The following is a 144179-nucleotide window of genomic DNA, read 5'->3' as shown; positions in this document are numbered from 1 at the left end:
GGGGTAAGAAAGGAGGTTTGGCTATGTTGCCCTCGATCGGACACATTGCCCTCCCTACTTTAAAGTTGTTGATATTTATTGGGAAATGGTAATACTTCCGAACTGTCCTCATTTTGTCTATGAATAGCAGACTAATAAGGGAGCACTTTGCCTGAGAAGCTTCAATATCTAACCATATTGACACCGAGGCCTCACTAACATCGGGTAAAGAAGAGCTTAATTGATAGCTTTTAACATCCTGGAGATCTACTCCCCACAAACTGTGGGGTTGTTCTAATTTGGTTAACTTGATAAGGGGTCGCTTATGGTGACAAATCAGAGCTACATCATCCATTTAATCTCCTAAATGTCTGTCTGGGAAACATCAAAGAAAGCATTCACACGGGGTATAGCAAATAAGGAAGGGAATTCATGTTAATAAGAGCTATCTGACCCAGCCAGGATATTGGAAGTATTCAAAGATCTTGTTTAATTTTGTCAAACAAATGGACAAATTACACATTAAATATAAGTCCAAAGATAGGATTAATGAATATACCTAAATAGGGAACATCCCCATTACCCCCGGACCATTGAAAAGGAAATCAGGATTCTCCCACGGCATCAGGTGTTTCCCTAAGTTTGCCCAGAGGCATGGCCTCTGACTTCGTAAAATCAATATTATAGCCGGAAAAGACACCAAACGAACTGATGCATTGCATGAGGTGAGGTAGCAAAACTGTGGGATTTAACAAAAATTTAAGACCATCATCTGCAGACAATGTAATCTTACGTGACTTCTATCCCACTTCTGGGGCAGATATGTTTGGGTCCCTGCAGATGGTCTTCACCAGTGGCTCCATCACCATCACAAACAACACTGGTGTAAACAACCTTATCGACTGCCTCTAGAAATATTAATTTTACAGGATCGCACACAGAGGGTCATTTTCAAGGACCCTCAGCCACTTGATAAAAACTTTGCCGAGACCAAATCTCTGCATCTAAAGAGATCATTAATACCTGCATAATTTGCTGTTGACACGCTTGGATCATATTGAGGAATCTCCTAACATTGTTGGAATATCTGCAGCCTTTTATAAGCCGCTATGGTATACTTTGACAATGGAAGGATAAATAGTTTCCATCCTCAATGTAAGGGACTCAGACAGAATTTTGAAATCAACATTTAGAAGTGAGATGGGCCGATAGGAAGCACAATGTTTCGGTGTCTTCCTTTTCTTAAGAATAAGAGAGATATGAGCCTCTCTTAAGGATAGTGGGATGCAGTCGTGACTGTGTGAGTGACGAACATAGTAAACATCGGATCTGACAACAGGTTTATAAATTCCTCATAAAACTCACATGGACATCCGTCAGGACCGGGTGCCTTTCCGCCTGGAAGATGCTTTACACCCTCCAGCACCGACAATGGTGAATGAAGGCAAGACGCTTATTTGGGGGTTACCCCTGGAAGGTCCAAGTTCTTGAAGAAAGATTCCATCTAAATCCATCTATCCCCATAATGCTTAGTCTGATATAATTCGGAGTAAAATCTCCGAAATGCTGCTTTAATCTTTATGGGATCACTGGAAAGGGTCCCAGTACCTTCCCTAGTTGAGGTAATGGCTTTGGGGTTCTCTTTTTCATCGGAAGATAGGCTAACTACTTGCCCGGTTTATCACGATGCTCAAACAGCCTTTGCTTTGCAAAAGTAAGTTCCTCCTTGACTGTCTGTTTGAGCGTGGAATTCACCGCAGACCGAAGCGTTGTCATCCTCTGCAGCCTAGCCACCGAGGGTCTATCAAAGTATGCCCTCTCGGCTGCCTTCAACTGTGCCTGGAGCAAGCGTTCCTGCTCCAGCTTCTGCCGCACCCTAAGGAATAATTATTCCTTTGGCATAAGCCGTAGCAATTTTCCATAGAATGGATGGGTAACTGGTTGAATCTAAATTAATGGCTAAGAAAGATCTGAATTCCTTACAGAAATACTCAATGTACTTACTATCCTTAAGAATAAAGGGATTCGCCAGTGTCTCGAACCTGCTATATTGCCCTTAATCTTAACCAATAAATATACTGCTGCATGGTCACAAATGGTAATATTCCCAATTGTACAGAACACCACTGAATCGAAGACTGCTGCAAGGTGTGGAAGAGATCAACTCTAAAGTGGCATTTCTGCGGGTTAAAGAAGAAAGTAAAATCCCTATTTATGAGGCGGATCTGCCTCCAAACATCCACCAGCCCCAGTTCCACACAAAAATCCACTAATTGCTTAGATTGGAAAGATGGTACTGGGAGCCTTTGGGCATGCTGTCCGCCGTGGGTGCAAAATACAATTGAAATCTCCTCCTACGATAATGTTCTACGAAGAAAGATTGCTTAATTTGGAAAATGCATCTGTCAGGAATTGAAAGCAGTGAGTCAGGTAGCAATAAACATTCAAACTACTGTCTTCTTCCCCATTTTTTTTGAGGGTTATGATCCTCCAGTGGGTGTCTAATACAATCTACTAATTTAAATGAAAGATTCTTCCTCACCAGTATGGCTTCTCTCCTATTCCTAGTGTTAAAAGACGAGAAATAAACCCGATCAAATCCACCTTGCTGTAATGTCAAATGTTCCTTGTTATCAAAGTGCATCTCTGTAATACGACAATATCCACCTTCTCCTTTTTCTTAACTGGGGAATGGCTCCCCTTAATGTTCCAGATACACCATTTAAGCACGACATTAGCCATTACACACTGAAACAATATTTGAACTCCAGAGAGGAGGAACTCGAATTACAAATTACTGAGCACCAATGAAAAAAGAATCATAGAGCTTAAGAAAACATACAAACTAATGCTACTACAACTAACAAGCTCTCAAAACGTTCCAAAACTAAATACATTCTAAAACAAAAAAAATACAAAGTGCCAGTGGCACTCAGGAGGGGCATTTACCCCCTGCCGACTGGGGGCATTTGCATGTCACAAATCTCTATCTTCTGCCCCATTATCAATACTGCATCCAGGGCAATTAATCACAAACATCGGGACAGAACTGACCTTAGGTAGGTATTCAGTCATCACAATCACCTTCATAACTCTCTCCAGCTTGAGCCGAAAACCCGACACACAAACTAATTAAGAGAAAAATGAGTAGTATTACTAATGAAGAAGTTAAAAGTGTGTACTCTACCCACCCCCGACTATAATTTAACACTGCTTAATACCAGAAACGGTCAACAAACTTTCTTTTAAAAAAGGGAAACAAGGTTATCGCTTTCCATTAATGCATCCAGCCTACTTTAAAGTGTCCACAAAGTTTTCGCATCCTCTGGAGAGTTGGTGGATCTATTGAAAGATCCACTAGAGCATACGGAGCACCGCTGAGTTAATTAAGGAATACTGAATCTCAAGTTCCCTTAATCTTCTCTTGATATCATCAAAAGATTTTCTCTTCTGAATCACTGCCGCTGAAAAGACCTGAAAGAACATTATCCTGGAGCCCTCTTCGGGTCTCTTCCCTGTGTTCTGGAAGCTTCCCTAAATCTTTGTTTGTCCCTGCAACAATGTAATAGCACAAGGACAGGGTGAGGGCGTTGGTCTGAGCCTGACCTGCGCACCATAACCCGATGAACTGTCTCACTTTTCACCCGTCCCTCTTCAGCTTCGAAGTGAAGGAATCTCTGCAGCCAGTTCTCTCAAATAAAAGCTCACTGGCTGATCACCTTATGTCCGGTCCAGCAGATGGAGTATATGAACACTCTTCATCCTTCCCCTGCTCTCGAGGTCGTCACCTTGTTTAGTTAAGGTACGGACCTGTTTTTCAAGGGTGAGGATCCGCTCCTTACAGGAATCGATCACAGTCTCTGCCCCTGCAGTTTGGCGCTCGACCTCATCTGTTCTGTTTCCAAGGCTTTCAAGTGGCTGTTCATGTTTTTGTAGCACTGCTGAGAGTGGTTCTATCCTCCTGCTGATTGTTTCTTCAATCATGGTTTCAATCATTTCCCGTAACTTGGTGAACTCGGTGACCAAGTCCTGGTGAGTAACTCGGTCCATTGAATGAGCAGAGAGTGTTACAGGTGCGGCCACAGACATGCTGAAAGCTTCTGACGGGTGTACTGCGTGTTGGGACTTACTCGATCCTTTCCAATGTTTTGTCATTTCCACTTGACAAAATGGCATTAGTGAGGATTCTGTAGCTCTTTTAGTGTTCAATTGTAAGTAAATGACTGTGGTGGGGTGGGGTAGAGCATTATTGTGGTACAGAGATCAGCAAAGCTGACCTTTCAGATCGCTGCCATCTTGTTTCCCCTATAAAACTTTATCGATGTTATCATTTCGTTTAATTCCTAGATATTCTGGAGCCGTATCATTCAGTACCACTGTCTACATTTTCCCCAACAGTGCACATTGCTGCACACTCCTCGATAATCCTTGACTCATCTGTGATTCGTGAACCTTGCCTCAAAAATATTCAATATCTCTGCCTCGAATGGTCTGCAGGGAAGAGTGTTCCAAAGACTCACTACACCCTGAATAAACAAAAATAAACAGACTAATCGGTAATTTACCATTGCCAATCAAACTAAGCTGCACATCTTTGAACTGTGGGAGGAAACTAGAAAACTGGGAAGAAACACACACAGACACGGGAAGAATGTTCAAACTCCACATAGAGTGTGGGACGAAGTTGGAATTGAGCTTAGCTCTTTGCTGATATGAGGCAGCAGTGCTTACCACAAATCTAACATGCTGCTCCATTAGCCCTATTAGTTACGTGCGGCTGACGAAAGAAATCTGCCTGACTTGTTCCTGTCACTGAACCTGACACCGTCTGAGACCTTTATCATCGCTCATATCACCGACCCGGTTACATTTAAAACTTGTTGTGAGCAGTGGAGGAGTGGGACTAGAAAATGAAACAGTGACACCCTCCAACCTCAGTCAGAACCGGAGTGAGGAAAAATTCACAAAGTCGGATTTCACTCAAGTGAAATTCCCTTCCCCAGAAGTTTGAGAAAGCTGAATCTTTATATTATATCGAGGCTGGCTTTGTCTGATTTTCCATGTGCAGGTGAATCAGGGATAATGGTGCAAGGAGAGAAAAGTGCAGCTGGGACCACAATGAGATGAGCCATGACCTTATTTACTGGTGGGATAGTGTCAAAGGGCCGTTTAGCCCACTCGCATCCCTCAGCCCTATGTTCTGCTGTTCCAATCAGCCCTTCAGACCTGCTACAAACAGGGAGATTGAAGCCACGCCGATGGTTAGGTGTAGTCTCGGAAATGCATTTGTAAATTCCAGGCTTCCCCATTCTGTAACTTCTGCTCTGGAATTGCTTTGAATGCAGATCTCATATCCCATTCAGGATTAACTCAGGCAAATTTTCTCCTCTCCTGAATGCAATATTGTACAACACGACTTCCAGGAAAATAACCAATTACTTTCCAAAAGCATGACATAAAAAACTAAGAATTAGGAACATGAGACGGCTATTTGGCCCCTCAAGACTGAATTCTCATTCAATAAGAACATGGCTGATCTATTTCCGGGCTCAACTCCACTTTCCTACCCAATTCCTTGTATCCCTCCACAACTCCCTGGGTTAGGGAATTCCAGACATTCACTACCTTCTGAGAGAGTTCATCATTTTTCACCTCAGATTGAAATCGATGTCCCTTATTCAGTATCTACCACCTCGAGTTCGAGACTCAGGGGAAACACCTTCTCAGCATCTACCTTGTCAAGCCCCCTCTGTATCTTGTACATTTCAGTAATATCACTCTCATTCATTTCAACCACAATGAATAATCTCCTCACCATTTTAAATGTATTCAATAATTCAACTCTTCCATCTCAGGAAGCCGCCTCATGAGCCAAACTAGTTAATTGCTGCATCAGCATGCAGACGTTACGTTTCATACTCAGGAACACTCCAATCTCTCCTGTTTTGGGATTCCTCTTCATTAAATAGCAGCCTGCATTTTGGTTCTCAAAGTCATCCACAAACTCCAATGTATATTGCACTCAGCTCCCGCGGTCAGGTTATCAGTATAGATTGTACATAACTGATGCCATCGGCCTGATATTTGTGGTAATCCAGTAGATACATCTTTATCATAAAGATCCATTAATCCTGACTCTCCGATTTCTATGTGTTAAGCAACCATTATCCCATGCAAATATATTATTTATCATACTACAATCCTCCGTCTTGTGTCAGAACATTTATTTTGTGATACCTTGTGAAAACTTTCTGGAAAGCCTCATGTTGACCAGTGCCCTTTATCAAATCTGCTTGTCACTTTCTCAGGGATTCCTGATGAAGTGCTCCTGCCCGAAACATTGATTTTTTTCCTGGTCCTCGGATGCTGCCTGACATGCTGTACTTTTAGAGCATGACTCTAATCTTGACATTCTCAGGGATGTCCAAAACAGAATTTGTATGATTTTACAGAGCAAAAATAGTATCCCCTTTACAAAACCATGCCAACTCTGCGTTAAGCTTTTCTAAGTGCCCTGCAATGCCTTCCTTAATAACAGGCTCTAGCAGATTCCCAGCAATAATGGTTAGGCTAAATTATTCCTGCGTTCTGTCTCATTCCTTTCTTGAAGACAGGCGCCACATTGGACGTTCTCCAGTTTCACTGGAACACTCCTGCAATCCAAAGAGTTATGGCATATTTCACACAATGCCGCTAGTCACTCTGTGACCACTTGTTTTAAAATTAACTATGAATTACTGCTGACCTGCCTACCCTTATTCTTATCTGTTAGATAAATACCTTGTTCCTTTTGTTAGAGACAGTTCAATAACTTCCCTCCTGTTACCATTTTGTTTATACCATTGACATGGTTACAGTACTTTCCTCATGAGGAGTGATTTAAAATACTAGTGTAAATTATCTGCTTGTTCCCTGTGGCCAGTTCTCCAGTCACACCCTCCTAATGGCCTCAATGTACTTTCCTCACTTCACTTCCCCCTCAGCTCACACACACATCTTCAAGCTTTTTTTATGTTGACAGAAAAGCTCATGATGCTTGTTTTAATATTTCTTACCAATTTATTACATCATCTCTTTTCGTACATTTTCCTTAATTTCTACATCCATCCAGTCATATAGCGCTCAAACAGACCCTTTGGTCCAACTTGTCCATGCTGACCAGGTTTTCTAAATTATACTAATCCCAGCTGTTTGCACTTGGCCCAAATGCCTCTAAACTTTTCCCATTCATATGTTGGTCCAAATGTCTTTGAAATATTGTAGCTGTACTTGCATCTCCCACTGTTCCTATGGCAACTCATTCCATAATACATCACACTCTGTGTTAAAATCTTTGTCCCTTTGTCCCTTTTAAGTTTCCCCCCTTCCACCTTAATGCTATGCATCTGTGTTTGAACGCCCCGATCCTACAGAAAGAACCTTCGCTATTCACTCTATCCATGCCTCCCATGATATTATAAACTTCTAGAATGCCACCCTTCAAACTCGTACACTCCATCTGATACTAACTTCAAGATCAAACGTTTAACGATAAGCACTGCAAATCTGAAAGAATATTACAAATGACATGTGTACAAAACAGCCCAAACTTCATACTGTTAGTTTTGCTCTATGTTACAAAACTAAGGCAGCATGAAACTCATACTAGTGCCAATAAGAGGTCAAGCACGTGAATTCCATCGTGTGAAGGCAGTGATGATGTGTACTGTGAAAACGTATAGATCTAGATCTATATAATACCACATTGTCGACATTCTCTCTCCTGTTCTCCCTTTGGCCTTGTGTGGTTGTGTCTTCTTTATCTTACACTCAACGGGAGTGAACCCCTTTCCCCCATTCACACCTTAATTTAAACCCATTTTGCATCATATTCTCGTTCACCACTGATAATAGCCCGATTATCTTTTGCCACGCCCTCTTTTCCAAATCACCCATCCCCCATCTCCGGCAAGGGATTAAAAAGCCAACCCTTTTCAGTTCAGAACAAGTCACATTGGACTTGTTACGCTAACTCTGTTTCTCTGTCTCTGCAGACGCTGCCAGATCTGCTGAGGTTCTTCAGAAACGAATAGGCACAGCACAAATTTTCAATGAAACAAATAACTATGGATACTGGAAATAAATACAAAATAAATACAAAAATTGCTGAAGAAACTGCGGGCTTTGTAGAGGCCCACTGGACTCGAAAGATTAACTCTACATTCTCTCCAGAAGATGCCACCAGAGCTGCTTTATTTCTTCAGGAATTTCTGTTTTTGAACAAGTTCCAATGACGTGTTTGAAAGCTGCTCAAACGCCCTGTCCAACACGGAGCGCCCTACACTGGGAACTGAAGTGTACACATTCATTCGCTCAGAAACTGCATAAGGCTGACATCACTGACACCACAGAGCCCTTAATCATGGTCAGGGAGAAAACCAGAAGGAAACACATTTAATTCAAACGCAAATGGCATGACAAGCAAGGAAAAGATTCAGATGAACATGTTAAAGGGTTTCAGTAATATAACAAATTGGAAGCATGGCACCAAGGAGAACCATCAGCAGAATGAGAATATGAAAATGGAAATATTACTGCATCATAAACCAGGTGCGGTCACTGAGTACACGGCTGATCGGTGACTGGGTCTCGATGTGAACTGGGGGACAGTCAGTAGAATTGAATTGCAGATATTGCAGCTCAAACTGGGCTTTCATGTGATGCTGTAGACAACAGTAGCAACAGAAGCAGGATTGTATTCAAACATAATCTGTATCATTTTCCCCAGGATATTCCATCAGTCTACCATTACCATCAAGCCGAGCAATGGTTCAGTGACGAGAGTGGGTGAACATGCCACGGTCAGAACCATGTGTACCTAAAGCTGATGACAAACCATCAAAGCTACGGTACTTGAGTGGTTTCATTCCAAAGAGCAGAACTAACATCTGATAGAGAGGACGAAATGATCCCAAGACCAACAGATCAGATTTAAGCTCTGCAGTGCTGCCACATCCAGACATAAATGTCGATGTACTATTAAAAAACTTACTGGAGGAGGGGACACCAGAAATATCCCCATCCTAAATAATGGAACAGCCCTGCACATCAGTGAAAAAGACAAGGATGTAGTATCTGCACCATCCTCAGCCAGAGGTGTTGAAAGGATGATCCACCTCATCCTCGCCATGATATCCACAGAATCACAGATGGCAGTGTTCACCCAATTCGATTCGCTGCATGTGACATGAAGAAACCGCTGAACACAGTAGATACGAAAAAGGCAATGGACCCTGACCCCATTCCTGCAATAGGACTGAAGACTTGTGCTGCACAACAGGGCCGTGTCCCTGGGGAAGCTGTTTCATTCCAGCTCCAACTCTGACAACTCCATGGCAATGTGGAAAATTATCGAGGGGAAAGTGAGGACTGCAGATGCTGGAGATCAGAGCTGAAAATGTGTTGTTGGAAAAGCGCAGCAGGTCAGGCAGCATCCAAGGAACAGGAGAAGGGTTCATGCCTGAAACGTCGATTCTCCTGCTCCTTGGATTCTGCCTGACTGCTGCGCTTTTCCAGCAACACATTTTCAGCAATGTGGAAAATTACTCAACTATGTCTGGTCCCCTAATAGGTGAATAATTACATTCTGACCATTTACCACCCCCTCAGTCCCTTCACGATAATCAAATTGGTGGGAGTTCTTTTTGACAGAGCTGTCAAGCAGTCCAGAAATAACTCGCTCATTGTGGTTTCCGATAGTGGCGATGGTGCTGTTGTGGAAATGTCACCGGATTACTAATCCAATACAGGAAAATGCTCTGGCAGCTGGTGGTAGTTAAAAACAATTAATAAAATATCAAGATCTAGAATCTGGTGATTGTAACAGTGACCTTGCATCCAATGTTGATTGTGAACTTCGATCTCATTCCCCAATGTACTTTCAGGAAGTGAACCTCCCGTGCTTTCTTTGTATGGCCTAAAAGTGACTCCAGACACAAAGACATGTGATAAACTCTTCAATGGTCCCTGAAATGGTCAAGCAAGACACTCAATTGTATCACACTGCTCCGAGGTCTTAAACGAAATAAACAGAGAGAATACCCGGCACCAACCTCGATATCAGAAAAGGGAACGGGGATCACAGTCCTGTTGACCCTGCAGAGTCCTCCTTCCTAACATCTGAGAGCTTGTGACAACATTTACAGAGCTTTCCCACAGGCTGCACGAAAACATCGGGAAAGGAGTAGGTCATTCAACACATTGAGCCTTCCCCATTCTAGTTCATTGAGAAAATCTCCTCAATGCAGTTTTCCCGACACCGTGTTCATATGTATTAATATGTTTAAACATTGTGAAATATAAAATAAGTACTGTTTTGGACCTTCAGTCGATCAATCTTGCTCCTCGATTCAATATACAGGCAGTTCTCTGATAACACGTGCTTATTAAACGTGATTTGTCTGCAATGCAATTCGTGAATTGCGCACCTTTTTTCTATAAATTTTACTCCCGCTCACTGTGACGCGACTCCTTGCCAGGCACCAGCTGAAGAACAAAACCCAGCTTCAGGATCCTCTGTCTGCCAAATGCACCCTGTGAATGTTCAGCTAAAACAGGAATGAAATCCGCTCTGCAAGCTTTGAACCTGAGCTTGAAACGGGGAATTGCTCTATCCAATTAGAAGGAACTTTATTTCAAACAGGGGGAGAATCTTCAGGAGAACTGGAATTCCATGTTGGCATCACGTGGTCAGTCAGTCCTGCGCACTTTCTGGTGAAGAGCTTGGTGAAAGGTGCAGGGATATAGCTAGTGACGGCATTGTCATTATTAGCACTATTTCATTACAAAATATGATTTAAAGGTTTAATTAGACTGTGCTAGTGTCTGTTAGACTAACTTTAATTTTTGTTTTTTACTGATATTTTGCAGTTCGCCCATTATCCTCTTTTTCCCACAGACCACATCATTAATATTGCATGATTTTCTGCAACACAGTGATGCACAGGAACACACCACCACGTTATTGGACAACAACGTGTGATGGTATCTGATCCTCTATCTTCATACCATACCCTGCTGTCTCCCTATCCCTTTAGTTTCCAGAAATCCACAGCCTGATCTGGGAGATAGTACCCCAGGTTCACCAGTCTCTGGGTGCAAACATTTATTCTCATCTCAATGCAAAGTGGCCTGTCTGTACATAATACTGCGGTCCCTTGTTTTGAAGTCCCAGCCAGGGGAATTGTCACCCCTGTTTCCAATCTGTCTCACCCTAACAGTGTTTTATATATCTCACTGAGATCTCCACTCATTTTCCTAAAGCCCATGGAATACAGGCATAGCCGCCCCAAACTCTGCTCTCACAACAAGCCTATCATCCCAGAGATCAGTCTGGTTATCCTTTACTGCTCTCCCTCAATGTCAGGTTTCTCCTTTATTTGGTAAGGAGACCAACACTGCACACAATACTGCACAATGTTCCAGATGAGGTCTCACCAAGGCCCTGCTCAGCTGCATAAAAACACCCTTACTCCTGGATTCAAATCTCCTTGAAATGAAGGTGAATACACGATTTATCTGCCTATCTGTTTTCTGCTCTGCAAAATTGCTTTCAGTGACCAGTGCACAGGGAGATCCAAATCCTTTTCAATGTTACAGCTCCCCACATGTTGGGTCTGTGTACACTGGTCAGTGTGCCAATGCCATTCCCAGTATTGACTTCTCAATTCAGATCTCATTGGATAGAGCTCTTAAAGATAGTGGAGTCAAGGAGTATGGAGATATGGCTGGAACAGGATACTGATTAGGAATGATCAGCCATGATCATATTGAATGGCGGTGCAGGCTCGAAGGGCAGAATGGCCTACTCCTGCATCTATTGTCTATTGTCTATTGTCTATTGCCCTACACTGACTTCGGAGGGCTGCACAGAAGGAAACAAAAATGCAGCTTAAGTTCCTTTACAGATCAACATTTTTCAAACAATCCCTTTTCAAATGATAGGCTCGCGTTCTGTTTTTACCATCAAAGGTCACAATATCACATATCCCCCATAGACCATATTCCACCCCCCCCCTCCCCATTGCTCTCCATCTGCCATGTATTTACCCAGACACTCCACTTGTCGCAATCACCTTGCAGTTTTTTTGACATCCTGCTCACCCACTCACAATCCGATATTGTTTAGTGCCATCAACAAACTTGGAAAGATTGAATTTGATCCATTCAACAAAATATATGTTGTGTATTGGAATAGCTGGAGCCCAAACCCCGATCCTCGCTATATCCTCCAAGCCTTCCTTTCAAATAAACCCATTGTTTTAGTCCTACTCACGGCTTCCTGCCCGCTCTCCCATTCTAAAACCATATTAGTCCCAGTCCCAGAGGATTTAATTTGCATTATAGGCTTGGGGCTTTATCATCTGTTATAGCACCTCCCCCAGAAAATCCTCATGCTCTATCTCCAAATAAGGCTCAGGCACTACCACTCTCACTATTGAATTCAGCAACTTCCTTCCCAGAATTTCTCTATCACCTACGCAATACGCCCACACATTAATAATACTATATGGATTCAAAACTGTCGACTGCCTCATTCCGGACACCTCACAATTCCTCCCAGATCAACCTCCACCAGCACTAACAGCAAGGCCATCCACTCCTGCCCTCACTCCTTCCATCCCTTTCTTCTATTCCAAGAGTAACAGCCTGAAATAGGACAGAAATGGCCAAGCTGGGTGGTGGAGTGCCCAATATCCATTCCCTCACCAGCCCCCCCCCCGACACCCGCCATGTGGGGCAGAACCTAGTACAAGATGAAGCGGACTGGGATGCCTCGCATGAAATTTGTGGGACGTCCATGTCCACTGACCGATTCAGGAGCAGTGCTCAGTGAAAGACAATTCTCACTGTAAACACACTGGCATTTCGAACGACAGTCATTTAACTCCCCCCCCCCACCCCCCACCAAATACAGTTACCTCACTGCACAGAGATGTAGACACAGAAATGCACAGAATTATTGGTATCAACACAATATACGAACAAACACAAAATATACAAGGGAATAGGCATACAAACATAGAAACACACGCAGACATATAGAGTCACACACAAATAGACACAAACATAGATAGAAACACACAGGCTGATACACAGAAAGATAAACATAGATGCACAAATACACAGATGACAAGCAGATGGACAAATATACGCACACGTAGACAATGATACAAATTGATAAGTTTTTTGTTTTATAACGGGATCAAGGATTCTTGGGGTAAGGCAGGAGAATGAGGTTGAGGAACATTCAAGAAATTATTAAATGGCATATCAGACTCGATGGGCTGAATGGCCTCATTCTGCTCCTTTTTTCATGTGGTGCTATGATAACAGGTATTCTCTTCCTGAGACAACAGCAGAGGCTGGGTTTGATATATATTCGATTGGAAATGTTCAATGGGAATATGGGACAGGATTGGAGTCCGGAATGGTTTATGTTCATTCCTAATTATTCTGTCCTTATATCTGCAAAGAGGTGGTGATTTGATGTTCAGTTAACATAGCTTTAAAATAACAGGTCCCACAAAGAATTAAGGACGTACCTTTCACTTTAGTGTTGAGCTAAATGTGGTGTCCTCATCTTCAGGGAGTAGTAAACACTCGTTTATAGAGTCATAGAGATGTACAGCATGGAAACAGACCTTTCAGTCCAACCCGTTCATGCCGACCAGATAACTCAACCCAATCTAGTCCCCCCTGCTGGCAACTGCCCATATACCTCCAAAACCTTCCAATTCGTATACCCATATCAAAATGCCTCTCAAATGTTGCAATTGTACCAGTCTCCACCACTTCCTCTGGCAGCTCATTCCATACAAGTACACCCTCTGGGTGAAAAACGTTGCCCCTTAGGTCTCTTTTGTATCTTTCCCCTCTCATCCTAAACCTATGCCCTCTAGTTCTGGACTCCCCGACACCAGGGAAAAGACTTTGCCTATTTACACTATCCATGCCCCTCAAAATTTTGTAAACCTCTATAAAGTCACCCCTCAGCCTCCGATGCTCCATGTAAAACAGCCCCAGCCTGTTCAGCCTCTCCCTTTAGCTCAAATCCTTGAACCCTGGTAAAATCTATGTAAATCTTTTCTGAACTCGTTCAAGCTTCACAACATCTTTCCGATAGGAGCGAGACCAGAATTGCACGCAATATTCCAACAATGGCCTCACCAATGTCCTGTACAACAGCAACATGACCTCCCAACTCCTGTACTCAATACTCTGACCAACAAAGGAAAGCATACAAAACGCCTTCTTCACTATCCTATCTACCTGCGACTCCTCTTTCAAAGAGCTATGAACTACACTCCAAGGTTTCTTTGTTCAGCTACACTCCCGAGGACCTTGCCATTAAGTGTATAAGTCTGCGCTCGACTGATCTGTGTTGAACAGGAGAGTCAATGTTTCTTGGGAACAGACAGGAGACGGATGGACAGACACACTCGGATCAGCCATGAACATTCTGAATGGTGCAGCCAAATGACCAACCATTGTCCCTACCCCGTGTGTTGTTCCCTCAATCCACCCTCGAGGCTATTACATGGTAGGGGACCACCCCATTCAATCAGACAGGATCGATACAATGAGACAGGAGGAGACCATTCTGTCACTCTAAGGAATTGCACAGCAATATAGAATGAAGTCATTGAGCTCGTTGAGTACATTACACAGCCCAGCAGGAGACCATTAAACACGCCTGAACGGCTACCCAGGAGCAGGGAACATTGACTCTCCTGTCCAGCAAATATCAGTCGCTAACAGGAAACCGAGAGTAGAGACAAATGTTTATTTTCAGGCTGCAAAGCTGTAACTGATGGAGTGCCTCAGAGATCACTGTGGGGTCATCAATTATCAACAATTTGTATCCAAGATCTGGAGGAAGGGGAGGGAATTGTTTGGAAGTCAATTAGCTCGTAAACCAAGATGGTTATTTAATGTGTCATCAAATGAAGGTAGTGAGTCTGCAATGTGAAACAGACAGGGAAGGTTAGTGAGCAAACCTTCAGCAGAAATAGCATAAGGTAGGTTGTGTATTTTGGCATGAAGAATAAAACAATGGTAAACAATGTAAATGCAGAGAGATTGCAGAACTCTGTGATTCAGGCGGTTTCCATGTTCCTGGGACATGAATCATATGATGTAGGTCTGCAGATGCAGCAAGTGATTTGGAAGGTAAGTGGAATGATGCTGTTTTTGGCAAAACGTAATAGGTTTAATCGCAGGAATGTTTAACTGCATCAGTACGAGGGCATTGCTGTGACCACATTTGATGCACTGTATGCTGTTTTGATCAAAAAAACTAAAATGAAAGGATTTAATTCTTTTCGAAGATTTTCAAAGAGGATTCCCTTTACTCATTCCTGGAAGGCCGGCCTTTTGTTATCGGGGATTATCAGTTTTGATCTTAGCTGAGAAATAGTATTGAACCATCCATGACTTTCTGAAGAGTGTATCAACTGGATGCATATTATCTCTTGTTAGGGAGACTAAAGCTAGAAAATAAATTTTAAGAAAAAGCTGCATTTATATTAACACACATACTATGAAGACACCTACCAATATTTACAAATTACACAGACACATGTAAGCATGTCTTCAAATTATAAAGTGGGGACTTTTTTGCGATTGAAACGAATGCACTTGCATATAATCTATAATCGGGTTTTCCAGACAATGTTCCAGAAGAGCACACCTGGTCCAGTTTGGTGTTCAGTTGACATTATCGTATGTTTCAACACAGAGAGGGAGAAAACTGTCCCCTGCCTGAGAAGCAGCAGCCTATTGATCTCTCTCTCTTACGTTGTTCCATCCGATAGCAAAGTGTGAGACCATAAAATCCCTGTGTTATCTTTACCACTTGTGAAGGATGTCTGGTGAGAATTCACTGGAATCTCTCCACTGCCTGAAACAAAGGGAATTCAGCCAAATCCAACTGTTCCAGAGTGAAACCCCACTACCAGTAGCTTGTCTGAGCAGAATAACTTCAAACGCAGAATAACGTTTGGGGCACTCTATCATTTTACCATTTGTTATGAGTTCAACTTTCTGTGTCTCACACTTTTCTAGAAAATGACCTACTCTGAGACCTACATCATTGGTCATATCACAAAACTGGTTGCATTTAAGATTGGTGTAACCAGTGGAGGAGTGGGACTGGAAAAGGACGGAGTGACCTTCCAACATTGGTTGAGACACAAATGAGAAATTTTCAAAGGGCTGTTCAAGTGGAAATTCCCTTCCCCAGAAGTTTGTGGTGCTGGATGCTTGCATTTATTCAAAATTATATTTGGTGACATTTGACAGACAAGTGAATGCAGGAAAATGGCATACAGACAGAAAAATGCTTTTGAGACCACATGCACATCACCCATGGAATTTGTGAGTTTTGGAGCGGTGACAAAGTGTCTAATAGCCCACTCCTGCTGCTCAGCCCTATGTCCCTATGTTCTATTCAGCTCCTCACAGCTCCTGATATAAGCAGATGGAGGCCACCTGGTCCAAATACCTGGTCCACCGGAACACAGGATATCATCCTCAAGACTGATCACCTACCTGAATAGAAATGAGCTATAAGAATATGGGAAACAGGCAGAGGAAGGGAGCTATCTTTACTTCTGTACTTCTCTCACCGGATGTATGCAGCCCTGGTCAGGGCAGCATGTTATGCCGATCTTGAACTGAGTGTTTGGTTCAGCTGTTCCACAGGACAGTGAAGAGAAAAGCACATTCCTGTGGGATTGTAGTGTTACAACACAGGATACATTCTCCTGCTTAATGTAAAACCAACAACAGGGAAAAGATTTATACACTGCAGTAATCCATGATATTTCTAGAGTCCAAAACTATTTGAAGTAAAAATTAACAACTTTATTTCTTAAAGCATACCAGGGGATAATAGATGAACGAATATTTACAGCTTCTTCGTCTGAGCTATATTTTATCTCCCCCCACCCCCTCCACTATACTAGTTCGATTAGACTCCTAATTAAGATTTACAAAACAAAACTTCTAATCTCAAAACCGAGAAGCTGTCGGTTCTTCTCCATATTCCTGTCTTCTTTTCTTCTTTGAGATTCTGCTTTTCCAAATTACTAATCAATAAAGTTACCGAGAGGAGAACTATTTTTCAGGCAGTCTTTGCATGCTGGTAACGTGGCAGTTCTCCTCTCAACTGTCAATTTCCCGCGGTCTTGTGCCCCCAAACCATTGGACTGTGTCATTGGCTTTTAAGATTATCAATACACTAAATTCAAACTTGATTAGAGGTGGGCACTTTGGGTTATAACTTAAACTGTTTGGCTGAATTTGTTTTTGTCTTGAGAAAATAAGCCACTCGACCAAATGTTACATTAAATCTATTTTTCGAAGACTTGGTGCTGTCAGGTAGTTATTGCAGGCTTTTAATTCTGTTAAAGGTGCAGAACACCCACATGTTCCTCACAGAAGTCACACTGAAACCTGACTAGAGAAGAATGACCCATTGACTTCTCTTAAGGACTTGGGGCAAGCAGATGGGCTTTTATGGCAAATGAAAATTGTTGCTTTTAATTACCCTCATGAGATAGCAACAGACTATTATTCTGTGGCTCTAGAGAATGAGTCTTGAACACCATAAACTGCCGTCCCGTATGTACAGAGAACAAGTTAAACATCCTCAGAGCAATTTTTTTAGTGATGGACATATGGTTAGAAGGAACTTGAAACTGTTAAACAAAGGCACAAATTATGGTTTATTCAGAAGTTGCAATGAGACTGAGACGTGACTGGGGTATCATGACGGTGGTATTGGACAGGATTGGTGCGTGGGGAGGAGATGGAGATGTAAATTTGTGAAGGACAAAATGGATTATGGAGTTTGAGAACAGTCTGGTTCCTTCTTGCATATCAGTGAGTAATTTATAAATAGTAGTTTGACACTGATTAATATAAGGAAAGGTTTTATTTGTAACTGAAGACATTGTCTTGCACTTTCCAAATTTTATATATCATGAGCAGAAATTCAGTTCAACCCAGTTTAGTAGACAAATATAATGACTTACCAGGTACACCAACTATAGCAAGGATGGGATAGTAACCACGTTGAATAATCCAGAGGATATCCTGGATCCGTGATGCTAATGATAACCAAGGTTGAGGAAGATAATAAAGACCCGAGGATAAACTCCTGACTGTTATTGTAATATTCCAGTCTAATATTCTCAGATTCTGATAGATTGTTGAACCATTCCAGTCTAATGATCTCAGATTCTGATCCATTGTTGTACCATTCCAGTTTACTAATCTTAGATTCTGATCCACTATTAGAACAATCCAATCCAAGGTCCTCACATTCTGAACCATTTGTCTAACGTTCCAGTCTAATGTTCTCAGATTCTGATTTCTACTCCCCCTCTCTCTCGAGCTGATGATCCATGTAAGTGCTGTCAGTGATGCTCCTATTCATACTACGGGATAACACACTGAAAAGAGCCCACTTATCATTCAACGATGAAAACTCTCCACTGGGATAATTAGGATCCACGGAGATTGACACTAATCACAGTCACTGAAAAAAATAGCTCCATTTCACCCCTTTCAATTTAACATTGATTTTATGAAAATTCTAAAGAACGTTTAAAATTTATACATTTGGCATGAGATATGTGGGAGTGACTGAGGGACGGAATATTGGGGATGGTAGATTGATTGCGTGCAATCATTTAATCTGCCTTGGATATGTTAATAATGACAAAGGATTGTCAGAACATAAACAAGCTTCGACGTTTATAAATGGAAACATACAATCTGCAACTACTGTTGAGGGATTATAATGTCACTAAAATATGGAGAGAACTTTTCTACTCCAGAATCTGACAGGAAAATGTGCCTATGATAACATGAGTGATAACGGATAACTGACATGAATATGTCAACAGAGAATATGACGTGACACACAATTCAGATGATTAATCGAGAATCAGAGAGGGCAGGTGAGGGTCATGCTGTTAATGTTATCGATGTCAATCAACTGTGATTATTTACCATTGGATTTCAATTGCAGTGTGATTATGATATTGGGGACATGGCTGCTGAGACTGGAGGGAGGGAACATGATACTTCCCACTCATCAGTAGGGAAACGTTACTCTTTGTAAATCATTTGAAGATCAAATTTCAGGATACAGCTCCAATGAGGAATGAGGAGAGCCAATATTAAACATACGGCCAGAAGACATTGGAGCAGAAATTTGGCCATTATGCCCATTGAGCCTGCTCCGCCATTCAATGATGGCTGTTAAGCTTCTCAACCCCATTCTCCCGCTTTCTACCTGTAACCCTTGATCCCCTTTACAGTCAAGAACCTATCTGTCTCACTCTTAAATATACTCAATGATCTGGACTCGACAGCCCTCTCTGGCAGTGAATTCCATAGATTCACCGCTCTCTGGCTGGAGAGGTCTCTCTTTATCTATGTTTGAAAAGATCTTCTCTTTACTCTGTCCCTTCTGGTACTAGTCTCTCCTACCATTGGATATGTCTTCCCAAAATCCACTCTGTCCCGCGGCATGCAGTATTCTGTAAGTTTCAATTAGACCTCCTAACATCTTTCTGAACTCTATCAAATACAGACCCAGAGCCCTCAAATATTCTTCATATGTTAAGCTTTTCATTCCTGGCACCATTCTTGTGAATCTCGTCTGAAAACGCTCCAAGACCAGTACATCCTTCCTGAGATATGGGACCCAAAGCTGCGCACAATAATCCAAATGTAGCCTGACCAAAGCCTTGTAGAGCCTTAGAAGTACATCCCGGTTTTATATTGAAGCCTTCTTGACATAAATGCCATCGTTGAATTTGCCTGCCTAACTACTGATAAACTGCAAGTTTACCTTTCAAGACCCCTGGACTAGAAAGCCCTAGGCTTTTTCCACATCAGATTTCTGAATTTGCTTGCTATTTATAAAATAGGCTATGCCTCTATTCATCCTGGTAAAATGCTTTTCCACACTTTTCCACATTGTACTAAATCTGCCACTTCTTTGTTCACTCTCCGAACCTGTAAAAATCCTTCAGCAGGTGAAAGTGAGGACTGAAGATGCTGGAGATCAGAGTCAAAAAGTGTGGTCATAGAAAAATACAGCCTGGCAGGAAGCATCCGAGGAGCAGGAGATTCGACGTTTCAGGCATAAAGCCTTCATCAGGAATGTGGGGTGGGCGGAAGGTGCCAGAGAGATAAATGAGAGGGGCTGGTGCTGGGAGGAAGGTCGCTTGGAAGGCGACAGCTAGACAAAGGTGGGTGGTGATAGTGATAGGTCAGAGTGGAAGGTGGAGTGGCTAGATGGGAAGGAAGATGGACAGGTAGGACAGTTCAAGACGGCGGTTCTGAGTTGCAGGGTTTGATCTTGGATAAGGTGGAGGGAGGGCAGATGAGGAAACTGGTAAAATTGTCCATGATACCGTGTGTTTGAAGGGTCCCAAGGCAGAAGATGGTGCGTTCTTCCTTCAGACGTCAGGTGGTTAGAATGTGACAGTGGATGAGGCCACAAACCTGCAAAGCCTTGGCGGAGTCGGAGGGGGAGTTGAAGTATTCAGCCACAGGGCAGTGTGGGGTTGTTGGGTGTGTGTGTCTGAGAGTGTTCCCTGAACTGTTCTACAAGTTGACGTCTTGTCTCGCCAATGTAGTGGAGACCAGGTGCAATGAACAGACTAGAAGAAGTATTTGGATGCATGGGATGTTATCTGACTGATGTGGAAGGATCCTTTGGGGCCTTGGGTGGAGGTGAGCAGGGAGGTGTTGGCACAGGTTTCATACCTGTTGTCGTGGCAAGGGAAAGTGCCGGGAGTGGAAGGTGGCTTGTTGGGGTTGCGTGGACTTGATGAGGGAGCTGTAAGGGAATGGTCACAGCAGTATGACGATAGGGGTAGGGAGGGAAGTATATCTCTGGTGGTGGGGTCTGACTGTTGGTGGCAGAAATGGCGGAGGATGATGCGTTGTATCCTGAGGTTGGTGGGATGGGAAGGCGAACACCAGAGAGGTTCTAACTCGTTTTAGTTGGAAGGGTGAAGCTCAAGGCCGGAGTTTTGGGCAGTTGAGGAGATGCGCCAGAGCACCCTCCTGCAGCCAAACCACCTCTTCAATGCTACCTGTCCCTCTATCTATCTTTGCACAGTTTGAAAGCTTGGCCAGAATGCCCTCAGTTCCTTCATATCGATCATGAATGCACAAAGTGAAAAGTTGTGGTCCCAAAACTCAGTCTTGTGGAACACCACTTGTCACTGGCTGCCATCCTGAGAAGGACACTTTAATCCACATTCTCTGCTTTCTGTCAGACAGCCAAACTTCAACTTCCACCTTGTCTCTAACACTATGGACCCATATCTTTCTCAATAGTCTCATGCATGGCACCTTGTCAAAGGATTCTTGAGGTGCAGATGGATAACATCTATTGGTTCTCCTTGATCAAATCTGCACATTACTCCCTCAATGTATTCTAACAGGTTTGTCAGGCATGACCTCCCCTTGATGAAACCATGCTGACTCTGTCCTATTTTACCAAAGACCTTCAAGTATTCAGAAATCCCATTCTTCACGATGAATTCCATGATGTTACCCACAACCAAGTCTGCTCATCAGTCTGCAGTTTTCCATCTTCTGCCTAACTCCCTTATTAAACCGGGTGTCATGTTTGCAATTATACAGCCACTTGGCCCTTTCCTGATTTTAGTCATTCCTGAAAGATTACCACTTTCGCTTGCACTAACTCTTCAGCGATCTCCCTTACAAGGCTGGGGTGTAGTCCATCTGGTCCAGGTGACTTATCCACATTCAGGCCATTCCATTTTCTAACATGTTCTTCTTGGTGATGGCCACTGTATTTAGGACTACCCTCTCACTCTCTTCAATTCTTGGGAAATTACTCGTGTATGCCACCGTGAAGACTGATGCAAAATTCCTCAGCCATTTCTTTGCTTCCCACTACTGTCTCTCCAGCATCATTTCCCAGTGGTCCATATTCACATTTACATCTCTTTTGCATTTTATATATCTAAAGAATCTCTTACAGTTTCCTTTATATTACTGGTTAGCTTACCCCCATACTTAATGTTCTCCCTCCTTATTTATTTTTTCTTGCCTTCTGTTGGCCTCAAATCTCCAGTTCCACACTGCCCTTCACTCTGCTTACTCTTTTGCTTATATGCAATCCCTGACTTCCCTTGTCAGCCCTGGTTACCTCATCCTCCCTGTACCATACCTCTATTACTCAGCACACATCTCTGCAGTGTCTTTTAAATTATCATGGAATCTCCAGCCATTGCTGTTACCCTGTCTTTCCGGCTAGACGCCTGTCCCGGTCAATTCTACCCAGCTTCTCCCTTATGCCTCTCCAGTTGCCTTTATTCAGCTGAAATACTGTCAACTCTGATTCTATCTTCTCTCTCAAATTTCAGAATAAATTCAACCATGTTCTGATCACTGCTTCTGAAGTTATCCTTCACCTTAAGCTCCCTTGTCTAGCCTGCGTCATTAAATCCAGTGTCATCTGTTCCCGAGTGGGCTCCACCACATGATGCTCCAAAAAGCCATCCCGTAGATATTCCTCAAATTGCTTTTCTTGCGATTCACTACCAACCTGGTTTCCCATTCCACTTGCATATTGAAATCCCCCATGATCACTGTCACGTTGGCTTTCCTACAGATCTTCTCTATCTCCTGGTGTATCTTGTGCCCCAGCTTCTGACGACTCTTTGGAGGCCTGTGCAAGTCTCCAACTGTGGTTGTCTCACCTTTGTGGTTCCTCAATTCTACCATGCAGATTCTACACCATCTGACCTTACTTCCTTTCTTATTGTTGATTAAATTTCATTTCTTATTAATAATGTAAATCCACTGTCTCGATCTTTTCGATACGATATATGTCCTTGAATATCCTGATCCCCTTGCAGCCACTTCTCTGTGATGCCCATTACGTCATACCTACCAATTTCAATCTGTGCCACAAGCTCATTTACCCTATTCCTTATACTGCTCGCGTTCAGATATAACCCTTCAATCTTGTGTTAACGTTTCCTCTTCTATGCCATTTGTTTGTTCAGTGTGATTGAAGTTTGATTGCTTAGACTTTCCATACACTCTGTTCTATTTGCGTCTATGCTGAAGATTTTATAACCTCTCTTGAGCTCTGTGCTCTTACCTCCTCTTTTCTCATTAAACTCTATAACGAAACCCCCACCCTGCGCGAACACACACACATACACTCCTAATCAGTTTAAAGCTCTGTCTCCATCCTTGGTTAGGATTCACTTGGACTCTGGTCCCAGCACGGTTCACACGAAGACTGTCCCATCAGAACAGGTTATTTCTTCCTCAGTAATAAAATGTGTTTAAAGTTTGTGAGAAGACTTGTAGCTCGGGTGCTCATTGTTGTGGTTCTGTTCGCCGAGCTGGGAATTTGTGTTGCAGACGTTTCGTCCCCTGTCTAGGTGACATCCTCAGTGCTTGGGAGCCTCCTGTGAAGCGCTTCTGTGATGTTTCTGCAGTGTGTTGTGGCCCTTTTGAATAGTGTCTTGATGCAACTTCTTTTGTGTGTGTTGGGGTGGTTGCTTTCGTAGTTCAGGATTTGGTCTCTGTGTGTGGCTTTCCTGTAAACCTTTGTGGTGAATTCTCCGTTCGGTGTTCTCTGTACCGTCACGTTGAGGAATGGGAGTTGGTTGTCCTTTTCTTCCTCTCTCGTGAATCGGATTCCTGAGAGTGTGGCGTTGATGATTCGGTGCAATTTCAACAACAGATGCCTAAGGGAAAGACAACGGAACGAGGACATTCCGCAACCCAAAGGACTAGCCACACTACCATACATAAAAAACATTTCTGAACTGACAGCCAGACTACTGCGACCACTAGGACTCATAACAGCACCAAACCAACAGGCACTCTCAGACAACTCACCAGGACGAAGGACCCGATACCCAGCATGAGCAAAAGCAATGTAGTGTACAAAATCCCATGCAAGGACTGCACAAAACACTACATAGGACAAACAGGAAGACATCTAACGATCCGCATCCATGAACACCAACTCGCCACAAAACGACACGACCAGCTATCCTTAGTGGCCACACACGCAGATGACAAGCAACATGAATTCGACTGGGACAACACTACTATTATAGGACAAGCCAAACAGAGAACAGCCAGGGAATTCCTAGAGGAATGGCACTCATCCACAGATTCAAACAATAAGCACATCGACCTGGACCCAATATACCGACCACTGCAATGGACAGCTGGAACTGACAACCGGAAGCGGCAGATTCAAATCACTATAAATGCCGGAGGATAAATCACAGAAGCGCTTCACAGGAGGCTCCCAAGCACTGAGGATATCACTTAGACAGGGGACAAAACGTCTGCAACATAAATTCCCAGCTCGGCGAACAGAACCACAACAATAAAATGTGTTTATTCAACACAAAATACTGGGACAAAAAACAAGCGTTTCAGCACATACCAAAACATGAAAAATACAAAGAGACAAGTCTGTTAAAATTCACTTACGATGTGGAGCTATATGAATTGAAATGTGAATTACAAAACCACGGACGAGGTATTCAAGCTTTATTGGTCATTATTTGACCCACAGCTGAAGTACTGATTTCCCCCCAGTCAGTGATCCCCCTCACTGAGACTCTCCCGCCCTGTGTCTCACACATTGTCTAGAGGGACGACAAGTTCCTGTTGGCCCAGAATTTTTTAATTAATTCACCTTCTCCCTGGAACCAATCTATTGTTATTTTGGAAGTTGTTCAGCAGTCAGCAACCCGGTTCTGTTAAATTATTGGCGATAAATGATCTGGGATGGCAGCATAGTGCTCACAGGGTACGGCACCAGACAAAGGGCTTGCAGTCTGTGGGAATTTCTAAATAAAATTTCTGTATGTTTGTCCTCATGCTGTCTTCTGATCTAACTTCACACTCGTCTGACACCCCTTGTGTCACTCACTCTGTCGCTCCATTTTCCCTCCATTCCTTTTATCTCTCTTCACGTCCTTTTTCTCTGTTAATTTTTCTCTCTCTCACGCACACACACACACAGTTCTCTCTGTTTTCAAATTGTGATGTTGGAGAGCTCATCGTTGTACAATTGGCTAAACGGCTTCGTTCAGTGCTCTATTAATTCTGAAGCTCTCTGAACCACTATGAAGACTTCAGCACAATAAAGACATCAGGTGCCTGGAGAGACAAGCTGGTCCTGCGAAGGACACAGTGCAGAATCATCCTTTAACTCTTCCTGTTGCCTGTTATGCAGTGGCCTTGAAATATCTGTTCAAACAAAATAGATTGAAATTCGTGCAGGCGGGCGGACGATCACCAGATGATTGTGCTGTCAGGATTTAACAAGCAGTTCCCACATACAAATTGTTGATTTCCCTGATAGCAGCTCCTCCCAATTGACACGGCCTAGCTCTGCCTGATGCTCACGGAATTTGCCTTACGCCAATTCAGTAGCTTCACACAAGGTCCTGACTTATCCATGTTCATAACTATCTTAAATCTGAAGGAGCTGTGACCACTGTTTCTAAAATTATGTCCCACTGAAAGGTCAGTGACCTGGCCAGGACCATTAGCCAATACGAGATCCAGTATGGTTCTTCCTCTGGTTGGACTATCCAAATACTGCTGCAGTTAATAAATTCTGCCCCGTCGAAGCCTCTTGCTCCAAGGGACTCCCAGTCATTACTGGAGATCTTAAAGTCACTCACTATGACCACTCTGTTTTTAATACACCTTTCCTTCATCGACGTACATATCTGTTCCTCAAACCCTCCGTGGCTGTTGGAGGGATTATAGTAACGCAGTGCTTGCAGCCATCTTATTTTTGAGCTTTAACCATATTGCTGCAGTGGATAGTCCCTCCTGTATGTCCTCTTCAAGTACAGATGTAGCATTCTCCCGATTATTAAAACACCTCGTCCACCTCTTTTACCTTTCTCTCCATCTCGCATAAAACAATGAAACCCTGGAATGTTAAATGGCCAGTCCTTTCCCTCTCTCAACCAAGTCTCTGTAAAGCTGCAACATCATAGTCACATGCACGGATTCAGGCTGTCAGTTCATCGGTCTTAACCATAATAATTCTTCCATTGAAATAAATACACTTCAGCCCAACTCCATCAGATCCTGACCTGATATTTGGTTTGAGATTCCCTGATGTAAATTCTCCTCGTCTATTCTCTGGTAATAGGAGATTAGAAAAGATTGTCAGTAAAGCAGAAAATATTGCAAACAGACAATTTCTGTTTCCTCCATTGTCCCTTCTATCTGTACATTTCATCACACACTGTCCAATTCCAATAAACTGCTGGATAATTATTATGCTTCAAACAACAGTCTCCAGCCTCTCAATGCACATTCTTCAACTCTCTCTGGACCCATTGGATTGACAGTTTTCTGATCCCTCTCTCAACCAAATCTCTGTAATAGTTATATCATAGTTATGTCTACTCATTCAAACTCCAAACTCCAAGCTCATCTGTCTTGCCTGTCATACTGCTCACATTAAAATCAGCATACTTCCGACTGCCAGTCCCATTGTGTTCACTCCCCTCTGCCAGTTTGTTGTTGGTCTTAGCTGCACTGGGATTAGTCTCCAACTACTCTTCAGTCATGTGCTTGTGGACGTACTGCTCTGGCTCCACCCTCCCTCCCCCCACCACCACACTTGTTTAAACCCTCATGAGTGACAATAGCAAACCTTCCTGCCAGGAGATTGCTGCTGGTTCACCTCCATCCCGTCCTTCTTGTGTATTTCATACTGACCCAGGAGTCCCAATGACCCACATATCGGAGATTGCTGCCAGTTGAGATGCATCCAGTCCTTCTTGTGTATATCCTACCGATCCGGGAATCCCAAAGATCCACATATTGCAAGTGCTGCCTACCCTACCAGCTCTTTGGCCATGTTTTTAACTATACTGCCTTCCTATTCCTAACTTCACTGGCACGTGGCAAAATCTAGTCTCTTCAACATTCAAAAATCCTTTCAGCATAACTCCGGCACGATCTTTACTTTGAAATGGATACACTTGACAATAAAAACTTAGTGTGATCTCATTAACTATGAAAGTGGAGCCCAACGAATCAGTCGCAATGACCATAGGATCTGATATCTATCACCTTCACCAAACCTGTGTGACAAGGTATTAATATGGAGTATATATTTGTAGATGGACGTGGATAAACAGAAATTAGTCCAAAAGTCCTGAAAATGTCACAACAGATGGCTGTCATTCAGCCTGTTTACTCTGCTTTGCTGTTCAATTGGATTTTAGCTATTCTGTTCCTTTTAATGGCTGGGGCTTTACCCCGGATCCCTAGCGTGTCAGAAAGTGCCCAGTGTCTTTGTGCGCTCTTGCGTAGGGAGCATCCAGTGCCAGGCGATGGAGTGTGGGGAACCCCGGAATGGCTCGGTGAAAGGCTGCATGCAATAACGAATGGACTCAGGGCTCGAGAGAGACGGAGTAGGACATGCACTCACATCAGTAGCTGGGCAAGATTCCCATGTACTCGGGGAGCCCGAGCACCAGTGCCACTTTTACAATAAACTCGTCATATTTGCAGCAATTCTCCATCAAATACAAGTAAATATACTGCAGATGGCAGAAACCTGAAACAAACATAGAAACATACTGTGAAGAGAGAAACGAGTTAATTCTCACAATGCAGACACGGGGAGATTGTAAAAAACTCCACAAAAACAGGGTCCAGCGATTGGAATTATTCTTATTTGAATGAAAATAGTCTTATCAGTGATAGGCAACATGGTTTTGTGCAGAGAAGGTCATGTCTTACCAAATCAATAGATTGTTTGAGGAAGTGACAAAGTTGATTGATGAAGGAGGCACTGTAGATGTCATGTACGTGGACTTCAGGAAGGCGTTTGGTATGTTTCCCCATGGTCGGGGTATGTCGAAAGTAAAGTCACATGGTGCACGAGCTGGTGGATAAAGAACTGGCTGGGCAACAGGAGGCAGAGAGTAGTAAGGGGAGGGAGTTTCTCAAAATGGAGAACTGTGAACAGTGGTTTATTTTAAGGTGTTTCTGGAAAGATACATGAATGGGCTGGGAACAAAGGGATACAGATCCTTAGAAAATAGGCGACAGGTTTAGATAGAGGATTTGGATCGGCGCAGGCTCCGAACACCGAATGGCCTGTTTCTGTGCTGGAATGTTCTTTGTTATAAGATTAGCAATGACCCATCAGACACCAGTAATGGTCTCCTCCAACCTCTTCCCTCAGACTAAAAGGTACAGAAGCTTGAAAACACTGAGCAGCTGGTTCAGGAACAGCTTCTTCCTGACTGTTATTAGACTGATGAGTGGACTCACTAATCTCAGATAATGCTGATCTTGTTCCTGCTGATCTCACCTCGCACACGCCCTGTGCATCGTAACCTGCATGGCTCTCAAACATATTTTACAGCCATTGTTCTGTACATCATTGTTTACTATGCTTTGTCTGCATTTCTTGGTAAAGGTCAAAGTAAATCCTCACCTCCCTTCCCCCAGTTACTACAATGCTCACTCCCACCTGTCTCTGGTCCTCAGCCCCAGAACCTCCCATTCACCACCCCCAGCACACTGTGACCCCATCCCCACTCCCTGTGTGCTTTGTATCTCACTATTTCTCTCACACTGTCTGTTTCCTTGTATTTGCCTTTTATCTGTCTTCTGTTTCTTTCCCATAACTTACTGTCTCCCCTTCTCCCTGTTCTTGTGTATGTTTGTTTCTTATTTTGTTTCCTTTCTCTGTTTTACTGACTGTCCTTCTGTTTGCCTCGCTGTTTTCTCTCTCTCCTTCTACGTGTCCATCTCTTTCTCTCTCGTTGTGATGGTGATGGCTTGTCTATTCTTTTGAAGCATGTGATGGCTCTTTGGTTGGATGTTGGCAATACAATAAATTCAATTATGTTTGGGTATCTTAAAGATAATTTAAATTTATTGGTTAAATTTCAATTATTGTCAAAACAGCAACCAGAATGTAGATATCCATTTAACAACCAATTGTTACATCTAAATATTTTGAAACTGCCTTCTCCCAGTGCTCTGCATACTGGCAACTGAAAGCATTCTATTCACGTGCATAATAGTGTAACGGTAACTGCTCTTCCCAGGACCATAAGAAACTACAGATGGTTTTGTGCACAGCCCATACTATCATGGAGGACAACCTTCCATCCATTTATACTTCTCATTGTCAGCGAATGGCTGGCAACATCAAATATCTCTCCCAAACTGGTAATGATCTCCCACAACCTCTTCCAAAAGGGAGAAGATACAGAGACTTGAAAACATGGACCAGTATGCTCAGGAACACCTTCTTCCCCACCCTAATTAGACTGACGCATTGACATCTCTAACTTTTCAAATAATATTAATCTTGCTAAATTCGATCTTGAATCGCACAGCTCCTGTGCAGCTGCCACCTTGTGTGCCTCACTCTGTGTAAGTGCCCTGTGAGGCTCAAGGTCTTCTCAAGGGCGATCAAAACAGTGAACTAATACTGGCCCACCCAGCGATACCTATATCCCATTAATAAATATAAGAACATGACGACACTCAGGGAACACAGACAGGTGGGATCAAATCGCTTTAAACATGATCTTAGATAGATAGAGATTTCCCTCGGTATCTGAAAGTAGAGTGTTCCGACAAAGCCTTTCATTAGCTGATATGGCATAAAATGTGGTATCATTAATTTATGTGGGGAAAATTTACTTTTCTTGTTGAAAGTGAAAATCCTCTTCGGATTTCTTTTGATTAGTGAAAACAGGACGTAATGGAGGTTTTTCGGAAAGGGAAATGGCAAAAAGCTATTTTTTTATAAGCGGGTGATACGTTTAGCAGCATGGGCGTGATATTCAGGAAGATGTGAAAAGTTAAAAATAAATGAGGTGATTCTCACATTTTATTTCCACCCCAGCTAATCATCATTCCCTTTGTTTGCTCTTTGTCTTCTATCTCTCTCTCTTTCTCTATCGATTCAACTCACTCCTCCTGCCCTTCAAAGCAGACTTCCCTGTCACCAGCATTGTTCGCACTATTTTCCAGCTGCTTTCAGTTCAGAAAAGCTTCCTAGCACTTTCTGATCTTTTTCTTGCATTATTTATGCATACTCAGATCTCCAGCATCTTTCAAATTTGTTTAACCTTCAAATTGGTTATTCCATGGGAAGTCGGCATCTCTGCCAAGGGCAGCATTTGTTAATCATCACTAATTGTCCTGACTCTGACGACATTCCACAAGCCAATATAAAATCAAGCACATTGATATGGGTCTGAAGTCACACTTAACCCAGAGCGGGTAGTAACATTAGGCTTATTTACCGAAGGTCATCAGTGAAACAGGAAAATGTTCAGACAAAATGTGGTTTTATGGTTGTTTTTCGTGAAATTCACTTTTATTCCAATTCTTATCATTTTTATTTAAGTTCTGCCATCAGCTGTGGTAGGACTTGAAACAAATCGCTTGAAACAATGTCTTTCGTTTAATAAGCTTTGCTCCTGAATTATGTCCAGCGACATTCCGACTCTGATACATTGTCCTAATCATGAAATAACGTTCGAGACAAGAACAATTTTGTGATTGAAATACTTGTAACTGGAAAAGTGGTCAGAAGAGAGCTTGAAACATAAAGTCTGAATTTTACCAACGAGCAGACAATGGTTTGTTCAGCCACAGCACTGACGCAGAGATGGAGACTGGGGATATTATGAGCTGGTAGTGGACAGGGTTCGTGACAGAGAGAACAAGATACATAAATCAGTTCAGGGCAAAAAGAGATCTTGAGGTTGTGCACAGTTTTGTTCTCAGATGTAAGGGAGTGGTCTGTAATTCAGATGAATGGAAACTGCAATTGAAATTGAAGATAAAAGTTTCTTTCATTGGCAAATATAGATAATAGAAATTGCAATGAAGTTCAAAATTGTTTATGGGATTAATGAATGGACGGAGGTAGAGAACACCAACAATAGCGAGAATAGGTTATGATTCGGAGATGCCGGTGTTGGACCGGGGTGTACAAAGTTAAAAATCACACAACGCCATGTTATAGTCCAACAGGTTTAATTGGAAGCACACTAGATTTCGGAGTCTCGCTCCTCCACCATCGGTTAGTAACACACTCTCCACCCTGCACAATCAGAACCACGAATATTTGATAAGGTAGACATTTCCAACAAAGGAAAATGTTGAAAAGACCCAAGGAAAGTCTCCTCTCCATTTGTGTAATTATCCAGTCCATTATTCGCAGATTCAGATCTGCCCTCTCCACGTCTCTCCAGCTGCTGATCTCTGTTACTGTTGGAGCTGATGCATCTGCTACTACACTGGGATAGTGCACTGAGTGAAGCCCCTCACCAATAGGGCACAGATACAATGCATGGAGACTGACATCAATCGCGGTCACTGAGCAAACAGCTCTAGCTTTCAATACAGCACATTCAGTTCACAATATATCTGGACTGGACTGGACTTGATGCTGACATTGCTCGCTATTGGTCACATCTCCCATCGCCAATTACTCTAGTGAAGTCCGTTGTGAGGGAGAATGATGGAAGTTTTCTGATCGCAGGCTAGATGACTCTGCCCTGTTGTACGTTTGCAATGCTGTCACCATCTTACCCGGAATCTCTGCCCCTCCACAAAATAAAGAAACACAGTCAGGATGTTGTTACTGAGCTGATCTCTACTTCACGGGAACAAACCCCAGCCAACAGACTGTCACTGGGCACAATTGCCCTGAACTTAGACAGGAAGGGTGGACTTCTCTGAATGGTCCTCTCACTGCTCTAATACAGAAACGTTGGACCTTCCATATAGAATATGCTTCAGTAATTAATTTATACAACTTGACAAACATCTTAATGCAGTTTTATTTGCTGTAAAGCAATAATTTTTCACCTTTTTTCCCCTCAGCCCAAAACCAAAAGTGATCTTATTCATTAAGACTTATGAATTAATGAGTCAGATTTACCGAGTAGATCGGGAGGAATGGGGATAGTGGCTGTGGAGACTGCATGGGGAGTACAATGATATTCCCCAGTCATCATCACTCTTAACGTCAGATAGAATTAAATATAGTTCACAACAAGGAACGAGCCAACGCTTGGGATATGTAATGCTCAATGACAATGTGAAGTGAACCGGATAATTTTAAATGTGATAAAGTGAACTATATTTTATATACACACCATTTCATCATTGGGAATACAGATTGAGTAGTGTCACCGCATCTGAAGCATTAACTTTGATGTCTCTTCACAGATACAGCCAGAACTGCTGAGCTTTCCCTCCAACGTTTGTTTTTGTTTGAGCTTGATCATGTTGTTCATATCTGGCAGGATGCTTACAATTAAAGGCAGATGCTAATAACAAAATGTACAGGGGTATGGTGACAATACAAGAGAATGACAGTAGAAATATCGCTCATTCCAAACTGGAAGAGACAATGGGCTGAGTTTTCACCACCTTTGCTGTAATAATTCTATGTTATGCATTGAAAGCTTTTGGAGATTGGGGAGACAAGCTTGTTCAATGAAGGACACAGTGTTCCATCATCAAAAATCTATCGCTATTATTTCATGAAGTTCAGCTGCCTCTAAAATGTATTTTCAAACAAAATAGATTTCCTGAGATTTACAAGATGTTCAGATTTTCTTTTTACTTTCGATCTTAAAGAAGAAACAGATTTCGGCTGTAATTCGGGTATCACAGACACACCAACAGTAATAGAAACATGAAAGTACCACATTGTCCAAATATTACCAAGGTCAACACGTAGACCTGTCAAGAAACATGCAATATAGTGAAAATGGAAACATGAAATACAAACAGAAAATGCTGGATAAACAAAAAAAGGTGAGGATGTTTCTGCAGAGAGCAGCAGAATTAACATATGTAATATGATGTGACACTGTTGTGAAAAGTCCTATTAGAATCAAAGCTTAATTTTTTGCATCTCTGTTCAGATGTTGCCAGATTTACTGAGTTTCGCTCCAGCTCTTTTGATTTCTTTCTTCTTTCTGAACTGTGACAAAGTGTCTGATCTGAATGATAGCAGCAAAGCTGTTATCTTAGTTGAATCTCGAGTAATTTGTTATTGATTTTAAATGAGAAATTACAAAGTTCCTATGTTTGACAGGGCTCTAAATATCGGTGACGTATTGCATTGTGAGACCTTGCGATGAAGCTGTTGAAACAAAACAGAAGTTGCTGTAAACGCTCAGCAGGTCTGGCATCATCTGTGCAAAGAAATCAGAGTTAACGTTTCAGGTCCAGTTCCCCTTCCTCAGAACTGATAGTAACACGGAAAATGTTGGTTTATATGCAGAAGAGACTGGATAGCTCTTAATGGAGACTGTTAGTAGCTAACAATAGGGTGTGAGTAATGGAAGGCTATGTGACAACTCGGCCTGGTGTATGGATAGGGGGCTCAGACTTTGGGGATTTCAGGCCCAAAAATTATTGAACTTGATTTTGAGTCTAAAGGACTGCAGAGTCCGCACATGGAAAATGAGGTGTAGTTCTTTTAGCTTGCGTTGAATTTGCCTGGATCACTGCAGCAAGCCTGACACAGCGATATTGGTCAGGGAACAGGATGGGCTGTTAAACTGGCAGGCAACTGAAAGCTCAGAGTCATCTGCAGCGGTCCAACTTGGATGTTCTGTGAAGCGGTCACCCAGTCTACCCTCCATTTCCCCAATGTAGAGGAGACCACATTGTGAGCAGCGCATGAGGTAGACTGGATTGTGGGAAATGTTGGTAAGGTGCTGCTTCACCTCGAAGGTACAGTTGGGCCCTTTGATACTGATGAGGAGGGAGGTAAATGGGCGGCACGGTGGCACAGTGGTTAGCACTGCTGCCTCACAGCACCAGAGACCCGGGTTCAATTCCCTCCTCAGGCACGTTCTCCCCGTGTCTGCGTGGGTTTCCTCCGGGTGCTCCGGTTTCCTCCCACAGTCCAATGATGTGCAGGTCAGGTGAATTGGCCATGCTAAATTGCCCGTAGTGTTAGGGTAGATATAGATGTGGATGTAGATGTAGATGTAGATAGCTTCGGCGGGGTGGTGTGGACTTGATTGGCCGAAGGGCCTGTTTCCACACTGTAAGTAATCTAATCTAAATGGGAATGTGTCATACCTCCGGCAGGGGAAAGTGAAGTGGACCTGTGGTGGGAGTGAATAAAGAGTAGACCAGTGTATCCTGGAGGGAATAATCCCTCTAGAAGGTGGACAAGGAAGGAGAGGTGAATATGTGCAGGTGGGGCATCTCGCTGGAGGTGGGGGAAATGTGGGCTGATGATCCTCTGCATGTGAATGCGGCTGGGATAGTAGGCAAGTGCAAGGGAAACTCCGTTGCGAGAGGGTAGGGGAGGGGCAGGCTAGAAGTGCAGGATATGGATCAGACTCAGTTGAGGACCCTGTTGGCAACAGTGATGGGGAATCCCTTGATTGAGGAACAAGGTGGACATTTGAAAGGCTTCATTATTGAATTTAGTATCAGCAGAAGCAATGCGGTGGAGACGGAGGAACTGGGGGAATGGAATTGACTCTATGCAGGAAACCAGGTGTGAGGATGAATACTCCAGGAACCTGTGGGAGTCGGTGGGTTAATACTGGATATCAGTTGCCTGGCTATCCCCAGAAATGGAAGCAAAAATGTTGAGGAAAGGAAGTAAGGAGCCAGAGATCGACCAGGTGAAAGTGATGGAGAGTTTCAAATTCCAAGTGAAATCGGTGAACTTTTCCAATTCCGGACAAGAGAGAGATGCAGCAGCGATGATATCATCTGTGTATCGGACGAAGATTTGTGGATGGGTGCTGGAGTAGAACTGGAACAGAGAATGGTCGATGTCCCCCAAGAAGAAACAGGCATAACTGGGGCCCAAGTGTGTATCCGTGCACTTCCGCCGTGTAGCAGGAGTAGGCTGAAGCAATGGGTCTGTCTGGGCTGTTCTGTTTGTGAACTTTTGAGAGGAGATAGAAGCGAGTTCTGCTATCAGAGGATTATCAACTCGGGGGCAGTTAGGGGCGTGGGGCGAGTGGGGCAGAAATCTCCAGATGAAATGTGGTCAGTTATCATAGTTGATACAATTGCCTGATGTGCCATGGTAGGGTCATGGTCTAGGGGGAGATTAGAGGCAGTACCTGAGAGTGGGCGTTCAACCTTTGCAATGTCGAGGTCAGTCCACCAGACTATAGCAGCACCACCCTTGTCAGCACAGGCTGAAAAACACAGTCAGAGTTGGACCTAAGCACATGGAGTATAGGCTGTTCGGACATTGATAGTATGGATTTGGTGAGGCAAGTGCAGAGAAATTACGACAACCAATGTCAAGTTGAGATTTCTCAACGAACCGATTTCGTCCAGGTAAAGGCCAGAGGGAGGAGTCCAGGTGGAGGGAGAGTGTTGGAGCTGGGTAACGGCGTATTTGGAACAGGGAGAGGAATATTGCTGAAAGAAATGGGCACTGAGGCGAACGCAGCGGAAGAGCTCAACTAAATGTCATGCCTAAAATTCCTTAAAGTGGGGGCACAGAGAGGTAATGTTCAGATATTTGCTGAGTACAGAACATTCAGCATCAGAGAGTGGAAGTTAAGGAGGGACGGTGAATAAACGATAGGAGGTGGAGTTGGGGGAGGGCATGGAGTCAGTGGGCAGGTATGAGAGGGGAGGAAGGTTCCAGAGGGTCAAGGGCATCTCTACCTTGTTGCAAATTGTGTGCCCAGTGCATCTGTTTAGCATGACGAATGAGCCGGTGAATAAATTAGAATTGTAGAGTGGTGCAGTCTTTAGACAATATAATGCGATTCTGCTGGACAGAGAAAACGTTGATCTCAGTGGTACTGATATCGCACGATCAGACCTCAGAAAGTAAATGATTGACTATAATTGGGAAGGTATACTTATTGTAACATCCTTATTTCAATTGACTGACACTCAAGCAGCAAGGTCTTATTTTTTTCAGAGACTTTAGACCAAACTTTAAAATATAATAAGTCTTGATGTTATTAACAAGAAAAAATTATCAATGGTTTTGGAAGGCACTAGCAAGGGCAGAGTTTATTTGGCATTCCCAATAGCTCTGGGGAAGGTGTTATTGTTCAGTGAGGAAATTACCAGCGCAAAATTTCCTGCGATTCCCAGTGACCACAGTTTACTCAGGATCTCTGATGTCACAGGAGTCAAATACTACTTTAATGCAATGCAAGTTACTCTGATCTCACCTCAACTGATATTGGAAGATCAGTTAAATGAATAAAGAATAAAAGGCCAGTACACAGCCTGTTAGAACAATGTGCTCACTCTACTCACAACGTTTAAGGTAAAACTGATGCATGGATTTCTGACTGTGAGGAGAGGTTTGTCCTATTTGTGATGAGGCTGTTTGGTTAAGCGATGTGAACGAGAGACAGAAAGACACTCCACTCTGTACCATGGGGAACAAAACCACCCTGTTTACGGTGCATCAGACAGTGACAGAAACAACTATTGTCAGTTCCTATTGGACATTGATCATCTCAATCTCATCATTCACTGATGCTCAATAGCAGCCCAGAAGCCAGCGGCTCCCATCATCCCAGTTGGAAAGCAAAATGGGGAAGGAATGGCTAGAGAAAGTGGGAGTAACTGGGGAATTGGTGTAACTTACAGGGGAGTGGCAGAAGAAGAGTGTGAAGGGAGATCATCAGTGGAAGAGAATGTAGCAGCAGGAGGGGCAGTGCAAGGGAAGTAGGACTGTAAGAAAAGAGTAGGACAGAGGAGGAAGAAAGGCAGATGAAGTTTTAGTGACAGGGAAAAGCTTGCTTTTGAGGAAGTGAGATTGGATGAGAAAACATCACTGTACAAGAAAATCGGGATCTGGTTTCCATTCAAAATTAAGAAAGGATTTCTTGTACTTTCTCTTCTATCACTTAATTCTTATTCAGGTTGTACATGTACTATATATTTCTATACCTCCATCAAGTACAGACGACATGTTTCTTTCTCCCCTACGGAGGTGTTTCAATATTTTTGATTTTATTTTTACACTATATATTTGCTTCCAATTCAAGGTGGATGTGAGAATATGATTTGATCTTCTGCAGTTTGCCCATAATATAGAATTTATTTGAATATTTATCCTCATCACACTCGCTGATTAAAACAAACAATGAATGAGTGCATGTCCATCCTGCAGATGAAAAATTTGTTCAGCTCTGGCTCTTGCAGGGAATGTTACAAAGAACAGTGCCACACAAAATGCTAATGTTCTACCGCAAAATGCCAAATCCTAGTTTATCCTAAATTATTTACAATGTTTATAAACAAAACATGCAGAGGGGCGGAGTGTAAAAGGTGAATTCAACTCTGTGTCGAAAATGTTAATTGTGGATCCCTCATAAAATGCGTTAACTACATCACTCATAAATTCACCAAAATAGGAAAAGCAAGAGACTGTAATTGTCCAATCATCATCTAAATAACATCTGGCGAACAGGAAGGTAATCACGGCTTGTTTGTGATATTCAGAAATGACGATTGTGAGAATGTGGAGGTGGGGAGCAGTGAAATAATGATCAATGTTGTGGATGACACAAAGATGGGCTGGGTGGGTCACAGTCAGGAGGGAAGTGTTAGGCTACAGGAGGATAGAAACAAATTATTCAGATGCCAGATCAATGGCCTGATGAAATTTAACACCGATAAATTGGGAAGATGCAAGTCAGAAGTAACAAGACAAGTGAGTACTCAAAAGTGAGTATGAAAGAGGAGGGCTAAATTTGCTCCTTTTTTCTTTGCAGCAGGGAAAGTTAAGGAGGGAATATGGTACAGGTGTACAAGAGCAAATGGGGTACGGAGGGGATGAACAGACAGCAGCTGTTTTCCTTCGTCAAAGGATCAAAAACAAAGAGACACACTTTTAAAGTGAATGTCAGGGGATTGAGAGAGGATTTGTGGAATGTGTTTCGAACTGAGAGGATGGTATGAATCTGGAATGCTTTGTCTCGATGGGTGGTTGAGGCAGGTAACCTCACAAACGGTTAAAATGTCTTTGGATATGCACTTGCTAGCACAGACGTGATAGGCCTGTTTTTCATTGCATGATTCTTTGCAGTGGCAGCCATGAACACTCTGGTATATTCTGAAACAATTAACAATGGCAGTTGCTGCTTTGTTCCTTTGACTGTACTCAGTAAGTGGCTATATAACAAACCAGCATCATCTCATGCATCTTCAGCACTCACTCAACCAAAGGCAGCCCAGCCATCTCTGGGACCATCCAGTGGAATTCATATTCTCAGTGGATGCTGTCCAACAACAACACTGACACTATTCGAGCTGTATGCAACCATTAGTAAAGCTACAGCCATAATATGAAGACAGCTTTTCCTCCATTATAATACAGACCTCTAGAAATAAGGGTGTTCTTTATCTGAAGCATAATAAATTCTTTCCCAGGTATTCACTTTTACAAGCAGCAAGTTTTTCTGTGTTTTGCTGCCAGTTGTTTATCATGGAATTTCCCAGCCCAACCTCTTTCCCATTTAACATTTTCTTGTGCACTGTCTCCCTGATCCCACACACCTCACTCCCTCACATCCCCCACATTCTCCATCCTTACTTGTTAATCTCTGAAAAACCTGCGCCTCCTCTCTATAATTTATTCCAACTCCCAACTCACTGTTTTGATTCCTTCTCTCGGCATGGTCATTAGACTGGCCGTGCCTGATGTCCTATTCACCTAACCTTCTGCTCAGTTCCTGATATTCTGCTTTGGTTCTCACTCTCCTGGTTTATTCAAATCCATCTGACTTGTACTAGAAAACATCCCCACAAGGATGATGGTGCTTGTACAGTTAAGATACAATTTGTCTTTTTTGTACAGGTCCCCACCTGTCCTGGAAGAGATCCCAATGATACAACAATCTGGAACTCTCACCCCTGAACTAGATTTTTAACAACATGTTAAGCTTTAGTGTCTTCCTCATCCTTCTCTCTTTTCCACATGGCACGGGGAGTAATCCAGGGATTACAGAGGATTATTCTTTCTCTTTCTCGCTCGCTGTCTCTCTCTCTCTATCATATACACACACACATTCAAACACACACAGAAAGACACTATATTACTTTGCAAAAGAATGCAAATAACCTTAAAATAATCGGAATGACAAGTGGAATGAAGTATTTAGTTAAAGGGAGGATGAGAGAAATTGTGCTTCTTCTGGATGTCAGTTTGCTCGCTGAGTTGGAGAGTTCATTTTCAGATGGTTCATCACTGTACTAGGGAACCTTATCAGTGAGCCTTCGGTGAAGTGCTGGTATTATGTCCCATTTGCTATTTATGTGTTTAGGTTTCCTTGAGTCAGTGATGTAATTTCCAGTATTGGTGATTTTATGTCCAGTTATTTTTGTCAGAGAGTGTTCGATGGAATCAAAATCGATATGTTTGTTGATAGAGTTCAGGTTGGAATGCTATTTTTCTAGGAATTCTCGTGCGTGTCTCTGTTTGGCTTGTCCTAGATGGATATGCAGACCCAGTCTAAATCGTGTACTTCCTCATCTATAAGTAAGGATACCAGTGATAGTGGGTCATGTCTTTTTCTTCTGGCCAGTTGTTGTTCATGTATCCAGGTGGCTAGTTTTCTGACTGTTTTTCCGATGTCGTGCTTGTAACAGTTCTTGCAAGGATTATTTTTGCTTGAGCAGAACAGACAAATATGTGAACTTATTGCAGTGCTCAAAAGTATGAAAAAAACGTTTAGAGTAAAACAGGAATACTCTGTTTCCGTTAGTTGGCATTACAGCATCAAGGAGTTCTAATTTCAAGCTTGTCAGCAAAAGAGCCAGGAATGAGATAAGGAAACACTTCTTTATTGAGAGAGTTGTTAGGATTTGGAATGGAACTGCCTGGGAGAGTGGTGGATGAACATTAAAAAATAGAACTGGATATGCATTTGGAAATATGAATTTAACAGGCTGCAGAGATAGGGCTGGCAAATGGGAGGGGCTTGGGAGACATTCCTGGAACTGATGCACACACAGTGGCCAATGGCCTCCTCCTGTGCTTTAAGGTTTTGCACTCTATCATGTGTCTGATGCGAATAAAAGTCAGGATCCGATTATTTCCCATTGTAAATACTCACGAATATCTGATTATTTAGTGCAGCATAAGCATTTCAAATGCAACTACTGCAAGGTCAGCTTCATTAAATAATCTAATTATTACTCAGAATATGAATATTTGAAATGTTGAATTCCAATTACGAAAACAAATCTGTCATTGCTTTGGCACAAATCTCTTTTAAAAGGTTTGACTTTTCACTTACACGATAATATGCTCATCGTTTTTGTTCACTGTCTGCATTTCAAATTGAATGACATTCTTTCTAAAAGTTAAACGTTTTCAAATTGTCGTTCACTAAAATTTGATAGCACAAATCATTTAGTTAGTTTAATATTCACAGAGCATTTTGAAGTATAGCCATTTTTAATTCGCTGACAAATAGCTGAAGCTTGTACATTTTAGTGAGAAATTGAACTGATTGATATATATATACATATATAAGAACGCTAATTCTATTTGATTATTCAATCGTTAGCTCACCCTGAACATGTAATCACTCACAAGCTAACCACTTTCAAAATGTTGGAGTGACAATGCATTGTTTTGAATCCTGACATTGTGTGTGTAATTCTGATCACCAAAAGAGTTACATCCATGTTGTTTGTTTGATACAAAATAAAATGTACATTCTTTATTTCTGTGTTAGAAAATCATGACAGGAGTTTATAGTTTTGTTCCATAAATATAGAATCAGCCTAATTCTTTTCAGAGATTATAGTTCAGTCGAATAATCATAATTGACGTCTTATTTTTGCGCAATTCACGAAACATAGCAAATATCTGATTAATACATGGGTCACCCAACAGATTGTATCTGAAGAAAACGGCAGCAAATGACAAGTCAAGAATTACGTTAATAACTGAACTTGGCGGAGCCTGTCTGGTGTAGGACACGTCACATATTGCACTGGCAGTCAGGTGAATGGAACAATGAACAACATAACTGGAAGTTTTGGGCTAACGCCCCTCCCCAGCTTCCTAATCTCACTCAGATCACTCCCTCACACATTCAACAATTGAAAAGAATCCAGAGGCTGGGTGAAACATAAAACACAGAACAGTACAGCTTAGTGCAAACCCTTCAAGCCTTCTTGTCCTGCCGAACGTTTATCCTACTCGAAGTTCAGACTAACTGATATACCCTTCATTGTACTATCATTCATGTGTCTATCCAATAGTCACTTAAATATCCGTTATGCAGCTTGTCCACTAACGCTGCTGGCAGTGCATTCCAAGCACCCACCACTCTCTGTTTAAAGAACCTACCTCTGACATCTCCTCAAACCTTCTTCTAATCATACTAAACTTATGCCCGCTCGAGATAGCCATTTCCACCCTGCGAAAAAGTCTCTGGCTATGAACTCTGCCTATATCTCTCATCATCTTATACACGTCTATGAAGTCAACTCCCATTCTTTATTTCTCCAAGGAGGAAAGCCCTAGCTCCCTCAACGCTTCTTTGTAAGACATGCCATCCAGTCTCGTAAGCATCCTGGTAAATCTCCCCGGCACCCTCTCCGAAGTCTCAACATCTTTCAGTAATGAGGCGACTAGAACTGAATACAATATTCCACTGTAGTCCCAAGAGAGATTCTTGGCGCTGCAGCGTGACCTTGTGGCTCTTAAACGCAATCCCTGGCTAATGAAAACACCAGACATCTTAACAACCTTATCAGCTTGGGTGACAACATTGAGCATCCTATGATATGGACCACACGATCCCTATGGTCCTCCAGTCTACCAATAATCCTGCCTTTAAACCTGTATGCTGCATTCGAATTCGACCTTAAAAAATGAATCGCTTTACACTTATCCAAGTTGAACTCCATCTTCCATTTACCAGCTAATCCTGTCAATGTCCAATTACAACCTAAGACAGCCCTTAACAATATCCATAACTCTAACATCTTTATTACATTGTAAAACTTACTAAAGCACCCTTTCACTTTATCATCCAAGTCATTTGTAAAAATCACAAAGAACAGCAGACCCAGAACCGATTCCTGAAGAAAGCTACTGGTCACCAACCTCCAGGATGAATCCTTTCCATGTTCTACCACCATCAGTCTTCTACAGGTCAGACAATTTGTATCCACACACACAGGTTTCCGTTTCCTTGTACCCCATGCCTCCTTACTTTCTGAATGGGCCGATCTTATGGTAACTTTATCAACCACCTTGCTAAAATCCATGTACATCACATCCACTGCTCTACCTTCATCAATGTGGTTGATCCCATCCTGAAAGAATTCAATAAGTTCTGTGAGGCATGATTGTCCCTCAAAACGCCATGCTGACTATCTCTAATCAAACTATCACTTTCCAAGTAATCATAAATTCTGTCTCTCAGAATCCTCTCCAATACTTTTCCCAATACAGAAGTAAGACTGACTGGCCAGTATTTCGCAGGATTATCCCTATTGCCTTTCCTGAACAAGGGAATAACTTTTGCCACCCTCCAATCATCAGGCAATACTTCAGTGGACAGTGGGGACGCAAGGATCATCTCCAAAGGCGCAGCAATCTCTTCCCTCACTTCCTCTGGTAACCTCGGGTGCCTCCTGCCTGGTCCAGGGGACTTATCTATCCTTATGTTTGTACTTCAATCAGTCTGTACTCACCTTACTTTGTCTACCCCCTGTCCAAACAACTGATTGACTGCTTTCCATTTCAGGGCTATATACAGTGCTGCCCTCCTGAGCAAGTACAGTTCCAAATTTCCCATGGAATGGAAAAAATGTGAATGCACCAATGTCTTCCTGATGAAGGGACTGTGCTCAAAGTTTTCACTCTCCTGCTCCTCGGATGCTGCCTGACTCGCTGTGCTTTACCAGCACCATACTTTTCGACTCTGATCTCCAGCATCTGCAGTCCTCACTTTTTCCATTACTGAGGGCTGACCCCTCTACACACGAAGCAAAGTAAGGTATTTGGAGCTGACTGTTCAGTTCTGGAACATTGCATTTGATTAACACATAAATTAAAAAAGAAATTACAATTCAACAATTATTCATTCAGTCCCAGAGTTACAGTTTTAGTTCATGGAAAGGCAGTTTGATAACAAACAATAAATGACTGAAGAACTGCGAGGTACAGAGTATTCCGTGTGCTATATTCCAGGCTGGATGTCCTTTACCTTAATGTTGGGAATATTATCAGACTGATAAGCGAATGAGATGACATTTTTGCAGTGTGACATTTTTGCCATCACAGAGATGTGTTTGAGGGTGGTCAGGGCTGACAACTCAATATTCTGTGGTACAAGAACTATGGACAGCACAGGAGAAGGGTAAAAGAGAAGGTGGCGTTGCCTTATTAATTATGGAGTCAATGACTGCATTTAGCTAGCATCATATCTTGGAAGGGTATTCAAATGACGCTTTGTGGGTTGAGGTTTGGATCAAAACGATGACAAATGCACTGCTGGGGATATATTACCGACTCTCAGATAAAAGAAAATACAGCAGCAGATATATAACCAATTCACTGAGGTGTGTAAAAACAATAATAGGATTTTTATATTTAGACATTTCAATTCCAAATATTCATTAGGACTGTGATTTTTTTTAAAGAGGGGAAGATGACTTGACATTTATTCCAGAGAGACTCTTATATCAACATGGAGCAGATACAACGATGGGCGGAGCAGTGCATAGGCGTGACTGTGGGGAGCGAAGCCAGTCAGGTGCCAGGCAGGTTTGGGAGAGCATTGCAGGACCAGTGACCGTGACTCAAGCATTTTTAGCTTGTTAGGGAAAAGACCAAAAGAAAAAGGTTTGAAAATTAAAAATAATTTGGATGATGGAGGCAGATCTTACCAAGAGAAAGACAGGATCTGGCCACAGTACAGTTACTTCTGGGTGAAACTGTAACAGAACAGCGTATAGGTGGGGGGGTGGGGATCACATGCTCACAATGGAATTGATGAGAGTGTCACCACAACATGTTACACCAAAGATGAAATGTAGGAAAACCAGCCCGGAGAGCCTGGGGTATCTACACATATTCAGAATGGAATTAACAATAAAAGAGAAGCTTAAAACAGGCATAAAGGGAGCAGGTCAATGGAGGTCCCAGAAGAGGAGAGAACGTGAAGGTCTAAACTCAAGAAAGTAAGTAAAAGAGCAAAAATAGGGTAGGGGTGCAGCGGTGATAAAAATATTAGTGGGCAGTATTTTCAAGACTCCAAAGACATTTTATCGGTTTATTAAGGGTAAGAGGGATAACTAGAGAAAGAATAGGGAGTATTAGGATCCGAGGAGGCAACCTGTGCATCGAGCCAGAGAATATGTCAAAGACCTATTACATATTGGTCTTCAATTTGGAGGAGCAGTTACTGTATTCAATGTCTGTTCCTGACAGTGTGACCTTGAGCAAATTGACACAGAAGTTGAGGAAGAATTGGAAGTTGGTGTATGATAAAATGTGGCCAAATCCCTTGATCCGGATGAACTGTATCTTAGACTGATGTGGAAGATGAGGGAGGAGATTAGAGGTTCTTAACCATTGTGTTTCTTTTTTTTTTAGTTTTGCCTCTGGCCACAAAGTTGGTATTATCGAACATGATAACATCTAATGTAGGTTTAACTTCCACACAGAGTGCTAGAAAAAAAGCCATGGGATTAAAGACCACCAAGTCTCACATCAGTGGGAGGGAAACAATTGTAGAAAATTGAGATAGCTGTTGAGGAATGATCACTAAATATGTTCAAGGCTGAGATGGACAGAGTTTTAAACAAGGGTTGCAGGGAAAATGCTGGAAAATGGAATTGAAGGTTATCAGAATAAATGTACCCTAATTGAAAGGAAAAACAGAGTCAGCGAGCGGATGGGCATTATATCGCTCATATGTCTAATGGTAAACCTTTTCAAATAGCCTGTATTCACTGGAACACCAGCATCTCTCCCTCCAGAATGAGACACAGTTTGGAAAGCAATCAATAGATTCAAAGAATTCACAAATGCAGTACTAATAGACAGAAAAGATCAGAGGACTGCGACAACGTGGATTGGCTGTCAGGGTGAATATTTGCATCTGTGCAGTCACCACGACGAGAAAGAAAACCTCAGCAAGACACTCTCCAAGTCCAAGTATTTTGGTCTGGTGTCAAGGGGTGCTTAAGTCCCAAACAATGCATCACTGTCGTGTTTCCCTCCTGCCTTAACCAAAACTAAATGTGGAGTGGTCTATTGACGTGCTGTTAGTGGCAGAATAGGTCGTAATGCTTTGGTTCCAGAGGCTTTGGTGAGCAGAGGCTCAGCCAAAGTTACAGGTTAGCTCACGTAAAGTCTTTTTAATGCTAGTTTGACAACAGTTGAGATGGCAGTTAGGGCAGTTGCACGTTCCACCTGCGGGATGTGGAGCTCAGGAAGATTTCCACTGTCCCTGATGACTACACGTGTGGGCAGTGCAACCAGCTGCAGCTCCTGGGAGACAGTGTTCAGGATCTGGAGTTGGCTGTTCTCCGGATCATCCAGATACAGAGCACTTCAGAGGTAAGAGCTTTCGTGAGGTGGTCACACCCAAGTCCCTCCCTTCGTCGTGTTTCTTTAAAGACTGTCATATCCCAGTCCCATGTAAAGATCCACGCCCTGAGTTCATCAGCCTTACCTGTCAGCCGTGTTGCATTTAAATAAACGCAATTTAATCCAACAGGCGTTCCTTGCTTCCTGTCGTGTTCCAGGCAGAGAGTAGCTGGACGACAACCAGGAATGGGGAAGGGAGTAGGCAGAGAGTGCAGGAATCCCCTGTGGTATTCCTCTCGAAAACAAGTATACCATTTTTGATACTGACTTTGTGGTGTTGGGAAATGGGTATCAGGAAATGACCGTTTAGGGGAAAGCAGCAGTAGCCAGCTTAGCTGCATTACGACTGGGTCTGGGGAGCAATGGGAAAGGATAAAGCTAAACAGGGTCTTCGATATAAGAGATTCTGTGGCCTCAAACGGCAAACCAGGATGGTGTGTTGCCTCTCAGTTGTCAGTGTCCAGGATGTCTCTGAGTGTCTGCTGGAGTTGGCGGGGTGGAGGGTGGGGGGAGGTGTGAACTGTTAGAAGTCATTATGCACGTTGGCACAAATGACACAGGTAGACATAGGAATGTGGTCCTTCAGAGTGATTACTGAGAGCTCGAACAAAAGTTAAAAGAACAGGACCTTGACAGTCACCTGATGACTTCCATTGTCATGAGCTAGTGTAGGTATGAACAGGAAGATATGGCGGATAAGTTTGTGACTAAAGAATTGATGCAGGGGGTGGGATTCATATTTTTAGATCATTGGGAGCTTTTCTGTGACAGAGTTGACCTGTTCAAGAGGGACTGGTGGCACATGCACTGGACGGGGGACCAATATCTTCGCAGCCAGTTTTGATCGTGCTACAAGGGAGTGTTTAAACGAGATTGGCAGGAGGTGGTATCCTCAAGAGCAGGGAGGCAAATATGAGGCTGGAAGGAAATACAGTATTCAGAAATAGTACGTTGAAGAGACAGACCAGGCTGGAACATGATAGGGAGCAAGGAATTTCCTGTTGATTAAATTGCATTTATTTCAATGTGAAAGGGCTGACAGGTAAGGCCAATGAATTCAGGGTGTGGATAGATAATCGGCTCTGGATAGTCTAGCTATTACAGAAACATGGCTGAGGGATGCATAGGACTGACCTTGAATGTAAAAGGATAAATGCATTAGGAGGGACAGAGATGGTGGAAAGTGGGAGGGGAGTAGCATTTCTAATCAAGGGGAGTAGAAAGCACTGATCAGAGATAAAATAACTGATGAATCATCCAGTGAGGCTTTGTGGGTGGAACTAAGAAATAAGAAGCGGATGGTGACTTTATTGGGGTGGTACTATAGACCCCCTAACAGTCAACAGGAATTACAGTAACAAAAATATCTAGAGAGGTTGGGGAGACTTGCAGGGAACATTCGGGTTGTCATAATAGGGGTTTTAATTTTTATAACACAGACTGTAACTGCCAGAGCATTTAGGGATTTGATGGGATGGAATCAATTCAGTGCGTCAGGGAAGTTTCCTCCAGCAGTATATAGAGGGTCCTAATCAGGAAGGGGCAATATTTGACCTACTCTTACGAAATATATCAGGATAGGTGAGTGAGGTGACAGTAGATGTGCACTTTGGGACCAGTGACCATAGTTCTGTTAATTTGAAAATAGTTATGGAGAGGGAAGAAATTGGTCCACAGATTCAAGTTCTAAATTGGGGCAAGGTTAATTTTGATAAACTCAGACAGGCATTTGCAGGGGTTGATCGAAGTAGTCAGTTTGCAAGCAAATGGACCTCCAGCAACTGGGAACTTAAGATCTATATGTTCCTGTGAGGATGAAAGGAACGTTGACAGGAATGAGGAACACTGGATAACAAGAAATGTTTCTGCTTTGACCATACAAAATGCGGAGGCGTGGCTCAGGTAGAGGCAGCTTGGATCACGGAAATCCCAGGAGGTGTACAGGGGATATCGGAGTTCACTGAAGAAGGAAATCAGGAGGGCGAAAAGGGGGTATGAGATAACCTTGACTGAGAAAATCAGGGTGAATCCAAAGAGCCACTTTAAGTATATTAAAGGAAAATCATTAACTAAAGAGAGAATAACACCCCTCAAAGACCAAAGTGGACATGCATGTGTAGTACCAGAAGAGATAGGCGATGTCCTCAACAAATATCTCTCCTCTATATTTACAGTGGAGAAAGATATGAATATATGGGAATTTGGGGAAATTAGTGGTGATATCTTAGGGACAGTCTGTATCACAGTAGAGAAGGTAATTGATGTACTAGAATCTTTGAAGTTGGAGAAATCTCATGGTCCTTACCAGATATATCCAAGAACACTGAAAGGGGAAAGAGAAGAATTTGCGGGGGCCGTGGCTGATAATTTTGACCATCAGTTACCACAGGTGAGATCCCAGAAGACTGAAGGAGAGCAAATGTGCACTTAATCAAGAAGGACTGAAAAAATAAAGCCTGGGAAATACAGACCAGTCAGCTTAACATCTGTGGTAGGTAAATTACTTGAGAAGATTCTGAAGCATAAGTTTTACATGCATTCGGAAAACAGGGTTTGATTAGGAATAGTGAGCATGGCTTTTTGAGTGGAAGTTCATGCCTGAAGAATTTGTTAAATTTCTTTGATGATGTGACCAGGAAGGTTGACTAGGGCGGGCCAGTAGACGTCCAAATGTGTGGTGCTGGACAAGAACAGCAGGTCAGGCAGCATTGGAGGGGAAAGAAAATCGACGTTTTCGGCATATGTCTATCATCAGGAATGTCCAAGGTTTCGATACTCCTGCTTCTTGAATGCTGCCTGACCAGCTAGGCATTTCCAGTGCCACACTTTGCAACTCTGATCTCCAGCATCTGCAGTGTTCACTTTCTCCGAGGGTGGTAGATCTGGACTATATGGATTTCAGTTACACCAGAACAGGATGAGGCATTTCAGCCCCTGGAGTATGATATACAGTTACAGGAGGAGGCCAATCAGCCCTCAAGGCAACAGAACTAGACCCATTCTAGATCATGCAGCAACATGATCAGGCTATTCAGCTACTTGAAGTCAATAACACAGGAAATGGAAGAGGCAACAAAATGACTGGCCTATGGGGTACACTGGAATAACACCAGACTATATAGCCTGTAAAGCCTGCCCTTCCCTTCAATAAGGTCAGGGCTGATCGCTTCCGGCATTAATTTATCTTCTCTGCCCAATTCTTTGTAGCCCTAACTCCCTGATGTGTCAAGATCCATTAACACCATTCTGCTCCCCCAAACAGTTCAGAGATGCAGCTGTCTGGGATAGAGAGGCCAGAATAGTCACTACCCTCTGAGAGAAGGAAACAGTCCCCACGGATTTACCTTGACCTTTGACATGAACAAAATATATGAGCATAGTATCAGAGTGACTGACCCTGACATCACGGCAGGGCGTGACTGAGGAATGTGTCAAGGAAACTGAATAACATTGAACCTAATGGGAATCAGTTGTAAACTCCCAAGTGGTTGGGCCATTCAGGACACCATGTGGCTGGTGCAGATCAATCCTCTCAGTCCCTAGATATCTATGTTGGCGATCTTTAGGGTAGCTTCCTCGGCACAAACATCTTCAGCGGGTTCATTAACGTCTTACCCTCCGTCATTAGATCAGAAAGAGGAAAGAGAAAATATCGCATAAAGCATCAAAACCTGGTCAACATTCAAGCTCATGCTGTTAATATCTAGGTAACATTCATGTAACAGTACTACTAGACCCTGAACATTTCCAAAGAACTAAAAAAGAGTAGCTCATTCTGTATCCCAAGCTGGTGTCACAGAAATGTGAGAACGCCATTCAGCCCATTGAAGCTATTGGATAAGAAGAGGCACAGCCCATTACAAATGTTGGAATGCAGGAGACTGGAAGAACACAACAGGCCAGGCAGCATCAGGAGAAGAAGTCCACTCCTTAGGCATAAGCTTTCTTCATGACTGGGGGTGGGGTAACGGTGTGTACAGATAAAGAGTCGAGGTGCACGAGTCGGAGGAGGCAGTGTGGTGAGGTGGGGAACACAGGTAGAGGGTACCACTGGGTTGGTCAATGGGAGGAATGAATCCAGTTGACAGCTGGAAGATGGGTTGATCAGAGGAAAGGAAGGAGGAGAGGCTGGGAAGGGAGTCGGGGTATTGGAAGGGAGGTTACTAGAACTTGGAAAACTTAATGTTGAGTCTCCCGGGCTTTAGGCTGCACCGGTGGAATATTCAATGTTCCTCCAGATGTGCTTTGGTTCGTTGTGGCAATGGAGGAGGTCAAGGATGACCATGTCGGAAATGGAGTGGGAGGGGGAATTGAAATCGGAGGTGATTGTGAGGTCAAATCAGCCTTTCAGGCCCAGCTGAGATGCTCAGCAAAGCATTCCATTTAGTTTATATTTGGTCTCCCTGACATAGAGAAGACCACATCAGTACCACCAGATACAGTTAACTAGGTTGGATCCCATCACCTGACACATCTTCCACAAGGACCAATCTCTTCGCCAATTTTGGTTCGTGCCACACTCCCCACCAAACCCGCCACGCCCCACTGGCAACTGACCCTGCAGATGAAAATAATGCATCACCTGCTGGCACACCACCTCCCTCATCTCATCCAAGGCCCCAGACAGTCCTTCCACGTGAAACAGAGGTCACATGCCTCTCCTTCAACCTAGTTTACTGCATCAGGTGCACCTGGTGTGGTCTTCTCCACATCGGGGAGAGCAACGTAAACTAAGGGCTCATTTCGCCGAGCATCACGACAGGGCCCACAGCGGCCGACCTGAACTCCCAGGCACCACCCATTTCAATTCCCCTTCCCAATTCCTTTCCAACGTGACCTCCTTGGCCTCCTCTGTTGCCACAGTGAGTCAGACCGCAAATTGGACGAACAACATCTTACCTTCTGCCTGGTTAGCCTACAACCTGAAGGACTCAACATTGGGTTCTCCAATTTGGAATAAACTTCCCAGCCATGGCCCTACTCCCTTTCCAGCCCCGCCTTCTCCCTTTCATTGCACCAAATGACCCACCTTCTAGCTCTCAACCGGATTCATCCCTCCCATCGACCAACCAGGTTGCACCCACCACTTGTGTCCACCTATCTGCTACCTCACCATCCTGCTGTTCTTCCCACCCCAACAACTCCCTTCCCTCTTTATCTGCAGTTCCCCCTACCCCCACCCTCAGTCCTGAAGAACGGGTATACTTGAAGTGTTGACTTCTCCACCTCCTGATGCTGCCTAACTTGCTGTTTCTTCCAGCCTCCTGTTTGTCTAATGTTACACAGGAAGATAAGGAATCTAGTCAGCACAACACGCAGAAGCAGCTACCACGGGTCACCCAATAATGAACCTGGAAGGAGGCAGAGGACATTCAGCCACCCAGGACATTGACAAATGAACAGAAGAGGCCATTCAGCCCGTCCAAACAGTTACACTGAAATTGGAGGATGTAATTGATGCTGCAACACTACAAACTAATGAAGCAGAGGCTGCATAAACAGATTGCTCCATGTTGTGCCTCCTGGCTCCTTTGCTAATGTTTCACACGTGTTACATTAACATGGTTTGCTGATGGTAAGGAGGCACACCGGATGGTATGTGGCACATCTCAAGAAGGCATCGTCCATCTCCGAGAAGACAGGGCTAGTCTTCTGTATGGATGTCAGAAGCCTTTGAGAATGACCAACCCTGTCAGAATGTGGCTGCTGACAAGTTTGTGAACAACATGATGCTCAGTGCAGGGTCTCACTACAACCGTGCGTTGAGACGGAGAGAGTTTGGTCAGAGCCTGGAGCTGTCTCTCAACCAACATGTGGGCTCCACAGGGACATGTAAACTATCACAGAGTCATAGAGTTCAACAGGCCCTTTAGCCCAAACTGGTCAATTCAGACTAAAATGTCCATCCATGCTAACTCCATTTTCCTGTACTTGGCCCATGTCCTTCTCAACATTCCCTATCATATATTTGTCCAAATGAGAAAACATAAATTGCGGGAAACACGGAATATTTAACGGTATCAATGCTTAGTTTTGAAAATAATGAATACTGGTCCATAACGCTCAAGTTTTATTGCAATCACTTTTTATTCTTTTTACGCATTACAGATTAATCACTCATTTCCTTCACACTCTCCTTGTGGTACCTTCAACGCAGGGATTACTCTGGCGCATTGCCTGTATTCTGTCTCATTGTGGCAAGGAGATCATTCCTCATAAAGGAGAGAAAATCTGTTCACAGCGTCCCAAGTACTGTTTCAATAACACTTTACCAATTCAGTAAGGTGTCTTCATACTTATACTTCCATCATTTTACAATGAAGGACACTGTACATTACTGTGCTGATTACCTACTGCTCCGTATGAATTCTATCAGTGGCTCATGACCAAGGACACCCACCTCCTTTTCACCAAGAACACTTCCCATCATCTCACCTTCGCATAAATACAAACTGGGAAGGATGGTATGTTTTGCCAAATCATTTTGTTGCCTTGAAAAACGCTATGCTTTAAGCACAGCCACGCCAACAACAACACCACTATTGCCATTGGAGATGGTTGGAGATGGTTGCAGATGCTGCAGAGGTGATGGCCTAGCTGTATTTTCTCTGGAATAATAACCCAGAGACTCAGGTGATAACCGAGACCCCGGTTTCGAATCCCACCTAGGCAAATGTTGGAAATTGCATTCAATAAAATATCAGGAATTGAGAATCTAATGAAACCATTGTGTTTGTCCTACCTGGAACACTAATGCACTTCAGAGAAGGAAATCTACTGTCTTCACCTGGTCGGATTTACCTGTGACTCCAGACCACAGCACTGTGGTTAACATACAGTTGTAGTTTGAAATGGCCAAGCCAGCCGCTCCGTTATATCACTCACTAAAATTTTCAAATAAATGAAACCGGGCGGACCACAACACTGACTACTTACAGCCCACAGGCTGCAGTGGGTCAGGGAGGTGGCTCACCAACACCTTCTCAAGGACAATCAGGAAAGGAATTAATTACTGGCCCAACATCCCATTACTGAATAAAAGAAGATGATGACACTCAAGTAAGAGAGACAAAGGGACATAGCTGACTTCAAACTGGGACATGGAGGTACACCTCACATGGGCATGCATTTCAGTAATATGGGAACAGGAGAATAATAAATAAGATTAGTCTGGACTATTATTTCCATTCCAGCTAATCATCAACATTCCCTCTGTTTGTCTCTTTCTCTCTACCTCTCTCTTTCTCTATCTATTCAACTCACTGCTTCTCCCTTTCACAACAGCCATCCCTGTCATCAACAACAAACACACTATATACCAACTGCATTCAGTTCTGATGTATGGTCATTGGACGCGAAATGTCACTTCTATTATTCTCTCGAACTGAGGCTACCATATCTGTTCAGTTTCTCTGGCACTTACTCGCTCCTTTTGTTTCTAATCTCTAGCAACATTCTTTTTTTTTTGCCTCTACCTTTCATGGGATGTCTGCATCACTGACAGGGCAGCATTTGTGGACCTCACTAAATGCCTTTTACTGTGAGGCCATACCTTAAGGTATTGGGTCTGACGTCAGTTTTAATTCAGACCAGACAATAATGTGAGATTTCTTCACCAAAGGGCAACAGTGAAATAGATAAACTTATTGACAAAGTGCTGGTGGGATTATACTAGTAAAAGTCACTTTTATTTCCAGTTCCTGTCATTTGAATTTAAGTTCTGTCATCATCTGTGATAGGATTTGAAACAGTGTCCATGGTGTAGTTACCTGGGCCACTGAATTACGTGGCCATCGACATTACTACTCTGACACAGTGTCCCTGTCATGAATTTAATTTACAGACAAGAACAAGATTTTGATGGAAACATTTGTAACGGAAAGACTGATTAGAAGAGAACAGGAACCATAAAGTCTGACTTTTAGAAAGGTATAGATAATGGGTTATTTAGCACTCGCACTGACGTCAAGACGGCGTCTGGCGATACCATGGAGCTGGGAGTGGGTAGCTTTGGTGATGGAAAGAATACCAAGACATAAATCAATTCGGGGAAAATAGGTACTTTGTGATTGTGAACAGTCTTGTTTTCAGATGTTTATGTGTGCGGGGGTGTGGGCGGTTCTGAATTTGTGGGTAATGAATGCATTTGCATTTAAAACTGAAGATGACAGTTTCAGCATTTACTAAATATAGATAACAGAAATAGCACTGAAGTTCACCATGGGATTAATAAATCGATAGTGATGGGAAGACTTACCAGGAACACCAACAATAGCGAGCATTGGATAGTAACCAGCCTGAATAATCAGCAGTACACCGTATATCCTCTCTGGTAATATGTGCCAATACCAGAAAAGATACAAAAGACCCCAAGATAAACTCCTGTCCATTGTTGCAGCATTCCAGTCTATTTTTCTTAGATTCTGAACCATTGATGCGTCATTCCTGTCGACTGTTCTCAGATTCTGATCCATTGTTGGCATATTCCAGTCTAATGCTGTCAGATTCTGATCCACTGTTGAAACATTCCAGTCTATGGTTCTCAGAATCTGATGTTCGCTGAAACTGCTGATCCTTGTCAGTGTTGCTGCTGATACATCTGCAGCAACAATGGGGTAAAGCATTGGAAGAAGCCCCGTACAAAGAGAAGAAGAAAACCATCCAGTGACATAATTAGAATCCATGGAGACAGACATCAATCACAGTCACTGAACAAACAGATCCAGATAACTCCTTTTGGAATGCGACCTTCAGTTCAAAATAACAACTGGATTGAACTGAATGTTGACATTGCTGGCTAATGGTCACATCTCCCATTTCCATTTGCTCTCGTGAAGTTAATTGTGAGGGAGAATTATTGACGTTTTCTTATCGCGGGTTAGATGATTCTGCTGTGTTATTCATTTGCAATGCTGTAACCACCTGAACGCTCCACCATGACCATCCACAAAAGAAAAATCACAATCTAGATGTGGTTTCCATGCAGGTCTCTCCTCGACTAGAACAGCCGCTAAGCAACAGATTCTCAGTGGATATATTTGCCCTGACCATACACAGGAAGTGTGGATATTTCTGGACATTCCACTCGTGACAATGCTGAATCTTCAACACACAATATGATTGAGCACTGTTTTATGTAAACTAACAAACACCTTAATACATTATATTGGCTTCAAAGCTGTAAGACTTACATTTTTGGAATTCAGTCCAACGCCAAATGTGCATGTTCTCACAAAGCCAGTCCTTTTACAGGGTTATGTTGTACTTGGTTTTTTTGAAAGAAGGTCTAAAGGACCCAAGATTCCAAGATGTCAGAATTTTGAAAGGTTCTTTGTGGTCCATTTGTTTATACCTAACAGATAATGCCTCATCCAGAAGCCTTTCAAATCTTTAGAAAGTACCCTGTATAATCAGGAGGACCTGTCCTGCTCCCTAGCTGGACAGGTTGGATCAGTTCGGGGTTAGTTGAGTCAGAGTCACTGGACGCTCTCTGCCTCCTTCTGCACTTCCGACATTTTAACCTGTAAGCAGTTGTGTCAGTTTTATTCTTGGTGCGAAGGCGTTTTGTTTATTGGAATTGTTGCAAGTATATTGGAACAACATCCTTAAATCGGGATAGACTGTCAGGTTCGGATACGATACGTTATTCAGGTATTCTGTTTTTGGTTCCTTATGTTTAATGGGCGGCACGGTGGCACAGTGGTTAGCACTGCTGCCTCACAGCGCCGGAGACCCGGGTTCAATTCCCGCCTCAGGCGACTGACTGTGTGGAGTTTGCACGTTCTCCCTGTGTCTGCGTGGGTTTGCTCCGGTTTCCTCCCACAGTCCAAAGATGTGCAGGTCAGATGAATTGGCCATGCTAAATTGCCCGTAGTGTTAGGTAAGGGGTAGATGTAGATGTAGGGGTATGGGTGGGTACGCTTCGGCGGGGCGGTGTGGACTTGTTGGGCCAAAGGGCCTGTTTCCACACTGTAAGTAATCTAATCTAATTTGGTAATTTGGCAAATAAATGTCATTTGTTTAAAACTCGGCAGTCTGACCAGCTAATTCACTCTGGGAATATCAGCTATACACTAACCTTCAACAAGTAGCAAATTTACCGTCCGGCTACCTGCTTAAAATGTTTTGAGGGTTCGGGTTTGGTCCATAACAGATTAGGGGCCTTCGCGGGATTTAGACAGCGAGTGGCAGGTATTATGTCTCTTATTTCGTGTGTTGATTTGGTGAGTAAACAGACCTTCACACAGCAATGGTTCTTGCTGGAACCAAGCTTGTTTTGGAGGTGGAGAAAGTGACCTTGGGGGTTTTACAAAATGCACATAAGTCCAAGCCGTGGGAATTAGAAGACAAAGGGAGTTAAAGCTACCGTCTGATGTGAGGAAAGATGAGATGATTGCAGCAGTAGCTCGGCATTCCAATTTGCTGCAAACTCCATCAGGATCTGTGGAGATGACTAAACTTCAATCGCAAAAGAGGCAGCTTGAGTTGGAAGCAGAGGTGAAGCAGTTTGAGCTACGACTAAAATCAGAAGAGGAAGAAAGATAACGAATAGGTTTAACAGAGGAAAGAGAAAAAAATAAATAGCTTCAGCAGGAGAGAAAGAAAAAGAGGGAGCATTTGAGCTTCCGAGGTGGACACTTAGAATGGAAAGTCAGCTGAAAAGGATAAGGATGAAGGTTGAAGGTAAGCTTCATGAGGAACAGACTGAAGATGGGTAAACCCATGGTCGTCCAAAGCCTGGTGAGAAATGTGTTTCAGTATATTCACACCTTGCCTAGATTAATGAGTAGGGAAGTGGCTAAAGAATTTCAGTGGGCAGTGACCATGTAGGTTTTGTTGACCCAGACAAAACTTGTAGGTAGAGCTAGTGAGGTATGCGCAACACTATCAGAGGAGGGATCTGGGGAGTATGAGGAGAGGAAAATATACGTATGAGCACGTGCCAAAAGCCAACAGACAACGTGAGGAATTTAAGGAAGGATCCTGGTCGAACCCATATTGAGTTGGAAAGAATCAAACAAAGTAATTTTGATGGATGGATAAGAGCTTTAAAAAGAGAGCAAACCTACAATGCTCTGAGAGAGACAATTACTTTGGAGGAGTTTAAGCATTCACATAGTGCAAACTCATTTGGAAGATACTAGAGTAATAAAGGCAAGACTGGTAGCTGAAGTGGCTGATGATTATGACTAGTGATTATTGTTATAAAACTTGTTTTGGCTTCCAGAGTCAATTTCAGTCCATGATGGATAAAAATTGGGGCAAAGAGAAATCCCCACGTAGAAAGGGAGACGTAGATCTCGGTGAAGGCAATACTTGAAGGAGGCAGAGAAGATTTTTTTAAAAACTCCGGTGTTTTCATTGCAACAAATTAGGGCACATGAAATCACTGTTTTGGTGGATTCAGAAAAAAAACACAGACGTAGGAAAAAGGAATAAATCTGGGAGTTTTTATGGAGCGGTAACAGAATGCACAGTGGAAACTAGAAAGCTGCATCAGAGTGTATAATCTGATTGGAGGTTTGTTACGGAGGGAGTACCAGATCTGCTTATAAAATATACCTGCAAAGGGAAAGTTTATTCACATAGGGCAGTTAAAGAGGATGCAATATTAAGAGACACAGGATCCTCTGTGAATAGAAAAGGAGATATGTACTCCTGAAGGAATATTTCCAGACAAGGTACAGCGAAAGGCAATTCACCATGAGTTAAAAGGTGCAAAATCATGTAAAGTGAGCATAGCGTGTCCAGAAAAGTGTGGGGAAATTGCGGTAGAGGTATTGGACAAACTCTCAGCTCCAGGAATACAACTTGTCCTTGCGGAAAATATAGCTGATTCATTGGTAGGATTACTGCTACTCTCGTTGGAAAGCCAGTGGATATGCAGGCAACTGAATCAATGTAGGAGTCTTATCCTTGAAATTTTCCTGATTGTGGGTAACAAAGTCCCAATGTCACGAGTCGAAACAGAAAATACCAAAAATGTAAAGATAAGGAAGCTGAAGTGGCATGAACAGATACTTTGTTCCATCAGAAAGTTGAGACAAAACAGGAGCAAATAGGTGATCATGTAAATATTTTTTGCTCAGCTAAACTAACTGAGTCACAGCAGAAAGATAAAAGTTTAAAGCAGTTGTATCAAAAAGCACATATGTTAGGAATTTTGAATGTATCCCTGAGCTTTATTACCTTAAAAATGATGTCCAAATGAGGAAATGGAGACTATCATGTATTCAAGGAGATGAGAAATGGGAAGAGATTCATCAAATCATATTGCCAATAGGTTACAGAAAGGAGGTGGTGCGAATGGTGCATCAGTTCGGAGTGATGAAAAAACAGACTGAATACAGAGACATTTTACTGGCCTGGACTGCAACAGGATGTAGTTGAATTTTTCCAGATGCATCATACATGTCAGGTAATTGGAAAAACACAAGCGATAATAAAACCTACACCTTTCTTAACTATTCCGGCATTTAAGGAACCTTTTACAAGAGTCTTAAATGATTGGCTAGGTCCCAGACCACAATCAAAAGATTGGGCATCAGTATTTTTTTAACAATAATGGATGCATCGACTAGATTTCCAGAGGCCATCCCAAGGTGCAGTATCACAGCTAAAAGAATTGTAAAGGAATTAGTCTTTTTTTAAAAATAGATACGGACTACCAATGAAGATACAGTGAGATTAAGGTTCAAAGTTCACATCTAATTAATCACGATAATGTCTTAGGAATGAAGCAATTCAAATCTACTTCAAACCATCCACAATTGCAGGGAGCACTAAAAAGGTGACATTAAACATTAAATACCATGTTGAGGGCTTATAATCAGGATTATCCAGATGATTAGGGTGAGGGAATTCCATTTCCACTTTTTGTGATCAGGGATACCCCAAATTAACAGAGCAAATTCGTTCCATTGGAATTATTTTTGGGGCATTAAGTGAGGGGACCATTAAAATTGATTAAGGAGAAAATAGTAAATTAGAGTTCAAAGGCCACACATTTGGACTAGGTCTCAAAATTTAAGGAACGATTAATAGCGCTGGGGAGTTGGTTCGACAGCATTTAAAAGAAATGCAACATACAATAAAACAGGAAGTGGACAGGGAATAAAAAAATGCAATTTTGCGATCGGGGATAAGATATTACTGTTACTTCCAGTTGTAGGTGAACCTTGAAAAGCAAGGTTTAGTAGACCTTATCAAACACAACGGATATTGAGTGAGAGTAACTACATGATAGGGACTCCAGACAGAAAGAAATCTCACAGCGTATGTCATGTGAATATGCTCAAAATGTACTTTGACAGGTAAGGACAGCCAGAGAACTAGGTGTTAATGATTACGGCACAGAAGGAAAAAAACAACTTCAGAGGATTCTGATTCGGATATTCCTCAAATTAAAGTGGACAATGAGGTAGTTGTTTAAAAATATGTTGCTGGAAAAGCGCAGCAGGTCAGGCAGCATCAAAGGAGAAGAAGAATCAACGTTCCGGGCATAATCCCTTCTTCAGGAATGAGGAGGGTGTGCCAAGCAGGCTAAGATAAAAGGTAGGGAGGAGGGACTTGGGAGAGGGGCATTGGGAATGCGATAGGTGGAAGGAGGTTCAGGTGAGGGTGATAGGCCGGAGAGGGGGTGGTGGCGGAGAGGTCGAGAAGAAGATTGCAAGTCAAGAAAGCGGTGCTGAGTCTGAGGGTTTGGACTGAGAAAAGGTTGGTGGAGGGGAAATGAGGAAGCTGGAGAAATCTGCATTCATCCCTTGTGGTTGGAGGGTTCCTAGGCAGAAGGTGAGTCGCTCTTCCTCCAGGCGTCGTGTCGCTATGGTCTGGCAATGGAGGAAGCCAAGGACCTGCATGTCCTTGGCGGAGTGGGAGGGGGAGTTAAAGTGTTCAGCCACGGGCCAGTTCGGTTGGTTGGTGCTGGTGTCCCAGAGGTGTTGTCTGAAACGTTCTGCAAGTAGGTGGCCTGTCTCCCCAATGTATAGGAGGCCACATCGGGTGCAGTGGATGCACTAAATGATGTGTGTGGAGGTGCAGGTGAATTTCTGATGGATATTGAAGGATCCCTTGGGGCCTTGGAGGGAAGTGAGGGGGGAGGTGTGGGCGCAAGTTTTTCATTTTTTGCAGTTGCAGGGGAAGGTGCCGGGAGCGGAGGTTGCGTAGGTGGAGTGTGTGGATCTGACAAGGGAGTCACGGAAGGAGTGGTCTTTCCGAAACGCTGATAGGGGTGGGGAGGGAAATACATCCTTGGTGGTTGGGTCCGTTTGGAGGTGGCAGAAATGACGAAGGATGATCCGATGTTACTGGAGGTTGGTGGGGTGGCAGGTGAGGACTAGTGGGGTTCTGTCCTGGTGGCGATTGGAGGGGCGGGGTTCAAGGGCGGAGGAGCGGGAAGTGGAGGAGATGCGGTGCAGAGCATCGTCAATCACGTCTGAGGGGAAATTGCGGTGTTTGAAGAAGGAGGCCAGTGGATTGTTCGGTATTCGAATTGGTCCTCCTGGGAGTAGATGCGGTGAAGGCGAAGGAATTGGGAATATAATCCCACCTTTTCCTCCACTACATTGATGACTGTATCGGCGCTACCTCGTGCTCCCACGAGGAGATTGAACAGTTCATCCACTTTACGAACACCTTCCACCCAGACCTCAAATTTACCTGGACAGTCTCAGACTCCTCCCTCCCCTTCCGAGACCTCTCCATCTCTATCTCGGACGACCGACTCAACACGGACGTATACACTAAACCGACTGACTCCCACAGCGACCTAGATTACACCTCTTCCCACCCTGCCCCCTGTAAATACGCCATCCTACGTTTCATTCCAGCTCCAACTCTGACATGTCCCTGGCGATGAGGAAAATTACTCAACTATATCCAGTCCCTGCATAGGAGAATAATTACAATCTGACCAATTACCACACTCTCAGTCCCATCTCGACAGACAAATTGGTGGGAATACTTTTCGATAAAGCTGTCAAGGAGCACCGAAATAATCAGGTCAGTGTGGTTTCTGATAGGTCCCCATGTGGGGATGGTGCTGCAGTGGACATATCATTGGTTTACGAATCCAGTCCAGGCCAATGATCTGGCAGCTGTTGGAAGTTAAAAATAATTAATAAAATCTCGATACCTAAAATCTGGTGTCAGTAATAGTGTCCAATGTTGATTGTAAACATCGGTCTCCTTCCCCAAGTGATCTCCCGTGCTTTCTTGGCCTAAAAGTGACTCCAGATACACAAACATGGTCTCTGAATCGGCCAAGTGAGACACTCAATAGTATCAAACTACTCTGAGGTCTTAAAGGATAAAACCTGACAGATCATCTAGCATCAGCCTCGTTATCAGAAAAGGGAGTGAGAAACACAGTTCTGTCGACCCTGCATAGACATCCTTCCTAACATCTGAGAGCTTATGACAACCTTTACAGAGCTTTCCAACAGACTGAACAGAAACATCGGGAGAGTAGGAGGTCATTCAGCACATTGAGCTTTCCGCATACTATTTCATGGCCGAACATCTCCTCAAAGCAGTTTTCCCCACACAATGTTCATATCCCAAAATATGTTTAAACATTATGAAATATAGTGCCTTTGGCCCATCAATATTTTGGGAGTTCTCTGATAACACGTGTTTATTAAGTATGATTTGACTGCAATGTGATTCACGAACCATTTTCTATAAAGTGAACTAACATCCCTGCTTCCAATCTGTCACATCCTGTCAGAGTTTATATATCTCACTGATATCTCCACTCATTTTCCTAAAGCCCATGGAATATAGGCCCAGTCACCCCAAACTCTGCTCCCACAACTAACTGTCATCCCAGAGATCAGTCTGTCATCCTTCACTGCACTCCCTCAATGTCAGATTTGCCCTTTATTAGCTAAGGACACCAAAACTGCACACAATACTCCACAATGTTCGAGATGGGGTCCCACCAAGGCCCTGTATAGTTGCAGTAAATGACCCTTACTCCTGTATTCTAAATCACCCTGAAATGAAGGTGAATAAACCATTTATCTTCCTACCTGCTTTCTGCTCCTGCAATATTGCTTTCAGTGACTAGTGTACAGGGAGATCCAGATTCTTTTCAATGTTGCAGCTCCCTACTTGCTGGGTCTACGTACACTGTATACAGCGCGCCAATGCCATTCCCAGTATTGACTTCCGTGTTCAGAACTCATTGCCCTACATGGACTTGGAATGCTGCACAGAAATAAACAAAAATGCAGCTTAAGTTCACTTATATATCAACAAATTTCAACCAATCCCTTTTCAAATGATAGGCTGCCATTCAATTGATCCCATCAATGTACACAACCTCTCATCTCTGCCATTGCTCTCCATCTGCCAGGTATTTGCCAGTCACTCCACTTGTCTCAATCAATTTGGAGCCTTTTTGACATCCTCCTCATCCACTCACAAGCTGACATCGTTTAGAGCTGTCAGCAGTCTTGGAAATATTGCAATTGAGCCCCTCAACCAAAGATATGATGTGTATTTGGAATAGTTGGATGCCAAATCTCGATCCTTGTTATATCCTCCAAGCCTTCCATTCAAAAAACATGGTTTTATTCCTACTCACTGTTTCCTGCCAACTCTCCCATTCTAAAACCATGACCATATATTAGCCCCAGTCCCATAGGATTCGAATTTGCACAATAGGCTTGGGGCTTTATCAAAAAATCTTTCTGAAAATCCAATCGTATTGCATTGATACCTTCTCCATAATTTTGCTAAAAGCCATTTTCCCAAACATGATTCCTATTTCATAAACCTCTGTTGACTTTGCCTATGCCCATTAATTTCAGTCCAATATTTTCTCTAAAATGTTTTAGTTACTAATTTCATTCTATTCCTTTTTTCTCTCCAGACTAAAGTTCCCGAGTATTGCGAGGAAATGTTATTTTTGTTTTTTCTTCTTCTGTGAAGGCATAACCGAAGTATTTGCTCCATTGATCTGCTATTTACCTGTCCTCAATTATCTGGTATCAGACTGTAAGGAAGCTGCACCTTTTTCTCTTCATTTTGCCATTGGCGTATTTTCAGAAGATATTACAAGTTCACTCATATACACTGTGATAAGATATTCTTCAGAAAACCATCAATTCCTATCTTAAGCTGCTGAATGATTGACCTTCCACAGCCATATAATCACAGAAGCACAGACTCTGTACTATCAGAAATACAGCACGGTCTACATTAGCCCCACTTTCCAACACAAAACCTGTCGCCGTGAATCTTATGGCATTTCAAGTGCACAACCATGTATTTTCTAATGGTTTTGAGGTTACCATGACAATTCCCTCTCACGAAGTGCATCCCAGACCCAAACACACTTTGCTTCAAAAACAGTCCTCAAATCCTCACTAAGCCTCAAACCCTTCACTTCAAAAGTGTGTCCCTTTGATTAAAAGGACCAGCTGCTGTCTATCCACCCCATCCATATCCCTCGTAATCTTATCCTCCTGATTCAGGTCCCCCTTAGCTTTCTCTGCACCAAAGTAAACAATTCGAGCTTATCCAGGCTCTATCCATAGCTGATACGCTCCATCCCAGGGAACATCCTGGTGAATCTCCTCTGCACCCCCTCCAGTACAATCACATCCTTCCTGTAATGTAGCTCCCAGAATTGCACACAATATTCCATCTTAGCTAATGAAAGTTCAACATAGCTCTTATAATCTATGCTTCGATATGTGAAGGCGATGTTTACGCTCCCATACGCTTTATCAAATTGTGTGTTACCCTGTCCAGCCACATTCAGAGATGTGTGGAGAAGCACCCTCTCAGCTTCCTAGTGTGTTGCCATTCATTGAGTCCTTGCCTGTCGGGTTCCTTCTTCCAAAGTGCATCACCTCATAGTTATCAGGGTTACATTCCATCTGCCATTGATCCATCCATCTGACCATTCCATCTGTATCTTCCTGCAACGTAAGGCCTTCCTCTTCACTGCCAACTACCCGGCCAATCTTTGTATCAAACACAAACTTACGTAAGACACTCCCCACCCCTCGTCCATATTCACAGCTGCATTCTTTATGATAAGGTTTAAAATCAGAAAACATCAGCTTGTAGTCCAACAGGTTTATTTGGAGACACGAGCTTTCAAAACGCTGCTTCTTCATCAGGTGGTTGCACGCTTTGATGAATGACTTCAAAAGCTAGTCCCACCGAATATACCTTTTGGTGTATAAACTGGTGTTATGCAATTTTTAGCTTTGTCCACCCCAATCCAACACCAACACGTCCGAATCACAAATATTAAGAGACACAGCACTTATCCCCGTGGTGCACCATTGGACACGAGCCTCCAATCACACAAACAGCCCTCTACCACCACCCTCTGTCTCCTAACACTTAGTTTAATTTGGTTGCAACTTGGCAAGTCACTAATAAGTCCTACCTGTTCCCTAGTTATTCTGTTCTGCTCGAGACACTTGTAGAATATCTGGTGATTCTCCCGAATCTTTCCTACCAGTAGGTTTCCATGCCCCTGTATTAGTCACTCCCATCCAAATGATGAATTTCCTCCTTATTGCAGTCTTAACTGGCCTGTCCCAGATCCTGCCATTATTTGCCTTGAATGTGGAATAGACAGCGAGGGAAACGTTCTGTTAATTTCCAACTTGTCAAATGTTTTGTGAATTATCTAAATTTCACTGTGACCCACCTCTCATTCTTTGAAACTCTAGAGAACACAGGCCGAGATTCCTCATCAGACAATCTCACCATCTGAGGGATTAATCTGGAGAATGCCCACTGCACTTCCTCTCAGGTCAGTATATTCTTTCTGTGATTCGGTCACCAAAACTGTGCACAATACTCCAGCTACAGTCCCACCAACATGCTGTGAAACTGTTTCAACATGTGTTTACATCAATGTTCTGGCTCCCTTAAAGGAAGGCGAACCAAACTTTAACTTTCCACTTACATATATTCCTCCAAACACCCTTCACATTCATTACATTTACGAACTCACTGAGATCTTATAGAAACCCTTCCGAAAATCCAGTATATGCCAATTCTACACTTTCCCCATTATCTATGCTATAAGAAACAACTTCAAGCAATTCCAAAGTTTACCAAGTATGATTTCTCTATCAGAAATACATGCTGATTCTCTCCATTGTTGCTGCTAATTTCTAAATAGGAAAAATGTCATCCTGTGTGATAGATTCCAACAGTTTCCCGACAAATGCCAAGTTACCTGGTCTACAGTTCTCCACACTATGTCTTTTTCCCTTTGTAGCTGTTTGGATCCCTTCCATTCATCTATAGTTTATCCACAATAGTTTCCGGTCTCTGCAGAATGTATAGGAAAATAAAACACAGTCATCGACAGTGCAATTAATACTACTATTGGTATTTATTTCTGGCATTTTCATATGAAGTACATCTGTTTCAGCAGACTTAGCAATGCTCAATCCAGCTACATGTTCAAGTACTACCTTGTTACTGATATGAATTGAGTTTGTCTTTAGCTCCAGGAGTCCGATACGATAACTTGGCATTACTGGGTGATTTTCTGAATCTTTCTCCATGAAGACAGATGCAATGTAACTGGTTATTTTGTTGGCCATTTCCCTGTTCTGCACAAGGACCTCTCCTCTCCCGATTACAAATTTCCATATTTGACTTTGCTTTTATTTTGTTTCTTTTGAAATGTAGATCGCAGATTGATGTAGTCTTTGTGGTCCAGTTTGTTAGCAGGTATGTTCTCTTTTTGATTTCCTTTTCAGTTTCATGGACTTCCATTTTTGTATCGTTAATTTCTGAGAATTCTCAGGTTTTCACAATAGCTGGAATTCTTCTGAAGTCACTTCCTACGATTAATATATTTTCTAATTTGTTATGTTAACCATCACTGAGTCACTTTCTCACTCTTTGGTGTTTGCACCTGAAATAAATAGATGTATGTTTCAGACTTTGCAGTATTTCTAAAAACACCTGGTCCTGACCAGTTATATTCAGGAACACAGCAGGAGGATAGGGGGATAGAGAAAATATTGCGGGAGCACTGTTTGACTCTTTTCTATCATCACTGGCCAACGAGTGCCGTCCTGGACGACTGGAGTATAGCGAATACTGAGCCCGTATTCAAGAAATGCTACAAAGATAAACTTGGGAACTAAAGACCAGTAATCCTAAAATCTAGTGGGTAGGTTACTTTAGAAGATTTAGAGAGACTGGATATACATTCATTTGAAAGGCAGGGTATGGTTCGGAGTAAGACTAAAATGGTGCTGGAAAAGCAGAGCATGTCAGGCAACATCCGAGGAGCAAAAAAATCGATGTTTCTGGCAAAAGCACTTCATCAAATTCAGCACAGGAGTTTGTGCAAGAGAGATCGTGACTCACAATTTTGTTGGAGTTCTTTGATAAAGTGACCAGCAACGTTGAGGAGGTCTGGGTGGTATACGTAGTATAGGTTGATTCCAGTAAGGCCTTCTGTAAGTATCCACATGGTACTCTGGAACCTCTGGAAGGTTAGATCGCATGGAATTGAGGGGGAGCTGGCAAATTAGGTACAAAATTGCCTTGATGGTAGGAAGGAGAGATTAATACTGGAAACATGCTGGTCAGACTGGAGGCCTGTGAATAGTGGAATGCCTCAGGGGTTGATGCTGACACCATTACATATTACATATATTACATGAGAATGTACAGGCATGATTTGTAAGTTTGAAGACGGCATTAAAACAAGCTGCATCACGGAGAGTGAGGAAGGTTATCAGAATTTTCAGAAATTACAGCAGTGCTTTGATCAGCTGGAGAAGTGGGCTGAGAAATGGCAAATGGATATTAATATAGATCAGTGTAAGTTCTTGTATTTTATAAAGTCAAATAAAGTTTCGATTTTCATGGTGAATGGTTGGGTCCTAAGGAGTGTAGTGGAACAGAGGAACCTTGGAATTCAGATGCATGATTCTCTGGAAGTTGATTCAGATGTAGACAGTGAAGAAAGCTTTTGGCACACTGGCTTTAATCGGTTTATATCACTGAGTATCGAAATTAGAGAGTTATGATGCAGTTATACAGGATGCTCGTCAGGCCTTATTGGTAACGTTATGTTCAGTTTTGCTCACTTTGCTATAGAAAGGATGTTATTAAACTGGAAAGAGTGCAGAAACCATTTACAAGGATATTGCCAAGGTCTCAATGGTCCGAGTTACAGAAAGAGGTTCGACAAGCTAGGACTTTTTACTTTTGTATGCATGAGGCTGAGGGAGGATCATATTGAAGTTTATAAGATCATGTCAGGCATGGATAGAGTGAATGCACCCAGTCTTTTTTCCCAGGGTTGGGCAATCACAGATTAGAGAGCATCAATTTAAGGTCAGAGGGGACAGAATTAAAGGGAACTTGAGGAACAACTTTTTAACACAGGGGCTGTTGCACATGGATTGAGAAGTGGTTGAGGCGGATACATTAACAATATTTAAAAAGCATTTGAACAAATACATGGATAGTAAAGGATTAGAAAGATATGGGACAATGGCAGGGAAATGGGTTTAGCGTGGATGGGCATTTTGGTTGCAATGGACCAGTTTGGGCTGAAGGGCATGTCTCCGTGCTGTCTGCCTCTGTGACTCGAACAACCATTGCTTGTCTCCCACTGAATGTTATATTGTACTTTCCCAATTTACTAAAGATATCTTGACACTCTAGCCTCCAGTCTTCCATGATGTTTGACTGGAATATTTAAGCATTCTAAACTGTATGCAGACACCTTGTAAACTTTACCTTATAAATGGCATTATTCCTTAAATGCTGCTTCAGACCAAGGTTAATAATTCATCCTTCTGACCACACAACATCAAATCCGAAATAACCTGCTCTCTAGTTTACTTCACAACATACTCTTCAACCCAAATCATATACACTTATGGAACGTATTTTTTCACAGCTTCAGCAGTCACTTAGTTAACGCTGTTAACCATTCAATAAGACTGCGGTATCCACAATACTTGTCTATCTCATTTCCAGAGCATGTGATGCTCCGATTTTCTGCGATTGTTTTGGGTTCGATATATAACACACCAATATTTGCTTCTTCTTGCTATCTGTAAATTCTACCTAAACTGATTCTGTGGAAGCTGAGGGACAGGTCTGTGTCGTTATTAGTGGTAGACCTGGGCAAGACATTCAGGGAGGCTCACCTCGACGCTGAGATGATCTGGAGAAATATCCCACAATACTGGACAAGCAACAATATCCTCCTCTCTCTGTTAGGATAAGACTTACCATATACTCTCTGCTCCCTCACACTCGCTGTATATCTGTTATAGCACCTAACCCAGAACAAGGTTCACGCTCTGTCTCCAAATAAGGCTCAGGCATTACCACTCTCAGTATTGAATTCAGCAACTAATAATACTATACGGATTCAAAACTGTAGCCTGACTCATTCCAGACACCTCAAAACTCCCTCCACCTATACCAGCACAAACAGCATAGAACATAGAACATAGAACAATACAGCACAGAACAGGCCCTTCGGACCAAGATGTTGTGCCGAACTTCTAACCTAGATTAAGCACCCATCCATGTCCCCATCCAAATGCCGCTTAAATGTCACCAATGATTCTGACTCTACCACTCCCACGGGCAGCGCATTCCATGCCCCCACCACTCTCTGGGTAAAGAACCCACCCCTGACATCTCCCCTATACCTTCCACCCTTCACCTTAAATTTATGTCCCCTTGTAACACTCTGTTGTACCCGGGGGAAAAGTTTCTGACTGTCTACTCTATCTATTCCTCTGATCATCTTATAAACCTCTATCAAGTCACCCCTCATCCTTCGCCGTTCCAACAAGAAAAGGCCGAGAACTCTCAACCTATTCTCATACGACCTATTCTCCATTCCAGGCAACATCCTGGTAAATCTCCTCTGCACCCTCTCCAAAGCTTCCACATCCTTCCTAAAGTGAGGCGACCAGAACTGCACACAGTACTCCAACTGTGGCCTAACCAAAGTCCTGTACAGCTGCAACATCACTTCACGACTCTTGAATTCAATCCCTCTGCTAATGAACGATAATACTCCATAGGCCTTCTTACAAACTCTATCCACCTGAGTGACAACTTTCAAAGATCTATGTACATAGACCCCAAGATCCCTCTGTTCCTCCACCTGACTAAGAACCCTACCATTAACCCTGTATTCCGCATTCTTATTTGTTCTTCTAAAATGAAAAGGTTTGAATGAATAAATTGGCGAAAGTCCGTCTTTCCAGGGAATCAATAACTTTAGTTAGAGCTTGAAAACCATTAGTGAATGATTAAGAAAAGTTTGGATGAGAGTTCCTTCCACTCAATAGAGTTATTTAAATCGTGAACGACTTTCCAGAAATAAAACGTAGAAGCTGACTTCAAAGTGTTTTAAAAGATACACGAACAAACGTACAAGGAGGGAATTTACCATTGAGTGAAAGTCAGTGTGATTGCGTGACAATTTAGAATTTGTTGACTTCAGACACAAAGATATTTCATGAACACGTACAACTGAATAAGACTGAGTATAACAAGTTCGTGGATTGGTAAGGTGTGGCGTATTATTCAAGATGAATCTCTGTAAATGGAGCTGATGTCGTAAAATATCTGCAGACAGAAGGTTTATCCTAATGAGTAGGAATTGAATCGTCACTTGGAGACGCAAAACCTACTTTAAAGATTTGACCACATTCACATGATGTTATGTACATTTCGTACATTCTTAACTCCACCCAAGAAATCCACCAAGAAGACTCTGTCCTTTTGTATTGTTAACCCCCGGTACTTCTCTGCAGCACGTCATTGAAGATAAAATATGCTCAGACCAAAATTCAGTTCAATACAATATTCAAACGGTCCTATGTGATTTTTTGTTTATTATTGCAATAACCTTTGTGAGTTTGCAACAAACCGTGCAACATGAAACCAGTTCAACATCTATTTTCCTGGAATTTAACGTAGTGCACATGGGAAACGTTATCCATCTGCTGGAAAATCACCTTCGGCTCTCTCTCCACATATGTCTCTTCACGTTTTAGATACTTGCAGTATGTTTGTTGATCAAAAATTCATTACCCAGAAAAGATCGCTTCTCAATCCACAAACACGGGTATTTTCCCATAAACTTGGCTTTGCTCAATATCAACTTCTGTCTGTATCCCTCAACCCGACGATAAATTGAAGCTGCTCCATGTGAAGCTCAAACTGAAAACTTCGGCACAGCACACCCCACTATACTGAAACAGAGATACCGTGCACTGGTCACCTTCAGAACATGAGCAACACATTAATGCTTACCTCCACATTCCTGGTTTTACCTTAACGTTTGGGAAACCGAGTTTCTCTGATTCCATGGCTAGTTAAGGGGATTATATGATCATTTTCAGTGGTTCTGTCCCCGCGTGAGGAACGTGGTGAGGTACTCATTGTAATATGCATAGATTGATGAAATGTACAATTTCATCTTTTGCCTTCACTAACCCATGAGCTTTCTATTTTGTTTTGCATCTGTAGAAATCTTAAAATCTTCATCTTGAACAAACTCAATGACAGGTCTCCATTGTGTCTCTGGCATCAAACTTCAAAGTGTAAACCCCCTCTGAATTCTTCCACCGCAGTCCGCTGTTTGGGAAGTGTTCCTGTTGTGGAAAATGCACTTCCCCGTGTGTCACGTGCTGCTCCCAGTATGCGCTCTGGTACTGCACTCATTTTCCTTCTGACACTTGCTCACTGTGTTGCTGTGATCATACAGTGACTTGGTGTCGCACGGCCCAGGAAAATGATACAGATCAAGGTTTTTGCATTGTTGCCTTCAATTGTCAGTTTAGCCTTATTTTGAATTTTGAAATTGTCTGTTCTGTACACAAGTGCGTGTCAAAAACATCTGAGCGGAAGTTCGGTGCTCCGAATAATGACATTGAGCACAATGCACTCTCCTCCAGTCTGGAAAACAATTCCTCACAGGCAATTTAATAGACAATAGACAGCAGGTGCAGAAGTAGGCCATTCTGCCCTTCGAGCCAGCACCACCATTCATTATGATCATGGCTGAACATCCTCAATTTGTATCCTGTTCCTGCCTTATCCCCATGACCCTTGATTCCACTATCCTTAAGAGCTCTATCCAACTCTTTATTGAAAGAAAACCTCCTGCTGTCTCGGGTTCTTCATTCCGTTGACTTCAAATCTTCACAGAATTCAACAGACCTTGTTACATATTCATTTTCTCATTTTTGCTCAGATCACTGTGTGCATAGTGTGACAGTGGGAGTCTACTTGCCCAACAACCTAGGGATCAGACCATAGTCTTGGAACCTTACTGTGTTATTTATCATTTCACCAACACCGGGGAGAAATCTCTGCTGCTCTGCATAATTTACGCAATTCAATTATTCATAAGGTCATAGCTTTTCCTGCATCTGTGACGAGGTGGCCGAGAGGTTAAGTCGATGGACTGCTAATCTGTTGTGCTCGAATCCCACTCTTGTTGCTGTCATCAACGGCATTTCAGTGGTGCTGTTTTCAGGTGTTCACAGCTGTCGTATTGAAATTGGAACTCCAATGGTCAGTTTATATGCATCGAAGCTGTTACAAACTTTCAAAGAATAGTTTGAGCCTGTTGACTAAACTGTATTGAAATGTCGGTTGCATTGGGATAATGAAAAGCAGCGTGGTTTTCTTTTTCAAGTCAAGCTGCTGTGACCGTTTTTTCGTATGAAAGACATCCAGGAAAATCAAAGAACAAGAGCTGCGAAGTGCATGTTTATGCAAAGGGAATCTTAATGAATGTTTTGTCAGATGAAATCTGGAGGAGGTTGAGTAGAAGTAATTCATCCTGGTGAGAAGAGCACAGCGAGACTGCACAAAATAATGGAGATATTTCAAAGGGGCAGGGCGTGGGTGTAGGGGCACTGAGAACTGGCTGTAAATGCACAGTGGAGAATTGCCGATGTGGGTGCCGTGCATGGGCACGGAGAGACTTGCAAATTGGTATCACCCTCGCCCCTTGCTCTCGCCATTGATGAATGCTGGACATAAGGCACAGATAAACGCAAGATGTGGGAAGCAAGCTCCCTCTCGTTATGCACACACTGGATGCATCACATTGAACTATGAACAACTGGAGAAATCAGCATGTTACCTATAGGGAGTGAAACTAAACAGTGGATCAATAACCGCAGATTCATGCAACATAAACATGAAAAATAATTTAAAATGTAGGGTGTCGGTTTGCTTGCTGAGCTGTAGGTTTGATATCCAGACGTTTCATTACCTGGCTAGGTAACATCATCATCAGTGGCGACCTCCAAGTGAAGCGAAGCTGTTGTCTCCTGCTTTCTATTTATATCTTTCTCCTCGATGGGGTTCCTGGGGTTTGTGGTGATGTCATTTCCTGTTCGTTTTCTGAGGGTTTGATAGATGGCATCTAGATCTATGTGTTTGTTTATGGCATTATGGTTGGAGTGCCAGGTCTCTAGGAATTCTCTGGCGTGTCTTTGCTTAGCCTGTCCCAGGATCAATGTGGTCTCCCAGTCGAAATTGGTATTTTTAATCCGTGTGTCGGGCTACGAGGGAGAGAAGGTCGTGTCTTTTTCGGCTAGCTGGTGTTCGTATATCCTGGTTGCTAACTTTCTTTCTGTTGTCTTACTTAGTGTTTGTGGCAGTCCTTGCATGGAATTTTGTAGATGACGTTGGTTTTGTCTATGGGTTGTTCTGGGTCTTTTAAGTTTGTTAGTTTTTGTTTGAGAGTGTAGGTGGGTCTGCGTGCTTCTAGGATTCAGAGGGGTCTTAGTAGTCTGGCTGCCATGTCTGAAACTTCTTTGATATATGGTAAGGTGGTTATGTTTTCTGGCTGTGTTTGGTCTGCTTGTCGTGGTTTGTTCTTGAGGAATCTGTGGACTGTTTTTTTGAGTATCTGTTGTTCTCGAATACGTTGTATAGGTGGTTCTCCTCTGTTTTCCGAAGTTCGTCTGTGCTGCAGTGTGTGGTGGCTCATTGGAATACTATTCTGACGCAGGTTTGTTTGTGTGTGTTGGGATTGTTGCTGGTGTAGTTAAGTATTTGGTCAGTGTTTATCGGTTTTCTGTATGCACAGGTTTGTAGTCCTCCGTTGTCCTTTCTTTCTACTGTGACATTCAGGAATGCGAGTTTGTTGTCGGTTTCTTCCTCCTTGGTGAACTTTATGCCTGTGAGGGTGTTGTTGATGATGTTAAATGTCTTGACTATCTTGTTTCATTTTGTGATGACAAACGTGTTGTCTGCGTAGCGGACCCACATTTTGCTTTGATTGTTGGTAGGGCTGTTTGTTCTCGTCTTTGCATTGCCGCTTCTGCTATGAATCCTGATAGCGGAGATCCCATGGGTGGGCCGTTGGTTTGTTTGTAGACTATGTTGTTGAAAGTGAAGTGGGTGGTGAGGCACAGGTCCACTAGCTTCATTATGTTTTCGTTGGTAATGTGATTGATGGTGGTTGGTGTGTGTGATGGTCTCTTCTAAAAGTGTGGTAAGTGTTTCCTTTGCCAGGTCGATGTTGATGAAGGTGAACAGTGCTATTATGTCGAATGAGATCATTGCTTCCACTTCCTCTACTATGGTGTTTTTGACGATTTTTAGGAATTCCTGGGTGGAGTGGATGGAGTGTTGTGACTCTTCTATGAGGTATTTCACTCTTGCGTGTCGTTCGTTGTCCAGTCTGTAAGTTGGTGTTCCGGGTAATGAGACTATGGGTCTGAGGGGGCTCCTGGTTTATGAATTTTTGGTAGTCCGGTTCGACTTGTCCAACACATTGATCCTGGGACAGTCTAAGCAAAGACATGCCAGAGAATTCTCAGAGTCCTGGCACTCCCAACCACAATGCCATATACAAACACATAGATCCAAATGCCATCTATCAACCCAGCAGAAAACAAAGCGGAAATGACATCACCACAATCCCCAGGAACCCCATCCAGGAGAAAGATCTAAATAGAAAGCAAGAGACAACAGCTTCGCTTCACTTGGAGGTCGCCACTGATGATGTTACCTAGCCAGGTAATGAAACGTCTGGATATCAAACCTTCAGCTCAGCGAGCAAACCTACACCATAAACCTCAACCTGAGCTACGAACCTTCACAAACTTTGCGATTTAAAGTGTCTTTATACGCATATCATTAATATACTTTTCATTATAATACCCGTCTGGTTGAAAGAAGAAGACACCACATTTCAAGATGGATGACAACGTTACCAATTTTGTTTTGAAATTGAGATCTATTTGATCATTTTACACAGTGAACAAGTTCATTTTAAATAATGCAAACCACATTCTCTCACCTGGAATAAAAGTGTGATTTCAATATAAACATTGTCCTTGCTAAGGAGCAGGTACTCAACATGAAAAATAGGATGTAATTTTTATTCAGCATAGATCAATTAGCACCATTACCTTACTTCGGATTGACTGCAGTGTGCACATGCTAACTATGGTTTAAGAAAGAATGACTTTTGGAAACAATGATTCGGTGGTGACTAAAAATAATATTAGGTTCTCATGATGCAGATATTCCACCAATGGCTCCAATGGTGGAAATGTTCAGTGGGCAGTATTTCTATGATGGTAAAGACGTATGTGAGCTGCCAGGGATGGGAGCTTCCACCTCATCTGGAGCAGCGTCTTTTGACGTGGACCAGGGAGCATTATCGCATCAATCTGGGAGTTCCAACCACACCTGGAGAAGCTTCTATTGACATGGAGCAGCAGGAAGCACTGGCACATCCGAATGCAAGATCTAACATCATTTGGAGCAACTTCAGTTGGCATGGAGCAGGGAGCTTTGCGAGATCCATCTGGGAGCTCCACTCTCAGCTGGAGCAGCTTTTAATGACATGTAGCAGCAGGGAGCATTAGGACATCAGAGTGATAGATCCAACCTCAACTGGACCGCTTTTATTGACATGCAGTAGGGAATATTGGGACATCAGACTGGGAGCTCCAACTTCAAGTAGAGCTGCTTCTATTGACATGGAGCAGCAAGGAGCATTGGAACGTCAGCTTGGGAGCTCCAACATCACCTGGAACAGCTTGTATTTAAATGGAAGAGGAGGGAGGATTGGGACATTAGTCTGGGGGAAAGGATATTAAACTCTTTTAATCAAAAGTAAAATATGTTTCAACACCTCAGATGTGAATTGATTTATGAAGAATCTTTCCCGGGAAAATAATTAATTCTTTAGATAGTAAAGACAAGTCCTGCAAATATTCAACTCAGGAAAACGCATTGGCCCAGAGAGAAATGGGAGTGATGTTTCATGTCTTTGTCTTTTCTTTTCTGGCCGACCCTGCACTGGATTACATCACCGGAAGGACGTTTTCACTTATTTCCTGCAAATACGGACAGATCACTAACGTAATCTTACGTTGAAAATTAATGGGAATATGTGATGTTAGGCTGGAGTTTACCTCAAATTATGGTGAAAACGCAGCAAAGTCAGTTGCAATTTCCAAGATCAGCAGTGACCTTATTGATTGGCTGATCAGATTGTGAATGGTCGTTTTTTTTAGGACAATTTGAAGTGAATCAATGATGGTGATTATCTTTGTTCTTTGTTCACCTTGTGACTGTTACTGTTATTGCTCATGTCCTTGTTAACACCACAGCTCTGCAGCGTGTAAAATCTCAGCTGTGCATCTGACCAGTGGTACAACCATTCGTATAGCTGGCTACGGATCAGGTGGTTGTAGGTTCGACTTTTACTTTGCACAAGCGCATTATGGAGATTCATCACACATCCAACCTACTCATTTTTGTTATGCTGAGGTGGGTAATATTTGACATTTTCATCTCCACGAACGAAAATTCTTTCACTGTCTTCGACCAGTTAAACATTGCCAAGAGCTATCTGAGTAAAAATGACACAGCACCATATTGAATTGACCACACGTATTTGCAAGCCCCAGTGTTCCATGCACTGCTTCTTCATCAGGTGTTTGTCAACTGTTGGAATCTAAAATGGCTTTGTGTGATTTTTAAAATTTATCCACCCCAGTCCAACCCCAACACCTCCACGTCATGGCTACCATCGACACCACGAACGGTCGGTTAAAGTCCAGATGATCTTCCAAAAGATCGCGCATATTGACACACACACCAAGTTTCTGCAGAAAAACACCCACCAGATGAAGGAGCGTCTATCCGAAAGCTAGTGCTTCCTAATAAACCCGCTGGACTCTGTCCTGATATTGTGTAATTTTTAACTTTGCCTACTCAACTCAAATACTGGCACTTCCATATCATAGACAACATCAGTCATGTCCCACCGTTGTCAGAGAAGGCAATCCTGGAATAGCCGCACACATTGCTCATAGGTACGTTTCATTTTCAGAAACCAATGCACTCAATTGATACAGCTCCTCTGTATGAAAAGCACAGAAAAGAAATTTTGAGACTCAGTTTTGACAATATTTTGAAACTCTTTGGAAAGTGGAATCAGAGGAGAATGAAAATTAACTGTCCGACTGTGCAGAGAGAGGGAAGGCACTTTTCCCTTCTTTGATGAGCTGGGGTATTGACTGATCTAAGGCATGAAACAGATTCCTGGTAGAGCTGCGCTCTCTGCATCAGGAACAACAGGTTCTGATCTCCTGAACGGTAATGAAACCCAGGCCACTCAGTTAAAGCGCTGAATACTAACCACTAGACCACCAGGGATGAGGGCAGGAGCCGTTGCACCGTTTCTTCATAACACAGTTTTTGGAATTATGTCACTGCAGATATGTTTCCCCTCAAAAATGATTGAATTATCGAGTGTTTACAGCACAGATCTGGGTCCCTTCATCTCGTTTCCCAGCACTTGGTCTGTAACCTTGTGAACTCTGACGTTTCATTTGAATGATAAGTTCTTTGGAACGTTTTAATCTCGTAAAACACAATAAATGGGATTAAAGTTTGAGATGGGAACTGAATCCCATTTTTACCCATAGACTGAAGCACGCAGACACATTTCCCCAAGTGTGACACAGGCCTCGGGAGAAAACAAGCAGAAAGTAAGATTTCACCGACTTGTCTGATGTTGTCCCATTTCTGAGTTCAACACCAATGTCTGGTTACAGCAAAGAAAGGAAGCATTCATCTCCTCCCGTCCCAGTGTTCCTTACCCATTGTTTCCCCATTACTCTGTCGTTTATACTGCCGTTCTTGCTGCCAAACGTGATCACTGCTCACGCCCGCTATTTCCTGTCCTGTCTAACGTTTTGCCCCAAGTTCTTGGAATGAAAAACAGGAATGGCCTATTTCAAGCACTTTTCTAGCTTACAAGGACAGTGTTATCACCACTGAGCAAGCACATTGCCAGCTCAGAGAGAAGGTCTCATCCTTTAGAAACTGAAAGACAAAGATGATTGGATATCCTCAGTATTGTAAACCAAGCAACAAGACTGGAATAGGGCCGAGGGGTTCACGCACAGAAGGATGGGTGAATAGAATGGCGAATCTCACGGTGTCCTGGGTGATGTTGACAGAAATCATCCCTGGTAGTATAGTGATGAGGATTCAGTGATTTCACTGTCATGGCTTGTTAAAGGTTAACGTTTACAGTTATCAATATGAAATACTGCCTGATATTTCGAAGCAGAATGATGTTGTGCAGCAGGCAGACTCGTTTCCCTGCATGACCTAATGAGAGAGCTCAGAAGAGCCAGGAGGAGACATGAGAGCCACGAGGAGATATTAGAATTTGTTCGCGGATAGGGTCAGGGTTAACCCTCAGGCTTTCCATAGGTATGTCAAGAATAAAAGAATGACGAGAGTTAAATGAGGTCCAATCAAGAATAATGGTGGGAAGTTGTGTGTGGAGTCAGAGGAGACATGGGAAACACTAAATAAATATTTTTCGACAGTGTTCACTATATAAAAAGAAAATGTTGACGAGGAAGATACAGAGATACTTGCATCTAGACTCGAAAAGATTGAGGCTCACAAGGAAGAGATATTAGAAATACTGCAGAGTGTGAAAATAGAGAAGTCCTCTGGGCCGGATGGGATCTATCCTAGGATCCTCTGGGAAGCAAAGGAAGAGATCGCCGAGCCTGTGCCATTGATCTAGAAATCATCATTATCTACAGGAGCAGTGCCTGAGGACTGGAGGATAGCAAATGTGGATCCCTTGTTCAAGAAGGGTAGTAGAGACAACCCTGGTAATTACAGACCAGTGAGTCTCACTTCAGTTGTTGGTAAAGCGTTGGAAAAGGTTATAAGAGATAGGATTTTTAATCATCTATAAAAGAATAATCTGATCAGGGACAGTCAGCACGGTTTTGTAACGGGTAGGTTGTGCCTAATGAAACTTATGATTTTTTTGACAAAGTGACCAAACAGGTGGATGAGAGGAAGCAGGTTGATGTGCTGTATATGGATTTCAGCAAGGTGTTCGATAAGGTTCCCCACAGTAGGCTGTTATACAAAATGCTTAGCAATGGGATTGTGGCAGACACAGCAGATTGAATCAGTAATTGGCTCGCTGAAAGACAACCGAGGGTTGCAGTTGATGCAACATGTTCATCCTGGTGTCCAGTTACTAGCGGCATTCCGCAAGGGTCGATATTCGGTCCACTGCTATTCGTCATTTTTATAAATGACCTGGATGAGGGCTTAGAAGGGTGGGTTAGTAAATTTGCGGACAGCACTACGGTCGGTGGAGTTGTGGATAGTGACGAAGGATGTAGTAGGTTGCAGAGAAACATAGTGAGGATGCAGAGCTGGGAAGAGAGGTGGCAAATAGAGTTTAATGTGGACAAGCGTGAGGTGATACACTTTGGTTGGAGTAATCGGAATGCAAAGTACTGGGCTAACGGTAAGATTCTTGGGAGTGCAGACGAGCAGAGAGATCTCGGTGTCCATGTACACAGATCCCTGAAAGTTGCCACCCTGATTGACAGGGTTGTTAAGAAGGAAAACAGAGTTTTGGCCTTTATTAATAGAGAAATTGAGGTCTGGAATCAGAAGGTTATGCTGCAGCTGTACAAAGATCTGGTACGGCCACATTTGAAGTATTGTGAACAGTTCTGGTCACCGCATTTTCAGAAGGATGTTGACGCTTTGGAAAGGGTGCAGAGGGAATATTCTAGCACGTTGCCTGGTATGGAAGGAATGTATTACGAGGAAAGACTGAGGCCCTTCAGGCTGTTCTCGTTAGAGAGAAGAAGATTGAGAGGTGACTTAATTGAGATTTAGAAGATAATCAGAGGGTTAGATAGAGTGGACAGGGAGAGTCTTTTTCCAAGAATGGGGACGGCAAACACGAGGGGTCATAACTTTAAAGTGAGGGGAGATAGGTATAAGACAGATGTCAGAGGTAGTTTCTTTACTCAGAAAGTAGTTAGGGCATGGAAAGCTTTGCCTGTAACGGTGGTAGATTCGCCAAGATTAAGTGCATTTACATCGTCATTGGAGAGGCATATGGACGTACATGGAATAGTGTCGATGGGATGGGCGTCAGATTAGTATGACAGGGCGGCGCAACATCGAGGGCCGAAGGGCCTGTACTGCGCTGTAATATTCTATGTTCTATATGCTGCAGTTCCACATCAGCAATGTCATCGGCAATTGCCTGACGTTCAATCAGTTTAAAACAAGAACGGAGGGGGCGTCAGGAAAACGGAAGGGGAATAGTGGTTTGTGAGAGTTAACTACATGCCTCGTGGAGCCAGGTACAATGTAGATACTGAATATCGGTTTTCCTGTTTACCTTGGTATACTGATCACTACGGATCAATGACCCAATATTGTCTGCCCTTTGTGTGTTGTTCTTTGTACATTTCACCTCGGTTCAGTGCTCCGGGGGACCACGCTTTTTTAAATTTGGCACATTTTACTCAGGTCGGTTTTGCAGCTTCATATAAAGGCCAGCAATTTTAGGAACAAAAAGTCACCATTCAGACCATCAAGTCTGCTCCACTATTGAATGGTTTCATATCTGATCTGATAACCTTGAACTACGGTTTCTTGCCTTTCCCCATAATGCTTGATGTCTTTGCTGCTTGAAGATCTGCCGATCTCAGCCTCATTACACCTAATGACACTTCCTCAACAGCCTTCTGCTACAAGAAAGTCCACTGATACAGAACTATCTGAGAGAATAAATGCTTCTTCATCTCTATTTTAATTGTGAGATCGGCATTCTAACACAAAGTTAGAAATCACACAACACCAGGTCATAGTCCAACAGGTTTAATGCAAGCAATAGCGTTTGGAGAGCAACTCCTTCATCAGGTGGCTGTGGAGTACACAGCGGTAAGATACAGAATTTATAGCGAAAGGTTACATTGTAATGTCACTGAAATTATACATTGAAAAATACCTTGATTGCTTGTTAAGTCTTCCATCTGTTAGAATGACTATGTAAGGTTCATTTCTTTCTGATGTAAATCGAAAAACGTTCTTTTAACAGTTACATTCTCAGGTGGACTTTACGAATTAGTGTCAGCACAGATAATATGTTGAAGGGATTAGTCCCTTTGTGCTGCGTCCTTGCCATAATGTTGAGACTGACTCTAATCTAAAAAAAAAGCAACACGCTGCAGGCAAGAATGCCTTAAGACATGGTACATTGGTGAAGCCGAGCAGAGGCGACCACAACGGAATGGGCGCTGCACATTAATCAACAGACAGGTGTGCCACTTCTCAGTTGGAGAGCACTTCAGTGACCCAGGACATTCGACCGCGGATCTTTGGGTGACAATCCTCCAAGGCGGTCTTCGGAACAGGCAGCAGCTAAAAGTGCCCCCGCAGAGACTGATAGCTAAATTCGGTACCCATGGTCATTGGGTTCATGTCACAGTACACGTGATCCCATTGCCATATCTACAAACAGAGACCCTCCTACACACACACACACACACACACATCCGTCTGTGGAGTGAAATTGTACTTCCAGAGTTACATTGTACTTTGCTCAAAAACTGCATGAATCCATGTAAGTCTCTGGTAACTCATTATTATAAATTAGAATCAGTCTAAACATTATGGAACAGACAGCAGCAGAGGGGGGCAAAACACCAGTTGTTAAACTTCACCTGAGAATGAAATTTTAAAATAAAAATGTTTTGCGCTTTGCATATGAAAGAAGTGAAGCTAATATGGTCATTCTAACAGATCGGAGACTTAGCAAACAATCAAGGTATTTTTCAATGTACAATTTCAGTTACATCACACTGTAAACATATGCTATAAATTTTGTGATTTACAACTGTGGACTCCACAATCACCTGATGAATGAGCAGTGGTCCGAAAGCTAGTACTTCCAATTAAACCTGTTGGACTATAACCTGGGGTTGTATGATTTTCAAATTTGCATACCCCAGTCCAAAACCGGCATCTCCAAGTCATTCGATACGAGGTGCTCTGGTCACAGAACCAAACTTTCTGCATCCAACTTATTAAATCCTTGAAAATACCTCTATGTTTCAATAAGGATCATTTTGTAGTACTGAGTCTCAGCAGGCAAAGGCATTTGATTTCATCTCCTCTATGAAATTCTCACTGACTCTGACAGAACTGCTACCTTTGCTGTTTTGTAATGTCAGGAACTCATGTTCAATTTCAGATTTCCATAAGGAACAGCATTTTTTTTTCCCTGACTGGAAATCAACATTGGGAAATAGCAGTGAGACAGCAGCATTTCAGCACGTTCGCACCAAGGACGACATATGCAATGCTTGGAGCTTTTCTTGATGACTTTGTTTTTGCCTGTTTTGTTCAGTTGAAAAATGACAGTTTTTGAGTTTTTAAAAGCATGGCGAATGGTCCTTCAGCCTATTGCATCATTATCAGTTATCAAACATTTGGCTTGGAAACACAGTTTTCAGACGTGACTCGACGCCTGGTGTGTTCTAACATTTCAAGTCTTAGATAAATTGTTATTCAATTTCTTAAGGACTTGAGTGGAACAAGATACATCTCTGTGAACGAACAGTCCTGAAAGACAAACTCTTTCTCGGAGCCATTTGTCAGTTTTCCTCATGATGCTGTTGAAAATGTTTCTGCGCTCACATCTGAATTGGTTTCCCCTGTTTCTTCCTCAGCTTCCTCCTTCTTTCTATTAAATGGTTTAGACTCCAGTACAGACACAAGGTGCAGGTTGCGGAAGTCACGTTTTTGTACTTTCATTAACACTGTCTCGCCGGGAGCTGCAGACCTTCCCCACGCTGATTCAGACAGCTCTGTCCTTCCTGTGACATTTCCCATGGAGAATGGAAGGACAGGCATTAATAACCCGCACTTGGAAACGGAGCGACAGTTTTAAAACATTTACAGTGCCCCAGCCAGGAATTGAGTTCTTAACTCCCGCATGACATACGGCGACACTAACCACTATACTAGCAAGGAGAACAGTTTCAAAGGAGACACTTCAGCCCATTGTGGTTGCATTTGTCAAAAGCAACTGCTTCACGACCTGAATGCTTTAGCCCATAGCCTTCCAGGTATTGGCAGATCATATTCACATCTGCATATTCCTTCAGGTTATAAGGGTTGCTGCCTCTCTGACCCTGACAGACAGTGTGTTCCAAATTCGAACACCCGCCGGCCTATACCACTTTTCTACACATCTACTTAAACCTTTCTGTCTTTCTCATTAAATTTCTGCCCCACTGTAATCGTTCTTTCCATTGATGGGAAACCCTTCTTTCAGTCTACCATGTCCATACCCCTCACAAACTCCTCTGCACGGTGACAAACAACCCCAGTTTGTCCTGTCTCCCTTCATGACTGAAACTCTTCAGCCTAGACACTATCCGAGTGAATCTCTCCTGCAACTTTCCCAGTGGGATCACATCCCTGGACAATTCTAGCAATGAGCCGAATGAACATATTTCCATTCTGTAACAGCATCGGGGGTGGCACTGCAGCATTTATTGCCTTCCGGTTTGGAGTCACGTGGACGCCACACCAGATAAGGACGCGAGTTTCCTTCCCTCAAGGACGTCAGTGAAACAGATGGGTTTTTCAGACATCGTATTCTTAATTCTAGGCATTTATTGCATTCACATACTATCATCGTCGTGGTGTGGTGGGAATCGAAGCCGTCTCCACAGAACATTACCTGACTTTGCTGTGTGAAAAATCCAGTGATAATTCCACTAGGCAATCGCAGAAAGCCCTCATGGGGGATCTTTTCCAATAGAGTTTTTTTCCCCCAGTTATTCCTTATGCCCTTTTATTGAGCCTCACGCTCCAATAATCTCTGGTCCATGTCAGTAAAAGCTGCTAAAAGATAATTGATCTCACAGCCACGATATCCAAACGGATCGAATGATTTGAAGGTGCCAATGAAGACATTGGGGCAACAGTGAGTGCAACGGCACAGACTGGATGGTATCAACGTGAAAGTGTATGTTAGATTGTGCAATGCCTCAGTCAAATGGGATGAGGGACGGAAAAGAGAGTTAGGGAGAGTGCGAGGGAGACACATCTTCGAGAACTTTTGGGTTTAAATCCTGATACATGAAACGCAGAAATATCAGAGAACAAAATTCGATGGAAAACAGATCATCACCTCGGAAAATATTATCTTGTAAAAACGTTTAATTTCTGACCGTGTTTCACCAAAAGTAAAACTTTGAGAGAACTGACCGCCATGATGTGGATTCTAGCCGAGGTCGCTGCAATCACAATGCAGAAGGCGAACTACTAAATGGTTACAGCACTCCACAGACCACACTTGTAAACTGCAACCAGGATGGTAGCAGAGGAAATGTCAGGAAGAATGTACAATATAAGGACTTAGCGATAGGCATGTGGGAACGCAGAATGAACCGAATCTTTAACTTTAGCATCCCCAGAGACTGTGGAGATTCCATGAATGAGAGCACAGGAGAATGGGCTTAATGAAACTCTCCAAACTTTAGGGAGAGTGCAGAATATTGTTGAAACGTATGCTTCAATAGCATTATATTTGAACATCGGCTACTTCATCACTTTGCCCACACAAGGCAGGACCAACTGCTACAGGCAATCACACATAATCCCAGTTCCAGACCCGGAATCAGAGAAACTCTGTGAAGCATGGACGAAGATCCAATTGGAAAAAGGGATGGAATGACAGGAGAGAGGCGCATGTATTTCCGAGGTTGGGACAGCTGCTGGTCAAAAGCGGGGCGGAAGTGAATACTTGCCCCATTTATAATATTATGACCATAAACAGTACATGTTGCTGAGACAGCCGATTGGCGCACCCAAAGCGTGTGGAGACTTTAACTTTCGGTTGGCAAGGTGCGAAATTTCATTTTCCTGTTTGGATCAGTGGTTTTGACATTGGCATCTGCTTTTGTTCGCATCAGCTCAGAATCAGCTTCTTGTTCCCAATAAATACTGCAACCTGGAGAAGGTGGTGTTGTGATTATAGACTGAACTAGTCATCCTTGGGGACTCAGACGCGGTACTGGTAATGTTAAAGTTCGATGAATAAAACCTGGAATGGAAGCCTGACCTCAGGAACAGAGAACATGCCTTTAATTTCCTGCAATCCCATTCATGCATGTTACTTATACAGGGGATGCTACCATCTTTACCCAATCCTGCCTACTTGTGTCTCCAGGACCTGAACGAAATAGCTGACCCTTGATCCGAGAATGACGACCCTGTGGGAAAGCAGGCCATTCGGCCCTTCCAGTCGACACCATCTCTCTGAAGAACATCCTAGCAGACACACACTCCATAACTATTCCGTTCCCCTTCATTTCCCATGGCTGATCCCAGCACCTTGCACACCTTCGTATGTGGGAGGAAACTCACACAATCAAAGAGAGAATGTGCAAACTGCACACAGTCACACAAGACTGGGATCGAATCCATGTCTCTCGTGCAGCGAGACAGTTGCGAATCAGGATGAACAACAAATGCTGTCCTGACCAGCGACATCCACACCCTGTAGGTGTATCAGGAAGAATAAAAACACATTCACAACATGGACAACGGGACTTATGTCTGCGTGGGCATGATTTCAACCAATCGTTCATCCTGGGTAGATACAAGGACACCGATATCACAGAGAAACCAGCGCAATGTGGGATTTTTTACCTGCTGAAGTGGAAACTCATCTACTCAGTCAAATTGGGTACAGACAGTTCATCAGTCCCGTGTATGGGAAGGGCTCAATGAGCAGAAGAACCTCCAGAGTAACCAGCAAGATTACATATTCCAGAAAGAGATCAATTAAACTGTTAACGCTGCTGTTAATCCCAACCAGGTGCCAGTTTCATAGCGTCAAAGTCATAGACTCACAAACAGGCCTTTCACTCCTACCAGCTCATACTGAACATAACGCCAAACTAAACGAGTCGCATATAATGGCTCTTGTGACTGCTGAGATTTAATAATGCCCTTGTGATATTATTACTGCATTGTTAATATGAATGTCCAGATATAATTCTGGACACCGGATCAAACCCTGGCATGGCAGATGCTGGAATTTTATTTAAATAAATACCTAGAGTCGAATGATGATGTTGAATCAGTTGTTGTAGATCTGCTTCCCTAATGCCTGATATGAAAGGAAACTGCCATACTTATCTGGTCTGGCTGGTATGTGACTCCAGATCTATAATATCGTGGTTGATTCTGATCTTCCCTCTGGGCAATAAATTATGTACTAGGCATGAATGAATAGCTTTTGTTAATCCCACTGAAACATTCCACTTCATTTATCGACCGAAATATCTTGTAAATATTGTAAATGTACATTCATTCATCACTGCCTCAGGAAGTGAATTGCATACATAAACCATCCTCTGTTGAAAAAAGCCTCTCATGTCTTATTTTAAATCCCTCTTTTCACTTTAAACATTTGCCGTCTCGTCTTGATGTGCCCCTCCTTGGAGAAAAGACAGTTCAAGTTAACTCGAGCTGAGCTCTCATTAATTTATAAATTTCTATCAGGTCGCCTTTCAAACTTCAGTGTTCGAGTGAAAATAATCTCAGCCTATCCAACCTTTCGTTATAATTCAAACATTCCCCACTAGCCAGACACTGGTATCCCTGTTCCAAACCTACCCTAGCTGAATAATTTCCTTGCTGTTACTGGGCGACAAACACTGGACACAGTATTCCAGAAGACGCATCACCCAATGTCCTATTCAACTTCAACATAACGTACCGACTCCTACGCTCAAAGGACAGAGCAACGAAGGCAAGATGACATTTTTTTTAACCATTCTGTCTATATATGAAGCAAACTAAAATGAATTATGTACTAGCATCCCTGGCCTCCGTGTTCCACAACGCGATGCAACGCCCGATCATTAATTGTATAAGCCCTACTCTTATTTGATGTAGCAAAATGTAATACCTTCCATTTATCCAGATTAAATTTCATCTGACATTTTTCAGCCCAAAGACGGAATAGATTAAGATCCTTCTGGAATCTTAGATCACCTTCTTTACAGTCTCCAATTCTGCTGTCCTCTGCAAGCTTATGAGCTATGGCTTCTATGAGTTCTATTGTTTTCTCATATAGGTCAACGATTTTTAATTATTTGTCGTGGCCATCATTTAGTAGTTTGCAAATCCGGTAACAACTAGTCATGTAGTTAACCATGAGGAAGAAAGCCATAGACTGCAGGGAGATTGGAAACAATTGGCAAGAAAATGTGCTGAAAGGAATTCAATCCAGTGAAGTGGGTGATAATGAATTTGGGGAGGAACAATGATAAAAGTGTGACTGTTAACAGTAACAAAAGAGAAATTGGAGTAGGCATTCACGAATGTTTGAAGGTGATTGGACAAGGGATCAAGTGGTCTCGATGGGTTGGAGATACTTTCTGTTCTTGACAGCAGGTGGGAATATATAAGAGCAGGGAAATGATGCTGGAACTTTAGCAACGGCCTATTCAAGATCAATGGAGAGGGGAATCAGATGGACTGAAGTCCGTACTGCCAGTGCTGGAAATCAGAATTAAGATTAGAGTGGTGCTGAAGAAGCACAGCACATCAGGCAGCATCCGAGTTGCAGAAAAAAATAACGTTTCGGGCAAACGCCCTTCATCGGGAATAAAGCTGGGAGCATCGAGGGTGGAGAGATAAATGGGTGGACTGAGTCTGGAAAGAATTTAACTGAGAGTGCAAGAGGTGGATAGAGATGGGGTTAAATGTGATAGGTCGAAGAAGAGGGTGGAGCGGTTAAGTGGAAAGGAAGATAGACAGGTGGGAAAGGTCAGTAGGATGGTGCCAAGTTAGAAAGTTGGAACTCGTATAATGTGGCCGTGGGGAGATGAGGATACTGGTGAAGACCACGTTGATGCCCTGGGGTTGAGGGTCCCGAGGTGGAAGATCTGGCGTCTGGTGGTGAGGGAACGGCGGTGCAGGAGACCCAGGAACTGCATGTCCTTGGGAGAGTCGGGGGGGGGGGGGGTTGGTAATTGATGTTTTTGGTCATGGGGCATTGGAGTTGAATGTTGCGGGTGCCCTGGAAATGTTCTATGAAGCGCTCTCCGAGAATGTGTCTGTTGGCCCCAATGCAGAGGAGACCGCATCGCAAGCAACAGATGCAATAAATGACATGTGTGGAAGTGCACATGCACATTTGGTGGATGTGGAAGGATCATTGGAGCCTTGAAAGGATGTAAGAAGGAAGATGTGGGTGCAGGTTTTGCAATTCCTGTGGTGGCAGGGGAAGGTGCCGTGAGGGGAGGGTGGGTCATTGGAGGGCCTGGACTTGACTAGGTAGTCGTGGAGGAAACAGTCTTTGTGAAAAGTGGATAGGGGTGGGGATGGAAATATAAATTTCCCTGTCACTGCAGATATTGCAAAACCTGCACCCACATCTACCTCCTCACCTCTGTCCAAGGCTCTAATGGAGGCTTCCACATCCATCAAAGTTTCTCCTGCACTTCCACACATGCCATTTCTTGTATACGTTCCTGCCGATGCGGTCTCCTCTAAGTTGGAGAGAGGAGATGGGTTCTCACAAAACATTTCAGAGAATATCTCCAGGATACCCGAAATAATCCACCCCTGTGCCCCATGGCTAAACTTTTCAACTCCCCCTCCCACTCTCCCGAGGGCATGCAGGTCCTGGGCCTCCTGTATCGCCACTGCCTCACGACCCGATGCCTGGAGGAAGAAAGCCTCATCATCCGCCTTGGGACCCTTCAACCCCATGGCATCAATTTGGACTTCACCCTTTGCCTCATTTCCCCTCCCCCTACCTTACCCCAGTTCCGACTTTCCAGCTCAACACCATCCGCCTGACTTGCCCCAACTGTGCATCTTCATTCCCATCTATCCACTCCACCTACTTCTCTGACATATCATGTTCACCCCCGCGTGCATCCACTTTCAGCACTCTCAGCTACCTTCTCCCAAGCCCCATCCACTTCCCATTTATCTCTCGATCCCATGTGCTCCCAGTCTCATTCCTGATGGAGGGTTTTTGCCAGAAACGTCCATTCTTTCCTGCTCCTCAGATGCTGCCGGACCTGCTGTGCTTCTCCAACATCAATCTAATTGAGGGGAGTCAGTTGATTGAGAGGGTTTTCGGATATTTTCTATTGTTGACCACAGGCTGTGGATGATAGTAGAACTTTAGCAACCACCAGTTTAGGGAACAGCGAAAGGACTGAGCACAAGTCTGGTCACGGCATAAATCAACATTTTTCTTAAAATTGTCAGATAAAAGATGTAAGGCTGAAGTATGCCACTTTGCCCATCAAGACCATTTCACCAATGAGTTTCTCACTGATTCCTTTCCAAGTCAGGGTGCTATGGGCCTTGGAGGGTAACTTGAAAATGGTGGCGTTTCGTTGCATCTTCCAACCTTGTCCTTATAGTCAGTATAGCTGTTGAGCTTTGAAGGTTGTCAAAAATGCCCGATTGACTTACTCCAGTGCATCTTATAGTTGGTGCACTCTGCTGCAATTGTGCCTTAGCGGTGAAGGGAAGGAATATTGCAGGTGTTGAAGAGGGTACACTCAAGTGACTGCATTGTCGTGGACGGTGTCCAGTTCCTTAAGTGTTATTGAAGTTACACTTCAATGGAGAGAGTTATATTCCACGTCTCATTTGTGCCTTGCAAACGATGTAGGATTCACAGAACAATGATTTGGGTTTATAATCAAGAAATGTCTCAAGAACATGTTATTGTTGTCAAAGTGTTTATGTAGCCAGTTTCTATAAGCTTTTTCCCCGAAATAATAGCTCTGTGGACGATTACACGGAGTAATTTGTTTACAGTAAAGTTATTGAATGTCAATGAGATATGATTAGATTCGCATTTGTCAGAGTGATCATTACTCTATTTCGTCCTTGTGTGGACCAGTCTGATTCCAGTCGCTGTCTGATTTCAAATCCAATTGCCGTCTGGGCTTGAACGTTCAACCGTTTCTTCCCATAAATGTCTCCACCTGCCTTAATAATATGTAAGGACGCTGCAGGGGACAGCAGAGATTAATGAACATGTTGTCAACACTGGAGAAAATGGAGCTTCGTGGAATGATTGGTTCGGCTGGGATTATTCTCCTTGAAACAAAGGAGAGGGAGGGGAGCTCTATAATCACATAATAATATTTATGAACGTTCAATATTCATGGGATCTTGACAGGGTAGTTACGGGCAGGTGATTCACCCTCTGGTATGAGGAGAGTACCAGAGGACATGAAGTCAGAATTAGATATTGCCTATTTAATTCAGAAATGAGGGGTAATTTCTTTGCTCAGGGGTTAATGAATCGGTGGAACTCCTTGCCGAAATCGTTGTTGAGGCTGAGTTGTTGTGTATTTTCAAACTGTGCCAGACAGATATTTAACCAGAAAGATGATGAAGCTTTGTCGAGGCAATGCTGGAGAATGGAGTTGAGGATTATCAGATCAGCCATGAGTTCATTGAATGGTGGAGCAGACTCGATGGGCTGAATGGCCGACTTCCAATCCTGCACCATTTGGTCTGACGCCTTATTTTATTGATACCTTTAAAATTCTGAGGGGATGGGATGAAATGATAGAAATTGTTTCTCAAACTGATCAGACAGATCAGGAACTAAGCTCATAAGGTCATGAACAAGAAATGTGCTGTGGCCTGGACACAACAAATGACACTGGGCACACCGCAGATGGGTATGTGCAGATGTTGTGATTGCTAAAGAAAATTGCTGGATCCAATATTGTTGCCAACTTGGTGATCACGCTGGATGATGGATCGCGGTATGATTCACACAGCAAAAGGTTGTGAAAGAATGAAAGATTCGTTTCATTGGAAAAGTTTCCTGCGGTTCGAATTCAATCGACTGTTTAAAATATTGATCAGAACTTTGTGTGGAGCATTACATTAAAATTCAGAAGCCCACTGGACAAACTATTGCACCCGATCTCTCCTTATTTGTTTCACTTTCATTCGATGTAAAGTCATAGAAAGTCAAGATGGAATGAAAGGAAAAACTAAACGTTTGCACTCCTTTTCATTATCCCAATGTAACGAACAACAAAACAAATTGCTTTACTTTGACTTTGATGAGGTATCGATTTATCACAAATCTCTGGTGCAATGAAGGGCAAGAGCAAGATTCTCCACCCACAGTATCCTAAAGATGCGAGGCACAAAGGGAAACCACAGCTACTTCTGATGTAAGTAACAGCCAGAAAAGGATTCAAATCCACACATGGGCAATGGAAGAGCAACCCGTCGCCTTAACCTCTGGGCCACTTCAGCCCATTGCAAAGGGGCTCACATGTGAACCCGTCAAGATCACATATGGTGTACCTCGGGGATGAGAAATTCCCTGACAGGAATCGAATTCACACCATTATGTTTCTGCTTTCAGCAGAATAATAATACCAGCAAAATCCAAGGGATTGACCTCGTCCTTGGAAGGAAAACCTTGTCCTTGATTTATTTCGAGTCGGAACTGTCTCAGAATGACCCAGCAAGCATGAAATTCCCGTCATGTTCACACGCACATTTCGTCTTGACGCATAATTTCTTCAGACAGTTTCTATCGCACGTGAGGAAGTATATACGTAGAGAGAATGAAGGTGATGGTTTAGCTCGATGGTCTTTCTCATATGGCTGAACCTGAACTGGGTAAAATTCCCGGAAATGCAGTTTTGTTCGTTTCATTTTATTAATTTTGCTGCAACTTCACTCTGTTCATTCCAATGATCGGAAGTGAATTGGATTTAAATGATTGGAACGCTCAATGTTGTATTCAATTTTGCTCCGAATTTATTTCTGCTTAAACAAAATACTGATGAGAAAAACAGAAGGTTGAACTACAAAACAAGATGCCAGTTTTGATGCTCAGTTACGTTGGCAGATTTCAATGGGTGTCAAATGAACCCAACATCATGGCGATCGTCCTCCAATCTTTAAGGCATGGGATTAAAGCAGGAAATCGAACTCCAAGAGACGGGTCACTTCTGATTCATTAAGGAATAGCTTTCCTTGACAATATACAAAATCTGCTCAGTTCCATTTATAATGCTTCATGTTGAATATTAATATAAATCTTGAAAACCTCTGAGTTTTTTTTTGCTGAATCTTACTCAGCTGCATTCGTTTCCGATATTTATTTGCATCTGAAGTTGTCCAAATTAGATATTGTTTCCTCGCACCTTCGACCCACTACACCCTCCTTTACACTTTTACATGGCCACACGATTTCTCTCTCCTGGTGAAACTCACTGCTTGCGTGTCTCTAAATGTGCCTTTCCAAATATTTTGGAAACGGATTGTCTGAGTGACAGAAATTCTGCTCCCATTATTTCTTTGCCCTACATCGATGGTTTTGAAATCTTGACTTTCAGAAATGTATGAACGTGAAATAGTGAATTTACCACCTATTTACTCTCTCCAAACCTCAATTCATCAGGAAAACTTCCATTCGGTTTTCCTTGGTTTAGTTTCAAATTTTCCAACACACAAATAAATAAAATTCCATCCCCACTAAACGCCGTCAGCATCGTGTCTAATGTCTTAGCAGCCCAGTAAACGCTGGCAGTGTCCTCTCTGATAGAATCACAGATTCCTTACAAGGCAGAAAGAGCAGTTTAGAAAATCGGGTCTGTAGGGAGACTCTGAACAGCATCTCAACCAGACCGAGCTCTCGTCTCTATCCCCACAGGCCTCTGACTTGTGATTTCAAATAAATCTTTTGGATGAAAACCTGGCATCGTGTGTCTGCTGACCTTATCACTGCGTTACCCATGGCTAATTCACTTAACTTACTGAATTCACTCCCTGGACACATCAGCGCAATTTAACATGGCTAATCCACCTAACCTACAGACCTAAGAACAGTGCAAACCACTGAGCAAATGTACCATCACATTCAACACTATCTGTATCATGTGTAATGGCTTCACACACTGGCAACTCCACCCAGTGAAAGCAAGCTGCGCCCACCAACCCGAATTCAATGCATCCAAACACGGTTCTACGCTGTACAACTTCAGTAGTTCTGCGGGAAATGTTTCTGCACTCAGATCTGAATGAGGTTACTGTGTTTTCTTCCTCAGATTCCTGCTTTAAATAAACATATCAGTCAGGAACAACTCTATATAATGTTTTTCATTACAACACAAACACAATGTGCAGTTTGCAGAAGTTACGTGTTTGCACTTTCACTGACACTTTGTCTCCCCAGGAGCTGCAGTCCTTCCCCAGCTGATTCAGACAGCACTGTCCTTCCTGTGACATGTCCCATCGAGAATGGAAGGCCAGACATGAATAACCTTCACTGGGAACAGAACGACAGGTATAAAACCTTGACGATTCCCCAGCGGAGAATTGAACCCGGTGACAGGCGGGGAGACTAACCAGGATACTGTGGAGGATGACAACATCGAAGGAGGCCCTTCAGCCTGTTGTGGCCGCACGTGCCCAACACAACTGCTTAACGACCTGAATCAAGTTTTCCATCGTTTAGCCCATAATCTTACATGTTTTGGCATCACAATTTAACATCTCGATTTTCTTTCAGGTTAGAATGATTTCTGCCTCTCTGACCCTTTCCGCTAATCTACTCAAACCTTTCTGCCTTTTCCCGAAATCTCTTGGCCCCAGTGTTCGATCTCTCCATCAATAAGAAACGCTTCTTTCAGTCTATCCTATCCATATCCCTCAATATTTAGTACATCTCAGTCATGTCTTCTCCAATCTCCTCTGCTCGGCGAGAAACAGCCCCAGTCTGTCCAATCTCTCCTCACAACTGAAACTCTTCAGCCCAGACAATATCCCAGTGAATCTCTACTGCAACGTTCCCAGTGCGATCACATCCATGCAGTACTCTGAATTGCAGAACTGCACACAGTAATATAGCTAGGGCCGAATGAACTTTTTTTCTATTCTGTTACAGTATGAGGTCGTCGCTGGGTCGGCAGTATTGATTGGTATCCCTAATTGCAGAGCGGGCATTTGAAACTCAACCATATTGTAGTGAGTCTGGAGTCACATGGAGGCTCAAACATGTAAGAGTGGCAGTTACATTCCTTAAATGAGGTCAGATGGTTTTGTTGTTTTCAACAATTGGCCGCGGATTTATAGGAGTTATTAGATTCGTAATTCCAGATATTTATTGAATCCCAATTCTACCACCTAGCATGGTCAGAGTCAAACCCAGGTCCCTGGTGTCTGAATTAACAGTTCAGTGTTCAGTGGTAAGAGCGCTCGGCCATTGCAGAAAAGCAGTGAAACTTATCTGATCCAATTAAATCTCTTTTCCCCAATACTGGTCTGTGCTATTTTCCTGAGCTTGACCCCCCCCCCCCCCCAATAATATCGGGTCCATATCAGTAGAAGCTGCTACATGAGCATTGATCTCACAACAGTGGTAACCAAATGGATCAAATGGTCTGCAGGTCCCGATGGTGGGGTTGGAGCACGTTCACCCAGCAACAGTGACCCCAGCCACACAGACTAATCGGTATCAATGGGAGAGTCTGTATTAGAGTCTGCAGTGCCTTAGTGAAATAGGAAATGACTCCGCAAGCACATGATGAAAGAGCTGAGCTCCAAAAGCTAGTGCTTCAATTAAACCTGTAAGACCATAACCTGGTGTTGGGTCATTTTTAACTTTGTAATCCATTGTACAACACCGGCATCTCCAAATTAATGAAATGGGGGTATGGGATGGAAAGATCGGTTAGTGATCGTAGGAGGGAAGAAATCTCTGAGAACGGGTGGACTTGAATTCTGACATATGAAACACAGAGATGTGAGCGAGCAGAGCTTGAAGGAAAAAATCAAAACGTTAAAACAACTGTTTCATTTGTGTTTCACAAATTACTGAGACACATAGAGCAACTAGCGCCGTGATTCGGATTCGAATCAAGGTTGCTGCGGCCACAACGCTGAGCACTAACCACTACACGATGATGGCAACCCACAGGCAAGCGCACAAATCTCATGCAATAAGTACAGTATTATAAGGAATGTTAGGCAGAGCACCAAATGCACAATATCAGTGCTTAGCGAACAGGAGCAGATATGTGGGAACTTAGAATGGTCTGACCGTTTAAGCTCGGTCTCCCCCCAGTGGCTGCGTTGATTCCATCATTAATGTGTTGAAGGCTGAGATAAATAGATTTCTCCAAAACATCAAAGACTCCGGGGACACTGCAGCTTTTGTTACCTGCACATCCACCAATATCATTTATTGTATCCGCTGCTCCCGGTGCAGTCTCCTGTACATTGGGAAGACTGGGCGCCTCCTAGCAGAGTGCTTTAGGGAACATCTCTGGGACACCCGCACCAATCAACCACACAGCCCTGTGGCACAAAATTTCAACTCTCCCTCCAACTCTGCCAAAGACATGGAGGTCCTGGGCCTCCTTCACCGCCGGTCCATCACCACCAGACACCTGGAGGAAGAACGCCTCATCTTCCGCCTTGGAACACTTCAACCCCAGGGCATCAATGTGGACTTCAACAGTTTCCTAATTTCCCCTTCCCCACCTCACCCCATTTCCAAACTTGCAGCTCAGCACTGTCCCCATGACTTGTCCAGACTTGTCCTAAAAGCCTATCATCTATTTCACCTATCCATTCCACCCTCCCCCCCCGACCTGTCACCTTCATCCCCTCCCCCATTTAACTATTGTACTCTATGCTACTTTTTTCCCCACCCCCACCCTCCTCTCACTTATCTCTCAACAGTTCAGGCTCTCTGCTTGTATTCGTGATGAAGAGCTTTTGCCCGAAACGTCGATTTTACTGCTCCTCGGATGCTGCCTGAACTGCTGTGCTCTTCCAGCACCACTAATCCAGAATCTGCTTTCCAGCATCTGCAGTCATTGTTGTTACCAAGCTTTTGAAATGTATACTTCAATAGCAATGCATTTTAACTTCGGTTACTTCTTGAGTTTCCCCATACAAGGCAGTAACCCCTGCTGCCACATCGTCCCAGTTCCCAGCCCCAAAATCAGAGGAACTGAGTGGCGCAGTCGCGAATAACCAACTTGAAATCAAGATGGGAATGAGCTTGCAGAGATACTCGATGGCTCAAGTGACACAACCGGAGAATGCACGGTGTTTCTATGATGGTTTAGAGGCGCAAGCAATTCTGAGGTTGGGAGTGTTCCTGGTCAAAGGCGGAATGGAAAATTTGTTCCCGTTTATAATAACAGCAATCTACAGTGCATCTTGCTGAGACAGCTGAGTACCACAACTGGAGCGTGAGTAGCTGGTTTGAAGTTTAATTTTGCTTCACTATCACCCACTTCCCTGGAATGAATTGCTTTCACCAGTTTTATTTCCAATTGTTTGATATCTCCCTGCAGTCTGCGGCTTTCTTCCTCATGGTTAATTGCATGACTAATTGTTGTATGATCTGCACACTGTTAAATCACGGCCACTACAAGTAAATATTGATCATTGATCTATATGAGAAAACAGTGGAACTAACAGCAGGCATGCTGCTTAGGTTTGCAGGCGATACCAGAATTGTAGACAGTGGAGAAGATTATCTAAGTTTCAAAAGGGTCTTAATCCAATGAGACGTTGTACTGAAAAATGTAACATGGAGTTCAATCTGGATAAATGGAAGGTATTTCATTTTGTTACACAACAAGAGTATGGCTTTGCATATGTTGGAGAGCACGGAAGCTCGGTGTGCAGGTAAATAATTCCTTATAATTTGCATTACCAACAGACAAGATGGTTCAAAGGCATTTAACCTACTTCCCTTCATTGCTCAGTTCTTTGTGTATAGCAGTTGGGACGTTATGTTGAAGTTTTGCAGGACATTGATGAGGCCTCTTCTGGAATATTATGTCCAGTTCTGGTCGCCCAGTCGTAGGAATGATATTATTCAGCTGGAGGAGGTTCACAAAAGGTATACACGCTTGTTGCCTGTGGAAGGTTTGAGTTATAATGAAAGGCTAGATAGGCTGAGACTGTTTTCAGATTCGAGATCGGGGTGCTGGAAAACCACAACAGGTAAGGCAGCTTCCCAGGAGCAGGAGAATATACATTTTTTCGCGCAAGTGTCGTTCATCAGGCTCTTCCTCGAAACGTCGATTCTCCTGCTCCTCATATGCTGCCTGATCTGCTGTGCTTTCCCAGCACAACACTCTCGACTCTGATCTCTCATCTGCAGTTCTCACTTTCTCCTAGTTGAGACTGTTTACACTCTAGGCTTGGGGTTTGAGCGGCGACCTGACGGAAGTTTATGAATTATTGAGAGGCAAGTTTAGAGTTAATGATGGCGGCCTTTTCACTGGAGGGGAATGACAAGACGAGAGGGCATATGTTTAAGATTAAAAGAGAGAGATTTTTTTTAAAAAAAGACATGTGCGGCATTTTTTTCGGGACGGTGATTTACGTGTGTAATTAACTTGCTGAGGAAGTGATGGATGAGGGTACGTTTGCAATATTTAATGGACAATACATTCCAAACATGAATGGGAAAGTGGGATTTTTAAAATAAATTTATTCATGCCGAGTACGTCAGTTATATCCCAGAGGGCATTTAAGAGTCAACCACGGTATTATCCATCTGGAGTCTCCTGTGGGACAGAACAGATGAATATGGCAGGTTGCTTCCTGAACAGGCATGAGTGAATCAGATGGGACTTTCCACACAACTGATTCAGGTCATCACAATACTCTGCAACTCCAAGTACTCAGTGAATTCAAACTTCACCATCTGTCATGCCAGGACCTGAACTATTTGTCCCCAAAATATTACCTTTTTTTTGGATTTACAACAGAGTAATAAAACTACAAGGGTATTGTAATCACTCATCGGGTAGAGGAGGCGGCAGATGGGACTAGATTGTTTTGGCAGTATTTTCAGCATGGATTGGTTGCACTGACGGGCCTATTTTCATGCTGTATGACTCTATGATTAACACTATGGAGCAAATAGCTGGTTGGGATTAACAGCAGCATTGACAGCATAATCGAACACCTGATGGGATATGTAATCCTGCTGGAGTCTCCGGAGGTTGTTTTGCTCAGTGATCCCTTCCCACACACGGGACTGGTGAACGGTCTCTCCACAGTGTTACTGATTAAATGAGTTTCCATTTCTGTGGTTAATTGAATCCCTTCCAGTAGTTCGCGAATTGCCCTGCTTTCTCTGTGATATCAGTGTCCTTTTCTCTACACAGGGTGAACGATCCTTTCAACTTGTGTCCACATAGATACAAATCCTGTTTTCCATATTGTGAATGTGTTTTCATTCTTCATTCACCCACAGGGTGTGAGTATCACTAGTCAGGACAACATTTACTCTTCGCCTCTCGTTCGTTGCTGTCTGGCTACACGACACACCCGGGTGGGATCTCAGCCTCGGCTATCTGTCAGTGGGCAGTCTGCACATTCTCTGTGTGTTTGCGTTTTTATTTCTCCCTCTGACCGAAGATGTGCAGGTTACAGGGATCAACAATGGAAATACAGGCTTATGGGACAGGGTATACCCTGGGGGTCTGGTGGGATGCGCTTCCGATGAACCATGTGGACTGGAAGGGCCGATTAGACTGCTTCCCCACGCGGTGCAGCTTCTTGAATTAAGGGTCAGCTCATGCTTTTCTGGTCTTGGAGTTTCTCGTACGCAGGACTGGGTGAAGATGGTGGAATCCCCTGCATAGGGGACATGAATGAAAGGGATTGCAGGAAATTAAAGTCATGATCTCTGTTCCTGAGGTCAGGCTTGTATTTCACTTTTTTTGTCAAATGTAAACATCACCGTTTCCGTGTCCCAACCCCCAAGGATAACTAGTTTAAAATATCACCCCAACACCACCTTCTCCAGGTTGAAGTCTTGACTGTGTGAAAGAAACTGATACTGAGCTGATGCGAGCAAATGTAGCTGCCACCGCCAGTGTCGGAAACACAGATCCAAACAGCAAAATCATCTTTTAAACCCACCACTGCAAAGTTAAGGGCTCAACACGCTCCACTTGTGCCACTCAGCTGTCTTAGAAAGATGCACCGGAAATCGCTATGATAGTATAAACGGGGACAACCATTCCTTTGAGCATGAGCACATTCAACCGAGGAATTTCTTGAGCCTCTATACCATCACACGCTCACCTATTGCATCAAAGGTAACTCTGCACACTGATTCCCATCCCTATTTCCGGTTGGATCTGGGCGGCTGTGCCGATGTTAAGCTAAAATGCTATTGAAGCATGCATTTCAACAATATCCTGTCCTGTCCCCCGAGTCTTTGATTTCTTGTCGAAATCGATCAATCTCATCTTTCAACATTCTTATTCAAGTGATCTCTACAGCCTCTGAGGACATCGAACTGAAAGATTCAGCTCATTCTCAGTTCCCACAAATCTGTCACTGTTCGCTGAGTACTGATATTGTACATTTGCTGTTCTTCCGAACATTTCCTCTGCTAGTATACTTACTGATGCTTGCAAACATCCTGTTCTGTGGTGATCGTGGTTGTCGGTATTTTGCATTTTGATCACAGCAACCTCGATTTGAAACCAAATCACGGCACGAAGTGTTCTCTCCGTTGTCCTTTTTGTGACACATGCTAAGAAATTAATTATTTTACCTTCAAATTCCGCTCCCTTACAAATCTGCGTGTCTTATATCAGGATTGAAACACACCCGTTGTCGGAGATTTCCCTTCTACCCACGATCATTAAACCTCCTTTCCGTCCCTCCTCCCATTTCTCTGAGGTAATGCACAATCTATCACTCTCTTTCACATTCACACTGTTCTGTCTGTGCTGCTGCTGCGGTCACTGTTGTTGGGTGAACGCGCCCCAACTCCACATCGGGGCCTTCAAACAAATCGATCCATTTGGATACCGGGGTTGTGAAATCAATCGCCATGTAGCAGCATTTACTGACATAGATCAGAGACAATTGGAACATCAGGCTCATGGAAAATACCCAGAGCAGTTTTGGTGAAAAGACATTTTATTGGAAAAGATCAGCTTTTGTGGTTTTCTGTGATGGTCTTGTGGTAATTTCATAGGACTGATAATCCAGAGACCGAGGTAATAGTCTGGGTACTCGGGTTTGAATCCCCCCATGCCAGATTGTAAAATTTGGATTCAGCAAATATCTGCAATGAAGAATCGAATGATTACTATAGATCCATTGTCAATTGTTGAATAAAAAACCATTTGGTTCACTGATGTCATTTCAGGAAGGAATCTGCTGTCCTTACTTGGTCTGGCCTGCATGTGACTTCAGACTCAGAACAATATGGTTGAGTCTCAATTGCCCCCTGAGCAATTCAGAATGGGTTATAAATTCGGCATAGCCAGAATCGCCCTCATACTAATCCAGAAATTTTAAAACAAATGCTCATTAGGCTCAAGCAAGAGTGTTGATTGCAGTTTTGCAAGTCACAGGGATGTGATCACACTGAGAAAATCGCAGGAGATATTTACCGGGATACTGTTTGGGATGAAGAGTTTCAGTTGTGAAGAAAGACAGGACATAGTGTAGTGTTTGTCGCAGTGTAAAGGAGATTTAGAGGAGACATGATTGGGTTAGGGTATGGACAGGGTTGACTGAACGAGTTTTCCATTGATGAAGGGATCAATTAGCAGGGGGCAGAGATTTACGAAGAAAGGAAGAATGGTTTGAGAAGATGTGCAAAAGTGCTTTATAAGCCAGTGGGTGGTTGGAATTTGGAATACACTGCCTGCATTGTTCAGAATGGCAGAAACCCTTAGAACCTGAATAAACATTCAGATGTGAACTTGTGATGCCAAGACATATAAGGCTGTGGGATAAACATTGTGAAATGGGATTCAGTTCATTAGGTAGTTGCTTTTGACAAGTGTCACCACAATTGGTTGGAGGGCCTCCTTTGACACTCTTGTCCTCGGTAGTATAGTGGTTCGTGTCCACGTCTGTCACAGGACTCAAGTCTCCACTGGGGACAGTGTAAATATTTTAAAACTGTCGCTCCATTCCCAAGTGCGGGTATTGATACCTGTCCTTCCATTCTCGATGGGGCATGTCACAGGAAGGACAGTGCTGCCTGAATCAGTGTGGGAAAGGGCTGCAGATCTCAGGGAGGCAGAGTGTCAGTGAAAGTGCAAACATGTGACTTCTACAAATTGCACCTTGTTACAGTGTTGGAAAGAAAACAAAACATTTGGCAGACTTGTTCCGGATTGAAGTGTTGAATTTGGGTTGATTTGCTTTGATGTGGCTGAGTTACCAGGGTTTAAAGCCATTAAAAATGATTCAGGTTTTGCTCACTATAATGGAACGTTGGATCAGTAATTCGCACTGCTGTTCGGTCTGAGGGCTATGTTGATTCGTCAAGTTAAATTGCCCTCTCGTATCCAGGGAGTGAATCAGTAAATTAAGTGAATTACCCATGGGTAACGCGGGGACAAGGTCAGAAGTCACAGGACGCCAGGTTATAGTGCAACAGGTTTATTTGACATCATAAGGGGGAGGGTTGCCGCTTCTTCTGCTGAAATATACGGGAATAGGGAGGAGAACTAGGTCTTGGTGAGATGCTCTTCAGAAAGTCGAAACCGGCTTGATTGATTGAAATACTCTTTCTGTACTGTAGGATTCTGTGATTCTATCGGAGAGGGTAATGATAGTGTTTACTGGGGTTAAAGCAACTAGAGTCGATGCTGACGGGGTGTACTGAGGATGAGATTTTATTCACTTGTTATCTTCGAAAATTTAGAACAGTTATCCCTGAACCAAGAAAGACTTAATTGGGGGTTTTTCATGTTATGAAATATTTGGACAGAGTAAATAGGTGGAAAATTCCCTATTTCAAGTGAGTAAACATCTAGACGTCAGACATTCAAACCCTTTGATAAAACCTTTGAAGGACAAAGAAATGATGAGAGCAGAATCGCTGTCACTCCGAGAATCTGTTTTTCAAAATATTTGGAAAGGCACATTTGGTGACATACAAGGAATAAATTTCACAAGAGGGCGACAGCGTGTGTCTCGGTAAAGGTGTAGGGATGGAGCGTAGTCGGTCGGAAGTTGCGGGGAAACAATATCTAAGTGGGTTGGCTTTAAATGTAAAGAAATTTCGTAAACGTGTGCAGCTGAATAAGATTCGGTTCCAAAAACTCTGGATTTTGAAAGATTTCGCATAATATTCTACCTGAAGCACTGTAAATGGAACTGAGTGGATTTTTCTTATTGTGAAGGGATGATATTACATAATGAATAAGAAGTGACCAGTTGAGATCGACGTCCTGCTTTAATCACATGCGTTAAAGCTGTGAGGACAAACACCATGATGTTTGGTCCATTTTATACTCGGTGAAATCTGCCAAAGCAACGAGCAACAAAACTGGTGGGTTTTCTTTTGCATTTTAACACTCTGATGTTCTAAGCAGTATTTTCCTTAAGCTGAAATATAGTCGGAGCAAGTTTGAATACAACATCAATCGTTCCAATGAGATAAATCGAATTCACTTCCGATTATTACAATGAACATTGTGAGGTTTCAGCATAATTAAAATGAAACGAACAAAACAGCGTTTCTTGTGACTTAATCCGATTCAGGTTCAGCCATATGAGAAAGGCCATTGAGCCACAACATCGCCTTTAATTCCCTCTCCATGGCTCCTTCTTCATGTGAGAGAGAAAGTGACTGAAGAAATTATGCGTCAAATGTAGGTGTGAATATGACGGAAAATTCTTGTTCTCTGTTTCATCCTGACACCGTTCTGATCAGAATGTATCAATGACAGCTATTCATTGTGACGAACATGGCTATTTATTGGAATTTGCTGTTATTATAATTCTGATGCAAGCAGAAACACAATGGTGTGGATTTGAGTCCGCTCTGCAAATTTCTCATTCTTTACTTTCACCACATGTACCCTGATGAGGTGACACGTCACCCCGCCGCAAAATGTGCAGAGGAGACTGAATGATTATGGTGTTATGTTATTATACCGCTGTGCTCCGCATTCACGAGTTCGAGTCGCACTCTAGTTGCTAACTTTACGCACCACTCCAGCAGTTTTTCTTTGCACCTCACACTCTGGTATACACTGGATCGAGAATCTTGTTCTTCCCCTTCACTGCACGGAAGATTCAGGAAAAATCGACACCACATTAAAGTCGAAATTAAGAGTGAGAGCAGTCATTCTATTTAATTGTACATTAAATTCGTGTAATGAGAATGAACGCATTTTTCTTTCTGCCCCACATTCCATCTTGTCTTTCTATGAATTTGCATCGAAAGAAAGAGAAACAAGTAACAAGAGATCGGGAGCACAAGTTTATCCAGTGGGGTTGTTCATGAGTATTTTAACCTAACACTTCACACAATGATCTGATCAGTATTTCAAATAGTCACTCGGAATTGGAATCGCAGAAAACTTCTCCACTGAAACGAACCTTTCATTCTTTCACCAATTTCTGCTGTGTGTGAATCATACAACGATCCATCATCCAGCGTGATCACTGACTTGCCAACTGTCTAAGGTCTACCAACTTTCTTCAGCATTCACAGCTTCTGTATACAGCCACCTGTGCTGTGCCCACTGTCATTTGTTGTCCCCATGTCACAGCACTTTTCGTCTTCCTGAATTTATGAATCTTGTTCCTGATATGTCTCATCTGTTTAATAAACCTTTTCTATCACTTCATCCCATACCCCCACAATTCTGAACTTATGAATAAAATAAAGCGTTCGACCAAATGTTAAACAAATGGAAGTTTGCCATTCAGCCCATGGGGTCTGCCCCAACATTCAACGAACTCATGATTGATCTAGATTAGATTCTCTACAGCATGGAAACAGGCCCTTCGGCCCAACAAGTCCACACCAACCCTGCGAAGAGTAACCCACCCAGACCCATTCCCCTCTGACTACACGCAATTTAACACAGCCAAGTCACCTGACCTGCGCATCTTTGGACTGTGGGAGGAAACCCACGAAAAAGCGGGAATGATGTGCAAAGTCCACAGTGACAGCTGCCCGAGGCTAGAGTTAAACCTGGGACCCTGGTGCTGTGAGGTAGCAGTGCTAACCATTGAACCACCGTGCCGCCCCAATAATCTGTAACTCCTTTCTGCTCGCTTAACTCGACAAATTTTCATCACCTTTCTGATTAACTATCTAGCACAGTTTGGAAATACCCAACAGCACAGATGGCACAGATTGTTTGGCCCCTGAGCAAAGAAATTACTCCTCAATTCTTAATTAAAAGGGCAAGATGAAATTCTGAGATTTTGTCCTCTGGTGCTCTCCTCACAGCCTAAGGCAAACCACCCGCCCGTATCTACCCTGTCAAGATTCCACGAATATTGAACGTTTATAAATGTTATTATGTGATTATAGAGCTCCCCTCCACTTCCTTTGTTTCGAGGAGAATAATCCCAGCCTAACCAATCATTTCACGAAGCTCCATTTTATACAGAGTTGGCAACATCCTCGTAAATCTGTGCTGTCCTCTGCAGCGTCCTTACATATAATGAAAGCATGTGGAGACATTTATGTGAGGAAACGGGTTGAAATATCAGGTGCAGATGGGAATTGGAACTTGAAATCAGAAAGCGATTGTAATCGGATTGATCCACAGAAGGACCAAATACAGCAATGATAACTCTGACAAATGATAATCTAATCATATTCGATTGACATTCAATGGCTTCATTGTAACTGAATTCCTACGTGTAATCGTCCTGAGAGCTAGTATTTAGGAGAATTGGAACCTGACCACCCATATAAAAGAATTGATGACAAAAACATGTCTGTCGGTCGTTTTTGTTTGATTATTAACTCAACTCTTGTTTCCGTGAAGCCTACATCGTCCGCAACGCACACGTTAGATGTTTAACAGGACTCTCTCCATGTGCCTCGGTGGGTGCCGCTGCAATATCACTGAAGGACCAGGACACCCTCCACGACAATACAGTCACCTAACTGTACATTGTAAAACGCCTGAATATTTATTCCCTTAATTGCTGAGGCACAATTGCAGCAGAGTACGCCACCTAGAAGATCCAATGAAATAAGTCAACCAGGCTTTGTTGACTGAACCTTCAAAGCTCAAACACTGTACCGACCATAAGGACAAGGTTGAAGATGCACTGAAACGTCACCATTTATGAATTACCCTCCAAGGCACGTACCAGCATGACTTGGAGAGGAAGCAGTGGTAAATTCATTGAGTGGTGAAGCGGTCCTGATGGGCAAATAGTTATACTTGAGCCCTCCGCCTTTTATATTACAATTTTGAAATATATTGATTATTGCAATGACCAGACTTGTGCTCATTCCTTTTGGGGTTTCCTAAACTGGCGGTTACTAAAGATCGAATATCATTCTCAGACTGTGGTCAACAATAGAAAATATCCAAAAGCCTCTCGAACAACTGATCTCCCTGTCCAACAATCTTCAGAGATCAGTGAACATCTTCTCCAAGATCTCTTTGTTCCTGTTCACCACTCAGAATCCTCACTGTTATTGTTTCAACTCCACAAATTCATTACCACTTACTGGTCTGGATTCAATTCCATTCTCCGTTTTTTCCTTTCCACCTGATTGATACATCCCTGCGTCCCTGGTATTATTCATCACAGTCACCTACACGACCAATTGTTGCATCGTGTGTAAACCTCTAAACATGACTCCGACAACTAAGTTTGAATTATTGATCTACATCAGGAAACAGTGGTACTCCACTGGAATCAGGCATCCAGTTCATTGCTGGATGGGATGAACACGTGCAATAACAGCAGAATCGTACTCTTGCTATCATTTGTAATACTGATGGCAATTCTGCACGTTGGTCTCCTGAATGATTCTTTCTCACATGTGGGAGTGGTGAATGAACTGCCCACATTGTGACTGAGGAAGTGAGTTTACATTTCAGCGGGTAATTGAATCCCTTCCTACAGACCCCGCCCCCATGGACCTGACTTCATGGAGGCGTGGGTATCCTTGTGTCTATTTCGTGTGGATAATCAGCTGAATTTGAGACCATGCTGAGACGACTCCCAATTTTCTCCGTCATCCGTGTATCTTTTTTATCCTTCCTTATTCTCCCCAGAAGTGTGGCCATCATAGTCTGAACAACAGTTGTTATTCATCCTTAACTCTCCTTGAACTGAGTCAGAGGGAATTTAGGGGTGAACCGTACTATTGTGGGTGTGGAGTTATATGTTGGCAGGTCTCTTTATGGAAGGCAGATTTCCCTTTTGAAGGGACATAAATGAATGGGTTTTCAACAAATTAAAACTTTTTGCCACTCTTCCTCTGAGACGGTTTATATTCCAGATTTTATTCATTGAATTTAATTACCAGCAGTTGCAATGCTCCAGTCTCCAAGAGTTGCTAGTCCAAATATCGCCATTACATTTGCAGATGACACATGGATTGGTGGAGTAGCAAAAAGCATAGGGACTGTCAAGGACTGAAGGAGAATATAGATAGACAGGAGAGTTGAGCGGAGAAGTGGCAGATGGAGTTGAATCCAGGCAAATGTGAGGTGATGCATTTTGGGAAGTCTAATTCTAGAGACAAGCATACTGTAAACGGAAGAGCCTTGGGTAAAGTTGATGAGCAGAGAGATCTGGGTGTTCAGGTTCTTTGTACCCTGAAGGTGGCTGCACAGCTGGATCGAGTGGACAAGAAGGCAAATGGCATGCTTGCTTTCACCGGACGGGGCATTGATTGTAAGAGCTGACAGGTCATGCTAAAAAATACAATATTTTGGTTCAACCGCATTTAGAATGCTGTGTACAGTTCTTGTCACCAAATTACCAAAACGATATGGACGTTTAGGAGAGGGTGCAGAGAAGGTTTATGAGGATGTTGCCTGGTATGGAAGATGCTAGCTCAGAAGAGAGGTTGAGTTGGTTACGTTATTTTCATTAAAAAAAGAGATTGAGGGGGACCTGATCGACGTCTACAGAATCATGAAGGGTATAGTCAGGGTGGATAGAGGTAAGCTTTTTCCCAGGGTGAGGGATTCACTGCTGAGAGGTCACGCGTTCGAGGTGAAAGGTGAAAAGTTTAAGAGAGATAGACGTTGGAAGCATTTTACACTGAGGGTGGTAGGTGCCTGGAACGTGTTGCCAGAAGAGGTAGAGGCAATCACAGTAGATTCATTTCAGATGCATCTGCACTGATGCATGAGTCAGTGGGATGCAGAAGGATACAGATGCTTAGCAATTGATGGATAGGGTTAGACAGTGGATTTGGATCAGCTCAGCCTTCGACGTCCGAAGGGCCTGTTCCTGGGCTGTAAATTTTCTATGTTCTTTGTTCTTCTTTGTTCACTAGTCTGCCAACTTCATCTCTCGCCCTCTGACTTATCACCTTCTCCCCGGCTCCATCCACCATTCGCTTTCCCAGCTACCTTGCATTCAACCCCAACCCCCTCCCATTTATCTCTCAGTCCCCACCCACAAAACTCATTCCTGATTAAAGACTTATGTCAGAAACGTCGATTGTCCTGCTCCTCGGATGCTGCCTGACCTGCTATACTTTTCCAGCACGACACTATCGCTATGGCGAAGATAGACGAGCTCTGCTCAGGCTCTTTATCTGGGAGCGGAGAAGGCGAGTGAGGAAGTGATTAAGGTGCACATTAAGGGGACCGGTATGTGTGATAGGAACAAACTTCTTATGGGAAGAGTTAACAACCAGGGATCTCCGTTAAACGCAAGAGAGAGGGTGCTCATAGGAGATATAGGAAGAACGTTTTCACTCTGAGAGTATTGTATAATTGGAACTCACTGTTTGAACGTGTGGTAAAGCTTTGAGTCATGAAAACATTTCAGGAGTATTTAGCCGAATACTTGAGAAGGTAGAGCACACATGGATAAGGACCAGTACTGGAAAATGGGGTGAAGATAAACAGATGTCTGATGAAATATCCGAACACGGTACAGAAAATACAGAGCATGAAAGCATGGGAAGGGGAAAGGCACGGAAACTGTGTGCAATCTGTTACAAGGGGTCTGCGGAATGCCACACGCGTCAAAAGATCACTGGGGCAGGATGGGGCCGCTGTGGCAGGATGGGATAGGAATAGTGGAATGCTCCTACACCAATTAGCAGAGTCAGACTGAGGCTGAAAGGTTACAATGGCAGGCTGAGATAAAAACAATTAGTCAAGTCAGACTCCCTACTAAATATCATCATGGTAGGTTGGGACAAGTCGTGACAATACATAGGAAGGGCATGACTTTAAATAATTTATTGATAGTCGAGTCAGCCTGCTTGAGACGCTTGTAGCAGGATATGACATTATATACATAATCAGCGGTTAGTTGAGTCAGCTTTGGACAGGAAAACATTGTGACAGATGGGGTAGCTGAATATCTTATCATGACAGGTTAGTCTGGGATGGAAGATCATTGTAGCACAGGTGGCAGTAGAATACCTAATAGTGACAGTAGAATAATATTAAGTAGAATTAGGTAAAATACATTGTGACAGAAGTAGCACAACAACGGGAACTAAAACAATTGGTTTAATGTATAGCTGGAGTGAGGTGATTCTGATTAACACAGTTGGGCATTCTGATAAGCTAACTAAAAATGATTAAAGAAAAGTGATGGAGTTTAATTCAGATTAATGCGAGGTGATGCATTTTGAGAAAGCAAACCTTAGCAGGACTTATGCACTTAATGGTAAGGTCCAGGTTCTTAGCTCCTTGAAAGTGGAGTCGCAGGTGTCAGATCCCAGTCACATACATGGCTGTTGTTCTTAAAGTAATTTCTTCTCTACGTGTGTAGAAGTAACACAATGAGTGATCAATTACAATTGGCAGACGGACTTAAGGGGGCGTGTGAAATGCTGAAGTTGTGAGATCAGAGCAGTTCGTATTGACATACACCATTCACTGTTCGAATCTGATACTCAGGAATGCGATTTTGAGCGAAATTTGAGCAGGAAAGCTTACCACATGACGTAACACCAGTTTGTGTGGTTACTCTGTTGTTTACCACATTTGTGTGTTTTGCCTCATTGAGGATTTTGAAGTTGTCCCCCTATACAAAAGTTTCGTGCTTTTGCACCGTTATACAAAAGATGCAGTACAATAACACCCTAGGCTGATTCAGTGTACTTGTACAGATATTGACACCTGGAAACAGCACGATGCACTCTCCTCGAGTCTGGAAAATAATTTGCTCCATTCGCACTCTTATGGCTCTTTTCATTCAATCGACTTCTGTTCTCCACAGAATCCGATTCAGCAGACCTTGTCACTGAGTCATTTATTTGTGTGTGTTCAGATCATGTGAGGAGAATATCACAGTAGAGGGCCCTGGGTCCATAACCCAGAAGCCAGACCATACTCAGGGAACCCTCCTCTGCGCTTGCTCATTTCATGAACACCAGGAAGAAATATCTAAGCTCTTCAAAATTTACTAACCGATTTTTCAGTAGCAAGATAAACAATTCCAGGTTTCTGCTTTTGTTGTCACACGGACCAAGATTGTAAATGCTGGAACCATTTGAGAATGTCCGCTCACCCACGTCCATTTTCTCCCCAGGAGGTGTTAAGATGATGGTCTCAATCGGATTCTTCGCAAAAGAATAATCTTTTAATCCATTAATTTCTGGTTTATGGGTCCACCAGTTTCCCCTAGGCCTCTGTGTTAGCGCTGACCACAACAGTTTCCCGCAGTCTTCGGCTTTTTGTAGCATGTACCTTCGAGGATGACATCAAAAGATCTTCACTGTTAATGTGTGATGATCTACCAATGGAGACAGCTCAGTCCGCGGGGATGCGATAAACACCACCACCCCGCTACTGCTACTTAGTTCATGTGACCAATGCCTTTCCACTTGGTCACCGCGCCCTACATCTGCATTGCAGATAAATTGACAAATTTATGGTACTCTCTCGGATTGGTAATCAGAAGCGAGATTGTTTGAATTGTTGAAAAAGTAAGATAAACTGAGAAAATACAGGATATCAAAATGGGAACCGGAAGGGAAAGAGAGAACAGTGAATGATAGTGTTCTGACAAAATTTAAATATCATTGCTGAAGATTCAGAAAATGCTATCATTCACAAACATAGCACAATGTGGAATGTAACTTTTGGTACAAGCAATGCAAGCAGATTGCAAAATCTTAGTCTGAAAATCTTAGTCTTTCTGCAACTGTTTTAGTTTTAATGAACACACACATGGGATTCAGTGCTGTAATGATCTCCTAAACTGTAGAAGGAAATCCTTGCCTTCGAGGATACGGGGGAAAGTTCACTGATTCATCCTTGCAATGGCAGGACTGTCCTCTGCAAGCATATGAGTACAATTATTCAATGATCCATGGAGTTTCGAATAAGAGGTGAAGGGAAAGTCTCCATTCACAAATTAATCATTCAGTAGAACTCAATACAAGGACACATGTAGTGATGGACAAAGTGGGCAAGAGCACAGAAATACGATACACAATAGTTACGATAATTACTGTGTGAAAAGTATTGAATTCAGATCTATGGTGGCCTTTGGTAATGATATTTACTGTCCAGAACTAGTCTGCACTGGAATATCTATAGGCCTACCATGATGCATTTGAACTTCAGTTACCTTTAGAAATAGCTGAGACTCACTCAGGTCATGGAGATTTAGTGTAATCGTATTTAAAAAGCAAAGAGTTCATTGCATAACTGTGAAATCGGTCACCCTCAGTGTAATCCTTGACCTCGTTCTCCACCAAAGACACGTGAAAGTTTATAAAGGGCACAAACGCTGCTTCCTGGACAGCAAGATATTAGGAATCCCGGGGACGGGGTTTACTGAGACATAAAATCATCAGCAAGGATATAAATGGTTTCATCGGTATGATAGAGAATGAAGGAGTTTATTCACGAAATGTGGAATTGCTGCACCAGAAACACGCAAGCTTAAACGGAAACAAAAGAGATTTTCACATAATGTGAGGTTTGAAGTGACTAAATCGGGGAAGGTCCCTCTTTCGAGTGAACCTACCAATTCAGTTAGGGCTTCAAAACCACTAGTGAATGATTAAGGAAAGATTGGATGAGAGTTTCTTCCATTCAATAAAGTTATTGAAATCCTGGATGAATTTCCGAAAATAAAACGTAGATTTCTGATCTCACAGTGTTTTAAAAGACGCACGAACTGACATACAAGGAGGGAATTTATCATTGAAAGAAAGGAAAAGTATGGGTGTGGATTAATTTCGAATTTGTTTTTTTTTCAGTCACAAAGGCATTTCACGAACACGCACAACTGAATAAGATTGAGTTCATGGACTTGAAAGGTGCAGCGTATTATTCAAGGTGAAGCATTGAAAATGGGGCTGATGTCCTAACATAACTGCAGACAGAAGTTACATCCAAATGAGTAGCAATTGAATCGTCACTTGGAGACGCAACACCTACTTTAAAGATTTGACCACATTCACATGATGTCAGGTGTACTTCATGCTTTCTTATCTCCTCCAAAAACTTTACTCTGTCTTTTTTTGTGTTTTTCAACAGCACACCATTTCATCTGAAAGATGCTCAGACTGAAATTGAATACAATATTCAGACGGTCCTATGCGACCAAGCTTTTTTTTTGATTATTACAATGACCTTTGCGAGTTTGCAACAAACTGCATAACATGAAACCAGCTCCACATCTATTTTCCTGGGATTTAACGCAGTGCACATGGGAAACGTCACCATCTGCTGATAAATCACCTTCAGCTCTTTCTCCACGCATGTCTCTTCACGTTTTAAATATTTGCAGTATGGTTGTTGATCAAGGAGTCATTATCCAGAAAAGGTCGTTATTCAATCATTATATTGAATCATATTATGAAATATATCTGTGTATGTGTGTCTGTCTGCCTGTGTGTGTCTCTGTGCATGTGTCTGAGTGTGTGCATGTGTCTGTGTGTGTGTCTGTCTGCCTGTGTGTGTCTCTGTGTATGTGTCTGTATCTGTGTGTGTGTGTGTGCGTGTGGTTCTGTGTACCTGTGTGTGTGTTTGCCTAATAGCAGGAGACAGCATTATTGAGGACGACTATTTTTCAGACTGGAGGCCTGATGTTTTGTTCTAGGCCAGCTCACTCAAAACGTTCTTAAGCAGGCAGGAGAGACCTGCTTAAAAATGCAATTTGTTTCAATAATTGCACAGTGAAAATTACCCAGAGTAACCTAGCTAGGTTGACTATCATGTTTTAATATAGCCAAAATGTAATTCACAAAATTACACAATGAAACACAAAGAACAGAATAAACAACCCTACAGAACTCAGTCTATTCAAACTAGACTTAATTAGCTGTTCTGAACGTACACACCAGTCCCAATAAGCAAACCCGCATTAAAAACTGGAAAGGTGGAACATCTGCTAACCGGTTGAAGTTAGAAGGGCACAAGGAGAGAGAGAGAGAGAGAGAGAGGGAGAGAGAGAGAGAGAGATTGTCCACACAGCTGAACTCCATCTGGACTGAACAGCTCACCGAGACAGCTGACCACTCCCCTTTCATTACACCTTTGATCACAACACCGTTTAATCTCTGGACCAAACCAGTCACCTTGGAGCTTAGAGCTACTTACGATACCTCTGAAAAAAAAAATCAATAATACAGTATCTTTGAGAAAAGGAAACTTTCAGTGAAAAGGGACAAGCTTTGTGACACCGTGCACAGTGGTGTTCCACAGGGACTTATGCTCAATCCATTTTTGTTTGTCATTTATAGAAATGATTCAGATGATAATTATGGAAGGTGTGGTTAGAAAGATGAAACCAAGATTGGCTATATCGTGAACAGTGAAGATTACATAGGTACCTTGATCCAATGTCTTAACGAATCCTAGAGTTGTACAGCGCTGAAGCAAACACTTTTGACGAACTAGTCCATGCAACCTGATTTCCTAAATTAATCGTGCCCTATTTGGGTCGGTGCGGTGGCTCAGTGGTTAGCACTGCTGCCTCATATTACCAGGGTGACTGACTGTGTAGAGTTTGCACTTTATCCCAGTGTCTGATTTGGTTTCCTCCCACAGTCCAAAGATGTGCAGATTGGGTGAATTGGCCATGCTAAATTGAACATAGTGTCAGATGCATTAGTCAAGGTTAAATGTTTCTGGGTAGGTAACTCTTCAGAGGGTTGGTGTTGACTTGTTGGGCAAAAAGGCCTGTTTCTACACTGCAGGAAATCTGATCTATGTGTCAGCAATTTGCCCATATCCTTCTAAATCCTTCCTATTAATATACCCATCTGGGTCCCTTTTAAATGTTGTAATTATACCAACCTCCACCACTTCCTCCGGCATTTCATCATATACACGCTCCAATTTCTGAGTGAAAAAGTTGCCACTGAGCTCCCTTTAAAATCTTTCCCCTCTCACATTAAATATATGCCTTCTAATTCTGGACTTCCAAACGTGGTGAAAAGATCTTGACTACTCACCCTATCCATGCCCTTCATGAATTTATAAACCTCTAGAAGGTGCAAATGTGACTCCAAACCAGGGCCTGTGGTTTCAGTCATCCGGAGATTAAATTCTGAAATTGAATACTGAAACCTCTTCCATCTCAATCAAATCACAAGTCTAAACTCATTTTAGTCAACGTGTTCAAACATATTATAAAACACCTCTGGTAGGATTTGAACATCGAGCTTTGCAGCCAGAGGTAGGGACACTACAACCACTCCACAATAGTCCCTAAACTTCGAACACTATTCTCCTGTGTGTTTGTTCAGCAGCCTGTTCTGACATGCTGTGACACACCTCTGCACCTGAATCCAGACTGTCTGGTCTCGAGCTAGGGACATGTTCAGACAAATTCAGGAATTGGAATAGAATCCAGAGCTCTGCATCAGAGGTAGGAACACTACTGACTACACAAGACCTAACCAGTGCCTAAATGTTTAATTTTAAGTGCCAGCTTTCAGTTTGGTATAGATTCATTGAAATCTGGTTCACTTTACTGAATAACACAGTGAGAATAATAACATTGTTTAAAAAATACAAGGTACTTGCCTCAATTGTAGGATGTCGAGTTTATGTGCTCTACTTTCAAGATAAAATATGAACATCTTTAAATACTTGGCTATTATTTCCAGCATAAATGAATATTATCTGTAGTCTGCAATATGAGGGAATGAAGTCATGCAGACACACACTGCACTATGAAGGAACTCGAATAGATATCAATACTGAACATCTGAGACAAAGAAAGCACATACTTTCTGGCCTCAAACACCGATCACTGTTTCCCACCTCTAACGTGTGACTGTCCTCTTCCTAAAACTATTAAATGATACAGGCAGCTGATTAATTTCCAGCCTTTCTTCCCCAGTACGATCACTCACTAGCTAAAGAATGGCAGATGGAGTATAATGTTGCTAAATGCAAGGTATTGTACTTTGGTAAAACAAACAAAGAAAACACATATACAATGAAAAGTCGAGCCAATAGTAGTGTTGAAGAACAGAACGACTTATGGTTTCAGGCATAATTCTTTGAAGTTTGTATCATGTGTGGGCAGGGTAGTTATGAAGGTGTTTCGCTTGCAGGCCTTCATAATAGAGACATAGAGTCATAGAGGGGTACTGCATGGAAAGAGACCCTCTGGTCCAACTCGTTCATGCCGACCAGTTGGCTTAACATAATCTCGTTAAATTTGCCAACACGTTGCCCATATCCCTTCCTATTCATATACTCATCCGGACGTCTTTTAAATACTTTAATTTGACCAGCCTCCACAACTTCCTCTGGCAACTCATTCCATACGCGCACCACCCTCTGTGCAAAAACAAAATTGCCCCTGAGGTCACTTTTAAATCTTTCCCCGCTCACCCTAAACCTTTGCCTTCCAGTTGTAGACTCGCCTAACCTAAGGAAAAGACATTGTCTATTTACCCTTTGCATGCCTCTCATGATTTTATGAACCTCTATAATTCACCCACAGAGAAAACTGCCCCAGCCTATTTAGGCTCTCCCTACAGCTCAAATCCTCCAGCCTTGGCAACATCCTTGTAAATCTTTTGTGAACTCTTATAAGTTTCACATCTTTCCAATGGGAATGAGACCAGAATTGCACACAATATTCCAAAAGTGGCCTAGCCAATGTTCTTTGCAGCCACAACATGACCTCCCAACTCTTGTACTCAGTGGTCTGAACAATAAAGGAAAGCATACCAAACACCTTCACTATCGTATCTACCTGCGACTCTACTTTCAAGGAACTACGAACCTGTACTCCAAGGTCTCTTTGTTCAGCAACATTCTCCGGGACTTTACCATTGAGTGTATGCGTCCTGCTCTGATTTGCTTTCCAACATGAAGCACCTCACATTTATCTAAATATCTCTCCATCTGCCACTCCTCAATCCATTGGCCCATCTGATCAAGATACCATTTTACTCTGAGGTAGCCTTCTTCATTGTCCACTACATTTCCAATTTTGGTGTCACCTGCAAATTTACTAACTATATCTCACATGTTCACATCCAAATCATTTATATACATGACAAGTAGCAGTGGACAGTCCTTTGAGTGCAGGATTTGGGACGGTATGTTCAGGTTGCACAGGACATTCGTGAGGCATGTCTTGGAGGACTGTGTGCAGTTCTGTCCGCCCTGTTATATAAAGGATATTATCAATTTCGAGAGCGTTCAGAAGAGATTTATCAGGATGTTGCTGGGAATGGAGTCTTTGAGTTATAAGGACAGGCTCAATAGACTTGGACATTATCTACTGGAGCGTAGGAGGCTGAGAGGTGACATTATAGAGATTTATAATATCATGAGGGGTATCGATAATGTTGAATTGTAGGCGTCTTTTACCTCGAGTGGGAGATTGTTTTTAGATAAGAGGAGCACTTTTCTAAAAAGACATAGCGTCATAGAGCTGTATAGCATGGAAACAGTCCCTTTGGTCCAACGCGTCCATGCAGACTAGATAGCCAAAATTAATCTCATCCCTTTGCCAGAATTTGGCCCATTTCTACCTGAACCCTTCCCATTCATCTGCCCATCCAGATGCCTTTTAAATGTTGTAATTGTGCCAGCCTCCACACCTTCCTCTGGCAGCTCATTACACACAACCACCCTCTACATGAAAATGTTGCCCATTGGATCCCTTTTATGTCTTTCCCATCTCACCTAAAACCTTTGCCGTCTAGTTTTCGGCTGCATTACCGTAGGGAAAAGACCTTGGCTATTCACTCTAACCATTGCACCCATGATTTTAACAACCTCTAAAGTCAATCCTCATCCTCGGATGCTCCAGGGAAAACAGCCATAGCCTATTCAGCCTCTACCTGTAGCTTAAACACTCCAGTCCTGGCAACATTGTTGTAAACCCTTTCTGAACCCTTTCAGGTTTCACAACATCCTTCCTACAGCAGGTAGAATAGAATTGCATACAGTATTCTAAAAGTGGTCTAACCTTTGTCCTGTACAGATGTAACCCATTCTCCTAACTCACATACACAATACACTGACCAATAACATGCCAAATACTTTCTTCACTATTCTATCTACCTGCAAATCCACTTTCAAGGAACTATAAACCTATACTCTGAGGTCACTTTGTTCAGCACCGCTCCCCATAACTTGACCATTAAATGTATAAGTCCTGCCCTGATTTGCCTTTCCCATATGCAGCATCTCACATTTATCTAAGTTAAACTCTGTCGGCCACTCCTCGGTCCATTGGCTCATCTGATCAAGATCCTGTCGTAATCTGAGGTAATCTTATTTGTTGGCCATTATACCTCCAATTTTGGTGTCATCTGCAAACTTACGAACTATATCTCCGATGTTCATATGCAAACCATTTATATACATGATGAAAAGTAGCAGAACCAGCACCGATCCTTGTGGCACTCCACTGGTCACAGGCCTCCAGTCTGAAAAACAACCCTCCACCACAACCCTCTGTCCTCTACTTTTAAGCCAATTCTGTATCCAACTGGCTAATTCCCCCTGTATTCCATGTGACCTAACCTTGCTAACCAGTCTCCCATGCAGAACCTTGTCGAATGCCTAATTGAAGTCTGTATAGATCACATCCAGCGTTCAGCCCACATCAATCCTCTCCGTTACTTCTAAACAAAAAATAATCAAGTTAGTGAGCCATGATTTTCCAGGCACAATCCAATTTGCCTATCCTGATAAAGCGCTTTTGCCCAATACATCTATTTTCCTGCTCCTCAGATGCTGCCTGACCTGCTGTGCTTTTCCAGCACCACTCTAATCTAGACTCTCATCTCCAGCATTTACAGCCCTCACATTTGTCTATCCCTAATGTATCTTTCCAAATACATGTAAATCCTCTACCTCATGATTCCCTCCAAAAACTTGCCGACCACTGATATCAGGTTCACCAATCTATAGTTCCCGAGCTCTTCCTTTCCATTTTGTTTAATAGCACAACTTTAGTCAAACTCATGAATTCCAGCATTTCACCTGTGGCTATTCATGATAAAAACATCTCAGCAAGGGGCCCTGCAATCAATTCGTACTCTTCCTACAGAGTTATTGGGTTCACATGATCAGGTCCCGTGAGGTTGTTTTTTTACACAGCATGTGGTTCATGTAGAGAGTGAACTTCCTGAGGAAGTGATGGATTATTGGTAAAGTTACAGCATTTAAAATGCACTTGATTAAGTACAAGAATAAGCGAATGTTTGGATAAATCTGGACCAAGCGCATGCAGATGGGACTGGTTTAGTTTGGAATTATTGTCAGCATGGACTGAATGGGCCGATAGGTCTGTTTGCAAATACCCTGTATAACTCGATGAGTCTATGTGTATTTACATATCCAAGTATGTATCTGCATGTTTCTGTTGTGTTTGTCTATTCCCGTGTGTCTACATATGTTGCTGTGTACCATTGTGTGCATGTCTATCTCTCTGTGCTTGTTAGATGTGTTCCTGCATTAGTGTGTGGATCTCTGTCTCTGCATCTCTGTGGAATTGGAACTCTTGTTGTTTTTGGTGTGAATTACTGAAACGGGGTCAAAACCGCTCTCCCTTCCTCTCCCTTTCCCTCTTTTCTTTAAAGTGATCAATCCCACACTCTGCTAGTCTGGTTTAGGTCTTTTCAATCCTTTCTCACATGTAAGGTTACTTGTAAGAGTAAGACATTAAAAATTGCAAGTTACAGGAAGTGCATTAAAATTAATCTCATCGCCTTGCAATATGGCTACTCGGATTTGCTTGGATCTAATTGCAATGGAAATATGCTTTAATGAGTATACTGTGCATTGAAAATACTACCCAGTGACAAAACGTTTCCGCATTAGAGAAGGAGAGCAGACATTTGTGCACATTAAACTGTTCCACTCTGAGGGCTTCAGTCCAATGACAATCCTGTCCACACCAACTGTGTGTGTGTGTGTGTGTGTGCAATCAAAGTTTAGATTGGATTGTGCTGTGAACTACTGCCCTCTCTCTCCCTCCCAAACTGAATCCCTGATGGTTTACACACTTTACCACCATGATTACAGTGACATCGGAGGTGGGAGGTGGGAAGTGGGGGATGGGGTTTGGAGTGCAACAGAGATTGACAACAAGAGAAAGCTCAGCAGCTCTGGAAGCATCTTTGGACAGAAATGAAATTTGACGTTTTGGATCGAGTGACCCTTACTCAGAACTCGTGTCGGGGGACATTACATCACTTGAAACACCACAGAGACTGCCAGATTCGCCATACACAGATACACACACGAATATACACACATAGAGGCACTTGCTGTTCATTGACACGACAGACATGGAGAGTGTCAGTATTTCTCTCGCTCCATGGTAACCTTGTCAATATTTCAGTCGATCTGTCTGGTGTGTGTCAGTATTTCTGTGTGGAGTGTGACTGTAGGACAATTTCAATCTTTGCAGATATCAAACTTGGAAGAATTGTAAAGTTTGTTGAGGACAGCATGGAAGTCCAACAGGAAAGTTATATTTTGGTGTAGTGTTCAGGCGTATGGCAAATGCTGATCAAAGCAGAACAGTGTGAGGTGATGCTCTTTGGTAGGAAGGACATTGAAAGGTAACATTAAACAGGCTATACTGTTATAAAGGAGGTGCAAAAGCAGAGGGTGCTGGATGTATGAGCACAGATTATCGAAGAAGTCAGGACAAGTGGAGGTAGCGGAAAATCTCACAAATTAGTGTCAGTATCTGAGCTGTTTACAGGAGGAAGGAGTCACCGTGACCGCTTCCTGGGAGGTGGTGGAGATGGTGTGTTGTGAGTCCACCCTCATGCCCACCGAAACTGTGGGGATTCTATTTGTAACAGCTCAACACAAAAGGGAGATGGCATCAGGGCCATGGCTTCCAAGTTGTGCCGGTGGGAAAAGGAGCTGCTAGTGGGTTTAAGGAGAGAATTTCCCTTCACTGAACATTGCTCCTTACTCGATCGGTGGGACGTAGATGTTTCAGAATCTCCACACGAGGCATCCCGGTCCTCTCCGGATCCTACCAGGGTCCTCCCCACATGGCGGGGGCAGGGGGGTGAGGGAATGGACATCGGGCACTCCACCACACGGCTTGGCCCTTTCTGTCCAATTCCAGGCTGTTTCTCCTAGAATGGGAGAAGGGGAGGGAGCGAGGGTAGGAGTGGGTGGCACTGTTGTTAGTGCTGGTGTAGGTAGGGGGAGATATGGTGAGGTGCCCGGAGAGAGTCAGTCCATAGTGTTGTATCCATGTAGTGTTATTAGTGTCGGGGGGGGTGGATAGTGGGGGGAGAGAGAGGGTGTGTGTGTGAGAGAGAGAGAGAGAGAGAGAGAGAGAAAGAGACGGGGGAAGGTGCTGCATGCAGCAGTGAGAGTGGTGGACCATGAGCCTTGTTCGGGGTCGGTGCTATAACAGATATACAGTGAGTGTGAGGGAGCAGAGAGAATAGAGTGACACTGACCCTGACAGAGCGGGGAAGGTTTTGGATGCTTGTCCTGTATTGCTGGTTATTTCTTCAGACCGCAGATACTGCACTGAGCTGGGTGGGGAGCTCAGACCATGCTCGGTGGGTCTGGTGGTGTGGCCTGCCTCTGGAAAGAGCAAGGCCCCCCTCTGTACTAGACCATCCAGTAGGACCTCCGTTCCCCTGTCGACAAACCGTCTTGTAATTTCCCATTATCTGCAATACTCGGGGTAAACTGTGCAGGGCAGCTCCAAACTGAGAAAGCTCAACCTTGTGCCTATTGGCCTTTTAAAGATGGCAATGGTGCCAGGGATCACGGAATATCCAGGGGTATCTGGGCGATGGTGAATACCTCCAGACATGATGGGTGGGAGAATAGGGCTGGCATTGAATGAGAAGGACACCATGGGGTGGGGATTAATGAGAAAAGTTTTATAAGATAGCACCAGGAAAAAGCTAGCTCGGCTTTGTGCAGTCGATCCCTCTGTCGCACTCAGTGAAAATGGCTAGGAGACGGATTATTGTTAGATTCAATCCAATGAGTCGAATAAACTGCTGACCCCACGAACAGTAACAAAGCTGCATTTGCTTATCCAATACTCTCCATCACAGAGAACGAGCTAAACATGAACTACGCTTGGGAAATAAGGCAGGTCAGGTGACTGAGATATCAGTTAGGACGCACCTTTGGACAAATAATCATAATTCCGTTAGTTTTAAAATAGAGATGGAAAAGGAGATTGGAGTAAGGCCAATTTTGATGATATTAGCAAGAACTTCCAAACTGGATTTGGACAGATATTCGCAAATAACGGGCCAACTGTGAAGATTGAAGCCTTCAAAAATGAGATGTCAAGAGCTCAGACACAGTATGTCCCTGTTAGGGTGAAGGGTAAGGCTGGTAAGTGTAAGGAATGCTGGAGGACTGGAGAAATTGAGGGTCTGGTCATGGATAAGAGGGAAACATATTTCAGGTAGAGAGAGGAGGAATCGAGGGTTTTCAGTATTCATTCACGGGATGAGAGTATCGCTGGTTGGGCCTGCATTTATTGCCGAACACTAATTGCCTAGAGGGCAGTTAAGAGTCATACACATTATTGTCGATCTGGAGTCACGTGTAACCAATGACAGGTGAGGGTGGCAGTTTACTGACTTCAAGAACATCAGCGAACCAGGTGGGTTTTTTCCAAAAATCGAAAATGTCTTTGTCATCATCATTAGCTTCTTAATTCCAGATTTAAAGTCAATGTCCAGTGAGTCTAAAGCCAGTAGGAGTATACTTAAGCGGGATATAAGGAGGCCATAATGGGGACATGAGATAGTTTTGGCAAATAGGGTTAAGGAGAATCCAAATGTACTCTACCCATACATTTAGGAGAAAAGAGTAACTCCGGAGAGTTTTGGGACATCTAAAGATTAGCAATGCTGCCGATGTGCGAAACCACACGAGATGGAGGCGACACTGAACAAGCATTTTGACTGTGCAGAAGGATATGGAAGCCAGAGAACTTAACAGTGGTATCGTGAAAAGTGTCTGCATTACAGAGGAGGAGATGCTGGACTTCGTAAAGCCTGTAAAGGTGGGAAAATCCCCAGGACCTGATCAGGTGTACCCGAGAACTCTGTGGGAGCGAGGGAAGTGATTTTTGGGCCCCTTGCTGGGATATTTGTATTGTCAATTGCCACAGGTGAGGTACCGGGAGATAGGAGATTTGATAACTTGTTGGAATTACTAAAACCATTTAAGAAGGATGGTAAGGAAAAGCCGATGAGGCTGACGTCAGTGGAGGGCAAATTGTTGGTGAGGATTATGTGGCACAAGGTTTGCATGTATTTTGAAAGGCAAGGACTGATAAGGGATAGGTAACATGGCTTGAAGCATGGGGAATCGTGTCTCACTAAATTGACGGAGATTTATTTTGAAGAAGTGACTAAGAGGATTCATTGAGGCCGAGAGATACACCTTGTCGATGTGGACTTCAGTCAAACATTTGACCCTTTCCACATGGCAGACGCGTTAACAAGTTTAGTTCACATGGGATACATGGAGAACTAGCCACGTTGATATAAAATTGGCTCGAAGGTAAGAGACAGAGGGTGGTGATGAAGGGTTGCTTTTCCAACAGGAGATCTGTGACCACTGGTGTTCTACAAATATCCGTGCTGGGTCCAGTATTTTCATGATTTATGTAAATCATTTGGATGCAAACATAGCAGCGATAATTGGTAAATTTGCAGATGACACCAAAATTGATGGTTGAGTGGACAGCAAGAAGGTTTACCTCAGAATAAAATGGGATCCTGGTCAGATGGGCTGATGGGCTGAGGCGTGGCAAATGGTGTTTAATTTAGATAAATGTGAGGTGCTGCATTTTGCAAATGCAAATCAGCAAAGGACGTATACACTTAATGGTAAGGTTCTGCGGGGTGTTCCTGATCCATGAGACCTTGCAATCCAGGTTCATAGTTCATTGAAAGTAGAATCGCAGGTAGGTAGGATAGTGAAGAAGGCATTTGGTATGCTTGCCTTTACTGGCTAGTGCTTTGAATTGGGAGGTCACGTTGCTGCTGTACAGCACCGAGTTTGGCCACTTTTGCAGTATTGCATTCAATTCGCGTTTCCCTCCTATCGGAAAGATATTATGAATATTGAAGGGAGTCAGAAAAGATTTACAAGGTAGTTGCCAGAATTTGAGCAATAGGGAGAGGGTGAGTACGTTGGGGTGATTTTTCCTGGAGCGTGAGGGGCATGTATAGGGTGAATCGCCAAGGTCTTTTCCCCAAACCTAGAGGACATGGATTTCTGGTGAGAGGGGTAAGATTTAAAAATGACCGAAGGAGCAACTTTTTCCAACAGAGGTTGGTGCATGTTTGGAATGAGCTGCCAGTGGAGATGGAGGAGGCTGTTACACTTACAACATTTAAAAGACATTTGAATGGGTACATGAAGAGTAAGGGTTTACAATGATATGGGCCAAATGTTGGCAAATGGGACTCGTTTAATTTGGGATATCTGATCGACATGGACGGGTTAGACTGAAGGATCTGTTTCCGTGCTGCATATCTCCAAGACTCCATGTCCCTGTCTGACCTCACTCCAATATCCCATTAATTATTCATTCCCGGAAATACCAGTTTATGTTGTGAGATGCCATCCAAATGCCTTCACTTCAGCATTCTGAAACCTGTGAACACATCCTCCCATAGCACTGTATCTAAGTCTCTCTCTCTGTCTATTTCCCAAATCCCTCCCATTTGTTGCTATTTAAAACTGTTGGTATTTAAACCCTGACATCCAGTTTTAGTTGTCCAGTTTTAATGTGAATAACTGTCCCATATCTTCCTCTTACCTTGAATGTTGCTCACCCGAGAGCAGCAGTTTCCAACATTAAGATGCTTAAAAACAATGTGCAAAATGCATAGCTTGCATTTTCTTTGACTTCCAAGTATCCTGCCCTGTGCTCCATTTTGAATCGTAGGTTTCGAGCAGTTTTCAGGCACATCTTTGTAACTTGCTCTGTGCCTATCCATTGAATGCCTGTGTTAATCACTCGCTGCTGATCGTGTGCTCAGTAACATGAGGAATCCCCTCAACTGTTACTGATTCAGACCAGGCTTCCTACTTGCAGTTGAGTGTCATTTGACTTAATTCTAGTTTTGGTACATTCGTGGAAATGTTGAGCACCGTTTCCTAGAGACTGTGCTTTAAACTGCTGTGGGACTTTCAGGAAGACCAGAGGCTTTGGTGACCTACTCTTAATGGGTCATGGGGGCTGCAGTTAGGGCATCTGGGTCTGCAACATGATCAACGAATGGAGCAGAGGCTGCAGAGAGTGGAATGAGGAAATCACAATCAGATCAGCTGTGGTCTTAGAGAATGTTGGAGCAGGATTGAATGGCTCGCTCATGCAACTTTTTCACATATTTCTGTCTGAAACAAGACAATTCCCCTTCTCTCCCAGTGACCCATACTGATGGGGAGTGAGTCACCTCCTTGTGTTCCTGCGTAATAGGACCCTGGGGCCTCACTCGCCCTCTGATTTCTCCCGTTCCAGTCCTGAGCAGTTGAGTGACTGCCTCTAGTTCCTGTGTCCCAGTATTGAGCAGTTGAATGACTGCCTCCTGTTCCTGTGTCCCAGACTCTCGCATTTGAGTGACTGCCTCCTGTTCCTGTGTCCCAGGCTCGAGCAGTTGAGTGACTACCTCCTGTTCCTGTGTCCCAGTCTCGAGCAGTTGAGTGACTACCTCCTGTTCCTGTTTTCCACTATCGAGCAGTTGAGTGAATGCCTCCTGTTCCTGTGTCCCAGCCTCTAGTAGTTGACTGGAGGCCTCCTGGTCCTGTGTCCCAGCCTCGAGCAGTTGAGTGAATGCCTCCTGGTCCTGTGTCCCAGGCTCGAGCAGTTGAGTGAATGCCTCCTGTTTTTCCCTGTTTCTGAGCAGCAGTTTCAAAGCTCTGATATTTTTGTCTGAAACAAGACAATTCCCCTTCTCTCCCAGTGACCCATACTGATGGGGAGTGAGTAATCTCCTTGTGTTCCTGCATAACAGGACCCTGGGGCCTCACTCGCCCCCTGATTTCTCCCGTTCCAGTCCCGAGCAGTTAAGTGACTCCCTCCTGTTCCTGTGTTCCAGCCTCGAGCAGTTGAATGACACCCTCCTGTTCCTGTGTCCCAGCCTCGAGCAGTTGAGTGACTCCCTCCTGTCCCTGTGTCCCAGTCTCAAGCAGTTGAGTGACTCCCTCCTGTTCCTATGTCCCAGCCTCGAGCATTTGAGTGACTCCCTCCTGTTCCTGTGTCCCAGTCTCAAGCAGTTGAGTGACTCCCTCCTGTTCCTATGTCCCAGCCTCGAGCATTTGAATGACTCCCTCCTGTTCCTGTGTCCCAGCCTCGAGCAGTTGAATGACTCCCTCCTGTTCCTATGTCCCAGCCTCGAGCAGTTGAGTGACTCCCTCCTGTCCCTGTGTCCCAGTCTCAAGCAGTTGAGTGACTCCCTCCTGTTCCTATGTCCCAGCCTCGAGCATTTGAGTGACTCCCTCCTGTTCCTGTGTCCCAGTCTCAAGCAGTTGAGTGACTCCCTCCTGTTCCTATGTCCCAGCCTCGAGCATTTGAATGACTCCCTCCTGTTCCTGTGTCCCAGCCTCGAGCATTTGAATGACTCCCTCCTGTTCCTGTGTCCCAGCCTCGAGCAGTTGAATGACACCCTCCTGTTCCTGTGTCCCAGCCTCGAGCAGTTGAATGACTCCCTCCTGTTCCTGTGTTCCAGTCTCGAGCAGTTGAATGACTCCCTCCTGTTCCTGTGTCCCAGTCTCAAGCAGTTGAATGACTGCTTCCTGATCCCAAGTCTGTGAAAATGGATGTCCTCCTCCTGTTCCTGTGTAACAGGCTCCAATAGCTCTGTGCTCACCTCCTGCTCCTGTGGAATGGAACTGAGGGACTGAATAGCCTCTTCACATTCCTTACAGCTTCTGTTGACTAAAAGCAATTCTCCTGATTCTGTAAATCACCATCAAAATCTGAATGATGTATTTTTGTATTTTGCTCTCAGTAATTGAGCAAACAATCTGACTGACAGAATTCAGAAGCTGAGTAGCCTCCTCCTGTTCCTGTGTTATACACTCAAAAGGCAATAGAGTCTCAGAGATGTACAGTACAGAAAACGATCCTTCAGTCCAGTCGTCTATGCCACCCAAATATCCTAAATAAATCTCGTTCCCCTTGCCAGCATTTGGCCCATTTCCGTCTAAACATCTCTCATGCATGTATCCATCCAAATACCTTTTAAATGGTGTAACTGTACCTGCCTCCACCACCTCTTTTGTCTGTTCAATCCATACTCACAGCAGTCTCTGTGTGAAAATGTTATCCCTCATGTCCCTATTTAAATCTTTCCCCTCTCACCTTAAACCTTTGTCTTCTAATTTTGGACTCGCCTATCCTGGGAAAAGACGTTGACTGTTTACCTTATCTATTCCCCTCATGGTTTTATAAACCCCTTTAAGATCACCCCTCAGCCTCAACACTTGAAAATAGTCCCAGCCTATTCAAACTCTCCCTGTAACACTAACCCTCCAACACCTGCAACATTCTTTTAAATCTCTTCTGTACCCTTTCAAGTTTGACAACATCTTTCCGACAGCAGGGAAACTGGAATTAAAGGCAATATTACAAAAGTGGCCAAACCAATGTCCTGTACAGATGCAACGCGTCGTGAAAATGTTTAGACACAAAGCACGGACCAATAAAGGGAAGATCACCAAGTGCCTTCTTCACTGCACTGTCTACCTGTGATGGCACTTTCAAAGAACAGAGAACCTGCACCACAAGGTGACACAGTAGCTCAGTGACTAGCATTGCTGCTTCAGAGCACAACGATCTGGGTTTAACTCCATCTTTGAATGACTGACTGTGTGGAGTTTGCACATTCTCCCCGTGTCTGTATGAGTTTCCTCCGGATGTTATGTTTTCCTCCGACACTATAAAGATATATAGATAAGGGTAGATCGGCCATGCTAAATTGAGTAAAGTACCCAGGGATGTGTAGGCGAGGTGGATTAGCTATGGAAAATGCAGGCTCAGAGGGATAGGGTAGGGGTTTGTCTAGTGGGATACTGTTTAGAGGGTCGGTGTGGCCTCGATGGGCCGAAAAGCCTGTTTCCTCACTGTAGGGATTCGATAACTTCTATGGAATTCTCCTTGATTGGCAGCTTTCGACAGGACCCTACCTACATATCTTGCCTTGATATGTCTTGCCAAAATGCTACACCTCACATTTCACTAAAATAAACTCTATCTGCCACTCCTCAGCTCACCTAAGCAAAGTCCCATTATAGTCTGAGAGATCATTCATCACTGTCGACGACACCACCAAATCTGGTATTATCTACAAACTTACTGACCATACTTCATATACTCAAATGTAAATGATTTGTATCAGTGACAAAAGGCAGTGGACCCACTATTGATCTTTGCGGCACGCCACTGGTCTCAGGTCTCCAAGTTTAATGAACAAATATCACTGTCACGCCCTGTCTCCAATATTCAAGAAAAGTTTGGACCTAAATGGCGAGTTCTCCCTGGATCCCAGGCAGTCTGACCTTGCTAACCAGTCTACCATGTAGAACATTTTGGTTTTCTTACTGAATTCCATAAAGGCAACATCCACTGTCCTGCCTTCATCAATCATCTTCATCACATCCTCAAAAAATTCCACCGAGTCAGTGAGACGTAATCTCAATTGTACAAACCCCTCTTCAGTCCTTGTCTTTCCAAATACATATCGATCTTTTTCCTCGAAATCCCCTCCAACAATTTAGTCACCATTGACGTCATGCTCACCAATCTCGAGTTACCTGTTTTTTCTTTACTTTCTTAAATAATTGCGCTATGTTAGCAGCGCTCCAATCTTTTGACACCTCACCTGTGAAAATCAATGTTACAAATATATCAGCAAAATGCATAAGCAATCTATTTCCTAGCTTCCCGCAAACATCTGGGATACAACTGATCAGGTCCCAGGGATTAGTTCACCTTTATGTGTTTTAAAATGTCCAACACCTCCTTGTAATATAGACACTTTTCAAGGTATCGTTGCATATTTCTTCATTCTCTCGCTCTTGTAACCTCCTCCACATTAAATACTGAGGAGAAATACTTGTTTAGTATCCCTCAAATTTGTTTTGGTTCCATAAATAGGTAGCCTTACTGATCTTTAAGGGGCCCTATTGTCTCCCGAGTTAATCTTTTGCCATTAAAGGATTTGTAGAATTTGTTCAATGCCTCATTAACCCAATTTCTAAAGCAATCTCTTGTCCACATTTTTCTGGCCCGATTTCCCCATTGACTATGCACTTGCTGCCCTTATACACCTCTCGGGATTCACTTGATCTCAGCTCTGTTTACCTGACATACGCCTCCTTCCTTACCTTGACCATAACATCAATATATCTAGCCATCCAGCACTCCCTGCACCCACCAGCCTTGCCCACCTCTCTAATAGGAACACGTTGGCTCTGGACTCTCTGAAACCAAGTTTTGATGGCCTTGCATTTTCCAACCATCCCTATACCTGTGAATAGGGTATTCCAATCAGCCTTTCACAGGGCTCACCTAACACTTTCAAAATTGGCCTTGTTCAAAGTTAGAACTTTAATGTTGACATCAGGTATTTCCGATTCCATAATTAATTTAAAACTAATATTTATGCATAACAAACTTGAAAGTTAAATAAACACTTCCTGTGCCTCCAGAACGGGCTCGAGAGACTGAATAGGCTCATCCTGTCCCTCTGTATTACACTGGAAATGCTGTCCCTCTGTAATAGACCCAAGAGGCTTAATGGCCTCCTCCAGTTCTTCTAAACACACTCGAGAGGCTGCATGGCCTCCTCCTGTCCCTGTGTAACAGATCCGAGACACAGCAACCTGTGGATTACGAGCAGCCGGTAAACTGTATCTAATGGAGACCCATTCCTTTTCAGTTACAGAAACACAAACAACACAATGTACTCCAGGTGCCCTCTCAGTGACACCTCATACAGCTGCAGCGACAAATCTCTTTGTTTTGAATGATTCTGTTGGCAAAATGTGCCAATATTCCAACTTTCTACCTTTTCAAGTAGCAACAGGTTAATATGGGCTGAATGGCCTTCTCCTATCCCTCTGTAAGGGGCCCATAGGGACAGAATTGCTTTGGTCTGTTACTGAGCAGCAGTCTCAATGGTCTGACTCAAGGTTATGAAAGGATTTGAAAACAGGGCATTAAAACCAGGAGTAGCCTCACACTGGTCAATAAGTACCGTACTTTGTTTCAGGTATCTAGAAACCTGCCCACCCGACGTTTGTTTTTTTACGCAGCAGATCTGTCATTTTATAACTGCCTATTTTCATAGACAGAGTGGAACATATATAGGCCGCTGCAGTGTTCTGTTAATACTCTTATATACAAGGGAAAAAAGATTAAAAATATTGACAGATTTATGGTCCATCCCTCAGCAACCCTTATCCATTTCGTCCAAAACCAGTAAATGAAAAGTGATGTTTTGAATTGGTTAACTGGGCCTGTTTGTTCAGTGACTGTGATTAATGCCAATCTCCATGGATTCTAATTATCCCAGTGGAGGGTTTCAATCTTTTAATGATAACTGGGCTCCGTTCAATGTGTCAACCCATAACATGAGCAGAGCATCACTGGCAGCACTGACAAGGATCAGCAGATCCAGAGAGAAGGGGAGGAGAAATCAGAATCTGAGAACATGAGACTGGAATGTTCCAACAATCGATCAGAATCTGAGAACATTAGACTGAAATATTCCAACAATGGATCAGAATCTGAGAACATTAGACAGGAATATTCCAACAATATACAGGAGCTTATCTGATTATGTTTGGTATCTTTCTGAATTTGATTGGTTGTCATTATCATCGCAGATCTATTTCGCTCTTCTCATTCTTCAATACTTTTATTATCCCTTCCTGGCTATCGTTGGTGTTCCTGGTGAGTGTCACTATCCAGATTTTGTTTTCTATACACCAGTTATGAGTGTATTATTGTTATTTCATATTGTCTACACTTCCTGCCACTGTTATTGTTCCTGTTGAATCTCACAATCCAGACATTAACTCTACAGACCACTACTAACTGCATCAATGAAGGTGTTCAATTACTGTCTCGCTCTCTGCTCTGGCAGTGTTACTCACGGGTCTCTATGTTGAACTATTCAGTTTCAGGGGAGAACCACAATGCATTGTCTCATTGTCTTTACTGTTAAGAGCATGGAGGACACTTTCTACTCTTCTGGTGACAAACTCCACTGTTTCCATCCCATTCCTGGCCAATATCTGCAGCTGAAACAGTCAGGTCACAACTGTGGGAGATCCCTTTGACTATGAGCTGATTCTTGACACCATATCCCGAACATGTGTAACTTGAAATACTCCCCACTCCAGAATATATCTTACTGGTTTATTCCATCTGTTGTTTGAACCTTAAGCTATGAAATACAATCTTAATGAAGCCAATAATCTGCTGCTGACACTCCCAGCTTCAAACGTGCTGAAGCAAATCTGATTCAACCTCACACCAGACTCCCATCCATCTGTCATTCATGTGCATGCGGATGTATATTGCTATTGTGTCTGGCAATGCCTTTATTTTTACATTCTCAAATACCTTCGCTCACCTGTCCATGCAACTTCTCTCGTTCTCTCTACTGATTAACAAAAAGCTTGCCTGTTGTTCGTATTTAAAATAATTTCCTCCATGTGCGTTCCTTCTCAAACAATGAGTTTTGCATTCAACCACGCCAATCGCGCGCGCACACACACACACTCTCTCAGTCTCTGATGAACATACGCACACACACATACACATGCGCGCGCGCGCAGAGAGAGCAAACCTTCCCACTGTAAGCAGTAAATCTGTTGTGAGTATAGTTAGCATATGATAGTAGAGTTTGCAATACTCTCTATGCTGTGCAGATAGTGCAGTTTACTGAGCAACACACTAGCATGCTCTGCAGAGCTCTCCATGCTGGGCTGTCATCTTGTCCCAGTTTATGTTGTTTGTGGTGTTCTGTGAAGCACATTGAGAACTTGATGTAACAAACCATTTCAGCTGATCTGACAATGTCTTTATTCAATGCTCTCATTCTTGTAATTTTACTCACGAAGATCTCACTTCGCCAGTTAGTCCCACTGCCCTGACGTTTTCCACATATTTCCACAACATCTTTTCAGTTAATTAACTGTCTGTTTCTGTCTTTAATGTGAATCTCTTGTCCCTTTCTTTCTTTCCCTGGCCTTGGGTTTTGGCCTCCCTAGTGTATCGAGTGCTGGCATTGTGTAGCTCAGAAATAATGAAATGGGGTGTGTCAGGCTGTTGTTCACTTCCTGGTATGTCCCATGTGATGGTCCATGGACAAGCGTGTTTCAGAAGTTATGAGAAACATCCTTGTAATTTGGTCTGTACCTGTGACTGTCGCTCTCAGGTGACCATGCGATCAGTAACAAAAGGAAGCCCACTGAGTGAAGGACCACGCATATAAATTGCCTGACAATGCTGTCACTTTTTTAATAAAAGGTTATTTTCTCCCTTTTTTTTAGTAAGAGACCTTAAAGGCAAAACTTCCTACGGAAAACGGCTCAAGTAAATAACTTGTGGGGCTTTTAGGGTTTTTAAATAAATAGCAGTAACAATGGCCAGCTGGCACAGACCAGGATTTCTAGTTTTTTTTATATTGTAGCTATAACAATCACCAGGTCCCAGAAGGGTTGTAAGTTTCAGTAAATTATCCACAGCTGCTATTCTCTCTGGAACCTCACTTGATGGTGTTTCCTCCTGGATTGGAGAACTGTATGCAAGAATGCATGTCTGAATGTTCCTTTTTGCCAAGGGGTGTGTTTATGGGATGTTGATATATTGGAACAGTTCATTAGTACAAGGTACTGTATCCATTATTCGGTTAAGATTGCCAATAGAAAAATTATTCTAAATTCATCTTCATTTCTAATTGGATTTTCATTAGAGTGTTTAAATATATTGTATTTTGCTTAATGGTGAGTGGTTTGAATAGTTTGACATCTGGAACACCCAACTCAAGTCTACCTTTAAAATAAGGAAAGGTTGGCATCCAACCAACCTTCTTAAAATAGTTTGAGGCAGCCTGGTTCGACTACAGCAAACTGGGGACTCTTGTCCGGTTCTAAATCGATAATATAAAATTGGGTTTAGAATTTGCAAACAGGCCATTCTCCCCAACAAGTCCACACCGATCCTCTGAGGAGTAACCTACACAGACCCATTCCTCTACCCTATTATTACACATTTACCCCGACGAAGGCAACTAACTCACACATCCCTGAAAACTATGAACAATTTATCATGGCCAATACACCTGACATGCACATCTTTGGATTATGGGAGGAAACCAAATCATCCAGAATAAGCTCATGCAGACATTGGAGAGTATGCACCAGGAGGCTATTGGGTTCAAAGGTCGTGTATGGTAGTTGATAGTGTCTTTTTTCTGGATGTTGAATTCGGTTGTTTTCAACAGTATTTTGTGTATAAAGATTCAGTCATTAAGAGTTCTCTGGGTGTGCAAAAGTGAAGTTGGCGGTTTTACAAAACGTAATGATGGTAATGCTTTAGGAATTGACAGACAACCTGGAGTTGGGGTTGCGATTGTCTGTGAGAAAATGAGAGATAATTACAGCTATAGATCGGCAATTACGTTTAGTGGAACCGCCATCAGACTCTTTGGAAATGGCCGGAATTGAATTTGAAATGATGGTCTTTGAACCTGAGAAGGAATTGAAAGAGTTTGAATTATGATGAAAAGTAGAAATAAAAGAAAGGGAAACGAAGAGAAAAGAGAGAAAAGGACAGAAGAAAAGCAGAGAGTTTCAACTTAAAACGGTAGCAATTAGAGAGGAAAGTTGATATAGAAGGCGGAGATGAAGGTAGAATGTCGGTGGGATGAGGAGGATAGTACGGTTGAGCAACCCTATTGTCACCAATGGCCTAACGAGGTTCTGTTTAAATGCATCCAGGCATTCTCTAAATTTGATGAGAAGGATGGGAAGCCTTTTGAATTTCATTTGAGAAAGTGGCTAAACAAATGCAGACACCAGTGACCATGTGGATTGATTTGATCCAAAGCTGATAGGTATTTGCATCCCTATCGGAGGAGGTATCTGGGGAGTATGACGTGTGTAGAAAGCCATCTGAAGTGTATATGAGCTTGGGCCAGACACTGACAGACAGCGTTACAGGAATCGAAAAGAGGGTCTCTGGTTAAACGCACATTGAGTTTGAAAGGATCAAACAAAGTAATTTTGAAAGGTGGTAAGGGTATTAAAAACAGAGCAAACCTATGACACTCTTAGAAAGATTCTTATTTTGGAGAAGTTCAACCATTCACTTCCTACAGTCGTGAAAGCTCGTGTGGAAGAGCAGAGTTAAAACGGCAACATTAGAAGCTGAAATGGCTGATGATGATGATTGATTTCAGAAATCAAAGTTTGGTTTCTGTGAGAGATGGAGAAGAATGTGCGAGGTCTTGTTAAGGTTTACAGGCATAGGCCAGGAGTAGCAGGTAAAGAGGCTAGAGCAGTAAGAGGTACAGAAGCATGTAATTCTTTTATGCTGAGACATGAGGAGCTATGTCATTCAAAAGGACTATTGGAGAGATGAGAAGTGCTCCATTATGTAACGTGTGGTTGGAGTGTCCAGTGGAAACATCAACAGATTTATTCCACAATGGGGAAGGAGGCCTTGAGCTTGGTGTTGGCGTTACAACTTTTCAGATTTACATTGCCAATAACATACCTGAGACAAATCTTTATCACTGATCATAACCCCTTAAAGTTTTTGGAGAAGATTAGGGAGAAAAATACCAGTCTGTTTCGATTGAGCTTATTATTGCTGCCATTCAGTTTGAAACTATACAGGTGACAGGGCGATAAAACCTAAGTGTGGAGACTTGGATGAAGAAAGTCAAAGGCATTCTGTGGCAGGAGTAAAATGACTGAAATCGAAATAGATGTGAATATTTGTATGCTCAGAGTCAATGTAATATATATGCATTTCAGTCTACTAATAGAGGAAGATTAGGATGTCTAAAATGAATCCACCTTTGTGTATTGATGGATTATTTTATTAAAGATGGAGTTGTGAGGATGCTATCACTGTAAAAAGATTATTTTTCTTGGTTTTTTTTGAAGAGAGGTGTTAAAGGCAGAGGTGTAGAACAGCTGTCTGAAAACAGTTTAAATAAATAACTGAGATTTTAGGTTTCATTAAAACGGTGGTAACAATGGAAGGACAGTGGCCAGCTCTCCCAGACCAGATCACCTCATTTTACTTTTAGCTGCAGCATTCAGAAGCTGCTGGGGATCCCAAAGGGTTGGAAGTTTCAATACATGATCCCCAGCTGCTTTTCTCTCTGAGATCTCTGTTCAGCTTGTTTCCCCCTGGATTGGAAAACTGCTGTAAGGATCTGTATTTGAATATATCTTTGTGCCAAGCGGTGTAAACCAAACAGGTACGGTATCTATTGTTTGTGTAAGTGTTCCAACATATAAGCTATTCCAAAACGTTCTTTTCTTTGATTGTATTTTAACTAAAGCATTTGAATAGATTATATTTTGCTCAATGTCGAGTGGTTTGACGAGTCACAACATAACTGGAACACACACTTCACATCTATATTTAAAATAAGGAAAGGTTTGGGTCTAAACGGCCTTCTGGAAATATTTTGAGGGAATCTGGTCTGGTCCAAAACACTTGTAGTGAGGGGCTTCTGACTGGCTTCTGCAATTGAAAATTTAGTGGAGGGGCAGGGGATGTTTTGCTGGAGGTTGTGCTGTAAGTTGCCTCAGACATTCAGGGAGATCTGAGGATTTGGTGACCCAACTCTGGATGGAGCATGGGGACTGCAGCTCCATCATCTGGGTCTGCAACATGAACAACAAATGGAGCAGAGGCAGCAGAGAGGGGAAGCTCTGAAACCACGGAGTGAGTGTGTGTGGGGAAAGGGATCTGCTGTATCCACCCCGGATTTTCCAGGACCAATTTCCCAAACTCCACTTAACCCAGGATCAAAGTATGAGGGGACCATGACTGAACAAGGAGCTGGTCACAGAGCGGTGTCACCTCCTTCAACACGACCTGCAGCTTCACACCAGGGGGAGGATGGTGTTGCCAGGGGCTGTGAGGGTCACTGTTTCATTCAGCTTCTATGATCCAGAACTTTCCAGGCAGGACTGGGTGACATATCCATCATCTCCCAGTGTCTCAACATCAATGTCACCATTCGATGGTGGAGTATATATATGGTGGATGAGGTAAATAGATTGTTTCTCCCTCAGCAGGGAGCTGCCGGTTGTATCCAGTATAGTGGGATTCCCGATGGTGTCCATGGCATCTGCAGAGTATCCATGTCAATGGGGAGAGGTAGAAGAACTGAAGGAGCTCTCCCTCTCCATTAATGTCACAGTGTGCCCATCACAGTACATCATGTTGGCGAATACCCACTGTCCTGGCAGCAGTCATGGTCTGTTCATTCAGAAGCAGTCAGCCATTCCCATCGTCATCGGGTCTCCACGTAGAAAGGAATGAATATATCTTGGATAAAGTCCATCCCTTTGATGCACGTTTCAAAACACCATTCCCACCACCAATTAACCAGATCAAAGTATTCCATGTGTATGGAGAGCATGGGGTCATTTGGAGTGTCTGGGAGCAGACGATCAGGGATGGAGCAAAACCTCCCATGTCTGAACGGATCTGAGTGAATCCCCCAGTACACAGCAACATTAAGTCCTATAATCCCTCTCCATTTCAGTAACATATTGCTTTCTATTATTCCTGTAAATGAAACGACAGGTTATATCATGTTAAATTCCACCTGCTAAACGATTATCTATTGCCTTTCCATTTCTGAATCTGTTTGCAGACTCTCCACCCTCTCTTGATAATTTATTCTCTTGCTTACCACAGCGACATCACCAAACTCAGCATCTGTATATCTGTTCCGTCCACCTGATCATTAATATAGATTGTAAATAGTTGAGAACCCAGCGCTGGTCACTGTGTGACCCTACTGGTTACATTCCCTCTAACTGATTGAGACTGATTTATCCTGAGTGCCTGCTTCGTGTATGATACCCAGTCCTCCCCCATTCCTGTGAAACACTGTCGAAGGGTTGAATAAGAACAAGGAGCATCTGTGAGGAATCCAACCCCTCGATGACACTGATGTCAACACGGCCTCTGTTCCACTTTCCTGCCATCTCTCCATCCTAAAACTCTAGTCTCTTGTTGTAGATTGCGCCACATGAAAAAAACTCCACTCCATATCTACACATTCAATTACTATTAGAATGTTACAGACCTCAATGAGATCTCCTTTCATTCTTATAAACTCGAGAGTATATGCTTAAACTGCTCAATTACTCTTCATAAGGCAAACACTTTGAATATGGAATCAATCTAATGAACCTCTTCTGAATTGCCCCCAATGGAAACACCTCATTCTGCCGGACCCCCAAACTATACTTCAGTTGCAGCCTCACTAATGCCTTGCATAGCTACACCAACACTCCCTACCTTTCTACTCTATCCTTTTATAAATAAACACTGAAATTATGCTTGCATTTCTCATTACTTGCAGTTCCCACAGGCAGGTTTTCTGTGATATGCAAGCAGACACCCAGATCCCTCTGCACCTAAGCACTTTGAACTTTCTCTCCATTTAGATAATAATTTGTCTTTCTATTATCCTGGCAAACTTGAATAGCCCCATATTTATTCCCATGAATTTTCCTTGCTAAATTTTGGCCCATTCACGCAACCTATCCATATAGTTTTAAAATCTCTTGCATCGTCATTCCAAAGTAATTTCCCACCGATGTGAGAGTCATCTGAAAATGTGGTATTGTATTTTCTATCCCATCAACCGAGTACAGTAATACCATCAATCGCAAATGGTTGAGGCATGAGTACTGAAATCAATGGCACCCCACAAATTGCATTTGCCAAAATAAAATGACACATTTATTCCATCTGACTGAATTTTGTTGGTTAACCAATCCTCCATCCAAGCGAATAAACTACTCCTAAACCCATGTTGTGTGCTCTTACCACTTAGTCTTTGGAGAAGCGACACATCCAATGCCTTCAGGAAGACCAGAGATGTTCCATCTCCCACGATCCACCTTTTTTGTGACATCTTCAAATAACTCAAGCAAACACTTCAAACTTGATTGTCCTTTGTAAAACCATGTTGACTCTGACAGATTGTGGTTTAATTTTGCAAATGTCCTGAACAATGGACTCTAACAATTAGCCTTAAATTACAATGGTTTATTGTTACACTTTAGTCCCTAATGTATACCATTATTATAAGTTCTTCCCTTTCGAAAACCTTCACGTTTTCTTTGAATTCCTATTTAATGGGCACACGTTTTTTAAGAGATCTGCTCCAATTACTGAGTAATAGTCATGTGTGGCTGAATGGACTCACCATCCTGTTGGTGTACAAACACGATGGGCTGACGTCTTTCTGGTGTTCCCATGTTGTCGTCTCCAAGGCCAGAATGATCTGCGCCTGTTGATCCTTTAGAGGATTGGGAGATTATGGAATCTTACTGTTGCTCTCTAACATTTTGATGGGCTGACGGGTCTTCTCATACTTCTCCATGGAAATATTGAACGGTCTCCTCATGTATCCGGGAGATGGTTCCGAGGGGTTGATTGGTCTTCTCTTGTTCCCATACAACAGACACGTGTCGAAATTACTTCTTCCTTTCTCATTAAAGAAGTCTCAGATAGTTTTTATCCTTATCCAATTCCCTTGCAATAGGCTCGGTGGGTCTGAACGGCCTCCTGTTATCCCTGTGTAACAATCTCCAGTCACTGTGTGACCTCTTCCAGTTCCTATGTTACATACTTGAGGAGGCTGAATGGACTGATCCTGTTGCTGTTTAACAGGATACTGGTGCAGCATGTCCTACTGTTATAGGCTCGAGTGGCTAATTGGCCTCCTTCTGTAAATGTATATCAGGCGCCAAGGGCTGAATAGCCTCATCCTGTTTTGGTGTAACAGGGTCGAAGGCTTGAATATCCTTCTGTTGTTCCTGTGTAACACACTGGAGAAGGGAATGGTTCCTCCACTATCTGTGTAATTCGCTTCACTCGTTGACTACATCTGTCATCTATGTTGAAGTAAGATCATCCATATTTTTTGTAAACTCCAATGGCTACTGGATCAACCTGATCATCCTTTCGTTATAAGCTAGCACCTTCATTGCAGGAATCAGTTGAGGGAACCATCTCTGAGCTGCTTCCAATGTAACAACATCATTTCTTCACTGAAGAGATTAAATCTGTACACACTACTCCAGATGTGATCTCACTAAGACCCTGTACAGCAGCAGCAACATTTTACCAGCTTGTTGTAAGGTTCCCACCCAGGTTAGAGCTGTCTCAGCTCTCTGGGGGAATATAGTGCATTGTTGGAAAATCATTGCCCTTCTCTACTCCATCAGCATAACGGGAGATCTGGAGAAATTAAAGTTTGAGAAGTTCATAAATGATGTGGCGAAATGATCTCTACCATTAATCTCTCCAGAGCCCACACCGCTCAGATTCCACAGAATCTAGTAAGATGGAGCAAACATTGATGGGAGTCATATATCAAAGTGAAAGCTGCAATACAAATGCTGGACATGTTGTAAAACAGGAAATGAGATAAACACATTTGTGGGTACTGCAGTAATAATATACTGCTTATATTATATCTAAACTGTGTTAACCCAATTGAATGCTAATGCTGGGAAAATGGATTTCATGACCGCGTGTGAGATGGTTTACATGAACATTATGTTGAGCACTGAGCTCGATATCAGGTTATTGAGGAATTGGTGTTGAGTGATCAGAAGAGCTAATTGAAAATTTTGCCGGAAAGGACATTTTCGGAACAGTGACCACAATGTATTGGTTTTCTTTTATGCTGTTTGAGTACACGACAGTTTTTGTTGCATTTGAAGTAACCATTTGAAATATGAGTCATGCAGACCATGAAGGTGTGAGGAGAAAGTGGGGACTACAGATGCTGAAGATCAGAGCCGAAGGGTGTGGTGCTGGAAAAGCACAGTCAGGCAGCATACTAAGAGCAGATAAATCGATGTTTCGGGCATAAGCCCTTCATCAGGAATGAAGCTTATGGGCCTAGGGGGTTGAGAGATAAATGAGAAGAGGATGCGGCAGGAGGGAGGTAGCTGGGATTACGATAGGTAGATGAAGGTGGGTTTGAAAGTGAAAGGTGATGAAGGGAGACAGAACGCCTCATCTACTGCATCCATTAAAGACAATGTGGTCTTCTCTACATTGGCGAGGCAGGAGGTCAACTTGTGGATCATTTCAGGGAACATCTCTGGGACAATCACATTGAACGACACCATCGCCTAGTGGCTGAGCACTTTAACTCCCCTTCCCATTCTGCCAAGGACATGAGAGTCCTGGGCCTGCTCCATCGCCAAACCCAAGCCACCAGAAGCCTGGAGGAAGAAAGCCTCATCTTCTGCCTTGCGACCCTCCAACCACAGGGGATCATAGTGGATTTCCCCATTTCCCCATTTCCCCTAATCCCACTTTATCCTACTCCAACCTTCCAAATCAGCACCGCCCTTTTGAACATTTCTATGTGTCCACCTTCTTCCCTATCAGTCTGTTCCACCCTCCTTCCTCTCTGACTATCACTTTCAAACCCACCATCATCTACCTATTAGATGAAAGGAGGCAGCTTAGAAAAATGCCAAGTGTTGCAGTAAGCCAGTGGATTCAGAGAAATGTAGGACCCAGCAAAGGATGACCAAGAAACTGAGAAGAAAATCAGAAAGAGAAAAAGCGTGCAAACGAAAGAAAAGCATAAAGACTGCTAAAAAGCGTCTATCAATGTATCAAAAAAATAAAAATAAGGCCAAATGTGGGACAGTTGATGTGCGTTCAGGATAATTTATTGCAGAGAACAGAGAAATCGCAGGGAAAAGAAACAGTTTCTTTGTGTCTATCTTCATGGAAGAATGTCCAGAAATTCTTCCAGAAATACCAAGTGACCATGGGACTTGTGCAAGTAACGTCTAAGATCATTCTTATCAGTGTTGAGGTCATCTTTGAAAAGAAAGCTGGATTGAGTATTTCTAAATCTGACAGACGAGATGTACTTCATACAAAAATTTCAGAGGAAGCAGCAACAGACATGTTGATTGCATCGCGGATTTTCACTTTATTTTCCGACACATTCCCAAAATGCCTTTAGCCAATCTGGATAAGGCAAAGGTTATAAATATTATCCAACAGTTTAAGGAGAGATGAATTTGGAGAATGGTAAACTACAGACCAGTTAACCTGTCATCCGCAGTCAGGTATGTCTTGGACTCGGTTACAAAGAACATGCTACTAGATATTTAGAAGGTAAAAACTTAACTGGGGAGTGTGAGAATGTACCGGTGAAAGGAAAACCAGAAGTGGCAAACATTCTTTTGGAATGGTTTGAAGATGATTCTTGTGGACATAGGCAATGAAGAACCAATGGATAATGTATAGTTGGATATTCATGAGCTTTTTTAAACAACTCACATACTGAGCTCATAAGAAAAGTTAAACCGAGAGGTATGAGGAAGAACATATGCAAATGGGAAATTAAAAATTAGGTTTATATTCATGTCAATGTAATTGGAAGATAGAGGATGTCGTGCACCAGTTGCATCGAGCATTGGTGAGACTAAACTTAGACAATTGTGTATCGGTCGGAGTCCCAATCTGAGAAAGAATATACTGACTACAGAGGAACTGCAAAAGGTATTCTCCAAATTAACCCCTAAGTTGTCAAGGTTGTCTGATGGGGTAACTCAGCCTGTAATCTCGAGTTTCGAAACATGAGAGGTGATTGCAGTGAATCTTAGAAACATCGAAAGGACTGAATAACAGAGGGACCTGAGGAAGTACAAGTAGGTGAGATCTGAGAGAATCCCATGATATTATACACGGACATGTAGAACAGAATAATCAGCAAACAGTCAGTGTACATTAGAAACCAAAGGGGCAATCTGTGTGTCAAGCTGGAGAACATTGATGGATTGTAACATGAGACCTTCACATCTATTTTACTTGGGAGAAGGAGGATGCAGGTACAGAATTCAAGAAGATGGACTGGACAACTCTTGAACAGATTGATGTAAAATACGAGCAGGGATTTGAGGTTTTGTTCTGTACAAATTTGGACCAATCTCCATGTCTGAATGAGTTGTATAACAGGCAGCTGTCGGCGTCAAGGGAGGAATGACCCTGTCTGAATATTTTAATTAGAATCTGACCATAGGGGAGGTGCCAGAGAACTGGAGGACTGCTAATACGATTACACTTCACAGTAAGAGTGGGAGAAATAGTCTAGGTGACTATAGATGAGCGAGTATTAGATCACTGTTAAGGAAACTACTGGAGAAGATAGGGAAGGAGAATATCGAACTCCAATCAGAGTCACAGGGTTTGATCAGGGATAATTATCATGACTTTATCAGAAGGGAGTCGCATCTAATGGATTTGATTGAATTAGTTTGAGGAGGTCAATGGTTTAGTTTTGTAGGAAGGCCTTTGACAAATTTCCAGCTGGGATACTGAGAAATAAAGTAAAATCTCACAATATGAAGGATACCTTGGCAGGTTACAAGGAGATTTCTCTGAATGGCAGCAGGCAGAGGGTGGTGGGAGAAGGCTCTTTGAGCGACTGGAGACCAGTGTCCCCTGGTGTACCACAGGGATCAGTGCTGTGTCCCTTATTGTTTGTGTTATTCATAAAAAAAGATGTGAATGTGGAGGGGGCTAGGTGGAGAGTGGGGGAGGTGTGAGAAGTAAGTGTATGTTTGACAGAAAGATTGACCGGTTGGTTCACAGTGAGGAGGAAGTCCTTAAGTTACAGGAAGATGCAGATGATTGGTCAGATGGGCAAATCAATGGCAGATGGAATGTAACCCTGATAAATATGATGTGATGGAGTTTGGGAGAAGGAACCAGACAGGGGAGGACTCAATGAATGGCAGCACACTGTGAAACTCAGGGTGTGCTTCTCCACAAATCCCTGAATGTGACTGGACAGGTTAATGGGTTAGGTAAGAATTGGACCTTGGGTGTTGTGTTTCCTAATCAGGGTGTAGATTATAAGAGCAACACAGGGCTTTGGTTCGGCCAAAATGGAGTACTGTATGTGGTTCTGGGAGCCACATTCCAGGAAGGATGTGATTGTACTGGAGAGGGTGCAGAGGTGATTCACCAGGATGTTCCCTGGGATGGAGCATATCAGCCACGGAGAGAGGCTGGATAAGCTCAGGTTGTTTACTTTGGAGCAGAGAAAGCTGAGAGGTCCGTGATTCAGGAGGATAAGATTATGAGGGACATGGACAGGGTGGATAGACAGTAGCTGTTCCTTTTAGTCAGAGGGTCAAGAACAAATGAACCCAATTTAAAGTGAAAAGTTTGAGGTTCAGAGAGGATTTAAATATTTTTTCACCTCGAGGATGTGGAGTTCTGGGATTACTTCCCGAGAAGGGGAATTATCACGGGTAACCTCACAATCATTAAAAAGTACTTGGACGAGCACGTGGAAGTGTCATAACATTCCAGGCTATGGGCCTGGTGTAGGAAAGTGGGACTAATATAGATTGTGCTGTATTTCTGTTGGCACACAGTCTATGCTCCTGTGAGTGTATGGTGTGGAAGGTCAATTATTGAGCAGTCTAAGGCAGGAATTGATGGCTTTCTGAAGAGTATATTCACAAGGGTTAAAAGAGTGAACTGTAATAGCTGGTTGAATTATGTCAATGTGAGAAATATGAGAAAACAAGTGCAGTTTCCTTACAGTTTGAAACCAGAGAATAGAGAATGGGAAACAGGGAAATGGCAGAACTATGAAGCCACTACTTCAGTTCTGTCTTCACAGAACTTTCAAACAATACAAGGAAAACCAAGTCTGGTGTAGGAAATTGATAGAGTACATTGAACATAGAACATAGTAAGTAAATGGTTTAGGAGAAATTATTGTGGCTGAAAGTATTGGTCATAGGCAACACTAACGTAGATTTATGAAATGGGAATTATGTTTGAGAAACAGAATGGGAGACAAATGAAAGAGAAGCAATGGATGTAAAACATGTGGATTTTTAGAAAGATTTTGGAAAAGGTCCAAGCCCAATTTGCGAAATCAAATCTGAGTGGATTGGGGGCTAATATATGGCTATGGTTCCAGAATGGGTCAGCTGGCAGGAAACGGTGAATAGAAATAAACAGACTCGTCAAGCCACAGCCTGACATTGTCTGTAAGGTATGATTCTGTGAGTATAACTATATCGCAGACACCCCATTACCTTCCCCAGGTATCTCCTGTCTCATCAGGACGGACACAGCAGAAGTGGCGGCACAGTGGGATACAGTTGGAAGGGAATTGCTCTTGGAGTCCTCAACAGTGACTCCGTATCCCATGAAGTCTCATGGCATTACTTTGCACATGGGGAAGGAAACCTCCTGCTGATGACCATGTACCAGCCTCTTCCAACTGATGAATCAGTACTCCTCCATGCTGACCAACACTTGGAGGAAGCACTGAGGGTAGCACGGATGCAAGATCTACTCTGGGTGTGGGATTTCAATGTTCACCACCAAGAGTATCTCAGCGACATAATTACTGATCGAGCTGGCCAGGCCCCAAAGGATATAACTGCTCGACTGGTTCTGCAGCAGGTGGGGAAAGAACCAACAAGAGGAAAATATATACTTGACCACAGCCTTACTAATCTGTCAGTTACAGAACTATCTGTCCATGACATGATCGGTAAGAGAGACTACCGCATAGTCATTGTGGAGACAAAATCACACCTGCACATTGAGAATTACCTCCACCATTTTGGGTGGTTCTATCACGTTGCTAAACAGGGCAGCCTTCGAACAGATCTAGCAGCTCAAATCTGGATGTCCATAAGGTGTCGTGAGTCATCAATAGCAGCCAAGTTGTACTCCCACATAACCTCATGGCCTCCCGCATATCCCCCTCGCAACAATTGCCATCAATCTAGAGGATCAACATTGGTTCAGTGGAGTGTGCAGGATGGCAGGAGCAGCACCAGCCATACCTGATAATGGGGTGTCAGCCTGGAGAAGCCACCAATCAGGACTACTTGTGCGCTAAACAGCATAAGCAGTAAGTGATAGACACAGCTAAGTGATCCCACAAGCAAAGGGACAGATCTAAGCTCTGCAGTACTTCCACATCTAGCCGAAAAACGTTGGGGACAATTAAACAATTCACTGGAGGAAGAGATTCCACAAATAACCCCTTCCTCCATGATGGAAGAGCCCAGCACTTCAGTGTATAAGATAAGGCTGATGTATTCGCAACAATCTTCAGTCAGAAGTGCTGAGTGGATGATCCATTTCAGCCTCCTCCAGTGGTCCTCAGGAATTCAGTTACCAGTCATCAGCCAATTCGATTCAGTCCACTCGATATCCAGAAACGATTACAGATACTGGATACTCCAAAAGGTGCATAATCTGACACCATTATGTCAATAGAACTGAAAACCTGTGCTCCATAACTTGCTACTCCCCTAGCCAAACTATTTCAATACAGTTACAACAATGGCTTTTCCTGATTACTTGGAAAATTATCCCAAGCAATCATTGCTCCTGTATGTAAAAAGCAGAACAAATCCAATCCGGCCAATACCACCCCATCAGTCTACTCTCGATCATCAGTAAAGTGGTGGAAGGTCTCAGTGTTTTTAAGCAGCACCTGCTCAGCAATACCCTGGTCAATGACGCCCGGTTTGGGCTCCACCAGGGCCACTCAGCTCCTGACCTCATTACCGTGGTTCAAACATGGACAAAAGAGCTGAATTCCAGAGGTGGGGTGAGAGTGATAGCCCTTTAAATCAAGGCTGTCTTCGACCAAGTGTGGTATCAAGGGGCTTTAGCAACACTGGAATCAATGGGTATCAGAGGGAAACTCCCCGCTGGTTAGAATCATACCTGACACATCGGAAGGTGGTCATGGTTGATAAAGGTCAGTCAACTCAGCTCCAGGACAAGTCTGTAGGAGTCCCTCGAGCAGTGACCGAAAACTTCTTCAGGGCTGCTTCATTAATGACCTTCCCTTCATTTTAAGGTCAGCAGTGGGGATGTTCGCCAATGATTGTACAATGTTCTGCAACATTTGTGGCTCCTCAGATACTGAAGCAGTCTATGTCCAAATGCGACAAGATCTGGACAGTATCCAGGCTGACAAGTGGCAAGTAATATTCAGGCCATGCAAATGCCAGACCATGACCATCACCAATAAAATACAATCTAACCTGCCCCTTGGCATTCAATGGTGTTACTATCACTGAATCCCCCAGTATCAAAGTCCTGGTGGGTCATCATTGCTCAGAAACTCACTGGTCTCGCCACATAAACACAGTCACTATAACAGCAGATTAGAATCTAAGAATACTGCGGCGAGTAACTCACATCCTGACTTCCAAACGTCTGTCCATCATCTACAATGCATAAGTCAGAAGTGTGATGGAAGACTCCCAATTTGTCTGGATGAGTGCAGCCCCAACAACACTCAAGAAGCTTTACACCATCCAGGACAAAGCAGCCAGTTTGACTGTCCATTCTTCCACAATGCTCCACCATCAACGCTCAGCAGCAGCAGCAGTGT

Source organism: Chiloscyllium punctatum, chromosome 12 (assembly GCF_047496795.1).
Source record: "Chiloscyllium punctatum isolate Juve2018m chromosome 12, sChiPun1.3, whole genome shotgun sequence".
Classification (NCBI taxonomy): Eukaryota; Metazoa; Chordata; class Chondrichthyes; order Orectolobiformes; family Hemiscylliidae; genus Chiloscyllium; species Chiloscyllium punctatum.
Note: the sequence above shows the minus strand (reverse complement) of the source record.